The sequence below is a fragment of the Pezoporus wallicus genome, unplaced genomic scaffold (genome assembly GCF_028554395.1).
Source record: "Pezoporus wallicus isolate ANWC-B61680 ecotype Strahan unplaced genomic scaffold, APGP_CSIRO_Pwel_v1 contig_8673, whole genome shotgun sequence".
Lineage (NCBI taxonomy): Eukaryota > Metazoa > Chordata > Aves > Psittaciformes > Psittacidae > Pezoporus > Pezoporus wallicus.
The window spans coordinates 189,256-308,776 of record NW_026637196.1 but is presented as its reverse complement, the minus strand read 5'-3'; the positions used below and the strand labels follow the sequence as shown (position 1 = coordinate 308,776).

Genomic DNA, 119,521 nt, shown 5'->3' with positions numbered 1-119,521 from the left:
GTGAAATCGGTAACATAAGATGGGTTTCTTTATGATAGAATTGCAAACCAAATTTCTGTGGAAAATTTGCATCTAATAAGTAAGTGTTATGTAAAACTGAATAGCTGTGCTGTGTCTTGTTCTATATAGTTGGGGGAAATTGATACCAAAGGAATAGGTATGTGGCATCTTGGAAGCAAAAAGCTACTTGCCATATGCTGATGGAAGCTGTCTTTGAAGTGAGTTAGACAAGGAAAACTTGAGAACAGTACTGATAATATGGGAGTGATGTCCACATTTATTTGGGTTCCTCTGTTGAAAGAAGTATTTCTCCCTTTATAGAATAAATTCACTTGTTCTCCCATAGCTGGGATAAAAATGTCTGTGTGTATGTGCTTCATACGTCTGGAGTGCCTCATGTGCAATGGCATGGTGTGTTTCAAAGAACTTTGATAAAGGTGTTAGTTCCATTGAACTACTGGGAGCATTGGTGGTTTTACAGTAGCCCACTGCCAGATGTAACTTGGAGAAGAACAGATGCATATTGCAGAACAAGACAATAACAGTTCTAACTCATAACTGCACCTCAGTTCTTTCAGCTGGAAGAAATGTCTTCGTTATGATAACAAAAAAAAAGTGAATTCCAATACATCTTATGCTAATAAATATGTTCAATACTTCATTGAAGAGTTAGGGAAAGAATAATGTACAAAACTCATCACGATGGGAAGAGAGTCATCTCGTTATCTAAAATAAATTCAGTAAATAATAGGAAAAAATGATTCAAAGAGAAGTATCCACACAGAAGCTGGGAATGCAGGAACAGAGTAGGTAAGTTGTTCTTCTGTCCCAAACTCAATGCACTCAAAGTTTCATGAGAAGCACAGTGTATCTTTGTGCAATCCCAGGTGTATCTGTGACAGACAGGGTCAGTCATCATGTGATCACTGCACTACAACAACCAGTCATTTCCCCCCTTCTCCTCTGGCAGTACAGCTCATATGAAAGAGCAGGTCTTACTGCACTAGAGGACTGTAGTACCTCTGTTAGATACATGTGAATATTCCATGAAATTTGGTCCTACAACAATATTGAAATTGCACTGAGGAAGCTGGAAATACCAGATGAGAACTACTGGAGACAAGGACTTACTTACGAGGAGAGTTGCTTTTGCACAGAAATTTTTCATTATTTTAACTTCAGGCATCTAAAAATGGGTGAGGGAGCTCTGTCAGAATAGCTGTATGAGATGGAATGTACCCCTGCTTATGGAATTCAGCTTCAAGTTTCTTTATGGATCGAATATGACAAAGTCGTCCAAAATCAACAATGCTTCTTGAGTGATAGATTTTTAAATAAAGGTACAACTGTTTACAACTTTTATTCAAACATTAAAGCAATGTTTGGCAAGCAGGGTGTTCTCAGTGACACTGTAATTACACATGTGCCTAACATTTCAGAGGCACTGTGTAAATACACAAGTGTTTTTCGTAGTAATGAACAGGGAGTGATGCATTCATATACACTGGCCATTGAACATGAGTTGCGTATCAGCAGCTAGGGGATTTCACAACAGATTCTCTCTATTGTGAGCTCTGAGACCTGAGTATCGGGCAAATAAACCTATTTGCAGCAGCCATCTACAGCTATTTAAGTTCAAGTCATGAACTGCTTAGCTGGTGAAGCCATCAAAGATACTGTTTCCAGGCTTAGGCTGTCAGCTGAATGCATATGGAGGCTTAATTCTGTGCCAGCAGAGCATGATCTTTCTGAATGAGGTCTGAAGAATATTGTAGAAGATCAGTGTGAGCAAACTGTTGTCATTTTATGAATGACTGTTGTCTGAGCTTGTTTGTACAGAGGTGTCTATCAGTAATCAGTATTTCATAATTACAACTGATATGCTTATAACAGTATGATCAGAATCAATATTCAGCCACAATGGATAATCAGCCTTAACAATCATTAAAACCAGCACCCTGTTTTTAAAGTCAGAGAACTGCTGGCCTCAACACCTTTGGAAATAAGAAAAATACTGTGCATTTTTCACACTTTCTCTGTATTGTACAAAATATATAAAAATTAATAGTTTTGAGGGGAAGTAGTTTCCTCTATAAGAGCAGGAGAAAATAAATCAATAAAAATTAAGTAGATCTCTCAGGCATTAAAATGTTTTTATATTGAAATGCATGAAGATGTCTAACCATATCCTGATATGAATGGAACAACCTGTTCCTTGCCTCTAAAACAGAACTGACTCCTGCCAACATGCACAGATGAAGATGCTGGGATGCCATTACCTTTTTTAATTGTAGTCTACAACAATCTGATTACCCCAGGTTAAACTTTGTTGCAGCTGTGGATCCTTTAGTGGGTAGGTGTAGCCCTAAGTCTGTACAGCTAGTCTGCTGATGGTTTTCATGCTGGTTTAGCCAATACCAGTTTTATTCAGAGTGAAGTAGTAGCATCCACTAGCTTAAAAAATATTATACAAGAATAATGCTGCTTATACTTCTGTATTTCCCCAAATTTACAGGATTATGTTTTACAGTCAATAAATGCCATTGTATTAGTGGAATTAGATGACTCTATAAACATATAAATGAGGAAAGGCAATCGCAAAGCATCAGAAGCATTGAAGACAGGTAAAAAGATCATTGCTTGATCCTGAGGTACTGCAGCATTGTTCTACATGCACATCGCATACACTCAAACACATTGTCTCCAGCTCCAACAGGTTTTAGATCTTGGTTGCTATTAGCTGCTTTCTGCCTGTGATTGTGATACAACTGGAGAGATGCAAAGGAGAAGTTACACAACATTAGTAGTGTTGCAGAGAAGCAAGGTTAAAAGTGCTGGGGAAGATGGTATCTTTCCTTAGATCCACTAATAGCTAGGGAAAACAAGATAGACCTTGGAACACCGAAGTCCTCCTTCAGCTGTGAAACTGAAATACTGATTTGAAACTCAGGGGGGTTCCTCTCTGAATGTATTTTATGCCCATCATTGTGACCTTTGAAGAGAAAAATAAGAATCTGCAGATCACATGGGAAAGTTATTAAAGGAAACAGCACTGCATCAGCTACTAGGAAGAAAAACAACTGTTACAGCTGAAATTCAAGCTATAAATGTCACTGGGGGACTCCCTTGGCAGGGCTCAGAGTGTGTGAGGCTGTACAGGAAGTTTCCTGTAGCCTCTATAAATACCTGGTCAAACAGACAGTAATCTCTCTCTCTCTCTCCCCTTCAGATTTCTGCTGCATGCCTTGGATAGATGTTTCTAATCAGCTTACAAGCTTTCCTTGACCTACGCTTTATTTCCTAACTCTGATCCGACTATGGCTGTCCTCAAAGTAAAATTCACCAAAACTAAGAGGGACAAATTGGCTCAGATCTTATGGATCCTCAACTGGGTTTCTGTAGTGAGCGGGATCATTCTCTTCAGTCTTGGCCTCTTTCTGAAAATAGAGATCAAGAAGCGCAACGAAGTGATGGCAAAAGGGGATGTTAACTCTGTCCCCAACATGCTGATCTCTGTAGGGGTCATAGCATGTATCATCAACTTCCTGGGTGGCAAAATCTGCTATGACTGCTCAGATACCAACAAGTTCTCTCGATGGAAACTAGTTATGCTCCCTTACATCGTGTGCACCTTCTGTTTTACCTTCTGCATCCTGGTGGGTGCTCTCATGTGCTATACCATGAGGAACGAGCTGGAAGAGTCTCTCTATCTGGGACTGAGGGATGCTATTAAGTTCTATAAGGACACAGACATACCTGGACGATGTTTCTTAAAGAAAACAGTGGATATGTTACAAATTGGTTTCCAGTGCTGTGGAAACAATGGCTTTAGAGACTGGTTTGAAATTCAGTGGGTATCTCATCGTTACCTGAATATGGCTTCCAAGGAAGTTCTGGAGTAAGTATTTACTAGTCATAACGAAAGAAATCTAGGCAAAAAACCTCATTCAAGAAGGCAGATAGTAGTTTTGACTGGACCTTTGTCTCTTAATCAGAAAGAATGACCACGTTGCTCACAATATATGCTACCTACGTGCACAGTCAGAACTTGCCTTTTGCTGACTTTTTAGCAAAAGGGATGCTAAGCAAAGCAAGGATTTATCTTTCCTTTTTTAATGTGGCGGATTAGCTACCTCAAAATTTCCATTACAGTGAGCTGATACTGGAAAGAAAGAAGTTCTACCATCAGTACATTGCACAGTCAATCCTAAACACTGAAAGATCCTCCTCCTTCAAGATACTAGGCTGCAAATCTAGTTTCAGTTCTATATGTTCACATATGAGAAACTGCCAACAACAGGTACATGGCATAAAAAAGGAGGAGAAAAACCCTTGCATTTTTCGGGCAGGAAGGGAGTGGTTTTTCACATGATGTAGCAATTGTGAAATTATATGGCCAAAAAGAAGAGTCTGGTTATTCTTACAATAAATAGAAAACTTAACAATATTTGTAAATACTAAAGTAGGCAATCCAGTATATAATCATTTTTCTAAAGCTGAAAATAAGTGTTCACTGATGACAGTGTAGTAGCTACGTATGTTCTTGGGAAAGACAAACACAAAAAGCTTGACTGGCATTTGTCAAGTATCCTGTTTTGTTGGTGTCAGTAAAGCCAAAGGAAGAGAGGCCAAAGATCTCACCTTCACAGCATTTGCAACTGGAAACTACCATCAAAGCAAAGCATATATACAGAGCTGCAAACATTTCGGAGGACAGGGCCTAGGAGAATATAGCCAAGAGGGCATCAACATGAGTAAGGCAGTTGGCCATGGAAATAAAGCAAGCTGTAGAACAAGTGTTCTTGAGAGAGAAGTTGGAAAGCAGCAGTGACACAAAGCAGACAGACCTAAGAGGTGATTTAAATCCTGGTCCTACACTGAAAAGCGACATGACAACAAAGATGGTCCACAGGAACTTAAGAATAGTATCTTATTGTCAGAAGTAAAATATACAGCCTTCTATTTTTGAGACAAGCCAAAACAGTAATGTTTTACCCAGGGTCTTAGCCAAGCTCTGTTTTCCTCTGCAGGTTCACCTGTGCTATGCCCTTACTTAGAAAATACACTGTTAGGTTAATTTTTGTTCCATGTAGGGAGAAGATGCCAATGAAATGTGTGAGAGAAGTAACTGCACTGCAGAATTTCTTTTACTGCATGTGAATTGGGTTAACCCCATCTTGATTGAGATGGAACGTCTTAATGCAGGAATGCAAGCTGGTGCTGTGTAACCAAATTATACAGCAACTTCCAAAAAATTTAATAGTGGATCATTTGATAGGAAATCATTGGAAGCAGAGTCCAGCTGGTTCAGAAAGGATGGAGAAGGAACCAAACATTTTCCTTGGATTTATCTTGCACTGTACGTCAGTTAGTACTTGGTAGATTAAGAGGCAAAGCATGTGAGAGCTGACATGCTGCCAGATGAACTGAACTTTTCACCTTCCTTCATAATCCTCTTCCCTCCCCTCTCTTCTGCATCTCCATAGTCAACACCACGATGTGACAAGAAATGGGGAGTCAGTGGGAAGCAGGAGGATGAGGCAGGCTACAGCAGTATAGTCCTATCATTGGTTGGGTAAAAATCACCTTTTCAGAGTCTCAAAAGCAAGTTTTGCTTTGCAGTACTGTAATGAATTTGCATTGCAACAACAAATAGCAGCGAGTGTCTTACTCTCTCAGCTCTGCTACTGAGGTCTTCCCTTCTAACAGTACCAAGATACGTCATCCCTTAATTGCCACTAGTAAGAGGAAACATAATGGCAGGGAGACATCACTCAAGTCTGGAAATTGCAAATGTTATCAGTAGGAAGAAGATTCCTCCTTGTAACATGTGACAGGAAGCAAAAAAAAATAATTGGTGATTGGGATCAAAGAAAAGCTTAAAAGCCGGTGTAAGAGATCACATTTTAACCACTTCAGATGCCGTGCGGTATGTGGATCATGTCACTGAAATATGCAGGGCGTTCTGCTGGCCCAGGGAAAAGCTTCCCTTTCACAGTGTACCGGCCTTCCTCTCCTGCCTCTGTGAGGTTTCTTTTCTCCTCTCACATTTGAGCATTCCTGTTTGTACTTCTTTGGCTCCCATTCTTGCTTCCCTCCCAGTGAGTGGTTTTTCCTCTGCCTCTTACACAACTTGCACACTTAAGTCCGGTTTCAATGCATTATTTCAGTTCTTTTGCGTTGGTTTCATTCTGTTGCCATTACCAGGAATATGATGGCCACAAAGTGAAGACCTACACTTTGAGATGGAGAAGAGTTCACACCTAAGCCACTCCTAGGTGGGAAAAATCAAAGATGAACTTTCTGACTTAGAAAGATCTTTCAGGAAGGTATTTTTGACACAATGTTAAACAAAACACACCACCCCCCAAAAAAGAGAAAGGGAAAAACAAAGGCTGGAGGTTGTATTTAGCAGGGCCACAGCAATAAAATGAAGGCAGTTATTCTGCTACCCCAGCCCAGCCACAGCTACTGAACTTCCTAGCACCTTATGTTTCATGAAGGATACATTTAGTCCCAAAATGCTGGATGAGCACTGAACCACAGTGTTTCTGCTTTCTGTTCACCTGACGAGCTTCTTGAGACGACTTCTTCCCATTTAATTTAGATCATCTGCAGTGGAGCAGGAAATATGATCTGTGAATGCTGATAAATGAGGAAAAGTTTTGGAAAATCTTAAAAGTTCTACTATTAGCAAGTGCTGAAAGCTGGATCTCTCAGAGAAAGTTCTTTCATGTATTCTGGCTCCCTAACAAAGGCTAAAGTGCATGGTGTTCATTAAAACAGATTCTCACCTGTGGGGCTACCTCAGGAAATAAGACATCTGTGATGAGCATGATAATAGATACATGCTTAAAGGCTACTTCCCCAAAGTGTGAGAGCATCTCTCAATGTATTAGATACTCTCCATGATATGGAAAATCTATTTCTCTTAAGAGCCTTCTGAGAATAGAAGTCCTCACAAGGGCCCACTAGCATAAGAGCAGATAATACAAGGAAAGTGGATGTCAAGGATTCATTTAACTGTTCCAGAAACTCTTGATTAATCTGAGACTCAGTTCTCTTTCCAGCATATGATTCTTTTGTTCTCTCTCCGATTTCTTTATCTTTCTTCTTTCCCACTTGTTTCTCTCCTGATCTTGTAGGGAAAGGGAAGGAATCATTTCTAGCAATAAACATGAACAGTTTCAAAAGTTACAGAAAGCATAGTTATAAGAAGTAGAAACTCCCTTGTGAGTCTCAAGACAGGTGTTGAACCAGCCATTGCGTGTGGCTACAATGGTGAAATAAATGCCAGTGGACAATTTCCAGCCATTCCTGTGGCATGTAAAGTTGTTCTTGTGTTAGGCTCTCTCTTAAGGAATGCTTGTGCTGAAAATCAATCCAGAAGTGGTGAAACAGGATTTCTGGGGCCAAAACTTCCACTAGAGTTCTACCAAGATAAACAAGTTCAGAAACTGTCTTGAGTATTTTCATCACAAATATACCCAAAAAGGTCACACACACACACACCCCCCCCCCCGAAAGCTGAACACATATCTTGCATGCACAGTACTGAGAACCATGTGAAATACTGTGCTGATACCACATCTCAGAAACACAGGAAAGGAAAAATACAGTTTTCCTGCAGTAAACAACTTTTCCAGTTGGAAAGATATTCCCATTTGCCTGTTGTTACATTGGAGATGCCTACATTGCAGCATATTTGCATTATAGCCTTTATTAAAGATCACAGACACTGTTTGCTGCTAACAGATTTGTAATGCCCAAACTTTCTGTCCCGCTGCAGCCGCCTGAAGAGCAACGTTGATGGGAAGTTCTTGGTGGATGGAGTACCCTTCAGCTGCTGCAACCCAAGCTCCCCACGGCCCTGTATCCAGTACCAGCTGACTAACAACAGCGCTCACTACAACTACGACTTTCTGACAGAGGAGCTCAATATCTGGGTGACGGGGTGCAGAGAGGCCCTGCTGGAGTACTACACGGTCATTATGAGATCCATTGGTATTACAGCACTACTTATTTGGTTGTTTGAGGTAAGCCTCATAAAAACACTCCTCAGATTAATCAGAGTCTTCCTACTCTAACTACATAATAACTACAAATAACTAGAGTGTAACATATGAAGAGTGCCTCAGTATCCAATAGAAAATCCAAATGCACTTCAACAATGTTGCAGGATTTCCTTCAGTGAAGACAACTTCCCAGCACAGAAGCAAATCTCACGGAAGATAAGAACTATTAGAAATGGTGTATATAATCCTGCATGTTTGCAGAGCTTTTTTAGTAGACTATGGCATATTCCCTTCCCTGAAGCATTTATTGGATCAATTACAGGATGATGCATGCAGTGACAACTGCACAGAAATGAGGTCTGAAGACTGTTTTAAGTCAGTTTTAAAAAGAATATAAAAAACATGAACAGGTCTTCAGCCAAATACATTAACTTCATAGGAAAAATTCAGCATAGGTACTACTATCTCAAAGCCTCCTTTTTGCATTCCATAACTTCATCCCATGGCCAGTACTTGCGAATATGGCATACCTTTTTAGATGTAGATTAGACTGCTTATTATACAATCAAAATAAGCATTCACAGGCAAGCACATACACCTGTGAAGATGCACTCTTTCTACTGGCTGTAAACTGAATGTTGTCATCCACAGGTAAAGGACTCCACGATAGCATAGGCTAAAATATGGGTTTCTTCCCTTTTTAGCAAGTTTTCATTTTCTGATTATTGCTGTATTGCATGAATATTAGCACTGTAATTAAAATAGTTCCCAACAGTCCTCCAGCAGTGCTGGATGTGGTTGTGGTGCCAGAAACAACAGGCCTTTGGCAGCACCTTGAGAAAGCTGGGAGCTGGCTCTCTCCGCTCTCTTAAACATTGACACACGGGCACCATGATCTCAATTTCCGGAGAACTATGGAAGTGGGGCTTTTTCCTATATTTATATTTGAGCCTCTGCTATAGGCAATCCTTCTTAATTTCAGTGCGTTGGCATGTAGAACACATCTGGCTTCCACATGAATGGACTCCTTGGAGGAAATACTGATTTAATCAAGGTCAGTGGAAAAAAAGAAATCCACTGAAATTAACACACTACAATCTATTCTTTTTTTTCCCCATGGTGACTGATAGTTCCATTAATTGATCATCCATTCTACAGCAATTAGTTATAGTCTCTGAGGCTGCAGTGTTCCTGAGTAATTCTGGGTATTGATGTGCCAATAACATCCAAGTGGGAATGATACCTGATTAATGGAGACAAAAAAAGAATCAATCACTCTCTCCCTGGTATTTTTCTTTCTACAAAAATGCAGTTAATTGGGAGAGTGGTTTGATATACTGCTGGGGTAAGGAATTTGTCTGCTTTATTCAGTATTATTTATTAAGCCTGTAAATACACAAGTCAGCTGACTTAGTGGTAGGATTGAGGCTGTAATTTAAACTCTTGTTTAACTATTAACTGTTTCTTACAGCTCTCTGTCCTTATTGGTGTCCGGTACCTACAAACAGCAATGAGGAATGTCCTCCTGCTAGGAGATTTGGAGGGTGAGTCAGATGGTTGGTTACTAGAAAACAGCTTTGTGGAAACTGCCAAATACAACATCAATATCATCAAGAACCTCGGCAAAGCCAACCAGATCTCCACTGTCTCAGGCATGAACGACCCCAACATCAATGTTCAAAACACAAACTGTGACAAAACCAATGTTACAACAAAACCTATCCCAGCAGCTAGCTAGGCAAGTCTTCAAAGGAACAACATCGCAAGTGTAGCTTTGACATATCTGACGTAATGTCACTGACCAGGATGCCCTGTGTCTGTAATTCATTGATCGTGGTACACGGGAAAAACATACTGATACAGAATAGAGGATAAGAGACCAATATTTTACTTGTTACTATTGTGAATAATACATTGCCTGAATATCATTTTGGACAGCCTGTGTATAATCAAATACGAACAAGCTGTATCACTGGGATATCCAAAGCAGAACTACTCTTGCTTTTGAAATTGTTCAAAAGTCAGAGTAAAAATTCTTTTGTCTAAACAATGTCATTTTCTATAACAATAGAATAAGCAAGAATTATAACGTTAGAATAAATATAAATAATGTAAATAAAGTGTGTGATGTAAAAACCTGTACGGGACTTCAAGCAAGCTGTATGAGCAGAATGTCAAGTGCAGTTGCTTCACTGCTTAGAAGTTTAGGTCTATACCTAAGTGTGTTAAAAATAAAAATGGGCAGATGGGGTCTGTCTGCAGCATTAGTCTGTAGAGAATGTTTTACAAAAGGTGAGTAAGAGGCAAGACCACTAGAAAATAGCTTTTTCCCTGACAAAGCCTCCTAACTTTCAGGAAACAGAAATCTTGGGCTTGGTATGACAAAGACATTTGTATCACTGTGCTTCAATAAATCTCACCGGACACTTTTCTATAAGTTGGCATGGGAGTTTTTTAAACCCATTCATGGTTTTGATGTCCAAAACACAATAAGCTTCACAGGTAGAACTGTCCAGCTACACATTTTCCCCAGCCCCCACACAGCTCATTTACTTTTATGTGAAGAGAACATGTTTCACCCTTAGAGACTAGTTAATATTTGGCAAGTTAACCTTTGTGTCTCAGCCAGCTGCCAAGGACTGCAGTGGTGGGTATCAATGTGATCACTCGTGAACTTAATTGAGTGTCAACATACATCTCACAGGGAACCATCATCATCTCGACTACTGCCAGGCATTACTTAGTCATTAGACTGCTCCTTCCTATCCTGTATAGGCATCCAGAGTCCCCATCGATACAGATGCACTACAGAAGATGCCAGCTCATTTCATAGCAATCAGGATATGATTTACTTTTTTAAATAAATACTGTCTTTGCTTTGTTCATGTTAGTTTCCTCAGACAGTGGAAGGGCTCCCTACATACCCAGCCTGCTTTACAGTGCCTGTCACAACAGTTCGGGCTTTCTGGAGTATTTAACACCACAGCCACTGGATCAAGGAAACAAACTCAGGTAGCAGCAGGCTCCACCTTTAACTCCCTGTAATTTATAAAGACAAAGATGGCATTAGCAAGCCAAGCCTTTAAGCCAGAGCATCTGCTCAGATACAGAAATAAATACGATTTGGGGGACACATCTTATCCTAGTTGTTATTAATGCTTAATCCAGTCAGAATTAATAACAATACATTCGTAACAACAGCAACTTCCAGAGTAACGAACTCACCTAAGGATAAAAAACTATCTTCTTTGTGAAGTTCTTCATTAAAAAAATCCCTTTTAATATTCAGTTTCTGGTGAAGGCACTAGGACGGTCCCTTGTGAAATTGCAATTACGATGCTCTCTTCCTTTAAAGCTTTCTGCTTACCACTGAAACCCCTTGCTCTATACTGATAATAAAGAAAAAATAATAAGAAATATACAAATAGAGCACATTTAGCATTTCATACTTAGAAATGAACACAACTAAGCTTTCCTTAGAAGCCAGAAGCCTTCTGCAAACTGTTTTGGGGGCTTTTTTTTAACTGCAATAATGCAATCACAAGGTTCTCTACAACACAGGAATCGTGATATTTAAAATCTGACAAGTCATTTGGCTCACGTGCTTTGTATCGGTTCAGGCTCTGCCTCTGGCACGTGGTACTTTAGCAAAGAACCACAAAGGTGCACAGCTCATGGAGAGACCATCACTTAGATGGATGATCTTGTCCTGGCCCTGGATGTCAGTTAACTGAGGCAGACTGCCCAGAATATGTAAGTCAAATTGCTCAATGAGGCTCTGTGCAAGTCTAAATTGGCAAAATCAGTATTCCTGAATCATGAGCAGTATCACGAGATTGAGATACAGCGGGTTTGCCACTTGTAGTAAAGGTTAGCATGATTCACAGAGAAAAATGGGATGAAAAGATTGGAGTCTTTCTATCATCTGGAGTGATTACTCCTCAGGCTGACATGGTATAGTCAGGATAACCTTCAAGTGGAAAACCTGGTACATTGGGATTACCTCTCTCCAAGTACCAGACGGTGTCTCAATTCTTGTATACAAAGAGGCTAGTATTACATTTCAGGCACTACTAAGAGGAAGGAGACAAAAGGTTCCGCAATCTGATGAAAAAGAGTGACCACAGATCTTAACAAATACTTGAAATGATCATGAAATCCACAGTCCCCACTACTTACTTTTCACATTTCACTGAGATTCATCCACTCAAGCCTAAAAAACTCCTAAAATTAACTCTGACAGCTTCTGAGTTGATTGACAACCTACAATTAAACAGCCCAAACTATACCCCTTTCTGACACTGATCTCATGAACAACAGTCAGAATAAAAATGAAACTTAGGTCCTCAGTTTTAATATCTCATGTTTGACTTGATACCTGGTCTCCTCTTACTCACCATTACACAGAATAATACATATAATCCCTCTGAATTTCAGCTCGCTCTCCTTCCACACACATTTCCTTCATACAGCTTCTTTTCTGTGTACACTTTCAATCATACAGAATGTAAGTTTAGAGAATGTAGCTAGGATTAGAATCATAGAATAGTTAGGGCTGGAAAGGACCTTAAGATCATCAAGTTCCAAACCCCCTGCCATGGGCAGGGACACCTCACACTAAATCATATCACCCAAGGCCTCGTCCAACCTGCTCTTGAACACTGCCAGGGATGGAGCATTCACAACCTCCCTGGGCAACCTATTCCAGTGCCTCACCACCCTTACAGTAAACAACTTCCTCTTTATAGCTAATCTAAACTTCCCGTTTAAGTTTTAACCTGTTACCCCTTGAAGAGTACCCCTTCCCTAATGAAGAGTCCCTCCCCAGCATCCCTATAGGCCCCCTTCAGATACTGGAAGGCTGCTATGAGGTCTCCACACAGCCTTCTCTTCTCCAGGCTCAACAGCCCCAACTTCCTCTGCCTGTCTTCATATGGGAGGTGCTCCAGTTCCCTGATCATCCTCATGGCCCTTCTCTGGACTTGTTCCAACAGTTCCATGTCCTTTTTGTGTTGAGGACACCAGAACTGCACACAATACTCCAAGTGAGGTCTCACAAGAGCAGAGTAGAGGGGCAGGATCACCTCCTTCGACCTGCTAGTCATGCTCCTTTTGATGCAGCCCAGGATACAGTTGGCTTTCTGGGCTGCAAGCGCACACTGAATCCGGCTCATGCTCATTTTCTCATCGACCAACACCCCCAAGTCCTTCTCTGCAGGACAGCTCTGAAACTCTTCACTGCCCAACCTGTAGCTGTGCCTGGGATTGCTCCAACCCAGGTGTAGGACCTTGCACTGGTCATGGTTAAACCTCATGAGGTTGGCATCAGCCCACCTCACAAGCGTGTCAAGGTCCCTCTGGATGGCATTCCTTCCCTCCAGCGTATCAACTGAACCACACAGCTTGGTGTCATCGGCAAACTTGCTGAGGGTGCACTCAATCCCACTGTCCACGTCAGCGACGAAGATGTTGAACAAGACCGGTCCCAACACCGATCCCTGAGGGACACCACTCGTTACTGGTCTCCAGCCGGACATTGAGCTATTGACCACAACTCTTTGTGTGCGGACATCCAGACAGTTCTTTATCCACCGAGTGGTCCATCCATCAAATTGATGTCTCTCCAATTTAGAGACAAGGATGTCGTGTGGGGCAGTGTCGAACGCTTTACACAAGTCCAGGCAGATGACATCAACTGCTCTACCCCTGTCCATCAGTTCTGTAGCCCTATCATAGAAGGCCACCAAATTGGTCAGGCAGGATTTCCTCTCAGTGAAGCCATGCTGGCTGTCACCAAGCACCTTCTTGTTTTTCATGTGCCTTAGCATGCCTTCCAGGAGAATCTGCTCCAAGATTTTGCCAGGCACAGAGGTGAGACTGTAATTCCCCGGGTCATCCTTTTTCCCCTTCTTGAAAATGGGGGTTATATTTCTGTCGTGGTTTAAACCCAGTCAGGTAATTCGTTCGCTCACTTCCCCCCCTTTCTTGCCCTCCCCCTGCTCTCGGAGGGACAGAGAGGAGAATCAAAAGAATGCAACTCCCACGGGTTGAGATAAGAACAGTTTAGTAACTAAGGTATAACACAAATCACTACTGCTACCACCAATGATAATAATGATAAAGGAAATAACAAGGGAACAGAATACAACACCTCACCACCCGCTGACCGATAACTCGCCCCCCAAGCCCGACCAAGCTCCGACCGATACCTCCTCCAACCCTGCAGTCCCCCAGCCCTTCCGGCTAACTCCGTTACATCCTGGGCATGACGTGCTGTGGTATGGAATAGCTCTTTGGTCAGTTTGGGTCAGGTGTCCTGTCTCTGCTTCCTCCCGGCTTCCCCTCCTCCCTGGCAGAGCATGAGGCTCACAAAGTCCTTGGCCAAACCAAAACATCTCTATCAGCTCTGTTCCCGAGCCGAAAGTCAAAACACTGCACTGCACCAGCTACCAAGGAGGAGAAACATGACTGCTACTGCTGAACCCAGGACAATTTCCCTTTTTCCAGTCATTGGGAACTTCACCTGACTGCCATGATTTCTCAAATATGATGGCCAGCGGCTTCGCAACTTCATTCGCCAGCTCCTTCAGGACCCACGGATGGATTTCATCAGGTCCCATGCACTTGTGCATATTCAGATTTTTAAGATGGTCTCGAACCAGATCCTCTCCTACAGTGGGCACAAGGTCTTCATTCTCACAGTCCCTGCATCTGCCTTCCGAGTCTTGGGTGGTGTGGTCAGAGCCTTTGCTAGTGAAGAGGGAGGCAAAGAAGTCATTCAGAACCTCAGCCTTCTCCAAATCCTGTACAGCTAGTTTTCCCGAGAGCTTCCTGAGGGGGCCTACATTGTCCCTAGTCTGTTTTTTATTTGCTACATACCTGTAGAATCCCTTCCTGTTATCCTTAATATCCCTAGCCAAGTTTAATTCTAACTGGGCCTTAGTTTTCCTAACCTGGTCCCTAGCTTCCCTGACAACATCCCTGTGCTCCTCCCAGGCCTCCTGTCCTTGCTTCCACTTATTATAAGCCTCCTTTTTCCTTTGAATTTTCCTCAGCAGCTCCTTATCCATCCAAGGAGGTCTCCTGGCCCTCCTGCTGCACTTCCTTCTGGTTGGGATGCAACACTCCTCAGCTTGTAGCAGGTGATCCTTGAATATCAACCAAGAGTCTTGGGCCCCCCTGCCCTCTAGGGCTATATCCCATGCAACCTTACTAAGCAGGTTCCTGAAGAGGCCAAAGTATTAGAAATAGCTGGGTGTGAGAGACTGGTATAGAACTGGATCTTCATTATTATCCATTTGTTTTCTGTATCAACCCCCAAGTTTAGCCCACCTGCAATATATAGATAAAAACAAATAGAAGACGTTGTGCCACAGAAATGAAATAATTTTCAGTTTTGAAGAATGTCTCTTTAAAGATGTTGTCAAATAATAAGTTAAAAGAATCCAACCAACAAACTTAGATATTCTATTACAGATATGACTATTTTACAGTGGAGACAACTCATGGATGTTGTTCTAGAAAATAAAGTGGATTTCAACCATAAAGCAAAGCATTTAGAGTCCTCCTCTACATAGTTTTGTACATTTATACGCCGCACCTTGAGATTTTTACTATGCAAGAAATAATGCTGTGGATTCCTTCCTTCCCGTTTTATTTTCTCCCCATTGAATAGGCTTCTTGTTCTAATGTTCTTAATGACATTTTTGCTTTATATTTTAATCTATCTACCTTTATCTTTTGCCTTTTCAGGAGCTGGTTCTTAAAAAACATTTACTAGGAATAAGCAGAGAGTAACACCATCAACACCCATACTCTGTAAGCTTCAAGTTGCCCAAAGCTAGAACAAAGTAGCAAGAAAGCAATGACTGCCAGCAGCTTGGAACATCAACATTTGATGTTTCTCTGTCAATGACTTCTTGGCTGTTTGCTCAGCTCTGTAATAAAACTGAAGTATCATATCGCACATTAGACCAGCACCATAAAAATATCCCTTCCTAGAGGTTAAGTATCTGACAGACAATATAGCCAATTCTCCTTTGAGAAACTACAAAACCAGAATCACTCAACTGATAGGGTAAGGACATCTGAATATTAAATTCTGTACTTAAGACTTCTTTTACAAATGGAGGTAGACACTGAAGGAATTTACATGTGTAAAATGCTAGGACACATTTCAAGAGGAATATTCCCTTAAATAAGAAAAAGCATGCCACCATTACCAACTGGTTTACTGATAACACAGATCACAGGATAATTGGTATTGTTTACCAACCATTTACTAACTCTGCTCCTTTTCCATACTGACAGATGCCGCTATAATGCTCTTGTAAAATGAACTGTGAAGTGTCAATGTGCCTCCAAATAAAAGTTGAATGATCTATGAGAAGTTACTTTATTTCCTGTTTTTAAATATACATATACAAGATATTTTATTTCAAAAGCACAAGAACATTATACAAGTTTCAAATTTACATTTTTGCAATTAAAGATACCAATATGTGCATTATAAAATAACTTCTCCTGTCAGCTTGGATGGAACGGAAATCAGTGGCATAAGCATCTTGCAATCACTAAATACAGATTATACTCACAGTGAACAAAACTGCATAGTAATTTATGAAATGAAGGATGACCACGCTAGTCAGTGAATGATATGGGAGCCCATTTGCTAAATCAGCATGTGCAAAAGTACAAAAAGATGCAACATTTCTCTCCCATTTCTTCAGCTACAGATTTCCAGAGCTTCAAACCCGAGCTCACCTGCTGAGCCCAGCTCCTGTCCTTCTATACTACAGTTCAGACAGAAGACAAAATAGAAGTGATCTCACTGCATATTCAGTAATGGAATTGTTGTACCAGTGAAGCGCAAGGTAACTGAAAGTTGTTGATAAATGAATATGTAAATGTCAGAGGGAAACAGTAAGAACAGTTTTGGTATCAATGAGGCATACATTTGTTAGTCTTAATCCGGTATTTTTGTTGGTAAGAAGCGTTTTGATGTCCTTGGAAATCACCAGTGAATGCGAGTTTTCATGGCAACTGTTGTTCTAAGTTCAGAAGGTATTTCAAATAGGTTTTAGAGAAGACTGACAGAATTAATGTTTGTCTTTAAAGAGTTTCATATTCAGGTTTAAAAACTGAAAGAATCAAAATAAGGAGAATGGTCTTAACTGAATACCCAAGAACACCCAAGAAACAGAATACCCCAAAAATACACCAAAGCCAACTATTTATATCACCAGGGAAAGATTATAGCAAAAGTTATAAAAAAGTCTTTGAAGTCAGAGCAATATTTGAGTTCACTGGTATTCCATGTTTAGATGTTATGGTGCTGCTCAGTGCACTCCTACATACTCTAAGAACTTTAAAAAACTAGAATAATGACATTGAAATCTAAATCACTATTTGTGATTCTACTATCTCTCATACAATCAGCAGAAAAACAAACAAAAAGAGACCATACACCACCACACTCTCAAGACATTAATTTGAAAACTTCCCCTTGGAAGCCTTATTAAAATGACACAGAAGAACCCAAATGGCAAAAGGCAGAGAAATTTAGAGTGCTGACAACTTCAAACTGCCATGAAGAAAAGAGGTTTTCTGGGAAAGCATTTTTACCCATCACATTGCAAGTTCTCTCACGTATATTATGGTTGAAATCCAGAAAACAGAACAACAAACATTTAGAAATGAAGCAGTCACATATCATTGATAGATCAATCATGAGCTATTCACTACTGAAGGACAAAGAAACAGACTTAGCCACCTTCCCCCTCCCCTCTTCTGCTCTAACTAGCACTGAACATGCCCCCCAAAACACATGGGTTCATTTATGCAGGCAGGGCTCCAAACAATAGTGACAGAGGATGAAGAGTGGAAAATTCCTCAAATATGGGCAAATAAACTTATTTCTGATTCTAAACTTGCTACTTTTTGGGCCTTGATTTTAGTCCAGTGATAGCTTTGAAGGCTGTCTACTTCACTGAAGTCTCTGGCTCTTGCATAACTTGCAGAGCTACGCTACAATTACCTAACAGAATTTTTATATGTTGGGGTCTTGGGGAAAAATCTCAGAACACAAACTGTAAAAGAAGTAAAACAAAACACAACCTAGCCAGATGGCATAGCCCTAGACCTCTTAAGATAAACAATGTTAAGAGAGAACAAATACATTAGATAAAGTGCAGTTCTGGCAATGCAAAAAGCACAGACTTTATTTTTTGATGCAACAAGCAAGATGGTAATTCCCCCATGCACTTTCTATCCCACACTTCTTTTAAGAGTTTATTAAGGAAAACTCTTATTAAATCCCAGGACATAGCTGGATGAAGGCTCTTTCTGTACAACTGAATGTTTGTTGCACCCGTTGCTGCAGATTACTAAAGGCCTGGCACCATTTCCACTCCAATGTTATGCCACAGACCCTGACCTATTTAAAAGCTTCACTAAGCTTTGGAAAAGAACCTAGGGAGAAAGAAAAGGAGGCTTTTCCATAGCAACACCATTTAGGTATATTCTCAAGGCATGGAAGAGACAAAAATGTGGTATGTGCCCTGAAGCACAGCATTTGGAAAGCTTGTCCCTGTTGAAACATGTGAAAAAAATTACAAGTCCTCAAAAAAGTGGAAATATTTCTGAATGTGGGTGTTCAGTAGTAATTGTATAATTTGGTGTTCCTTTTGGGAAAAAGAAAAAAATAAAGCAAAACATACAATGTGAGATTTTTGTTTCAATGTGTCAGTAATACATCCAAGCTAGAGAATCCATCGTGTCTGAACTACAGAATACACTTGAGAGTGTATTATTTGCTGCCACCCTCCTTTCCTTTTCCAAAGCACTGCCCAAAGTAAGAGTTTTCACTAAAAATCAAGAGACTCAGAGCAGTTGCCAGTTGAATCCAAAGAAGATCTGATTTGTTTCTTGGCTCCTAGCAATCTCCTCTATGATGCAGTGTTGCTGCCATAGCAGATGGAGCTTCCGGTAACGCTCCCAACATAAGTGCAGGGGATTGCCTCTTCTTCATGGAAGAAAAAAGAATACCCAATAAGCATATCAGAATAGCAACTGAGAAACTCTTCTATTCACAGTATAGCATTAAAACTCTTAACCATAGCTAGAATATATGAAATACTTGTATGAACACCCAATTCCAACAAGTCTCCTGGGAATGAAAAAAACTCAACATGCAACAACCAGTGACCTGCCGTTTCCAAGGTGACATTTCAGCAATGGCAGTTGTACATTTGTGATGAAAAGCATACAAAGTATTCTTGAGAAAAGTAAGGAAGTTTAATAGTACCAAAGAAGCATGTTTTTCCATTATGAATGAGCTATTTATGACTGGAAACTACCATCAGAAATTTGAAGTTAAAAAAGTTCACCAGGTTAAAGATACATATTACATATTTGGGTGACAGGGTTTAGTGTGAGGTGTCCCTGCCCATGGCAGGGGGGTTGGAACTAGATGATTTCAAGGTCCTTTCCAACCCTAACTATTCTATGACTCTATGATTACAGTGCTGTAAATGGAACGAGGAATAATATGTTGTCTAATGGGTATAAGAAAGAAAAAGATATCAAAATGGAAATGTAGAAAAGAAAGTCAAACATTCACTTACTTCAGTCCTGGATCTGTTTCCCCATATTCATCCAAGTAGGGAGCAGGATATAAGCAGCCCCTTGTTTTACCTTCAATGAGGACAACTTTGCATTCCCTAATTCTTAAGGGAAAAAATAGCTACATTTAAAATACAAGACAACTTCCAGCAGGTTCTTAAATTTTTGGTGAGCTCATTTTAGGTCAAAGCAATGTTTCTTCATCTTGGACAAAGAATTAAGTGTTTTGACAATGTTGTGAATTTTGACTTTCAAGTCTTTCAATTTAACACATTAAATCCTGGCTAACTACTTACTTGAGAAACATACAAACTCCAGCTCCACATTGAAGAGCATGAGAAGTACAGGCTCCCAACTCCTCCCCATCAACAAGTTCCTGACAGCATGTATTCTGGGAACATAACATAGCCCCACAGAATAAGCACAATACTGGATGTTTCTGTTCATCATCATAAGACCGTGGGCATCTAGAAGAAGTGTAACCAGAATGTTACTGCAGGAATTAAAGCTTTAAAATAAATGTTAACTACAGGTAATATTACTTAAAAAATAAAAGCCTCCAAAAAACCCAACCAACAAAAAAACCCTAAGACATACTATGTCATAATCACGTTTCATGTATCTGCCTCCTTTGGCTATGTTTTTACACTGCTTGAAATACATCATCTGCAAGATACCTGCTTTGACCAGTTGGTTGGATTTGCTCAAGTCCCTTCTAATCTGAGTTATCCTATGATTCATCCTTTCTGGCATAAAACTGTGCCAACCTTCTGGGCCCGTTGTGCCCAGTGCAAAAAATAATTTTTAGGCTGATGGCCAAACCAAATGCATATTGCACTGCTGAAAATGACCAGCAGATTAAACTATAATGGTTTCATACACTATCCTATCCAACACTTCATTCAGTAAGCTGTTGTGTTTCAGATTTAAAACTGAAATGTGCTAGTATTGACCAGCATAACCATAATAGTGCCTTCGCTTCCGTAAAATGATTTATATACGTAGTTTTAACACCAGTTATATTACCTGCAAGAACACAGAAGCGACTAAAAGCGACAAAATACCTATGAAGACAACTATATCTCTCACATCTTACCTAAACTGAGAAGCTTGGTTCAGAAGGCAGCTATAGTCTTCAGGAAGCTCTATTAAGCTATTTCTTTTCCTAGGATACCTGGGTAAGTGAGAACAAACTATTATGAGAATAATAAAGATTGAAGCAAAAACCAGAACAGACAGCTATAGAATTTCTGCTTAGCTTTCAGTCCTTTCTACAGACTCATACAGTTCTAGAGCAGTTCTTCAGTCCTGGAAGCCCAAGTGAGAGGCTCCACATGGGAGCTTCAGCATGTCTATATTCCAGCAAAGGTGATGAAATTAAATTTCATCAATTAGTAACCTCTATGTATAAAGAAATTTCAAATTTCAGTTAGCTTTTGTTTTATCCTAGAGTAAGCTAGATAAATTGTCTAACCATGTGTATATTCTCTATGAAGAATCACTGAATGAGGATGTGCAACCACTTAAAGAGTTCCTCTATAGAGAAACAATAAGCACTTCATTCTTTTCACAGTTTTAAGTTAGAAACAGAAGAAAAAACACCAACAAAAAATTTAACCTTACCTTATTGCAATACTCTTCCCCTTCAAAGAGCTTAACACCACTGGGTCAGTACACCACCTATTTCAAAAAAGCATTTGCAGATAACAATGTTTGATAATAACATATATTTAGAATCACTAAACTAGTAAGCAATAAGCAAACAGAGCACAGATAAAGCACTAAGAGTTTAGCTAAAACTTCACAAGGAGAAACAGCTATTCTTCACAGTTTTGCTTCAGGAAAAGAATTTAAGCTTGTATATAGGAAAAAAAAACTATGTGAAAACAATGCCTAAATTTATCTATATGCACATGAAAACCCAGAGTTAACACAAAGTTAAAAAATGCAAGCTGTCTTCAACTCATTCAAGTTCCCAAAGTGGGATACAATACACAGCTCTTTTTGGAATAGATCAGCTGAAAGCCACATTGTGAGAAAATATTATACACTATACTAGGAAAATATGTATTGTTTTTATTTAATAACCATTACCAAATAGTTATTTTACAGTGCTTTACTGCATGTTATATGCTTGCTTAGAATGGCCAAATGTGTCTACCAAAGCAATGGTATTTATAGGCAAGTTGCTAAACAGAGGAATTGGTATCTAAGGTATCTTTTATGTTATTTCTACAAAGAGGATGAGAAGGGAGAGAACTGTAGCAGATGGTCAATCTAGCATGCTTCATTTAACACATTTCTCAACCACCATCAAATTTAGTCTTCCAAAATAAGATTCTTTCAAAAAAACATATGGGAACTTGCATGATGATTTGACAACTGTTACTATTAAATATGTAGCCTCCCACTTGGAACCTCCATCTTCTGACTGGGAGCACTACAATTTGTTAGCCCTGCCTCTAGTGACTATTTTCTAACGTTCACATATCCTTTGTGGTCTCCTGTAGACACTGTTACGTCTTTGAGTAAACATGAGAACATATAAGAAAAAATTAATAATTTGTGAAAATGCTATTAATTTACAAGTAATTTTGTATACTACAAATGCAATTAATTACAGAAAAATCGTATGTAGGGAATTTAAATCAGCTGGACTTAAAAACTGACTCAAACCTACAGTCAGGTAAGTTTCACAACAGGTCAACATGTCAAACAACAGGTCAATGTGTCAACAACAGGTCAAAACGTCCCTAAATTGTTAGAATCTATACAACAGAATAGAGGTTATTAAAAACCCAGAAAAAGCTAGTGTGAGCCAGAAAATTCTGCCAGGAACCAGGAATGATAATTAATGCAACCAAGTGCTCAGTCACATTAAATATATAGAGACATGCTCCAACATAATATAGCAGAATTGTTCTCTGTTAGTGTGTGCGTCTCTTTACTCTTGCTTGTGATTTTAAATGATTAATTTGATCAATTACTTTTTATTGCTAGATTGCAATGTCCATAATAGTCAAATTGTACCTTTTAACCATTAAGCTGACTTTGACATTCATCAGCCTATTTTGGAAATCTGGAGAAGAAACAGTACAAAGCCTCACCCTGCCAGCTACATAATTTTCCATGTTCTCATTTTATAGCTCATGCAATCAACATTTTTTTCTGTAGACAGACTAAAAATAGGCCAATGAAGTAAGTGTTATACCACACAGGCAAAGGTTTATGGTAAATCTGAAGTGCTTTCAGAGAGTCACTATACCTCAGCACATCAAACAAATGTTTAGACATCTACTAAGAATTTAAGCTCAATCATTTATAAACAAAATTTGATATGGAATTCCCATAGAGGGCCATCGCAAACCTGGCCTGCCCAGTCTCAATTAGTACCTTTGAAGCAGTGGATTTACTGTGTCCCTGTATTCCTGGAAGAGCAGAAACAAGTTGGTAGGTAGAGAGAGGTAACTACAAAGTGCCTTGAACTGCCCTTCTTCAGAAACTGCAAAAGAAAAAGAAAACATGAGCAACTATTAAGGTGTTTCACCACTGCTGAATAATGCAGTCAAACATAAAAATCTCCTGGTCCCTTTTTCACTAAATAATACCTATCTATCTTACAGCTTCAGCACAGCTCCTTGCTTGGATGTACTTCCCCTGACTTAATGAGAGGTATAATAATTTGCATTAGCTGAGGATATGCTTTAGGCTTAAACTTAAAAGTTACTTAGCAACATATGTCAAGTCATGAATAAGCCGCTGTAATAACAGAATTCCTTGCTAAAATTATTTCATAATCTGTGATGTATGTTAGCACAATAGATTTCTGTACTAACCACAGTTTAGCTTTTCACTATCTTCTCTGCCTACAATGATACTAAATTTTGCTATGATCAAGTCGCTGCTAGCACACTACATAAAGCTGGGCTAATTTAATAGTCTGCTGGGTGGTCGTTTGTTGGCTCTGCTAGAGAAAATGATCTTGCTGACTCATCAGGATGACTCCTCCCTATAGAATTAAAGTTCCTGACTATGGTAAGGACAACAGCATAATCCCAGCAAGCAGAAATTTTGGGTTTTAGGTCCTAATTAAATTCAAACTTAGTTCAGAGTTTATATAAATCAATTTAATATGCCATATTTTGTCTCAGTTGTTCAGAGAAGTTTTGGTTCTCCTTTCCAAATAGCTGATGATTCCATGTTTCACTACATTTTGACAAAAGACAAAATATTTGGGTTTGGGTTTAGTATCTGTAATGTGTTATGATCCTTCAAGGTAGAGGATTAAGTTTTATAATGCGTTTTATTTCTACTTGGCTGTGTTTTGCTGATTTGTCTTTAAGATTTACCAACATTAGCAGTTGCACAAAAAAGTTTGCTGTTCAAAATATATTCCACATTGTTTCTCAGGTGATGTAATCTAAGCCCCTAGAATTATCCTTAAATCACAGAATCTTTGTATCCACAACTACTTACTATCAATACACCATTGAGAATTTGCATATTTGCACATAAAACTTTTCCATGCAAAGAAGGCCGAGACAACTCAGCTTCTCATGCCTACCCCTTCATACAAATTAGTATTTCCGTTTCTTTCCGAATCTTACTATAATGCATTAACTGTTAAGTTAATGTGAACATTTTAAAATACCATTCTTCCAAGAAAACACTAAACAAAGCCAACCTATAGATATAGTTGCTTTCTCATATTTACCTTGTAGCAGTTCCTCCGGTGGAGAAACTCCCAGCAAATAATGGAAAAATAAAGCAGCAGAACGAAGGTAAGGCATGATGCCTTTTTTAACACAATCCCACACGAGCCAGCCTGGAATATCCTGACTGAAGCAACTGCAATACACAAATGAGAAATAGCTGCAGTAGCTCATAGTATAAATCCTTCTAGCACTTTCATGTTTTGGCTAGCATTGCTAGGATGGCAGCTGTATAGGAGCAACAATGATGTACCCCAAATTCTGTGAAATACAGCCTCCAGCATCTAACTTCCAACTTCCCCTTTGCCTAACAAATATGTAGAACAATTAAATTAAGCCTCCAAATTGTCTCAACTTACCTTTATCACAATTAAAAAAAAAAATAGCCAATACACAGACGTTATCCCCAGGTGACTCAAGATGGTCTAATTTAAACTGGGCAATACAGTATCACACAGAGCAATTGATTCTTAAAATGGCTGGTTTTGTGACAGAAAGCCAGCAGGTTTTTGAAACAGTGGAAGTTTTTCATTCAGTGTTTTGAATGCAACTCAAAAATGAGAAAAACAAGTAAACATACATAAATACTCTTCAGGAACAACAAAACCAACTAAATTAAAAGATTAATACTTTATACTTCATTATGGAAGTCACAATATTAACACTCAGATCATTTAAAATAAAGCCATACTAATCCAAATTGGACAAAAAAGAAATACTGGTGTGATACTCATCACAGTAATTACTCTTGTAGTTTGTGTGATATGAGCATCTAGTGTTACTTTCATAGCAAATTTAACTTAGAATATCCCTGTTTTCTAAAAATTTTACACTTAATTAAATTCATATTTATGTGAGCAGGATGTTCACACACATGTTGACCAGGACCTGCTGAGGAACAACCTGTAAACCTAGATTATAACATCACAGACCACTGCAAAATAATCATGCTGTTTAAGCACAGATAGGTCAGAGTTAGGAGATGACAATGCATGCACAGTAATTAAAACACTAAAAATGTCAGAGCTGGGTTGCCTAAACTTTGGTATTTAATTGTGTAGGCAAATCACTACAGGGACCTGATTTTTCAAAACACAGCACTTAGGATTCTAAGATTATGCCCCAGAAAAATTAGTCCTATTTTCTCAAATACCAAATTTTAAACATTTAGGAATTTAGATTTAAAACTTTTAGACAAGTGGGTAGCATTGTCAACCCTTGAGAAACACCTTTGCAACTAGCCCTGGTGATGATAAATCAAAGCAGAATTTCTAAAAGGTGAATCCATATTTTCCAGTTTATTTCACACACAGATACTGAAGTATTATAGAGTTTGCAGCTATACCTATTAAAATAAAGTCTGAAAATACGGGGCATTAATGCTCGAAAAAAAAGCAACTGTGTTTAGCGTTACATTTCTGCCCCTTTTACAGCAGAACTATTTCCTTTTATCTGGCTTCTATCCGCAATTGAGACACCTTTCAAAAACCCCAAATAACCAAGGCAAAGAAAAAAGAACTACTAATGTTAGCTGTGTTACTCTCCAGAATGGATGCAGGTATTTTTTCATCCTTAGACTAAGAATTCAGTCTGTTGCTCACACAATGTACCTATTTTAACTAAAAGCATTCCTTTCACCAGTTTCCTTTTTCTCAGTGTTCAGTATTATGAGAAGAAAGCACAAGCTGTTGTGCTAACTCCCTGTATGAAATGAGTAAGTTGTTTCCTGTCTGCTGTGTTGTTCAGGTCTATCCCTATGGATTACTATCCCTATGGATTGCCATCTTTCTAAAAAACCACAATGCTACAATGGAACTGCTACTTACCCACTGGTGTACTGGTAAACCTCTCTACAGAAAGACTCCGCAGATCGTGCCTCCTCACTGTTGTCAGATGATTGAGCAGTAGAGGATTCTGTACAGAGAAATATTCATTTCACTGTAAATGTGTCACAAATGAAGTGCATTTATTTTCTTTTTTAATTGCATTACAGAAGTATTTCCACTTTATTTTGCTTAATTCTTTCCTATTTGCTCTTTCTAACCTGACAAATGTTCTCTTAAAACTGCATGCTATAAAGAATCACCATGAACACCACCTCATTGCTCATCCTCATGTAAAACTTTCCCTTGAACTTTTGAAATTACTGTCCTACATAACATCTTTTTAATTCCCATCATAGTGGAGAAAAAGGAAAGTAATATGTAGGAAGCCTGTAGGTTACTGACAGTTTTTAACAATGGTATGAAATATAGAGAAAAAGTGAAATTCTATCACTTCATAGGATTCTGTATTCCAGCTCTGGGTATTTACTAGTTGAAGGGTAAAGTTTATTTCCCAAATCCATACTAACTATCACTGCATAGCCCAGACTCCTGCTGCTGGGCAGAGCTTCGCTTCTCCTACAGGAAGAAAAAAGGGGGAAGTCACAACTCTGGAATGATGTGACTTGAGCAAGTACTGATACATCAATAAGTATTTTGCTTTCTTAGGTTAAGCACACAAAAAGTGACTTCATAAAATGCTCTGAAAATTAAAATAACGTTATTTATTTTTTACTAGAAAACACTTATTACTACCTAGCACTGTCATTTATTATAAGGAAGTTTATACCTGGAAGACATTGAGTCCATCATTCTTAAGGAATTGTATAAAATTGCCAGAATAATCTAACACAAACACACCTCTATCTGCTGCTGAAGAGATGACGATTTGTGTTATGTGTGCCAGTGTTGTCAGATGGAAGAGGTAGAGGTGGTTATAGGTTGAACTAATTGATGAAGGTTGCAGGTCTACGGCATCCTCCCAGTATAAAGATGGAAAAGATAACACAACTCCCACCTACAGTCAAAGGGAGGGTGCAAACATTAAAGTAACAGAAATTTGGTAATAGCCACATGGGTAATAGAAATTATCACTCTAAATATATATTTAATTTCGGTAATCAATTTAAATACGTTAATTTATCTTGCTAGTTTTAATATTGTAGAAAAACTCATTGAATAATATTATCTGTGCTCTTCTAGCATGTAGAAAACTCAGGGTTTTTTAACAGCAGAAGAAACTATAATATGGATTTGTATTCAGAACAGAAAGAAGAGACTAAGAACAGTACAGAAGGTAATCAGAGTGAATGTGAAGGTATGAGGCCTATTGAGACAAAGGGAAAGTGTGGGAAACAAGCTGAATGGGTGCATTTCTCAGGGTTGTTGTTTTTTTTTTTGAGGTTTGATAGCAATGGAGATGGTAAAAAGATGAGATTGCAAGCATAAAATTTAATAGGAGTGACACAGCAAAGACTCAAAAACTAGAAGAACAGCAAAACTAAAAGCAAACACTCGTATATAGCAGCCATACGTAATCATTTGTATGCAGTACTCATGTATAACCGTTAGACTCATGCAAGTGAATAGCTAATGCCGGACTACCTACAGGGTAAAGTACATGAAAATCCATGCTTAAGAAAAGTATTAATACGAAGAATAAAATGAAGCTGCTTACCAAAATGTGGAACACATCTACTTCTAAGATGGATGGAGTGTCCTCTGCTTTAAAGTTTGGTAGAAGAACTACAAAATAAAGGTAACAATTATGCATTTGATATGTATTTTCTTCTTTTGGATTGAACTGCAGTATCAGAATCTGATTTTAGAAGCCTATATATTTCTGTGTTTTCATCCAAAAATGTCCAAGTCTCTTAACTAAGGAAGTATCTAACTGCTTACATCACTCTGCATCCACAACCAGCCAGCTGACAATTTTAATAACTATATCTTAAAAATTCTGAGATAAAAATCTTTATTTCAACAGCTTTAATAAAGCCACAAAGCATTAAGTGTGAAGTCCACAAATGTACCTAGGCCCTGCAACACTAGATACCTCACAGCCTAGGCCAAGACAAAAGCCTGTACCACACCTAAGAATCCTATAAAATAGAAGGCAAGTCAAAGAGTGGGATTCATAAAGACCACCGCGCTAACCTAATCAGTAAGAAAATTGTTTCAAACTAGCTTGTCCCAAGACAAAAATATCTTAAAACTAGGCTGCAAGCAACCTTCTGAAAGTAGTAAAAAGATGAAGTCTTACAATTAGGAGAGAGGAGTACCTGTTTTGTGGCTTTATCTACCTGTTTAGCACAGAATAAATAATTTTGAACATTGCCAGCAACAGGTTATTAGCCATCTGTAAATGTTCTAGATCTGAGTATCATAAGGCCTAGGTAATCTTGGATAGAGGAATTTTGGGGACTTCAGCAATACAGAGTTGGGTTAACAGAACTACTGATGACTTAAGCTCAAGCAATGCTCCATGATTTCAGGCAATATTACAGAAATTGAAGTTAGCACTGTTGTCTAACCTTTGCTTCTATGCTATATTAATGTGTGTGCCATTCTGCAATAAAAACTTCTGCTATACAAAATGTAGTGAAGAAAACCAATACAATACCTCCTAGAAGACGAATCAGATGTTTCTGAATCAGGACCTGTGGCGATGTTGTTCTCTGAGCAGCTGCAAACTGCACTAATGCTTTAAGGCTACTGTGCTAGAGCGCAAGATAAAATGGTTGGACATGAAAAAATGAAAGATATAATAGTGAAATAAAGCTGTAAAAACATATCTCCTTCTACAACCAGAAAACATATTGATAAGTGAATTTAATAGGAACTTCCATGTGCAAGTAGAAATCTTATTCTTCCAAAATGCTTTTTATGTTATCAATCTAAACATTTTGAGGGCTATCCCTCAACAGAGAACGGTCTTGATGTTCACTCTTACAATATTTTTTTAATATATGTATGCATTTAATATACATATAAAGCTTTTTTGTTTAGTACGTATTGCATATCTTACTTATCCATACCTGTCTATTTTGTAGAGATCCAAATAAAGGCTTGCCCTCTGTTTCCAAGAGGTTTTCTTTAAATTAAAACACAGAAAAAAATAAGTTGCTTTGTTCTACAGGAACTAACATAGCTTTTTTGTTAGAATCCACTTAGTCAAAGATTATTTTTAGTATATGTACTTCTTGGAAAAGATCAACTTTATTTTCATAAGAGAATTATCTTTAAAAGAAAATAAACCTATTTTAAATGGCAATGATAGCTTGAACCTCCTCTAGAGACTCCACTAATATAGGTAGCTCCTTGTCTGGGAAGCACTTCTACAAGCCCATACTAATGCACCCTATGACTTGATTCACAACCAGCATACTTGAAGTTATTTAGGCAGTTTTGCTTTATAATTTTATGGAAGCCTGCTCTATTTGTAAACAAAAATGAATCCAAGGAAGTGGTGTGGCTTAGGATAGGTGAGACTGTCACAGTCATCCAACCTGGTTTTATAATCTTGGCCTGATGAGGCATCTGAATTTTCTATTTCTGACATATGCCTTTAAGATCACATCTGTGATAACAGTCTGTGCATTTATACATTTACTGGCAAACTCTCCTTGACAGCCACCAAGGTCTTTCTTTAGATAGCAAAAGAAAACAATCTGCACAGCAATAAGTGCATTAATGATAATAGAGCTGGATGGCTTCTAGTCCTCCCATGACCCATTCAAAAAGTCTAATAAAATCCAACACTAAATAAATGCAATCAGTTCTCATGACTACTCCTGCCTTATTAGAATATTTCCAATCCTCCTAAAAACCTTTTGAACTTTTAAGACTCTAGTTGGGTCCACTACCAATTTCAGGTGGACTATACTTGCACCTAACAGCTTCATCAACAAAAACTGTATACTTGGCAAATCGTATTTATGGACCTGTACAATTACATTCTCAATTCCTTCAGCATGCAGTTCAGACCTCTCTTGTGTCCTCCCCTGCCTGGAAGCCACTACAGGTTTATCAACACCTTCACATTTATTACACAAATTTCTTTGTGTACATAGTATAGCAAGTAAATAAAACTGTCTGCTAAACAGGTATATTAACCCCCAAAATGCAATCCTTTTTATAGTAATTATTTTGCCTTCAAAAAGAGATTAATGCCAGAAAGTGTTTGGGGCGGTTGGTTTGTTTGGTGGTGTTTTTTTCTACCAGGCTCAGCACTTTCAGAATGCAAAAGATCATATTTCTTCTACAAATACCATGAGAATTCTTTGAGAATAAAGACAAAAAGAAATAATGATAAAGGGAGTATTATTTCATAGTTTTTAGATATTTAGCTGCATAGGAGATGCCTATAGCTCAATGGTCTTTGGCAGCATGAAGATATTCACCGAACATGCTTAATGTTACAATAAGTAACATGGAACACAGTCACTCTCTGCTCTCTCAGATTAAACTCAATGTTGGCATTCCATACCTTATCTTACAAACTACCATCTAACAAAAACATTCTATTATGTATATTGGATTATAGATTGCCATTCTATTATTATATATGTAATTTCATATAATGTACGTTGCTATACTATTACATATTGCTCTTATTTATATAGAACTATTAGTTATACAATCAGAGTGTATAAAATTATACAACCAAACAGTTGTAAGAATTTCAAGTCATGAGAAGGAACAGACCCAAATTATGCTTTACCTATGCACTGGATGGTAAAAGCACATGTGCTCCATGTCATTATAGGAATCCGATGATCAGCTTCATTTGGAGCAACTTTTAGCCCAACTCTATAAATGGTGGTGGCAAAGAGAATAAGCATCTCCTTGATACTGCTTGAGTATTTCACTCTACAAAAGGAAGCCACGATAATTTCAGTCTGCATTGTTAACAGTATTCATTACTTACTGGTCAATAACTACATAGCCCTATTCCTTTGAGTAATCTGTATTCCATTAATGTATCTAAAACGAAGTGAAATCTATTCCTGTAACAGACATACAGCAGAAAAATTAAGGCAGACAGGTATTAAACAATTTGCCTAGAAACACAGGAAGTAACCCAGATTACTGGAATAATGGATTAGAAGATCCTAGCTTTGTACCAAGAACAGAAGAACTACCAGACTGGATTTGACCAAGAGAATCATCTAGCTTGTACAGATCTGATATTCAGTGAATGCTTAACGAAAAGTATAAGTAAGCCCATATTTAGAAGGAACAAATCATATGCTTTTCCTTCAATACAAATCCTGAAGTATACGTAGGTTATTTTAGGGAGATTAAAATAAACGCAGAGAGCACTTCCAGTAGCACTTACGAAGACTGAGCTCCAAAACTAAGGATGGAATGGAATTCCAAAGCAGAGTTCCCCATTCCCTTGTTGATGAAAGCTGGAAGATTTTCTTTCTCTCCTTCCAGAAAAACAAAAAATTAGATCAATGTTAAAATATAAAGAAGCTGTTTTTAGTTTTACAGTTGTTTTTACAGCAGTCCAAACGAAGTGAGACTTTTTATTTTAAACTGTCACCAGTCACAATGTCTTCTAACCCTCCTTCTTAATTAACATTTGCTTGTATTTCCAGAAATATGAGGATTAAAAGTAGTGCTTTGCCGGTGAGGAAAAAGAACTATCCTGCATTGTAAGTGTGCAGGGAATATGTTGATTCTCTGTATCTTCTGTTATTTAAATACTTGTACATGCTTTTATTTTGGTCTCTTTAATTTAATTTGTCTTTTTTACTACATCACAGTCAATACAAAAGTTCAATTAACTCTTGAGTGTTAGCAGGTGGCTATCCTCTCCAAAGTGCACATAACTTCCTTCTACAGGGAAGATGGAAAGAATTTAGCAGAAACCAGAAAACTGGTGAGGGCACGGCAAAATCAAGACATCAGCTCAGAAAGGACTGTGACTTATCCCCACCTTTATGTGATACTGTCTTCACTGATAGCAAAATGTATTTTTAGTCTAAGTTTTCTGTTGGTATTAGTTAAAACATGTATTGGCATATTAAATAGCCCACAGAATAGCTTCAAAATTAAGATAACAAACCTTCAACATTTTTCACACTGTAGCCCGATATCCTGACTATGATAATCTCCAGCCACCTAGCCAGTGACAGAATTTGAGCTACTGCCTCTGCATCCTCACTGAAAACAGAAACAGAAAGCAGGTTTTTACTTCAACACTCACCTTACCTTTAAAGATGAAGGACATACTTAGATCAATACATACTAACTCAGTATTCACACAGTTTTGTTGCTTTTGTAAATATTGAGCAAATAGTACAAAATGAAGTGTTACGCTAAATGCTAGATCTAAGTACTTCCTCATTTGATATCAGCTCTAAGAAACAGCCAATCCAAAAATAATTAAGAAAAATCTGCTAAAACCAGTATATTTGGCTGAACAGTCACGAGAGCAACAGTCACGAGAGCAACAGTCACGAGAGCAACAGTCACGAGAGCAACAGTCACGAGAGCAACAGTCACGAGAGCAACAGTCACGAGAGCAACAGTCACGAGAGCAACAGTCACGAGAGCAACAGTCACGAGAGCAACAGTCACGAGAGCATGCAGCTTTTTATACAGATTAGAGAGGTCAGCCCAAGTTTTCCTTCCAGAACTTTGTAAAGCCAACCAGCCCTGAAGTGATATTTACCTTTCTTTTTAATTAAAGGCTATACAATCTGGTAATTCACCTGTTTATTTTTTGAGCCTGCAACGGAACAATAGGAATCACAGTATTGCACAGAGATTTGCAAAGTGGACAGAGATACTCTCCATTCTCCAGGTCAAATATCTGTTCCACATGCAGACGTTGTCGGAAGTTCATCTGCATGGCTTCAAAGTACCTACAACGTTGAAAAGGAAGTTATTAGAATGTGGAATGGCTCAAATATGACACGAGATCAAATGTTCAAGTAATTAAATGTAATTATCTAGCAAATACCTATCCAACCCAAATGGAAGGAAAAGACTTGCTTGTTGTAACACTTTCATATGTTTGGATGTGAAAATAAAACCTTTGAGCACATAAACTCATGCAAAAATGCATGACATAACACTAATGCAAAATGACAGCAACTTCTCCTTGCTTTTAGGATCTCTTTAAATTTCATTATTTTTCACAGACAAGAAGTCCATAAATTTTCTACTTTACCCTCGCATCATCTTCAACACAGTAAAGCATTGTATCTAGTATCTCCCATAAGCAATTCGCTACAGTAAGTTTGAAAAGGGGATTGTACATACTTCTTTTTAATTTTAGGGAAAACTACCAGCAACATTTCACAAGTGAATAATCAGCTAATGACTGAGCCTTGTAACTAGACAATGAAACTGTAGCCTTCTTTCAACAGGAAGAGAGGGTAATTTAAATTACAATACCATATGAGCTATTTTAAACTCAAAAAGGACACTAAGAAATAACTATGAAGTTGTTACAGGTTTTATTATCATTTTGGCCTCTCAGTGGATGCAGTAAACCCTCAAATTTCATTAATATCTCCGTGGTACTAGGAATAAAAAGATCCAGCATTCAAATCTTCTTGCCTGGATGCAAGCAACTAAATTCTGTACTAACATTCAGACTGGGTACGCAGGATCTTAAAGGCAGATATGAAATTATCTAACTTCTGCACTAAGGTAATAATTTGCTTGGGGTTTTTTTGTTGTTTTTTTGTTTGATTGGTTGGTTTGGGGGGGGTGTTGGTTTTTTGGGGCTTTTTTTTTCTTTGCTCTAAAACATACATCTTAAGGGAAAAATTTCAATCCCATTTATGTAATAACAGAAAGCATGACTGGGGGCATCTGCAGAAGTTCTAATGATTACAGAATATTTAGGAAAGCCTTCTGTTGAAATAAACAAAACCATATGTTTTCCCCACAAACAACTGTATTTGCAAGCAACTCCTCTTCCTCATACATGGCAACTACAAAGATATTCCATCCATTTGAACTCATACTGTTTTAGAGAGTATTTTGCAGTATTTTTAGGCTGCACAGATACTCCAGAAAGGTGTGGCAGGCATCATTTGGAGGAATATTAGTACGTTAGAATGTCTGTTATGTAATAAATAAAAGACTATACTCAAACCTTCTGTGCCATCCCATATGAGAAGAGCCTGTTGTCCATTTTAATCCCATTTACCCACACAGCAAGTCATCTTTTCTTAAAAAGAGCAAGGGAACTGAGCTCCAATGTTGCACTACTTAGATCTATGCAGATGTAGATGGATCTGCCAAGAGCAGATGTATTATACTCAAGGAACATATTTCCGTATCATTGTGTGTGCGCCTATTTGTGGTGTACTGATGTTTTATTGTAAAGTGTGGAGATATATACACACACACACAGAGAAAACTCAATGCTAAGCACTAAAAGTTTAGTCAGAGTTTTTTTAAATTAAAATGGCACATGTACAAACAACAATCTCAAGAGACTGTGTATATCATACAACAATGCTAAGTAGCTCACAATCACATGACCCAACTTTCTTTATCTGTTGATAAGCATAGAATGGTTTGGGTTGGAAGTAACCTTAAAGACAATCCAGTTCCAACACCCCTGCCATTGGCAGGCACACCTTCTACTACACCAGATTGCTTGAAGCCTCATCCAGCCGGGCCTTGAACACTGCCAGGGATGAGGCAGCCACAGCTTCTCTGGGCAATCTGTGCCAGCACCTCACCACCCTCACAGGGAAGAATTTCTTCCTAAAATCCAATCTGAATGTACCCTTTTTCAGTTTAAAGCCATTCCCCCTGCGCTTTCAGTGTGCATTTAGAAGTTTTGGAAGACAGATGAAACAGAAAACCCCAAAACAACATAAAGCGCTGCTAAAACACATCCTTACTTCTGCCAGCAGGCTGCATGCATCACATGACCACAGCTTCCTGTGTGGGTCCCACAAGGTAAGTCAGGGTGCATGAAGAGAGGATCTAACGTATCTGGAAACACAGCAGAAAGAAGTTATCGAAAGCACAAAAAGGTAACTTTCCATCAGTATGAACAGAGATGAACAATAGTATGCATAGAAAACAAACCTTCAGATTTTATTTTTCCCACAGTTTGCACAGTCACATTACAATCCCATTAGGCTGGCTTTTCCACACCAATACTTCAGCAAAGTAATCACAAGACAGAGCCCATTTAAACTACTGAAGGCTTTCCACTAATGAGGAAGAAAAAAATGACAAAATCCAAAACTAATAGTAAATTGGTTAAAAGAGAAAAGTAAAGAAAATGATTCTTCAGTACTGCAATCAGTATGTGGCTGGATTTGCTCCCACTGAAGTTTTTCACATATTTGTTATTGTATTTTTAAATGAAAGAGAATGAAACTACTAAGAAAAAGGAAAATTAGTCTTTTATCCAACTAGTCCCACATACTTTCACAAACCACTTACATGAACAGCACTGACAAATAAAAAACTCAAGTCTATCTTTTATTATTCTTGTATAATTTTTAATAGCAAAAATGTCATGAGAATGTAATGGTGTACCCAGAAACCTAGCACCCAAATTGCACTCAACATAGAATTCTATTTCACAGCAGCTGAAGCAGCTTTAAGTCAAATGGAAACTGAAAGAAGAAAGGGAACCTTGGCATAACACTAATTTGTCGCTATCTGCACTTCTGCTTTGGGAACAAACCTTTTCCACTTACAGGGATCTTCAAAGAAAAGCTCTTACAGGCCTGCTTCTAACTGATGAGCTGCAGAGGGCCATGCAGTGGAGAGTATGTGCTATAAATAACAGCCAGAAGTGGCTTTAGGAAAAGAAACTTCATTCCTGCCTTTTTTTCAATAGACCAAGGTGTCACTGCAGAAAGCCTGCAAGTATCTGACTACAAGAGCATAGGACTTAATTTGTACGTCAGAGTAGCACAGAAGAGAGAGGGGGGAAAGAAAAAAAGAAGGATGCAATTATTACATGACCTAGATAAAAATTCTATACAGCTGGCTCAAAATTGACATTATCAGTAGTTCACTGTTAAAAAAGAAAAATGGATCTAACAGGATTCTGTAGGAGTCTGTCCTGGGTCTAGGATGATTCAGTATTTGTTAATGACTCAGAGGAGTAAACACTAACCATCATACTAAGTGAAACAACTTGATGAAAGTATATTGATTCACAAATATTTAATAGATAAGTTATTTAAAATTTTACCTGTGTTAAAATAAATAAAATTAAATTTACAGAGAAAAATTATCACTTCTAACTTTTAATTATTATAGTGTGCTTGAATCAGACTAGTGGTTTTATGATACGTATATCCATCTTGAGCTGATTTTGGATGATTTTGCCTAAATCATTTGCCTAGGCTATGTATTAAGTAGGACACAGCCAAAAATTCTAATAAACATGAGAATAAATCACCTACAAAACCAGTTATGCAGGTGGCTTGCTAAGTTCCTTTCCTGACAAATCCATTTTTGGTATTTCTTATTGCTTTACAGTCTGTCTTTGGTTTTCATATTGTCTTATAAACTAGTAATAATTACTATCATCCAAATTACATTTTCATTTTACTTTCTGCTGGTTTTTTGGTTTGGGGGTGTTGGTTGGATAGTTTTTGCTAAAGACAAACACTTGTTTCTACTTCTTAGCCTAGATATTATTTCAACTTCTCTTATCCTATTCTGGACTGGATTTCTCTACAGTTAAAATTAACAGCCATCAAGAATCTGATCTTCAATGATTATTAATTTTCTTTTTCAAAAAGAGAGCAAAAATGTTCAGTGAGTACTGAAGTTTTCCCCTTTTCTTTCTTTCCCTCAAATAACTGACCAAAATCTCTTTCATGTATAAGAAACTATTACTTATAATAAAACTCACATTGGTCTTTGTGTTTCCTGCTACCAATATGCCATTATGCAACACTAACTCCTGTGTTTGTATTATTTCCCAGGAACACATCAAAATCTTCATACACTTCCCATTTTTAAGCTTTACAATATGGATTTTAGAACAATTTAAAAAATTTCACTTTCTTTTTACTAAGTAGGGTAAGCCATTTAAACAATGCGACTGAATACAGAGTTTAATTACGTTCAAAGTGTGTACGCTCTAGGTATGGGAACTGTCTGTGGTCTAAAAGAAGAAAGCTCACATACCTCCTGAGAGTTCAATAATTCTGCTCCTATTCTGAGTTAAGGCAGTTGATTTCTGGACACAGGCAGATAATACCATGGCAGCACTTTCCAACTTTACTTCCTGCTCCTCCTGGCAAAGAATACAGGTCAGAACTTCTTTCTCAGCAACAGATGGACCTCGTTTGGGACCCAAAGCAATTCTGGAGTAATCAGTTGCTGAAGACATGCTGTAAGATCGTAAGTGAGAGAGATATAAAATAATCTCAGATGGCTTTTCCTAAATAAACTTATTCTTCCAGACATCTAGAAATGTTATACACTTCTAACATTTCTGTTTTTTTTTTACCAAAGTGCTTTACAAAACCAAACGATGACCAAAAAATGAAGAAACATCTCAATCCTCACTAAAATGCAGTCTTCTTTAAAAAAACAAAGTGGAAGCTAGCTAACATGGAATAACACAATGGAATGGACTCTAACAGCAGGAAACTCAGGAAGCTCTATTTAATGTAGATTGGATTAAACATCTTTAATACTACAGACACATTAAAATTGTTTCCCATTCTTGAAGAAAACATACTGAAGATGAATGCCAATACCTTAATTCAATGCTTTGTGATACAATAAGCTTCCAAGTATTTTTTAACTATTCCTTATTCCAGAGCTCAACAATGACTTATAAAACATGATTTATTCAAGATCAAAGAACACAGAATGATCCGTACTTTTTTTTTCCAGAAAATATCACTATTTTCCTGTTTAATTTTGTGCAGCCCAAATTAGATCAAAATAGGTATATAATATTGCTGAAGCAGCTCTAGAACAGGAGCAATCAATACCAACAATATTACAACCAATATAAACCAAACATCTCCAGTATTAGATTTTGGAAACTAACAAACAGAAATACCAGCAACTTGAGCTACACAAAAACTTTCTTTGTTGCAACTTAATCTTAAGGCATATTGGCTTTCAGATTTTTTCAAAATTAAATACTGAAATTTTCATATAACGGAGACATTTACCTCTAAAACTAGTGTTGTCAACTCGGCAGCGCTTTCTAATGACGTTTCTTTTTTCCAAATGTTAAGCAATATAAGTACCTTTTGAAGAAATAATTAATTTTCTTATTGTTTCTCTTACGCTGCTCTACAAAGTGAGCATACACATGATAGCTTGCAAGTCTGTCCCTTGAATGCACTTTCAACATTTTCATGCAGTATAATGATTATGTAGCAGGTAATGAACAATTACCACCAGAACTCTGGGTATCTGTTTTTTCTTACCTTTCTTCCTCCATAATAGCATCATCTTTCCCCTGTGCCTCCAGTGTGTTCTCGTACAGCAGCTTATGGGTTTCAATGAAATTCTTCTGTAGTGCAGACATCTGAGCCATTATCTTCTGCCGGTGCAACCTAGCTGCTTCTGCCTTTCTCTTTCGCTCAGCTTTCTCTTTATCCTGAGTGCTCTGTGTCTTACAATAAAAGAAAATAAAGAAATCAGGCAACAGGGAACATGAGAAAATGAAAAGCATTTTGCCCATCTTCATGCATTCTAACCACTGGCATCAAATTCCTCAACTGACAACACTTGAATGATGAAAAATAAAAAGTTAACTACTATCTGAAAAATGCAAAACCAAACTCTTAGATGTTCACTAGTTTCCTTAACATAGTCAGAAGAAAGATTTTGAGAGGTACACAAAAGGTCACTAGTACAGTCCCTTGCCCAAAGACAGGATCAATAAATAATACCTGATCCATTTTAGTTGTTTGTCATGCTAAGAAACTTCAGTGAGGCGAACATCACAAGACTCCTCCAGAGGTGTTATTCTCCCCATAAGCGAAACCCCTTACAGAAATTCAAGAACATTTTACCTTGAACTGTCTATGAATGACATAGCAAACACACTGTTCCTACATTTTTGTGGCAACATTTTATGCATCTGTGGATTGTACTTTCCTCAATTCTTTATTATAGATTGGAAAACCATTCTTCTCCCAGTGTATATCCTCATTATAATGTTTTCAAAAGCTAAAAAATATTTCTGTACTTTGGAAATGTAGAATTAAAAAACACAGGGATGAATTAAAATATAGAACCTAACTCCTCTTATTCAATTATGTAAGGCACAAATTCAACATTCTGTACATTACTTCTGTTCACAATACCATTGCTTTTTGAGGAAATCAAACACCAAATTGCCCCACAAGCAGTGAAACTGCAAGAGTCTCATTTTTTACAGTGACTTTTGCATTTTGCTCCCATACCTTACCAGGTAAAAAATGACACCTTTCTCAAAAAAGAAGCACAGCATATGCTGTCGTAAGTTTAGAGCTACACATATGACTAGCCAAGTGATTGTTTGCCAGCAAGCTGTTGCCAAACATAATGTGTAAGAGCAAACCTGCCTAAGTTAGGCTGGATTCTTTTTTTCTATTCAGCTGCCAATTTAAAAAAAATAAAAATAAACCCACAAAAACAAAAACCCAAAGCCACTGCTCAAGGCACTGCTATAATCTTTGAAATCCCCATATCCCTGCATCAGTTGACCACTGGATTCAAAAGTTATTCTGAGGACAGGGAATACAGACTGATACACAGATGGAATAATCACCTCAGCCTTATGTCTTTATACGATCAAAGTAAAGCAGATTAACCCCTTGGTAAGTCACATAAATTGCAAGACATCATTTTAAGTGGATTTGCATTTCTTACTACCCCACAGTGACAACCTAACAGAAAAGTGGTCAAACCACGAAGATAAGAAATCAACACTAATTACTTAGTAACCCCCCTTGGTTGTTTCACTTTACTCAGAAGTACAAACAGAACCACATTAGCTGCTGAGAATTCAATGAAACATGCTTACCATGAATTTATTTAAAATATTGATCTTAGAATCTAAATCGGATGCATAGGCAATATCAGAAATTAATATTTTTTTTAAATCTCATTTTAGGTAAAAAATTAAGTACCTTTTTCAAAACAGTCATTTAAAACATTAAATACAAGGCTTCTATTGAACTTTTTTTTTATTACCTCATCACCTTTCACAGTTTCTGATCCTGATGTAGCTGCTACTGTCGTCAAACTAGATTTTTCTCTCAATCTTTTCACTGTGTCAAACATCTAGGAATAGAGATTACATGTCAAAACTAAAATGCAACTTAGCTCTTATTACAAGTTAGACAGGATTAAACATATTTACTTTCACGCAGTTTTCAGATTTTTAAATGGATGAAACCAACCGCCAAACATCTAAATAACAAAAACATCTGAGACAATATGTGCATTCCTGTAACACTGCTGTGTTTATCCTAAACCTGATGAGCACAGCTCAGTATGAAAGTTTTCCAGTCTTCCAGCACTAATATTGCTAAGCAGCTAAAGCAGCTGCACATAAGAACGGACAGGAGAGATATGGATCATCCTATGGAAATAAGTCACTAAAATCATGCAAACCCATACACATCCAGAAGAGAAAGCTTTCCAGTATATGCCCAGGTAGTTAAAACTGAACTTTCAGTTTTCATTTACTGCCTTCTCCAGCTATCCTTAATAAGCATCATAATATCTTTCATAAAAGCTTTCTAAATTACTAAACTCATGTAATATTTATCTCCCCCTTGTGTACCTGCAGTATCCAATTGACTGTGTCCTTCTGAGCCTCTAACTGAGGAGCTCTTTTTAATCTTTCCAGAAGCATTAACACACTCACAGCATTTAAGGCAGAACTTCCCATTCCTTTACAAAGGAGAGAACAATAGAAAAGCATGGGTCTTCAGAGGAAGAAGAGAAAACACCAACATTTTAATGTATTTACAACCATGTACATGCCTTAAAATACTGCTAACTGTAACACAACCTGTGTAGTTACATTTCTGGTTTAATTTCACCTGTTCATTCCTGTTAAATGTAGTATAACCTCTCCCTCCTGTCGATCAGTATTTTTGCTACTGCCAAGAGCAGAAGTACAGACAAAACCAGAACAGCCTTTTGCTCCAACAAGAAGCAGTAAAGCTCTTGTAGCTTACTTAAGTTTGCTAACAGCAAAGTGTGCACAAGTTTATTTCTACTAAAATATATGTATATATATATAACTAATCATTTGCTTCCTCACACCTTGGTAAAAATTCATAACATTCTAGGCCACTAACACAAAGCACGCTTTAAAATTGAGACAGTTCTTATCTCTGCTTCATCTCTCAAATCACACATCTGTTCAGCTTGATAATGGATTTATTTTTTAAATTTCTTTTTGGATTTATTATTTTGGATTATTTAGATTATTTTGGATTTTTTTTTTTTATTTTAGCCTTACACAGTGAAGCAGAAACTCTAGATAAGCTTGAAGTTTATTTAGAAAATGTAGATCCCAACTCCCACTGACTAGTCTTGAATGTACGCTTAGGAAGTGTTCTGTAAGGATTTAGGGGTGAAAAAAAGCAGACTTCACAGCCACTAAGTTTCGCTTCTATTATCACTACCATAGTAAGAGACTTTAACTTGCAGATAAATCAATAATTGCACATTTCAGGAGTACAAAAGGTGGAGGCAGATCATTTAAATCCACTGTCATTTTTCAAGGAGTTCTTAGTTTCCATTTCAACAATATTGTTGCAAAAGAAGAACCATTTTCTAATACTAGAATTACTTTCCCATTTCTTTCCCAGGAAAGGCAGCAAATCTCCTCTTCAATGTATCTGGCAACTGCGAACAAAGGAAGCTAGCCCAAACATGGTTTCTTGATTATTTAAAATAAAATAAAGTAATAAATCTTTTAGCAGTTTTAAATTCTACAGCAAAAAGTAAACCCTTTCTGACTAAAAAAATCACTGAATGCTTTCTTCTAGTTTATTTTTATCCTTACAAAATCAACTTAGCCTAATTTACTTTGCCCTTTCGAAGAAAAGAAAACATACGTGTTGCTTTATGATAAAAATCAAAGGTTACTTCTTCTTCTGGAGACTTCTGTAACTGCTGTTTCTCTTCTAGCAACCCTAAACAAAGGAGATGAAGTACCTAAAAAAGGGGGAAAAAATAGTAAATTTTATTCACTGTTTAAAAGTCTGAAAAATTGGCATTAAAACATAATGATGTTTATGTACTATATACTGAATGTATCCATGATAAAACAACAGAAATGAGAAAAAGTACAGATATTGCACCTGAAAATTAAAATAACAATGTACAATATCATTTCCCTGCATTTTTCTGCGCCACGACTCTGCTCTCATGAGCACTCCCACTTGGGAGTACTATGTGCATTTCTGGTGTCCTCAACATAAGCAGGACATGGAGCTGTTGAAGCAAGTCCAGAGAAGGGCCACAAGGATTATAATGGGGCTGGAGCACCTCCTGTACAAAGACAGGCAGAGAATAGTGGGGCTGTTCAACCTGGAGAATAAAAGGCTGTGTGGAGACCTCAAAGAAGCCTTCCAATATCTGAAGGGCATACAAGGATGCCAGACAGGGACTCTTCATCAGGGACTACAGAAGGTCATGCGCATTCAAACTTAAACAGCGGAAGTTTAGATTGGATATAAGGAAGAAGTTCTTTACTGTGAGGGTGGTGAGGCACTGGAACAGGTTGTCCAAAAAAGTGGTAAATGCTCCAACCTGGCAGCATTCAAGACCAGGTTGGACAGAGCCTTGGGAGACATGGTTTAGTGTGAGGTGTCCCTGCTCATGGCATGGGGGCTGGAACTAGATGATCTTAAGGTCCTTTCGAACCCTAACTATTCTATGATTCTATATTACTTGCATTAAAATCAAAAAAGTTACACACACTTTATATTAGTAGCATATTAATCTTGTCATTTTGCTGGTACAAATCTATGAATATTTAGTTAAATCCATAACCCAAAGACTAGCAGGTAAGGCATTTATTAATCTATGCACTGTAACAAAACATTAATTCAACCAGTCTGTAAATTCAGGTTCTAATCCTACAAATATTTAGAAACAAACAAACAACAACTTAAATAATGTCAGTAATTCCTTTGTGTGTTTTGTTTGTTTTTTTTCCTAAATCAAAGTCACTGTGCTAAAATTAAATGTTAAATCATATTACTTAATGACTGAGGCCCCAAAGACATTTCCGTATTTGGAGACTGCAGCTTACTCCAATTTCTTTAAGATGACCAAAGGCTTACTTATTTGCACATGAAGTTTCAAGAAAAAGATGCACAAGGAGAATTACATATTGAAACACCCTCACTGATGAGGCAACACAGGGGGGAAAGCAAGACAGAAAACTAAAGAGTTTAATACTATTATGTTTCACATTTTTATTTTACCATGGAGATAAATAATTAGAAATATTTCTTTTGTCAGTAAGATATGTAAAAACGGGGTAAATTCTTATAATTCAAAATTGAAGTTTATCTTTACACTTTTTGATCTTATCATAAGCAGCTAACATGCTCTGCACAGGAATAATCATAGGAAGACTAAAGTTAACCATACCATTTGGATCATAGCTTCAGTCCACAAGTGGATTTCTAGTTCTACTGCTCTCTGAAGAATGGTCCGCAGTATATGCATCATAACATCACAGTTCAGAATCCTCACCACGTTGCTGAAGGCAGGACTGAAGTCTGGAGGAGGAGGGGGTGGCAATGCTGGAAAGCAGAGATGAACAAATATATTAAACTGGCATCTCAAAGATTGCAGGTTAGGAGTAGAGAGCACAAGACATCCCGCAAACTCATTTTATGTGCACTACATGCACTACTGAATTATCACATTTGTTGATTTCAAATTCAACTCAATTTCAAATTCTTACCTTCATCCTTGTTTTCTTGCTTTCTTCTTTTCTTTTGTGTATGTTCAGCCTACAGAAAAAGTAGTAGTGTTACATCAGCATTTCTACAGAAGTATATAATGAAACAATGAGAAACTACAAATGAGAAGTGTGGCATGATATGTAATCAATACATGGTTGTGTAACTAGAATCTTGTCTGAAATCTGCTTAGCACTATGCATTTGGCATTTCAGTTTGTAGTAGAGATAAATAAATGGACATACTTGCTTCCTCAATAAGATCCATAGAAGCAAAGTTTGGGGATTTCCAGTTCCAAAATAATTCTTATATTTTGTTCTTAGCATTAGCAGAGTTAATACAGAGAGCACCATAGAGAAAATACTAACACAAACCATACCATGTCAATTTGTACTAGCAGTCTTCATTAGAAATTTAGTTTTGAAGTTAGCTGCATATACTCTTCACTGACTCAATTTCTTTATATTCCATTAATTCCTTTGATTCGGCAAAGATCTTTAAATATTGACATGTACTATTTTTCAACCTTTGAGAGTGAATCTTACAGTGCTTACCTTGCTGTGCTGGGTCTTAGTATAATGATAAAAGAACATATTGAACTCCTTCAAGCATTCATCTTTCAGTTCATAAACTCCATGGCCAGACACACCTGGTTTCCTTACAGAGAAATATTTCATAATGTACATATCAATATTTATGTTCAGCACCTATTCGAATGTATGCAAACTAGTAACACATTTACCTGTCAGACCACTTTTTAACTCTATAGCTTAGAATTTCAGACATTGGACATTACTGTATAAAATTCATTACTTTCGTTAACCAAGGTACAAAATAAGTAATACAAACAACTACTTTCAAGCCAGTGAGATTTTCTTGAACCTTCCATATAATTCCCAAAGCAAAATTCCTAGGTACACCTATAGTTACTCTTGATTAAACATAAACAAGCAACCCACAAGGAATTTAAAATAAGGCATACTAATATAAGTAAAATGACAAGACGTTTTTGTGACTAAAATAGCATACATTTGAGCCATGTTTTTCCTTAACTGCTACAATTGATTGTTCTATGTTTGTATTTACTTGGTAGTTAATTTTATTTAACATCTATCTGAAAGCTACAGCAAATCAGCCATTAAATAACATCTAAACCAGTAATTATTTGGTGATTGCCAAAGGTACAATTAATGTTCCAAACCATCTCTGAAATATAATGAACTTTTGAATATTTTCCCATAATGATTTGAGATTACTAAACTCCTGAGATTTCTCAAACTGAATCTGAAGAAAGAAGGGGGCAAAAGGAGAGAAGATACAGCTTCAGAAATTCCATTACACTTTTCTTTCCTATATGAATTTAAAAGTATATTCCAAGACAGCAAAATATTAGCCGAAAAGAGACTGTGCAGCGCAGTGTTTAATAAATATAATCCAAGAGATCTCATTTAATGCTCAAGCTACCTAAAAAACAAATATTGAGAACTTACTTAAATGTAGCCACTTTATCAATTACGCTCTCCAAGCCGGTTTCATTGTTCTCCTGGTAAAAAATTTAGTTTGGGATAAATACACAATGACTCAAATGTCTTCAGTATTATGCTAGATGCAACAAAAATAGACATACAGACGTTTGGTTTATTAATGAATTAATATATTTTGCCCTCTATTACTCAGAAAGCAGATAATCATAATTGACAAGGAAGCACCAAAGACAGATAATACTTTCATTTAACCATGTAAAATTTTATTTACAACAGAGCTGATCTCCAGAAACAAAGCAGTGCCATACCCAGCCTCAGTGCAGGGAAAAATCAGTTTTAGCCTCTTGAATCAGTGAATGTGGATCACCCATTATTCGTTTCTGATAATATTCCAAGCTATTTAATTGCCAATAAAACTGAAGGGTTTTTTGCACTCATTGACAGCCCTGAAAACTTGCACATGCTATAACTTCTAATCTGCATCCCTCTCCTTTGCATGAATTTTAACAGTTGGAATAGAATCGCAGGGAAACCTGTGCTTTCAAACAGACCTGTACAATACTTGACTTCCAATACACCTGCCCAGGATTAAGTGATCAAAATTTACACAGTCAGATTTAGTGATGGTACACACAGGGCAGAATGGAATCCAGCTGCAGTCTTAAGAGGCCAAAAGATAAAATAATTTTAAAACTTTTCTTTTTGAATCTAGGAGAACTACACCTGAATATTCCAAAGCCTTCCACCTCTTCATCAAAACACACAACCACCACACAAGGCTTTTCAGATTACATCATACTTGCATCCATGACATTGACCTTTACATCAGTAAGGTGTGTAAGCTCCTTTGTCATGCTCTTTTGTAATTCTGAAACCAACATTTGTGCTTTATTATCAGAAATAAAACACTTCCATATAAGGATATGGAAGCCAAAGCAGAGAAAGACATAAGAAAAAGTAAATTAAGAAAAAAAGTAAATAAACCAGGACTCACATTTTCAGGCAAGGATTTGGTAATTGCACTATGAGCCATTGGTTCAATACATAACAGATGAATGATTTCTCTCATGATAACATCTTCTTTGGTCACATTACTCACTCCAGGCACGTATCTTTCCCCTACCAGAGTGAATCAAAAGGAGAAGAATGGCAAATATGACAGTTATAAAGCAATTCTGAATTTTGCACAGAAGTAAAGCTATTGTTGGGTTGTTTCATAGTATAAGTTTGCATTTCCCAGAAACTTAAGTGTCTGAGAGAAAAAGTGCCTTTTAGTATGGCTTCTGAACAAAATGGACTGAGACGGAGTTTCTCTTCATATTCTACTTTAATAGTCAATTATGACGTTATCTAACACTGTGCAACCCTTACTGCTCCCAGCTGACAAATACTTCAGTTACTAAGCCACCTATTTAAAATAGGATTTCTCCAAGAGTCTTCCCATACCATCTGTGTTAAAGTTATTAAACCTTTAATAATCCATTACTACAACAGATAAAAATAAAACTTACCCACAACATAAATGAGAATCTGTAGCATCTCTTCTATTAACACATTACATTGTTTGATCAAATCCTACAAGAATTAGAGAAATTAGTTAAAAAAGAGAAAAAAAGGAAGGAAAAATATGTCAAATGACACTGAGCTCAGCCTTCAGACGCACCACTTCACTGAAGCATTGTATAGTAAGAAGAAACATCCAGTCTAAGAACCTGGAAAAAAAACGCCTGTACTTGTAGGAGAGATGTTACTCTGCAGTTGAAGTGCAAGATTCACAAACAGAAAAAGAAGCAACAGCTCAAAATGTATCCCATATGAGGTGCTAAATGGAAGTTCAAGCCTCAATAAGCACAAGAAACCAAGAAACTTCCAGACAAAATAAGAACACATAAAACTACTTGAGACACAGAAATGCTATGGAGAAGTCATTTACATGGATTTGAAAGATGCCCTATGAAATAAAGGTCAAAGACAGCAAAACCTGTTTGCTAATTCTGAGTAAGCCTCTACAAAATCCAAACATAAAACCATTTATCTAACCAGTAGGTCATTTGTTAACTGACTTTCAGTGTGGCCATAAAAAAAAAAAAAAAAAAAAAAAAAAAAAAAAATCAGCATTTTGCGTTAAGGCTCCATAAACAAAAAGCAAAGAAATCAGTCCTCAGAAATACTTGCCACTTACTTGATTTTTGGTGGGCTTGATCTTTTTGAAAGCATCAGCAAGTTCATATCTCTGCAGTACCAGCAGGAGGAACTGGTTTGGATCCATAAGAGATGCACCTATCTATCAAAAAGCCCAAACTCATATGAACACCAGTTACCATCACAGTTCTTAATTTTTTATGAAAAATACTTTTACCAAAAAAAAATAAATATATATATATATATATATACACACACACATTTAATTAAAAGAAATTCCATGAGAAGTTGGAGTAAAAGAAGCAGTGACTATACCTGGAGCATGATGATGTCTTTATCATACATTTCTTCTCTGCATTTAACATCTTGATAATAGAATACCTGAGAAATAGGAAAACAAATTTTAAGTAGAGAAGGAATGCCCTACCAAATATGCACCAGTTAATGTCTGAGGCTTTTCAAAACCTTAAAACACTGGGAAGCCCTGTGTTTCTTACAAAACAGATATGTAGTTTGATGGAAATGAAAAATATTTTTTCACCTATCCAGGGAAAATCTATGCTGTACTTTTTCATAGCCCTCTAAGACAACATAATTCGAATGGCTGCTACCGATTAAAATCAAAACTTCCTCCTTCTCCCTACCCAGTTCTCAGCAAGACAATTCTACAGAGGACTACCAATATTTACTTTGATTTCAGCAAAAGGTCCTGTGATAAATTTACACAAAGAATGGCTGCTGTCAAAGGAAAAAAAAAAAAAGTGAAGCCAAAGCAGATGAAATACAAGTACTTAAAGGCAGTCTCTTCCTTTACACAGAAACAGCCATAAGAGATGAAAATACTTGCCTAATTTGGGGAGGAAAGCCATTGATGAAACTAGAAACAAACCCAAGTCATCTAAATTCCCACTGAGAAACTTCTCTTATTAGTGTAGGAGTGATCCCCATGACCTCTTTCTGCACTGGATGAGCATTACTAAGGAATACTTGCATTCACCATTAGGACATACTGACTACTGAATATTGTGGTGGTAGTACCTGGCTTATCAGGGAGAGCCCATTCCTTCTCCACATCTCTGCAGCAACCTGAGCAATCAAGACAAGACATCTCAAAGGATAATCTACTAGCAGCTCCACTTGGAATTCTTCCTAGAATTAAAGAAAATAAAGAATAAAATCTTTATTTCTTTAAAATCACTGAGTGTCAATGATCTTAAAAGTCTAAGTACTAATGAACAAAGACATTGTCACCTGCAAAATAACTTGTGTGCATGCCATAAAAGTTACTGGATATAGAATCATAGAATAGTTAAGGTTGGAAAGGACCTTAAGATCATCTAGTTCCACCCCCCCCTGCCATGGGCAGGGACACCTCACACTAAACCATGTCACCCAAAGCTCTGACAGCCTGGCCTTGGACACGGCCAAGGATGGAGCATTCACAACTTTCTTGGGCAAACCCATTCCAGTGCCTCACCACCCTCACAGCAGAGGACTTCTTCCTTATATCTAATCTAAACTTCCCCTGTTTAAGTTTTAACCCGTTACCCCTTGTCCTATCACTACAGTCCCTAATGAAGAGTCCCTCCCTAGCAGCCCTAGAGGCCGCCTTCACATACTGGAAGGCTGCTATGAGGTCTCCACATAGCCTTCTCTTCTCCAGGTTGAACAGCCCCAACTTTCTCAGCCTGTCTTATATAATCTTAGGTTATTTTCTTTACCACAGTATCAATCACCAGAAGCATTTGAGGTTGGAGGCAGGGAGGGTGGAGAAGAAAAGGAAAGAGAAAATCTTACAGGAGAAACAAACTCATGCAATCTTGAGATGGCTCCAGTCTTGCTTAATCGTACGTGAAGACCTACAAAACCAGTTGGAAAAGAAAAATAGATCAAAATCAGTACAGTTTTTCCTCCAATACATTCTAAGTATTGGCTAAAACATCTGCAACTCAGAAAATTACAGGAAAAAGAAGTCCAAGTTTAAGACAGATCATTTAAGATAGATAACCATCATAACAGTTTTTACCAGTCTTTCAACCCATCATATTATGAATGTATTAGTTTAATGAAATCATTAAAACCATTAAAATTGAGATACTAAATAGCATTAGCAAAAGCTTACATTAAATCATATGTCAGTAATAACTAGATTTCAACACTACAAGGTACCTTGGTATCAAATAATGTGATAAAGAACCTACAGCTTAATAATAGCATATGATTTCACTTGTACTCTACAGCAGCGATCACCACCACTGTGGTCCTTTGTATTCTGACTGGAAATCTCTCCTGGCATGCTGCAAACATGCCTTTCTGGAGGAGCATTTAAACAGTCCTAAGATATATGTGGCTGGAAAACAAATTCAAGATACTATAAAAAATAACATTCATTTAGACAAAAAAGGTAGAAACAGAACTACACAAATTCAAATAGTCCAGAAAAAACTGAAGAGCCATTAGAACATGAAACTTTTCCTTCTTGCCTTCCTTACTCTCTCCTGTTTAAAAAAAGTGTCCTCTAACCTCCATGGCAAACACTTTTTGAGAAAACCTTTCCCTTAATGGGACATCCAGGGAACAGGGTTGCCCGATCATAAGAATGTCAGAAAGTCAGAGAGCAAATGATCTATGAAACTTAATCTAAATGTTTTCTAGAGTAAAGAAAGAGATATGGATAATAAACATAATTCAAGCAGCAATTAAAGCAAAACACAGCACCTACCAGCAAGAGTCCTAGACAGTGGTAAATGTATGCTGACAGGATCTGCAGACACTCTGTAGGGTCTGCTCTCTAGAGTGTGGCCACACAAGTGAAACACTGTCTTTTCCCGTGAACGGCCATTTGTGCTGCACCTCATCACAGCTTTATGACATTCTCTGTAGGCCCTGAGCAACAGCTCTTCCTGGAATTTAAAATAAATGCAAGGTGTTATATTGAAAAAATCATATATATGCACTAAAACTCCTCACTTGTTTTTTTCTGATGGCATAAACAGTTACAAAAAATCTACAATATAACGAATTACTACTCTGTTTCTTAATACAGAGAAGCACTGGACTGGAGCAGTGGAGTATCCATTAAAATTAACCGAGCATAATGCTTTTGTTCAAGAAAGCTGCTCTAAAAATCTATTTACTTAATTAAGCTGCAGTATTTTAACACTTTGCACCCCAAATTCCATCAAGAAGCTACTGTACTGCTATAGTTCTTCCTTTCTCTCATAGTGGGAAAAACCAAAACAACCCACTTCAAAATATCTTTAACAAACTGTACAATTTCTTCCCCCAGCACAGAGATGAGCTCCAGCACTGATTAAGAGAACTTACAGTGCAATTACCCATCTGTGCAGTTTCTGAAGTCCACTTCTGCAATTAAAAATTAACATCATATGCTCCAAAACTCAAACTTGACAGTGACACTGTGAACCTAATTCTCAGAATCTTGAATTATGGGAAGTATTTTCTCTTTACGATTTGCCTGGCACCCTGTGCAGCTTTGTCAGCTAGAGGAATATAACCTTCTGAGATCCCTTCTCTCTTTGTCACACTGCAGAATAATTCTTTCAGACTCATTTTTTGTGGAGATTTGTACTGAACAATACTGAGATTCTTTAAAAAGCTGCTATTTAAAAAAGCACTCAGGAATATTCACAGAAGGCATGCATTTAAGAATCCCAGACAATTGATATACTTACGTCACAGGCACACCACTCCTGGAACATCAAAAGAATGTTCTTGAGCTGCATCTGTATAGCAATAGCTGCTTCCCAGTCAGGGTCCACCTCAACGTGCTGACCAATCTCTCTTTTTATCTCTTCCATTCCCTGAAATGGAGATGTCATAAAATACTCAAGCTATATCAGTGATCAAAGGCTTAAACCAACACATAATCCCATAAATAAATGGTAAAGTATAGGCTGTTCAGGTACATGTAGCTAAAATTGATGAATATTAATTCTACAAAGTAAACATTGCCTTTTCGCCCACCCAAGAGAGAGACTAAAGCATTTGTCATAAGTACGTGATTATAGTCCTTATTATTGCTATGGACAAAGAGATGAGCAAAAGAAATGCTGCCATTTCTTTATAACAGCATATTAGAAAGAAATAATTTAAATGTGTTGTACCTGCATGCAAGCTAGAATCCTTAGGAAAGAAACAAATCCATCTAAAAACCGCTCCCTCAGACGGTCTGTCCATAAAGTGGGCTTGCTGACTAAGACATACCTGTCCCCAAAGAAAACATTATCATCTTTTGCTCAGAGTTATCTTCTGCTTATGCTTGTATTTAAAGTATTCTTTGTATTAAAATAATCAACTGCATCATCACATTACATCACCCTCTCCGTCACAAACTCCTTTTAAAATATCCACCACACACCAGAGTTGCTTGGTGCCACTCCGTTATTTGAAACTAACGGATTTTTTAATTCCAAGCTATTTGGGGTTATTTGCTTTTACATTATTCAGTTTATTAATGTAATTTGGGACTTCTAAGAGTGGACAATGCTATGCAGATGAGGATTATACAGCTTTCCCAGAATGATAATGAATAGAAACCAAATTTCCGATGCAGTCTTAGAGAAGATATGTTTTGTTGATTAAAGCAATTGTTACACAGAGTGATATCAGTGAAAACATCAAACATTTTCTTTATAGAATATAATTATGGTATTTAAATATTTTAAGTTTCCACAAAAATATAACATTAAAGCTTTATGTGTGTTTTTTGAGGGGTTTGGTTTGAGGTTTGTCTTTAAAGTGGTTTTACCATCAAATTCCTGAATTGAAACACCTCATCCTATCATTTATTCTTTAAGAACTGCTCTAGCTTCTCACCTGAGGTCATATATTATTGCATATACCCGGTTCAGTTTGTCCTGACTGTAATCTTGGAAGTTGAACTTGTCATTTTTGTCTAGGTACTCCGGAAGCACTTCTAGGAGTGTCTCTGCAATGGTTGTGATTACATTTTGCTCTTCAATAAGATGTCGGGCCTGCAAGAAGAACATTTAAAATTTTTTTTCCTATTTTTGTTGAAGAGAACTGTCAATTTTTTTTATTTTAATCCAGTCTTTTTATTAGAAATTATTTCAAGCATTTGTAAAGAGTCCAAGCTACAAAAACTTCCATGGTATTCTTTATGAATGCAGCTTCTATCAACTTAGCATGTTTGTACTCTGACAGCTTCAATGTAACAGACATGCTAATTTTTTCTAGAAAGATCACGTAAAAAAGGACTTTTACGTCAGTATTTCAGGCAAGAAACACATAACCTTTAAAACCTACAGGTATAATTCCCTCCCCCACAGGATTTAACATATTTCACCCCCACAAAGACATTTAACCATTTTCTTTGTCCTCTCCCCCCATGTTTTTATTGTTCTCTAAGAAGGTAAATGTGAACGGTAAATGGAGAGTTAATGCAGAGAATGATGCTGCCTAAAACTGACTTGCATTCTCGGTACCTTCTGCAATGGATTTCCACATAAACTCCAGCACCTGCTTACATACTGGCTTTAATAAATCCCAAAATGATTCGTTTTCAACTCAGCAATGCATAAAGCCTCTCTGCCAATACAGCAGTCTGCAAAGGTGGTGCAGCTAGCAATTCTCACATTTATTTCACATTTCTAGCAAACACAGGCTGTACGTACCAGAGTGGGTACAGTGAACATCTGAACAGAGAGCGCTGTCACAGAGAGAACTCTGTCATGATCATCACTGATGTATTCTTTTTGCAATGCCTTGTAATACTAGAAAGAGAACAATGGGAAAATACAGTGAGTACAACAAGTGTTAGTTAAAAACGCTTATTTTTATTTGCAAGAATTGTATGCCAACGTCCTTGTTGGTCAATGAGAAAATGAACACGAGCAGGCAGTGTGCTTGCAGCCCAGAAAGTCAACCATATCCTGGGCTGCATCAAAAGGAGCATGACCAGCAGGTCCAAGGAGGCGATCCTGCCCCTCTACTCTGCTCTCGTGAGACCTCACTTGGAGTATTGTGTGCAGTTCTGGTGTCCTCAACATAAAAAGGACATGGAACTGTTAGAACAAGCCCAGAAGAGGGCCACGAGGATGATCAGGGAACTGGAGCACCTCCCATATGAAGACAGGCTGAGAAAGTTGGGGCTGTTCAGCCTGGAGAAGAGAAGGCTGCATGGAGACCTCATAGCAGCCTTCCAGTATCTGAAGGGGGCCTATAGGGATGCTGGGGAGGGACTCTTCATTAGGGACTGGAGTGACAGGACAAGGGGTAACAGGTTAAAACTTAAACAGACGAAGTTTAGATTGGATATAAGGAAGAAATTCTGGAATGGGTTGCCTAGGGAGGTTGTGAGTGCTCCATCCCTGGTGGAGTTCAAAGCCAGGTTTGACAAAGCCTTGGGTGATATGATTTAGTGTGAGGTGTCCCTGCCCATGGCAGGGGGGTTGGAACTAGATGATCTTAAGGTCCTTTCCAGCCCTAACTATTCTATGATTCTATGATTCTTCCTTTCTAATAGAAGGAGGTCAAACGAAAATGGCACAATGTCCTGAATGCACCAAAACAATTAAATATGTGCCCCGCTGCCTTAATACTGAAGATAAGCACAAGTTTAACTGTTCTGCCAGACTGGAACCAAAATACTATTCCTCCTACAACCATCTTCCCCAATGAAAGAATTAGAAATCTGAAAAAAGGGCTGGTAGCGACATTAACTTAAAACAAGTCTTCCTCCTGCAGTAAGCTGCATGGAAAGTTATTTACAGCTGTTTAGAAAAGGTGTACATTGACTAATGTTACGCCTTTGATTGCTTTCTTTCGGTCCAGAGAAAATCATGAAGTATCAGTGACCTTTATCAGGATTAAAGTATCTCACCCTAAAACAGAAAACACTTGGTCTTACATTTTGACTATTTCTTAACTACTGTATCTGTATTTTAAAAAGAAAGATTGGTTTCAGTTCATCTGCAATTTCAAAAGATAGACAATACTAACAACACTGCATTCAAAATTAGCATAAATACCTACATGATTATAAAGAATGAACCAATAACGCTGAAATTAACACATTCAATTAAAAGCTGAACAAGTTGCAGCTTGTTGATAATCCATTACTTATGCTAAAACACTTTCAGATTTGGGGGAAATTTTACGAAGTTAATAAAACTCATAACATAAGAAACAAATAACCACTGACCTTCACAAATTCCACAGCGAAAAGTTTTTTGTATTCCATTTCCATGAAAAAGCTACTGAAGATAAGTTCATGAATAACCTTCCTTGCCCCTGTGAAGAGCCAACACAGTGCACATCACTTTATTGTACCATGATGTAGATTATTGTAGAAAAGAGAAACAGATTATTAAATTAAAAATCATTAAAAGCCTTGAAATTGTTACAAAGTATAGTAACTATGCTATTAATACTTTTTTCTATTTTTAACCTTTACTGGTATGTATTTAAAACACAGGGTAAGCATCAATTCACTCACAGTCAGGCTACATCTTGTGAAAAGCTTCAAAATACATAAAGCAAGAAAAATTAGAGGCAAATACACACCCAAAATATCAATCATCTCAGACAAAAATAAAGGCTGTATTAGAACCATAATATAAAAACTATGAAGAAATGTAACTCTACCTACATAGCACTAATTTGCTTTTACATCTTTGTTGCTTGAAAAATTAATTTGCCTCTTCAGTTAATAGCAACATGGATACACAAACCTTTATGAAGTTTTGCATCCCACAGCATCAACTTGCTTATGAAGCATGGCTTTTCAGACCCAGCTTCTTCTTCGAGACATATCTGACAAAAGATCTGGCGAAAGCCACCTATAGGGATAAAACTATTCATTATTGAAGCATTCTTGTACAAATGAAGTTATAAGAGCCACCAGAATGAGAACTACAGAAATCTGTTCTTTAAAAATAAGAAACCAAAGCAGGCACATCATTATGAATTATTTTTTAACAGTATTTTTTCTCAGTGAATGTATACCCACATACTCTCTAATTTCTTACTATTATTCTTACATACTTTATTTAATAATACAGTGATGCAGAAAAGTATTTTAAAATGAAAAGCATTTAGACAGCTTTGCAAAGCAAACCCAGAAGAAGAGTTTACTATGTCAGCACAGAAATGCACAGGCTAGGCAAGTGTATGCTTTGTCCTGCTTTGGGCCCTGAAAGTCACTCTTTTGCAGTACTTCAGAGCATATTTTTTACATTTTCTTGAACCTATCAGTAAATAAAAGTATTTGCTGAAGCAGTTTTGGGGATCAACATATCAGAATCACACACTGGTTACTAACTTTCAGAAATAAGCTCTTACATTACTAATTCCACTGGAACACTGCTGTTCCATGAATCAAGCTCCTGACAACCTGGAAATAAACAGTATTGAATTCTTCCCGATCCAAGTTCTACCACTTGAAGCAAAACCAGGAAAAAGAACAGGAATCACCAGACCACAAAAACATTTCAGCTGAGTACAGAACATCAGGCTCTTTAAGGCATCTACACATATAATCCAGAAGAACAAGGACAGGAACCAGATTTCAATCTGTGTTCCTTAAGGCTCTCATAAAACATATTAAAGGATCAGTTAATCTGTAACAATTTCCTAGCCCAAAATGCTACACCCAACAAGGGAGACTCCTCTTTTAGTTTTACCTTATCTAATCAGATAAAAAGGTAATGCTTAAAAAACTAAAATTTAGGGGATTTGTGGGGGCACTGACACTGGCTTGTCCATATTCACACAGAGACAACAGCTGAATAATCAGCTGTCAGCTACTGTTTAAAGTAATCTCATAAAAATCAACATTTCACTGGAAACCATGAAGTAAACTACATGGTCAAAAAAATTGTACCAATTAAAAGAACTGTCTGAGGAACTCAAGGGTAGAAGATCATTAATTAAATGAATACAAAGTTGAAAAGAACAGAAAGCTAAAATTTGTAAGATACTGTAAAGAACTACAAAAAGGTACAATGTAAGCCAAGGGAAAGACTGGAAAGTAAACGTTCAGGGAAAAAAAGAAATTCACTTTATTATGCAAGCTACAAAAGAGGCTAAAGCAGACTATCAGATTTACCCTATCAAAAAGGAAGACAAGCAGTGAGTTTGATCTATGCATATTTGTACCATGAAAAGAAATTTTACCATGGCTTTAGTTTGGCAAAACATAGGAATGACAAACAGAAATCCAAATTTGATTCAGAAGTCTTCTTTACAACCATAAGCATCAAACACCACAATAATGTTTGAAAGCTTAAAATAGACATTGCTGTAGGCTTAAATTTTAAACTAACAATAGTGCGTGTGCCTTTAACATAGTAGAATAGACCAAACTGTTCTAACTTACTAAGAGAGAAAGGAGTGTTCAGCTGATAGGGAAGGAACATCATGGGACTGATAACAACTAAGGAGACAGTAAATAAGACCAAGGATGCCAGCCTTCAAGATAGCAGAGTGGCGCCCAACACAGAGCGAGACTGGAACAGAACAGAAGCAAGGACATACCAACTGCTAACTCAGCACTAGGACCCTGTGAGCATGCACAAGCACTGAGGTCATTCAGTAAACACAGTGAGGAAGACTACCAGCGATCACTGTCATAGAAAGACAGAAATTGTAGGTTATGACCTGGAGCTTCCAGTCACTACCAGTGACCACCAGAGACCCGCACTCAGCAAGAAAGTGCAGGCTTAATTAGGACGCAAATATTATAGTTAGTTCCTGGAAACTCTGTAAATACACATGAGTATGCTAAATATATAGCTGCTGACAGGAAGTAATGGGCGCGCTCACCTTTGCGAAGCTATTCGCGTGTGCATCCAGCACTGCAATAAAGAATGCTGCTGTCTAAAACTCAGAACTGAGTCTTCTAGAGTTTCTTCAACCAACTTTTACAGTAACACTACTGTGCAAACTTCCAAATTAAGGCTTTTGTTTTCTTGGTTTACTGACACTGTTGATTAATCACTGCTATCAAACATTAAGCAGAAATTAATTCAGGCAGAGGATATATGCTTCACTGATGGATATGTTCTGCAGCTTTCCACTAGCATTAAGGAAAACAAAGAAGTCACTGAAATAGGGCATGTGATGCTGAAACTAAGGATAATAAAACTTCTAGAAGAACAGACAGAGCTCAAGCAGGGAAAGACGTCTATTTTAGCAAGAAGGAGCAGAAAAGTACTGCTATTCATAACCACACTGATGAGTATAACCACTCATATTACTGTTTAATTTACTTAGGAGGAATATGAAAGTATTTTAATAAGAGAATATCATATATAACACTGCTAAAGATATTTTTGAGACAGTAAGTCATGCAAATAACAGCAAGGCATTATTGTAACAAAAATCAGCTATACTTACTTGAGTAGCTCATGAGTTTGTTCAGCCAAGAACCCAGGCGTAAGGCAAACTTCTGGTGAGCCGTAACATCAGCATGCAGAACCTCCACATGAAGTGGTCGCTGAGAAATGTTTTCAGAATGCCTCTAGGAGTCAGGTAAATATTAGCAGATATAAAATAAAGATAACATGAATCTTTATGTTTGTCTTCACCACCCATTACCTCACCCAAGCAAGAAATCAGTTTGACACTTTATTTCTGAGGATATCTCACTATACCAAATACGGAGGAAAAATATTTTAAGAAGTTACCTTGATTTTTTGTTTTGCTTCCTGACAAGAGGCATAATGTCCTGCCTTAACAGCCCTGCGACCCTGTTTAAAGGAAATATTGAGCATAAGACCAAAATAAAACAAAAGCAAAATATCACAAGCCTGGTCCTTTCTACGTTTTATATGTCAAAAGAGAAACAGGGACCAACATCACTCATGGTGCTTTTAGACATCCAGAAGCAAATCAGAATTAACAATTATCTTTAGGGAAAAAAAAAAAAAGATATTTTAAATTAACAACAGAACAAAAAAGTAAAGTCTAGTTATCAATATTATCAGTTAAGGAAAATTCATGTATATATTAAAACAGATGAGAGGGGATTCTGCAAAATACTTTAAATACAAACCACATCAACTTTCTTCCTAGCACAAAATACATTCATCCTGAATTGCTTTTCTACAGTCTTTCCTATTATTTCTTCTATGTATGAAATATCAGGGTATAAATGTGAGTTTGATAGCTCTTCCAGTAAAGCCCAGAACAGGTCCAACTTAGACTTCGAACTCCCCTCAAAGGAAACAGGAGGCATGGTTTCCTAAACAAGCTCTCCACACAGCAGAATTTCACACAAGAGAGAAAGTAGCTTTATGTAGTGTAACTATTATAATTAAACCAATATAACCTAGTTATGCACTGTTGAAGATGCTTAGTAAAATGAAAAGTCTGGTCAACTCTGGATCTGAAATTCAGGTTTCAATCAAAAGGAACCTTCATAATGAAACATTGAAAAGTTACTTTAAGTTCTGACACTGCTAACTAAATAAAACTACACTTTCATTACTGAACAAAAAGAAACAAAAATGAAAACACAGTTTTTACAGATTAAAAAGGGATTCTAATATTAATTTATATATATATACACACAACAAATACATACACAACTATAGAAAAACACATTAAGTTTTGTACTTTCATGAAGTGAAAAAAACATGGTTGCAGTTAAGATGATTCAAACACTGATCATGCTTTCCTCCCTAGTAGAAAATATAATTACATTACTGGTGTAAGGTCTTTACATGAGACATTATTGTGGAAAATAAAGTAGTAAAATTGTCAGCTTCACCCATATTCCTTGAAGGATTCTTCCTGGTTTCATTTGCTTAATTTGAAGTTTTAAGATTTTGAAACTAAGTCTGAGCCAAAATAAGAACTAACTCTTGCAAAATCTTAGGTACATTTCTAATGAAATGTAACTGAATATGCATATTGCTGAATTGTGTATTTTTCAGACAAATAAAATATTAACCTCAGTCATGAAAAAAAAAAAGGGCACAAAAATTATGCCAAACATGAACAGAGCAACTTCAGATAAATCAGCTTTTCCCTTTCTCAAGAAACTGGAGTTCTGTCCCAGAGAAAAAAAAATAACAGCTTAAAAACTTTCTTGAAGCAAGTGCTGATTGAGTCACTCTGCAACATTTCTCTCACCTCAAGCTCCAGCATCCCAACAACAAAGTTCTACAACCAAGAGACTATAGTAGCGCTTCTTCATGATTAAAGAGTGATTGTCTCCCATATCCAAAATGCACTAACCTCTTTATCTATGGCAGTAGTATGCAACTGGGCTTCACTGCGTTCGCAGCCAAGTGCCCTTTGCAGGCTATAGATGACATGATCATAAGAATGATGTTCATCATTGAATAGCACACAGTAGTAGCTGTCTACTTTCTCTCTACTGGAAAAAAACCAACAGATTATCATACAAATAAAAATAAAATTGTAAATAGTGTCCTATCCAATACAAGCAACAGCTCACTTGACAGCTTGAGAGAAATGTCAAATACAAAAAAATGGAAGAAAGCTAAGAATATTTTTCATGTTAAGGGCACTCCCCCTCTCCTATGTCAGAAAAAGACACAGAAACCATGCATCAAATACAAGAGATTTTAATCTGTTCTCTTTGGAAGGAAGTCACCTGTAACTATAACCCATCTTTCCTTCCTTGTTGAGGTAGTCATGATATGAGGGGCAGGCCTTTCTGACCTTGGCAATACCTCTGGCGTAGATGCACTGCCATCCACATCATTGACTGTCCTTCCACATCCAGAGGTCCTATTGTAGAGAGGCATCTAGGAGGCAAGGTGGGCAAGTAGAGTGTTCATCTGCCACCACAAATGTAGACTTGCCTCCATTTCCTCCTTCCTTTTAATCTACTGCCTTCAGCCTGGCAGGGGGAGGATACAGGATCTTGAGGTTTTTTTCTCAGGGAAGGCAGAGCATGGTGCCACCTGTCTCTTTCACAAACTTCCTGATGCTTCTTAACCTTCCTACTTCCTCTTGTGGCTCTGCCACCAGGCTGAGCAGATCATCCACCTGGTAACACCTCAAACAGCTGTTCTCAGTACTGCCATCTGTTACCAGTGAAAGGCTCTAGCACTCTATGCTGCCTGAGACCTGGATGGCTGTGTGTGGGAGCCCTGTCTGGGCTGCCACATCCATTCTGGTGAGTGCAGGGGATATAGCTTTCTGCCAGGTGGATACCATAGATAAACTCCTTCTGAGAGTGATGACCACCAACTGAACTCACGTCTTGAGCTGGTATGGTGAGTACACCCTTCCTGCACGCCCTGCCACACGAACTCCACACCATGCCCTGGCTGACCCACCACATTCTGATCACTAGCACTCCCTAAGCTGCTTTTTATAGGCATGGGGTGGTTGTGGTTGCTATGGCAATGCCCAGGCCTCATCAGCATCTCTAACAAGACCTGCCAGCTACTGGCAGGTCTCTCTACTGCCCTGGCATTTCCCTGTATCGGGAAACCCTACTTCTGCACCAAGACTTGCCACTCTGATGCAGATCAGGCCCACTTCAGAGCAGCTCCCCTCAGCGACTTAGAGAGCACAGTCACACACTACTTTACTTTTCCCATGAAGTATCAAAAGCTTTTCTCTATTTAACCATAGGTCAAAAATGCTACAGAAATGCTGTTTAAAGGGATTTGGGCAATAATATGCTTGCATATATGTAACAATAACACAGGCAAAATTATTACCAAGGTTTCTAATGCCTTAAAAGGAAACTTTTAGGACCACCCAACTCCTACCTAGTTGTGAGCTCCGGGGGCAGTTCCTTCTCTTCTTCCCATATAAGCATATCTACAATGTATTTTATCACAGAGGGAAATACCCTCCTAGAGTTCTCCATAATTTCTTCATTCAACTGACATTCAGAATTCTGTAAAAGAAGAGATATACTTACGGAAAGAAATTCTAGAAATGAAAAAAAAAGTTGTCAGAACACCTTATTACTGTATTTGTTTCAAGAAATTTGTCTTCTCATGATTTTCAAGTGAATTTATTTCACCTAATTTCTTGTCTTGAAAATTATTTCATCCCAAGGGCTGTCATTAGTATTCCAACAGTTCTACCTACCTTTTTTTCCTATTTTTTTTTGTTTGACACATCCAGTTTTTATCTAGGAATAGACCAGGTGAGGTGTCATTAAATGCAAAAGGAAACTTCAACTTTTTTTTAAACTTAAGAAAACTGGTTAACAGCTTCCTGTACACCTGAAGATATTGAAAGTTTGTTGTCCAGACCAAAATTCTTCCTCTGTATTTTTTGCTCTTCTGTGCAGGTATTACATCAAACATTTTGACACTCCTTGAACATCCAAGAAAATCTAATCTCCAAGAAAACCAAACTCTGATCTTTTCAGAGATCCCACCATAGACCTAAAAACCATTCAAAATATCCCTGTGAATGGACATATTTTCCATCCACCCAGATAAAGCTCATTAAGTGAATTGTCTACATCATATAACATTATTAATCTTTTCCATAAGCATTTGAGCAGGAGAGAAAATAAGGTTATAAGCAAAGAAATTATCAAATTTTCATTTCAGAATGAAGCAATCAATATTCAGGTACAAGACATAGATACATTGCAACATTTTGTTAAAAGAAAGTTTTAATCCAAAGGCCCTGATGACCCTTTCCATGTACCACCTTCCCTTCAGCATGTGCACATATAAATGGCATATAATATTATTGTTAATGCAACCAAATCCAATAATTTCATATACAAATAGAACACAGAAACACAGGCTTACATTTTCTAGAGTATTTACGCAAAGATTCCTATGATTTTAGGATCATCCAAACTGTCTACAAAATCTCAATATGTGTGTGCTTGCCAGAGCACGACAAGATGAGAAACAAAGATTCTTTCCAAGAATAAAGTTTTCACATGTGACTTTTAGTCCCAAAGTACTAAGAACACTCACCTCTGCAATGCACAATCTGGCATACATTAAATACAAAAGAACAGAAAGGGCAATGTGTTTAATATAGCTAAGAATCATGTTGATTGTTGGGTTGTTTTTGTTTTTTTTTTGGGGGGGGGGAGAATCAACTATAGTCACATTTATCCATTTATGAAGAAAACTATTTAAAAAAAAAAAAAAGGCAGCACCAAATAAAATCATATTGTGTCCATGACAGAACTGCTAAAAACATAGTGGAAAAGAAATAAAAATGCATGGTATGACCAATTGCTTCCAAAGCTCTGAACAATGTGACCTCATAAGCATTAGAAGAATAATCTGGATTCAAACATACAATCTAAAATGTCTGCCAATGAAATCACAGTCCCTAAATATCACTGTGTGTACATACATAATTTTGGATAAGCTTGTGGTAGATCTTGGTATTAAAGAATGTAAATGTCTGGGGTAATTACTATTTTCCCAGACTGGCAAAGCTATCATCACCTTAAAGTTTGAAGCAGAATGAAAAAAAAAGCAACAGTGCTACGAATAATCAAATTGAACTAAGTTGAAAATGTACTGATTTTTTTTTCCAGTATTTCCTTATAGTTTGGGTTTTTAAGTATTAACATATAATAACCAAATATGATAGAGCTGGAGGAAAAGAGAGCTGTGCATAGATACTCCAAACAAGAGCCTTGCAGTAAGACATGCTGCTCTCTTTCAGTCTGTAGAAGAAATCAAAGGAAACAACATCAAAGGATTTATAAACTATTAAAACTGGGAATTACTCATACAAGTAGCAAGAAGTTAAATGATGCAATGTGGCCTCCAACACTATCCACATTAACAGAAGTCACAGTAAAATGACATTAAAATACATCTAATTTAAATTGCAAGGGTAAAAATAAAATCGCCTGAGAACCATGCCCAAAAATGTGTAATTATTTAAGCTTCAGGTAAAGCTTCAAAAAACAAAACAGTGGAGGAATGAACAAAGTAGCTTAGATATCAAAGTTCAAAAATAACTAACAACCAATTCTTTATTTTTATTTTCTTTAAACAAATGTGGCAGTATTTTTATCCCATCTCAGACACAAATTCAGTAAGTTACCTGTTTTTAAGGATACATTTGGGCAAAAAGGTTTTTGTATTTCTGGCTTAGTGAAGATACTAATTTGGGATCAATTAGGGAATGGATGACTCCTAAAGGCCTGGAGTGCAGATTCTAAAAATGAAGGATTGCTTTTCTGAGCCCCATATTACATATATACCAACACATTTTGGAAATTGTAAATCTCCTCATAGTAAAATTCTTTTTGCTTTTTAACTAAGGTTTACTTAGGATGTTTGTAAGGATCCTGTATTTTACTAATACTTACTTGTTATTATCTCAGAAATGCTGAAAAAGTGGGTGCTTATCTTTAATGTTGTAGATTGAAACTCATCCTCTACTAACGACTCATTTTTAAAGAGAGGTTGCTCTGTAGATCACTTTAATCTACCTTTTAAAAATAGCAGCGAGTTCCTAAGCAAATTTTACCATATTCTGCATAGCAAACATAATGTACACATATCCCTCTTCTTATTTGCTCCTACCTGTTCAGAGAAAGCTTATAAACACCCTAACATGATATAGCCTCTTCATTTAGAGTAATTAAAGGAATACTGGTCAGGATCATCCAGAAAAGAATGCTTTTGTTTGACAAGCATGTGATAAACTCTTACACTACCAGAAAAAGTGGTGGAAAAGAAATAGGCAAGATGTTTGTTCAAATGCACTTTGCAACTTATTCCCTTGAATCAGCACTATATACTGAGAAAATTCTTACATTATGGATGTCCTTGATTCTCAAAACAGAGAATAAAGTGTGAGGCAATCCAAACATCCATGAGCCTCTTCATCATGAAAAACATCTGACAGACAAGTCTTTTATTAAAAAGGAAGATGGTCAAGCAATGCAATCTGTTAAATAGTTACGTATAGCATATATTAATGTACTGATGCATTTCGTTATTCTAGTGGTTGTACTTCTGCTCTTTACTAGAGAGTCTACAGGAGCTGACTGCATAATAACTATATATACTGGCAACAAAAAACTACTATAATAGTAACTCTTCTTCAAATCCGAATAATTGTCTGATTATATGTTTTCTAGCATTCATGACTCTCAGGTAACATTCATTGTAGGAGTATGTCCCAGTTTATGTGACAGCAGTTATAACGTAGCTTTGGACTTGCACAACTCCATGACAGAAGCAGTGGTCAAACTAACTCACTGCAGACCAACCAAAGACTTTATCAGAGATTAGAAGAGAAATATTATTCAAAGCAGCATGGGAGGTTCCTTGTTTCCCTATCATCACATGTATGATTATAGTTCACAGTAAAGTTTAAGAGATACTGTGTTAGCTGCTGTCATTATTGATAATGGTCTATCCTTTAACCTTATCTCCATTAGATACAAATGGCCTGAAGAATATTCTGAGCACCTTATCCTCATCCAAACAGAAAACAGAATACTGTGGACTCTGAATGCCTACAGTTTCCTCTCAAGCTTTGTTTAAATACGGTTTTGAAAAAAGCCCACAAGACTTGGACAGTGAATTTAACAAGAGTGAAACAGTCTTTTGGTATAATTGATACAGGTTTTGGTGTTTTTTCCTAATACTTGGGGTTTGATTATTTTATTTTTTATGACACAGCTGTTCTAAAGGAAAGGGATATAAAAAGCAGAATATGCTGTCACAGGTGCAAATACCAGATTATGAGATCAAAATCTATACTTCGCAGTGAAACAGGTTCCCCAGTGGGAAGTGAACATTTCATAAACCATTTTAAGGACTCTGGTCAGAGCTGTTGGAAGCAAAACCTACTGTTATTCTCAAAAGTAATGTGCTGAAGCAACTGCTCAAAGATCCTGTACAAAGACCTAAACTTTAAAGCAGGGAGACCCATCTATTTTGTTTAGAATCTCTTTGGTAAAGTTCTTTATGTGCCTCATAGGTCCATGTTCATCCAGGTATCTGTGGAAGAACATTTAGTTCTCAACTGAGACACGAGTTTTGTCTTAAGACCGTTACTAAATTCTCTTCATGACATAAGGAGGTTTCATTGATCAGCCAGAAATCCGATATCAAGTACCTTATAGCATAAATTTTCCACAGTATCTAAGTGTGGCTTTGAAGCTGGTAGACACAAGAATTCTCTATCCTCCTGCACATCCTGTATAAACAGTCCCAGGAATCTAGCATTGCAAAAAATCCTATTTACCTTCAGAATGCAAGGACAAAAATGAATACTTCCCAAAGAGGAACTGTGCTAGGTTCTTATTCTTGAAACACCTCTACAACATGCTGAAAAGAAGTATTAAACACTTATGTAGTAATGGTGACAGAAGTAAAATTAACCATCTTGGGGTAGCTATCTTGGGGTATTCTAACATTGAAAAAACAATCTGCCTCTTTTGATTACAAGTTTTCATGAGTAATATGTAGGTATCAGCCACACATACCAGATAGCTCAGTACTCGGGGATAAGCACAGCTCAGCAGAATAGACTGTGCTGAAGTAGGTGAACATTACAGTGACAATCTCCAGCTGGTAATCAGATGACCATTCTTGGAGCTTCAGCTATTTTTATCCCTGAAATCCATTAAGATTCATGGTTTTTTGAAGGATGAACACGTGAAGGAAAGCTTTGTCTCATTTTTCTGTAAGACCAGTGCTCTTTATTCCTTTCCCATTTGATTTTTCACCAGATCAAATAGAACACTACTTTTGCAACAAACGTGGGTGGAATTACGGGCCTATTTGCAATGACAAATCCTAAGAGGCTTTCTGTCCTGATTATTTCAGGAAGTAGGACTCTTAAAAAAAAATAAATGTACCTGAAGCAGCCAATCTGCCCGCATTCTGAGAACTACTTATAAATGGCATATTTCTCATTAGTATGCTGCTTTATGAGGTATAATAAGCATGAGACGTCATAGCATAAGAGGTTAGTGTTTAGTTTTAAGCATAGGGACTTGTTTTAGTTGTAGGGACAGATCACATACCAGAAGCAACTAACAAAAAAACGTCATTCAATAACACAGTAATATGGAAACCAGAAAATATTATCAAAATCAATTATTATATCTAAATATAATAACAACTAACAACTGGAAAACCAAATACTTGTAAATAAGAACCGAGTAATACACACAGCAAAGAAAAAAGCAAGAGACTAATTTTAATTCCGAATCAAAGACAGAAATGCACCAGATAGGTAGATGGAACTGTTCTATTGGTTTAGCCTTTTGTTTGGAGACAAAGGATATTCAATTTATATTGAACACACACCTCAACCAAGGAAATCCTGATTTAACTCAACTGGATCTGCCACATGAATTATTGAATATACATACTCTCGTATACAGGAATAAGCAGGTTTTTTGAAGAAGGCAGTATTAATAATATTTACTGTCTTTAAACAATATTCTTACCTCTTTTGCAGAACCTGATGCTCCTGGCTCATGTTTAGTACACAGCGGTCCAGCCTTCCATGCCTCTGTATCCCCACAGTCACAAAATCCACCTCCAGTGGAGCTATGCATCTGTAAGAAGCATGTACTGAAGTCACAAAATACTCACATAAGAAACAAGAGAAAAATATAAATGGACATTATTTAAGCCAAACACAAGTATACTTAAAAAAATACAAGAGGCACTACATAGCAAATGGACTTTTCAGATAGAAAGACTTATAGGGAAAAGGGGAGACACAAACTTTTTAGCAGAAAAAAAAGGAGGACATACAGTTGCCACTGCAAAAAGGTATGTAAATCTAAACCAAATTTAACTAAAAAGTAGGTGAAATAGCCTATGACTAATAACTGCTTCATGAATGCAAAATAATAATTTCTGCTTTTATTAGCAAAATTATAGCAAAAGTACTTAATGCTTTTTTCTGAAAATAATCTAAACAAGGATGCATATATTAAACATTTTGTAGTACCTCCACTTCTAGCAAAAAAAAATAAAATATATAATCAGCATCTAAATAACTTCTTGCCACTTAAACTTGGCATTACACTTCCAGAAAAGTACAAATTCTGACCCATCATTGTGGCAAAAATAATTCCTTATCTTACTCTGAATTCCCAATCCTGAAAAAATTATAAAAACACTATGTGATCCAATAAAAAGACATTCAACATTGTTATTTTCTTGAAACATTTTAAAATAACCTGATCTAATTAGACACGGTTTGAGCAAGTGGTTGGACTATGTGACCTCTTTAGGTCCCTTCCAACCCAAATTATTCTATGAACCTCTAAAGAGTATAATCTGTATTCTTTACACTGCATCTTTAAAACAGAAATGCAAACCTGCTACCATCTGACTATTTCCATGGCTGATATTTTGCCTGAAGTTACTGAAAAACAGGGAAAGGACAACAGCTTCTCAGCCCAGCTGTGATGCCAAACTGCTCTCTAATTGTTATTGCCTATTTTCCCTGGTTTTCATCTTGCCTCTCCATAAATTGTGTGCATGCATCTGTAAACAGAAATTATATTTGCATTATCTAAGTAGGTTTGTAAGTCTTTGAATAAATATCTACAACACATTTTCAAATCAGTATGCAAAGGCTTGTAAACAGGAGCAGAATACAGTATTTTAGCCCCAGTTAATTCTGAGATTGCTAGGAACTTCTTCCAAACTCTCACTGAAACATACCTACTTAAAAGGGATTTATGATCAATTCATAATACAAGATAAATCTCTTCAGTGGATGTCATGTCAATGAACAGAAGGAATAACTGCAAAAAAGGCTAGCCTGCTTTTTGGCCACGAACGGCAATTAAATTGAATATATAATGTTTCTGTACACACACTTCATATATTGTTTTCCATTTCTGCTTCCAAGGCTGTTGAAATTAGAGTTCTCAAAGAAGAGGGCAAGCAAAAAATGGGGGCTGGGAAGGAAACAGTAGATGACACTTTAGGCAGTGAGTTAGCTAAGAACTATTTAAATTATCCTTTTTTAATTAAAGCATGGGAAGCTCCCAGAGATAACAGACTTAAAGAGGATCAAAAAGATATCAGAAAGATACGATCTGTCCTAGAACAACTCCATCAATAAAACAAAACAAAAAAAATACCACTTAACATTTGTTTTAACTTTACCATAGTCCACACTAAACACAAAGTGGTTCATGCAAATCTAAATGGAGGAACAGAGTGGAAATGCAGACACTGCATCAGTGACGTAAATGCTTAAGTTAAGGCCCTTGTATACACACACCCATTCTGAATTTCCAAACAGCACTGACTGGGACTCAGGTCAGGACAGGACTGTTATTATCGGTCACAACTTCTTGCTCTGACACACACTTCTGTGATATTGCCAAAGAGAATAACAATGTATGTATTCAGAAACGCTCTCTTACCCTCTGGTTCTTGAATTAGAAAGTTTCTTAAAAGAAGTTTACACAGTTAGAAACATGAAAGAAAAAAATAAGTAGTAAATCCCAGATTTTTTAATATAAAAATTACTAACAGTTTATATGCAGCTTATCATTGCAAAAAAAAAAAAAAAAATTTTTTTTGCTGAAGCTACAAGTACAATTTCTTAATACAGTATTTTTCTACCTTGTACCGGTGGTTCTTGTGAATGCTGTTCTGGAAACAGTCCATACAGAGTACACAAGTCGGATCAACTGCACAGTCTCTGCAACAAAAATGGTAACTGGAAAATGTTCTAAAACAAACACATGGAATTTCCATGCACAGAAGAAAATGCTGCTCTGAGATTAACAACAGATTCAAATTATAAAAACATTTGGCTACTCCACATCACAGAAAGATGAAAGCCAATCTTGCTACACTTGAACCATGTACTCCAACATGTAATATCAGATTCCATCAGAAACATGTTTGACTTCCACTTTCAAAACTTGTTGCTAACATATGAAGATAGGCTGAGAAAGTTGGGGCTGTTCAGCCTGGAGAAGAGAAGGCTGCGTGGAGACCTCATAGCAGCCTTCCAGTATCTGAAGGGGGCCTATAGGAATCCTGGGGAGGGACTCTTCATTAGGGACTGTAGTGACAGGACAAGGGGTAACGGGTTAAAACTTAAACAGGCGAAGTTTAGACTGGATATAAGGAGGAAATTCTTTCCTGTTAGGGTGGTGAGGCACTGGAATGGGTTGCCCAGGGAGGCTGAGAATGCTCCATCCCTGGTGGTGTTCAATGCCAGGTTGGATGAAGCCTTGGGTGACATGGTTTAGTGCAAGGTGTACCTGCCCATGGCAGGGGTGGTGGAACTAGATGATCTTAAGGTCCTTTCCAACCCTAACTATTCTATGATTCTATATTCCTGCTTTTTCTAAGAATAAACAGTTATTAAAAGCCATGATGACTTTGAAGTAATCTTTATCAGTTTCCCACAATTGCAGCCAGTCTGCTAATGAAACTTTTACTGCACTTCTACAAAGCTATGTTTCTAACTTTAAAAAGTTAGAAGTTAAAATCAAAGGGGAATTCCTTTTCAAAATAACCCAAAGAATATATATTTTGAAATCAGGTATCAACGGTTTCAGTCATGCACTCAAATAATACCTGAAAATTCAGAATTACATTCATGGGCAACCTAGTTCTGTTTTTTCTATGTTTATATATATATTTACATACGCTTTTTTATGCTGCCCTTATTCCCTAAAACATGGTCACTTTTTTCCTTTAGAGGCTGTTTCATTCTATGCATAACATGTTTAATGACAGCATAGCAAGTTTTGTGTTTTACAACATTGTTCAACATCTAATTCAAACCTCATTCACAATACATCTAAAATAGTATGGTATTTCTGATTACCGAATTCCTTTCCTTTCAAACCTTTAGATAATAATAGTTACAATATAATTTAGTACTTCTCTAACATTCATTTATTACCATAAATCTACCATAAGGTGAGTTAAGAGAAAACCAGAAGTGTTTGCTGCATTTGAAAGCCTGATTCAAGACAGATTTTAACATTTCAGAGCATTTATTTTAGCATTTCAGAAGCCTAAACCAAATGTATATTTAGCTTCAGTTGCAGTAGTATCGTATTTTGTATAAATACTACCACATTTTTGCAAGACAGAAGCTCAAAAAAAAGAGAGACCACCTCCGAGATACACAGCTTTATCTTTTTGCCTGCTATCATATAAGAACTCAGCAGAGGTAGGAACAGAATTATTCCCATTAAAGCAGTACTAAACTGCCTTGACCACTCTTTTCCTTTGCAGAATCCAATGCCACATGCACTATACATTTTCTAGCAAACACTAAGAACTTCTTCAAAGACCATTCTCCTTTCATAAGCAACATTAACTTAAATCTAGAACAACTTGAAGAGTATGAAATTGATTAAAATGTTACAGTGCAATTCATAAAGTTTACAAGAGTTTTTCTGGCCATAATATTCTTTTTTTCCTAAATAATATTTTTGGGGTATTTCTGATGAAATTCTCTAGGCTTTTGAATTGTACTGAAAACTACAATAAAATATGCCAGCACAGTTGCAAACTATGCCTACCAGAAAGACCTCTGGCTTTTTTAATATTTTTTCCTACTATTCGTATTAATATAGTTGCATTAATTTAATTAATAAAATTAATCATATCAAGTCAATGTGCTGCCATCTTTAATACAGTCCAGGATGTGAAAGAAGGTGAAAACCCCATGCTCATACCTTATCCAGTACTTTAAACCAATTTCAGTACCTTTAGTACACTTTCCACTTCCTTCCCTATTTCTCTGTAAGAGCCTGCTTTTCATACATAATTTTCCTCACTCTAACAAGGCTTGAAATGTGAAGCAAACGCCACTGCCAGTTAAGCAAAGACATACCATAGCACAAGCAATGACTAGCGTGCAGCACAACTGATTTTATTAAGCCACTTTGCTGGATTATCTCACATAGGAACATTCATGATAACATACCTTCATTCTTACCTGCAAGAGTATGTTGCCTCCCCTCCTTTGAACACCTTCCCACAGAGCTGGGAAGTTCCACTCTGTTGTAGTTTCTCCAGAAATATGTCTGGGTCTTCCCCAAACAAATAACATTCCAAGGGGTATAATATTGCTGCCTGGACCATTTCTTCTTGTTTCTCCAGCAAGGGGTCCATTTCAGCTGAGTAAATATTTGGCACATGTTTTGCCAAGCACTGTAAAAACATAGCTTGGAAGTTGAATCTTTCATCACACCACTGCAAGAAAAGTACACCGATGGAGAAATATAAATGAATAAACAAACATAAGGAAAGTAAGATTAAGCACTTCTTCTGTGAACCCAAATTTCTCTACCACATCAGAAGTCAGTTCTGCAAGTAATAAAACCCAGAAAAACACAGTTTCTCAAGAATTTCTCTGCTATTTTCTTTTCAATACCCACCACAGTAACCTCTGTTCCCTTGAAGTATTCTTCTAAAACACTCCGAGGCAAGAGTTAGCAAGTGCTCTGCTACTGTAGAGCAACCCATGCACTAATTAATTTTCAACTACATGCTTTGCCAACCGGCCAATACACAAGTCTTGAGGTCTGTTCAGCTGCTGACAAATGAAAACAGCAGCAGCAATAGGTTTCCCTGTCTTAGCTGAGAAAGAAGTTTGGGATTCAACTCCTTAACCTGCTAAGGCTAAATGCTCAGTAAAAATGCTCTCTGAAACTGTTACCCTTCAGTAAAGTTTTGTTGAAACTGGTCATCAGGGTTCAATAGTCACTGACTGAATAGAAGCTCAACTGATTATATAAGCTTAATGTCCTTGCGGAACTACACTGAAATGAAATTTCATGTTTATAAAACAATTAATGAAAGTACCTGTGTTTCGACTTGAGGTTCTTACTTTTCTTAAATTAAGTCCCTGATCTTATTTGCAACTACTCTGAGCAGTCCTCTCCAATTGTTCTATTTCTGTCCTTCAAATCTGAATAGTCTTTCTTTCACATTATTCCCATTATTTTGAAATACCTTTTGTTTTTCACCATTGCAAATCAGACACAGAGCCTCCTAAATACAATGTCCATTTATACACAACATCGATTTATGCCAGAAAAAAAATATTTTTGCAGAACAAAGTATCTACTGATATTTTGGCCATCAATCTTCCTTAGCATTACCCTTAGGTAGTCCATTACTTCATTTATCATGGTGATCTATGAACTCAAAAGTTATGGAAGAAAATTCATGATGGAAAAGAGAAGCCCTGAATAATGCGGTCAAACAGGAGAGCAAATTTGTCCTCAAATCATCCTAGATTATCCCCATTTTATAAGGGCAGGTTGACCAGTCTAATCAGCTTTCTTGAATTGCAAAGCATTCAACCCATCCTTAAGTAACTGAAAATGAAGATTCATCCATGAAGTGAAGGGAACCACTTATTTAAAGTCCAATTCTAACAAAAATTCTAGATCAAGAACCATAATTTATTACTTGATCAGTAAGCACCACTGTGATCACCATATTGGTCATGAAAACTTCACAATACACATGCGTGTAATACCTATGCATTCTGTATACATATATGCACTCAAATACATAGGCATATATTAATTTTCACATATTCACGGTGGTAAGGAGCAAAAGGAAAACAAAGCAGGCTGCCATTTTAATTCAGTAATTAGAACTTTCAAACTACATAGCAACCATTTTTTTAACAATTACACTTAACCGGGGCAGAAGGACACCAAATTGTAAAAAACAAGTGAAAATTGAATTCAAATTTATCAAATACTTGCATAACAACACTTAAAGAAAAATACCACAGTTAGCTGTGAGTTCTCAGAAAGACAATAAATGGTAACTTGTAACTGAAAAGTGAATTCCTTGATTACATGCATCTATTTTTTTATAAATATGATTTAAGATGAGTGGAAGTAAATTATTCCTAGCATAATTAAACCCGTAATTCAATGATCTTTCTTAAACATGTTTCCTCCTGTAACTTGTTTTCAGTTTTTGGTTTAACTTTCCTATACTGCACTGTACCTTTAGCAAGTTACCCTTCCATTTTGGTTGCGGTATTTGTTCAAAGAGGGGATGCAAGATGTGACCCCGCTCTCTTTTCAAAGCACAAGAGTGTCCCAGTCTGTAGCTCTTCTAACTTTTCAAGTCATGTTCCCAAGAGACAGTGCAAGTTTAGCTTCTGCATTGTTGGAACACAGCACACCATAGCGTCAAGAAATACAGGGCTAAGATTTCCTGAAAATCTGCCAGAAGTGTAGAAGGGGTTCTCACACAGTCTAACTCACAAGCATTTCAAGCATTCCTGTGCAAAGCTTTTAATTCTATTTAAACGTTGTCCAAAGAAGGAAAGACAGGAAGCAGAGAACAAGAGGAAAAAAGTGAAGAGAGAAAACTCTGAAGCAGTCTGGCTGCTTTCTGGTAAACACACTAGGTTATATCCTCAAGCCCTGCATTACCCAGAAAACATCCATTATATTCACAAGAGAAACAAGAATATTATTTTTCTTATTTCTAAAAGCTGCATCAGGCTAAACTTCAGACCCATCCTATACCCTCTGTGTCTCCTAGAAGTAATTTATTCCTTGCATAAAAATCTGTTTAAGATACTATATTCAACTGTATAAACTTACACACAAAACTATCAAAAGTACAGAAGCTGCCAAATAAAGCACACCTCTAAATTAAGATTGCCTGTCCAATGCTAGCTTGCTCCCCTTGTGCCCACATACTGAAATTCAGGTATGACTACTTGGATTAACACTTTTGAGTAGTCCCACCTTCCTTCTGCTCACTCCTTTACCTGCAGTACACACCTGTCAAGTGCTCAGTTGCTATAGATGTAAAAAAACATGAATTAACAAATTGTCAGGGTTTTTTAACTGAACATATCAACTGAACATACTGGTTGATAAGTAGAAGGAGAGGATAATTGCTGTGTTTGTATCGTTGATGAACCCATTAAGCTGGTGTAAACATCTACTGGGGACTATCCTGACTAGCAAATGTCCAGGATGGGTGCAGTTAAACTAACTGATGAGTAGAAGGACAAGATGATTGCTATGTCTGTAATGTTAATTAAGCTGATGCTTCAAAGACTGCCAGAAGTTATGAAGATTGCTGGGAAAAGTAAGCGACTCTCAAAGACCACCACCCCATTTTTGTATGCATGTGGGAAGCTTTCTGGAAAATAATGTAATTCATGTGTAGCCTCATGAATACGTGTGTGCACCCAGTGACTATACAAGGATGGCCTGCGTAGCAATACAGTGATACACGTTAGGAGGAGCTATCCTCCCCTGCCTCCCAGCGCCGTAATAAAGAATACCTGTCAACTTGAAACTTTGTTGGCGACTCTGTTCCTGGAGTTTTCTCCAAATCATGGTGAAGAGGAAATAAAATACTGTACCATCAACACTGAAGTTCTAACCATCCTACTATTCTTCCAGTTTCTTCTACAAGTAAGACCTACAGAAAAGTAATTTTCCAGATTCGATTCCACTCAAGAATAGATTTGGAATAGTGTACTGAAAGAGGCAGAGGTCATGAGATCATGCAACTGAGATGAAAACATTATCGTGCAACTAAAATACTACTATTAGTCAGCTCCCCACAGCCTCCCAGCACTCACACCCTACTCACTGGGGCCCACAGACTGTAACTAAGAGAGGAAAGCCCAAAGGATGCAGGCCTGAATACACTCCGATTGACACTATTTCACTGGGAAATATTTTGGGGCTGCAAACTGAAAATTACTGAGTAGGAAAAAAAAAAAAAAAATCACCTCCACATGCATTTGGAATAAATCAAGGTTTCATCTCAAATTTGAATTTTGAAATTTCTCAACTTTAAAATATTTCTATTAGCAACCTTAGCAAAGCTTTTTTGATTTTTTTTTTTTATTTTCTCACTTTTCATAAGTTAACTGAAGAAACAGCCATGCCATCGCATGGATCGTATGGACATAGGCATGGCCCAGAAACAAAACCGCCACAATGACTAGAACAAACTAGGGCAGTAATCACAGCAGCTGCACACCACCACCTTTCCTGTGGAAAGAGCAACAGCCACACCACATCAGTGGGCATTCACAGGTATTGAAAAGAGCAGGCAAAGGTGACACTACTGAAGTGAGTCAGACACGCATTGCCTCCTCGCTCTTCTTTCATATTTTGTATCTCTAATCTTCCCCAGCCCCATCTCTTTTCCCCCTTTAATTACCCATTCCCATCACATTCTCCTTTTTTAAGACGACAATAATTCTTGAACTGTATGAGAAAGGGAGATGAAGGGAACCAGAAGGAGTTGCAAAGCTGTGTTGCTCAAGCATAAGCAGTTTTGTCAAAAGAGCAGAAACAGTCACCATTTTGTCCAAGACATTTGATTTGTTCTGTATAACAAAAGCACTCATGTGTAATCTTTAATGGCTCTTCAGAAGAATATGGCTACAGAAGTATCCCACAATACCACTTGAGGAAGAATAATTAGGAGACAACCTCTTATCTTGCATGAAAACCTGTCCTCCTCTCCTCCTCTGTGGGATCAGACTACTAATATTTCTTCCCATGTGTAAGCACACAGAGCTCTTCCCAACAGTCAAATCCAGCCAAACATGCAGGTTTCTCCTACACCTAAAAGGACAGTTTGTAGGCTTTTTCCAAACCCTTTAAATAAGCATCACGTCAGAAAAGGTCAGAGGAAGAAAGAGCTGTATTTGCCTACAAATAAACAGTGCTATAAAAAGAGAAAAACATGTCATTGATATATCCAATTTTGTCATTCACAAAACACATTTATTTGTGAATACTGCAAATAACAAAAGGAATGAGAGCTAAGGAATTATATAAGGAAAAGAGAAAAAAGTTACTCACAATTCACTTTTCACCTACAGATCAAGCATCAAATTATATTTCCCACCACTATGACAGAATTTATTATTGCAACAGATTTATTATGTACATTAATTCAGTAGTGACTACTTCCTTTTTGATTTACATTCTAAGCACAGTCCTGTTTGAATTCTGAACTCTTTTCACATTAAGTTTGCATTCAGCGATACTATAAAAAGCAGCTCTTCTTTAGCCACATTGATTGACACACTGATCTTTCAATGCAAAATGACCGCATGAATTTCAAGACTATATTTTTAGATAGAAATATTACTGTAAACTGTGAGAAGGAATATTAATATTTATAAATATTAAATAACAAATTATGAAAGACTAGACACTGCCAGCAGAACAAACTAAAACCTACACCTAGTCCACCATTCCAGTTAAAAGGAGCAGTAAAAAAGCTTAGCTTGTGCATGACAAACCTGTCAAGCATGGGATGGCAACACCAGTTGCTTGTCAAAACAGCTGGGAGAATCAGGATTTTAAAAGTAGAATGCTGGAGACATCATGATTTCAAGCAAGTGCCACTCAACATCAATACTAAATGCAAAAGGCTGCTTTGCTTTAATTCATAGAACAGTGGTTTCCAGGTAAAAAGATTAGTAGGAGAAGAGATCCCAGAAAACTTTTATTCTGATATTGTCTCTCCACTTGAGCGACCATAAAAGACATTAAAAAGAATAAACATGCAGAAGCTCCTTAACTGCAGAATACTTAACATACGAAGTGAAATCATGAAAGCCTCTCTTTACCTCTAGCAAACTGCCTACCAATGGGAGACTCTATCTTAAATATGCTACAAAATTAGCACAATACTACTAAGAAGGTCCAACAGGCAAAACAAAGTAGCCAGAAATTCTAGCAGTAATTCCCAAGTCTGAGGCATGCAATCTAAACACGTCATGTTCCAAATATTTTGGCCAAACATGCATTAGGTAGATAGCAATGTACAATTAACATGTCAACACAAGGGGAAACAGGAATTTACTATCACTTATTACAAACACGCAAAACACGTATTATCCCTGGAAAAATAGCAAAATCATCCTATTTGCAGAGTTACTTGCAGTATTTTGTGAGACTCTGAAATGTTATTTTTTTTTTTAAGTTCTGATTATTTGATAGATCCTTTTAATTTTGTTTCTAGAGAAACAAAGGAAAGACTTTGATTGTTTCCTTGTTTGATCCTTAATGTCTATGCTTTGTTCTCCAACCCTCAAAGGAACAGAGTACCTATCAAATTTCTTAGCATTAGACTGCACTTCAAAAATGGCAGCTACTATAGAAATTGATAAAGAAGTCATTCATTATTTTGGCATAGCTATGTTTGGGGAAAAAATCTCAAACCAAACAAAAAAAAACAAGGGAAACAAACAAAGTGATAGGTTTTTGTGTTGTATTAAGTCCTGTGAACTCAAACTTGTATTACAACTACGAATTTTCCAATTGTCATGCATTTTAAGATCCAGTGTATACGTAGTCTAATTCTGCAATGAATGCGCGTACTAAACTTGAGGTGATTCTACCTGTATTTAGCACTCACTCGGCATCTTCCAAATGCTTTCCCTTATACACCAAAACCAACCTATTTATCCCCAGCTTCTCTGCTGCTCTGGGACCTAGAAGCCACTTAAAACAGCTCCATGCTATCAGGAACATACACTTGTTGATATGTTCTCCTGGAGGCACATACCTCTCACAGCACTGTAACAGTATTACCATATACTTTATATATATTTATATAAAATAGTAAAATATAAATAGGATATATATAAAAAAATATAAAATAGCCCATAAAATAAATGCAAAAAGTTTCACCTCAACATGAGGAAGAACTTCTTTACATTGAGGGTGTCAAAGCACTGCAACAGGCTGCCCAGGGAGGCTGGAGTCTCCCTCTCCGGAGACATTCAAAACCCACCTGGACACGTTCCTGTGTAACCTGCTTTAGGTGGCCCTGCCTTGGCAGAGAGGTTGGATGAGATAATCTCCAGAAGTCCCCTTCCAACCCTAAAAATTCTGTGATTACAGCCGAATTACAGCAACCAGCAGTTGTGTACTTTATGCAGACTTGAGAAAAGATGACAGATACCTTCACAATCACAGTTTACTCCTGCACTAACAAAAGCCACAAAAATTACCAAGAAATATGAGTAAACATGAAAGCAGACAAGGATGGCAAAGCCACAGCACTGCTCAACACCATAATAAAATAAAAGCACTTCAGTAGAGTGCTAAATATATAGGGATGCAAACAGGATCCTGGCAATGCTCCAGTTACCTGTTGCAACTTTATAGACTTCACTTCTTGGACACGGATACAAGTGTCCACTATACACTGTTCTGCTAAGACACTGCACTGTTCTAAAAACAGTGGGTTTGGCTATGTGCAATTCAGGGTTTATTCACACAAAAGGATATGGTGGTCTACCTAAAGATGAAATTTTGAACTAATTTAGTTTAACATAAACTGTTGTAAAATCATAAGGACACACCCTCTGGTCTAAGCAGGTTAATTCAGTTTAGGAGAGAACAGATTTAAAACTGGAAGAAGTTACTGCAACTCCAAAATAAAATGTCTGACAGATTTCATTAATCTCAAGAAATAACCTGCATATGAATATTAATACCCCCTCCACATTACTACTTGATTACTACACAGCCACACAACAAAGCTGCTCATATACATTTTCTCAACTATATAATAGCAGTGAATGACACAAAGCAAGATCTGAAGTGTTTCAGAATGCACAAGCACCTCCATCATGTTTTGCTTTTTAAGATTAAAATTCAAGATCAAGTTATTTTCCTGACTTTAAAGGACATATTCTAATAATAAAGCTTTGCTTTTCTTGTATACCACTACCCACATATATCCACACTTTTCTACAGGGGTATTGACTGATGACAAAAATGGGGCTTCAGGGAAAAAAGTCCCTTTTCTTCAAAAACATTACTAAAAAGGTATACAAAAATTTGAAGACTTAACATAAATTAAAATCTTTGAAATATTTTAGTATCTAAACCCTGCTAATATATTCCAGATAGGTTGGGTTCAAACTTTAACAAAGGAAGTTCAGGTTAGATATAAGGAAGTTCTACACTCTACATTACAAGGAGTAATGGGTTCAGACTTAAACAGAGGAAGTTCAAGTTAGATATAAGAAAGAAGTTCTTTACTGTGAGGGTGGTAAGGCACTGGAATGGGTTGCCCAAGGAAGCCGTGAATGCTCCATCCCTGGCAGTGTTCAAGGCCAGGTTGGATGGAGTCTTGGGTTACATGGCTTCGTGTGAGGTGTCCCTGCCCATGGCAGGGGGTTGGAACTAAATGATGTTAAGGTCCTTTCCAACCCTATTCTATGATTCTACAGCAACCACCAAAGCAGGGAGGAGGCAAACGAATTTGTTTAGAATACAGATGGACCATCAACCAAAGGGCTGGATCCAGTCTGCAAAGCAAGCTTTTATCAAGCCACCAGCAATGCCTGCTAGCCAGCTACTAGACAAGCCAAGTCCAGCCTATCAGTCAGACAAGCAAACCATGGATGCTGTTTGGAAAGAAAAGAAAGTAAACTTAAGTTTGGTAGTCAGAGTTTACTCCTAAGTCAGTGGCAGTGCACCCCAAATTCAGCCCTCTCTCTTTCAGGGTAGCTGAGCTGAGGAAGCAATACAGCCACTAGAGAGAAGCAGAGGGCAGATACGGGACCTGACTTCAACTAACGCAGTGAAATGCCAACTCAGGGACCTCTAAGTATGGCACCCAAACTGAAGAGTTGGAGTTAACTGCACAAAAGAAACCACTGAGTTAGGCTGGGTGCAGAAGAGTTTATTACCCGAGTCATCACCATCCATCCCAGAATCAGGCTGAATCCTGCAGAATCATTCCAGTAATCCTGCATCATGCACCCAGCATTCTGGAAAGGTTTACTACTTATGCAGCCAGACTTGGTGCTGCACTGCAACCAACAGCACCCAAAGCCAGAGATGAAACACGAGAGCAAAAGTCAGCCTGACAGACTTTATAATAAAGCAGATTTGACAAGCTCAGTAAGGATGGAGCTCACTCCATTCATCCACTTGTTTCTGCTCCACAGTCCCTCAACTTCTTTATTCTAGCACCACAGTGAGAGGACATTCAGCCAGCTGTTTACAGTGAAAACCCAAGTCAGTCAGGATACATCACATCCACCTAGCTAGTACAGAGGTAAATCGGGTGTACTGCTTCCAGATTACAGCTATGTCTGGCATCCATATAGCCAGGTTCACTAACTTGCTTTCATGAATGCTGTCAGACCCAGCCTAAGTCCATATCCCCACCTACCCTTCTCCCTTAATACCCTCACCCCATATTCCCTGCCTAAATTCCTGCATTTTGCTTGGCTATATGACAGACAACACAACCTGGCCACCCACCTCTCTTGGAATAATAGTAAATCTGGCACAGAGATTTGTCTAAAACAACATGAAAATCAAGACAACTTAGTGGACCAGCATCAACTGGAAGTAGCTCAGGATGTCTTCAATATCTCTGTTTTTCACACCATCGCTATTATCAGTTCTATGCATTTCCTGGGCTAACTCAGGCTCTTATGTCCTCAAATAATGAGGCTGATTGCATTGCTTTTCTGCTGACTGCAACTATCACCTCAGACTTTCAAGCTTAAGAAGTTGCTTGAGTCAGACTGTAATTTTTGACAGCATAATGCAATCAAATTACATTTTTACTAGTTTAAAAATCAAACTGTTTCTAATACAGGAAAAAAAAAAACTCCACTCACAGGCCTGTAACAGTCATAGAAACATACTTCACTTTAGAAATAGAATAATGGAATAGTTAGGGTTGGAAAGGACCATAAGATCATCCAGTTCCAAGCCCCATGGCAGGGGCAGGGGCACCTCATACTAAACCATGTCACTCAAGACTCTGTTCAGCCTGGCCTTGAACACTGCCATGGATGGAAAATTTACCACTTCACTGGGCAGCCTGTTCCAGTGCCTTACCACCCTCACAGTAAAGAACTTCTTCCTTATATCTAACTTGAACTTCCTCTGTTTAAGTCTGAACCCATTACTCCTTGTCCTATCACTACAAGGCTCTGTAATTACAGGCTGCATCCTTACAACTTGCAGATACCCCTACAATTCTGCAAGAGGAGGTACAACAAATAACTGTTGTTGGCTTAGCACTGCTGCCTGCAAGATAAGTTCTAGGAGTAAACTTCTCCCCATTTACATTTTCCTAATTTTATTGTTTGTAGCATGCTGTAAAATTTAAATACGCTACAGGCTTGCCAGTGCCCAACTTTAAAGAGTTTCAAACCCACAGTACATATTCAGGATGTTACAGGAAAATGTAACATAAAATGGTACACGATTAAGTTTGTGACACATCTTCAGGCTCCCTTTCTTAACAGGCTTTGGGTTTTGAACTCCTCTAGCAAAAGCGTTGGCAACATAGTAATCACAAGGTTGCGACAGAAAGCACAGAAGGCCCTTACCTACTACTGCTAAACAGACAGATTAAACACTGCTGTGTTCTCAATAGAGAATATTAAATACGTGCTTAAAGTAATTCACAGAAGAGAGAGAATAATTCTATTCAGCAAATAAACAACTGTCTCCATCTACATCCTTTCTAAACGCCACCATTTGTTGCTTTCATTCACACTCTGAGGAACAATAATCTGTTACTAAGCCTTTTTTTGTTCCACAGTAGCCACCTTAAGAAAGGTAAAGTCACAAAGAGGATAAAGACGCATGTATATGCTACAAGGTCTTAAGGACACAGGACAGTCTCTGAAGCTTTCTAAAGTTTTATCTCGTTTAATTACGGAAAAGTCGAATGAAGACACGGGTCAGGGCCCCGGCAGAAGATGCTGCGGGGAGCTGCCAACAAACTGCTTCCCTCTGGGCCGCCTGACAGGAACTCGCCGGGGCTGGAAGAGGGCTGGCTCCAAGGAGTAAAGACAGCTGCCGTCGGGCTGTGGCCAGTTCAAGCCGCCGGGACCGGGCCTGGGCCGTGCCGCGCTCCCAGGGGGCCCGGACCAGGGTCTGCCCGCAGCGCAGGGGGGCTGCGGACCGCCCGCCCCAGGCCCACCGCCCGCGGCCGTTGAGCTGTTATGCCTCAGCAGGTGCCGCCGCCGCTGCCACCCGCCAGCAACTGTAGGCCCCACAACAGCGCGTTCCACCCCTCCACGGCACCGCACTGCGGCCCTGACCCGGAGGACGCGACCCCCTCCAGCGGGGTGCACCGGTTCCCTCCGTGAAGGAAAGGCTCGGCCGAGCGGCAGGGTAGCGGCACAGACAGGGCTCAGGCCGCCCAGAGGGGCGGCAGGGGGAACCGCGCCGGGCTGCAAGCTCACCATGGCTCGCTCCTGAGGCTGCACGGGGAAGCGGCCACCCGCTGCTCCCGCCGCGTCGCGGCCTCCGTGGCTTCCGTCGCCTCCGTCCGCCATTTTGAAAGTGAGGGACGCTGCCGGCGACAGCGTCACCGCCCGGAAGAAGCCGCCGCCGTCACCCGGCCGCTGCGCTGCGTCCACAGCCCGCCCATCGCAGCCGCCGGCGCCGCACCGCGCGCATGCTCCGTGGCGCTGAGGAGTTCCGGGCTGAGGCGCCGTAGCCGGGGACTGAGGGGACAGCGGTCGCCTTGACCCTGTTTGGTTTGCTGGGGAGGCCAGGACCCGTACGGCAGCGTCTCCTGGTATCATCAGGAGGCCGAAGCAAAGCGCTTTCACACGGCCGACCCGCGACACTTGTGTTAATCCTGCCTGCAGAGTTATACAGAGTTCCTATGTGGACACTTAACACGGTGTTGGTGTTTGCTTACGGCCCTGCATTTATAGCAAGATAACAGCGGAAGTAATTTTCATATGCACATGCATATTCGTCCTCCTTCAGCAGACATGGCACATCTGCCATTTGGGCTAAGCAAAGGCAAAATGTTAGGAACTCCGTACAAGCGTAGGAGGCAGCAGTAGCTTTAGACACATGCCTGTCTCCAGGGTCAAAAGTGTTTCCTCCACAGCTCCTTGCTACAGCTTATTGTAACTGTTCTGGGTACTCTGGCAGAAGATGAGGGTGCTTAGGAACTTGGTTGATGTGTGACAGACCTGGCCTAAGAGCTGTTGGAAGTCTTAGGGATTATTGCAAAACAGTCCAGTTGTGCAATTCCCTGTGCTTGTGCCTTTCTAGGGCTGGGGAAATAGGGAAGCGGCCATAGCTTTAGGCCTTGCAGGCATACATATTAACCACGTGTCTAGTTCTTCTGATTTTAGAAGACTGCCTTTTTCCATTGCAGTCTTATTGCTTCAGGCCTCTGAGATACTTTTCCTTGCTCCTCAGTTATCAGTATGGATGGCATAAAGTTTGCAGGTGACCTTTTCAGGTATCTTTAATAGATTTTTCTCATTGTACATGGTCACAGGTACCCTTGAAGTTCTTACGTCTTCAGATCATCCCACTGTAGCTCTTCTGTAGTAGCTACCACTCATCATTTTAAGAAATGCAGACTTACTTCATTGAAATCTGTCACTTAAAATCACTAAAACAGATTTTGGCATAAGATGTAGGAAAGGACAAAGTCGATTTTGCCATTAAGCCACTTGCCAATTGCTTCAAAGCTTCACTGAGTTTTGACTGTACACACTGCAGCTCTGTGCTCTATCCTTTTTGGTATCATGGCTGACGACTAACCAGCAGTGTTTGCACAACGGCTGAGCTTAGACTGTGATTACTGGAGTCCTCCTCATACACTGGCATCAACAGTAATATAATATAATCCAGCTGCTGATGCAGTTGAGCAAGAGAAGCAAGGCTGTTATTCAAAGAGAGCAACAAACACACCCAAGCAGGGGAGGGCTGCATGTAGTCCCCTTGCTGTGACACAAGTACCTTTCTTGTGTGGCCATCTTTCTGAGCAGCCAGTATGGCTTTGCTTTACTGTGGGACTTTTAGAAGTAAACCAGCTGCTTTAGCTGAACAATTGCATACACTTATTAAACAAAATACTGCCAAAAAAATGAAAGATCTGGAACTCAGGTAAGCTGGGACATGGCAAAATAAGTGGCAGCACACCTCTGACAAAACAAATTGGCAGCACTACCCAGGCAGAAATGGCACCAAACATCAAGATATCCATGGTTACTAAAGTACTATAGAGGAAATAAGAAGAACGAAACAGGAATCCAGATAATTTTTAATGGAGACAAAATGCTGAAGCTTAGTAAGCTCAGCAGTCCTGCTAGAGCTAAAATAAAATGGTACAGCTGTGGGAAGAAACTGAGCAAAGCCCAGTTTTCAGGATTGCTCCTCAGAATTACCAGGACTGCTGATTGCTAACTGTTGGTTTAAAAGCAGTTGTTTGGGGTGTTCTTTGGGGAAAGTAAGAAGCTGACAAGCAAGGTGGAAGGCAGATAAAAATAACAAAGCTAACATAAGTCCCACAAAGAGCAGCTAAATTAACAAGAACATCTGAGGAGAAAGTAATACAGTCTAACTCAGCTGAGAAGTTTTTCTTGAGCAATGCTAAAAATTAAATCTTTGCCCTATGACAATTATATGAGAAAATTAAAATTAAGCAATATTGAATTAGAAACTTCTATCTGTAAAGTTGTTTGAGAATAAATACTACATTTACTATCAAAGAAAACTGGTGTACAGTGACAGAAGCTTTTTCAGCTAAACGCATGCTTAAGATGGTAAGAAAAACATCTGAACAGTAAATGTGGCAGCAGTTAGGAAAACAGAGTTGATAACAAAGAATAACTTACTGATTCTGAAACTCTGTAGTTGCTATAGTAAGAGTCAGAATGGCAAAAAAAAAAAAAAAAAAAAAAAAAGGTTGAAAGACCAAGAAAAGACTTTTAAATTATGTCAGGAGCAAAAACCAAAACTGAACAAAAAAGGTTAATTGCCTAGATTTATGAGCAGGTAGAATTACAAGTACTGACAGGAAAAACAGAGTGAATGTTTGTATGATGTACTGGGAAGACAAGAGGATGAGGCATTGGTCTCTTCGTATGCCGGGTTTTGCTCCAGCCGACCAAAGGAACGGCCCGAGGCCTCCTTAGGGCACATACTTCCCCCAAAATCACCGAAACGGTTTAGGGGCTACGCCAGGCCGCGCGTTTCAGGTAACGTTTCGGCCTGTAGCGTTTTAGCCGAGCCGTTTAACAGGCGCCCACAGGCCGGCCGCTCCAGGCAGACCACGGCGGAGGAGGGGAGCCCCCGCCCGGCCGCCCCTCGCGCTGCTGTCGGTCCTCCGGGCCAACCACAGAGGAGCGGCAGGGGCGGCCCGATAAGCAGAGCAGGGGGGTGGGCCGCGACGCGGAAGTGCTGAAGCCGGCGGCGCTGCCCGGCCCCGGGCAGGAGGGTCCGCCCGGGTGGGCGCATGGTGGCGGGGCGGCGCAGGATGCTGAAGCTGGCCGCGGGGCTGCTGGCGGCGGCTGCTGTGGCGCTGCTGCTGGATTGGTGCGTGCCTTCGGGGGCGCCAGCGCCCGCGGCGGGTCAGCGCCGGCGGGACTCCCTGCCCGCCCCCGGGGCAGAGGCCGCCAACCTGCTGTGGGTGGTGCAGGTGAGTGGGGCCGGGCCGGGGCTGCTCCCCTTCGGCGTCCCCCAGGCTGCGGCGAAGGACGGGCGCGGGGTTGGGGTCCCCGATGGCCTTCCCGCTGTGGTGGGAGACTCTGACACCTCCTCCCGGGAAACGTCCCTTTTTGCTGTTGCGGAGGGTCTCTGTCAAGCAGAAGTTACAGGTGTTCGGCCAGAATACCCAATGTGCGTGGTAGAAGCGAGTAATTAAAGCTTTAATTATTACACTATCCTGTGTACTATCTCGGTACCCGATCCAGTATTATCTACTGGGGTAGTAGATAATGCCTGTCCCTGTCCCCTTCCAAAGCTCAGGAAAGTTGTGTGCATGAGAAAATAGTTACACAGATTTTTATCAACAGAAGGTATTGGGCCAGTGTAAGAGTGACGTGTGTTAGGTTAAATGTGCACAGCTTTCTTTCCAGGTTGAATGTAAATGCAAATTAACTTGGCATAGTCTTGGAAGTAAACTGTCACCTCTGGGTACACCTGTAGCCTCTCTTCGACTCTTTCCCCCAGATCATTCTTGAAGCGCTTAATGTATAACTGACCGCAAGCTGTAAATGTATTTGCAGGTAATCAATGCCTGAGATGTCACAGAGGTTGCATCCAGTTCCTTCTAACAAATAGGCTGCTTTTGCTATTTTGTTTTTATTCTCAAACCCAAGGACACCTTGCTTAAATGTACTAGTTGCAGCCAGTGCCCTTGGTGCATCAGCCAAATAAATGTATTATTAGTCCTTATGTTCTCTCCAATTACTATGTATTTGCAATGTCAAATTTTCAGTAATTTTTCCTTAAGTGACTTAGGGCTTATCTCTACTGCAGAGTAGATTTCAAGATGAGAGATATGCTTGAATTAAGATAGATAAAGCCCCTATCTTGAGTTGCTGTCTTGAAGAGACTCAACTACAGCAGCATATAGCAGCTGCAAAGCTATGCTGACAAGCAGCATGCACAGATCCATGCAGCGTCTCCCATGTTCTCTCTGGTTGTGTTACTTCAAGTGGAGTTCTCCCAGGAATAGGTCACAGTGCAGCTAATTTGAGACTTGGCTTTACTTTCAAGTGTTTATGTTCTCTTTCAGATCTGCCCTTTAACAGATGTCTTATCATAGACCCAACTTGGAAATAAATCAAGCACTAAATCCAGCATTGTGCCTGATGATGTTGTGGGAAACGGGCTTCAGGCTCCCTGGTGACTTCAGAGGTCTAACTTCAGTCACTGGATAGGGCCTTTTGTAGATCTTAAACTTGTATCATAGTAGAGGAAAAAAGAGAGAAGATCTTTGTAGAAAATCAGGCTTCCCAAACACTGACTGATAAAAGGTTGGGAATTTACATTCTTCATTGTTATCGGTAGAGAGTCTCGTGAGACTTTTGCTCAAGCATCTGGAAACAGCAAAATTGAAGTTTTTATTTTCTCTGTTTGATTGCTGATCTGTTCATAGATAGATGAATTGCAAATCCACAGGCTGAGAAGCAAAATAAGACATTGTATCCTTGTCAGCAGTTGAATTAGATTTAATGTATTGAGGTAGTTTTACTATGCTTTTTGATTCATACTAGCTTGACTATATTAATAAAAATGAAGTTAAGGTTATGTCTGAAAATGTTTACCTTTTTTTAGCATCCAATTCTGATATAGGCAAAAATTACATATAAGCAAATGGGGAATTTCCCTAAGCAGAGTTAAAAAACTGTTTTCAGGCAATGCTTCCTACGTATTCAAATGGCTGAGTAAATAAACACTAAGGCATTTTGTCTCCAAGGTATTTCATGTAGATTTCTCAAAATGGAAAAAGATCCAGGTTTATTAAATTGAACGTAAAAGTTAATGTTTTTCTTTCTCAGTCAGTGATATCATCAGATGGCCATGAGCATGTGCTCACTGGTTTTTGAGTGTCAGATTTGTTTAAACTGAGGGGGATAAGTTACTAATTCATTGAAATGGAATGGCAGGTGGAATTGAAAGCATTCCCCTAAGATTTACTTGGGACATACCTGAAAAAGCATAATATTAACAACAAAAAAAAATCTTACTTTTCTTATTCTCTGCATCCCATCCTGTAGGTATCTTCTGATGTGAGGGCTTTGACTGTTCAGAAATGAACAGCACCTTTTGCAGTTATGTGCGAGTGGTATCATCATTTCTTGGACAATCTTTGTGTTCATGAAGCACATGGAATAGGTTGTAAACACACTCATTAGCTCCATTAGAATGCAGGGATAGAATGTAATAAGTCCTTCCACCCAGCTGCTGGAAATGGCACACCAGGTACAAAATCAGTTATCAGTATGCTTCACGTCTTAGGTGACTTTAATCTTGTTTTGCTTTGCAGAACTACTTACTGTTATCTCTTGCAGCAAGATCATTGTGTTGTACCAGAAGCTCACAGAATTTGAAAGTCAACAGGCCAACTTAAAGCCATCAAAACTTGCTGTAGATAGCTAAGCATTTCCTCATATCATTGTATGCCCTTAGATTGAAAGAGATTTTCTCAGTGTAAATATGATTCTAGGGGTTAGAGATGCAGTGTTACATGTTTGCTCTGCTTTTTTTCTTCCCTAATCGTCCACTTCTGTTTCTCTCTGTATCCCATGTACTGATATGAATCACTACGACTGCTCTTACTTTGCATTCTTATATACGTGATTTTGCAGAACAAACAGGGCAGCAATAATCCTCTGCTTGGGACAGTGTTTAATTTTTCTCTTTTGCAGGTGTCAGATATTCATATCAGTAGATTTCGGGATCCCAAACGAGCTCCTGACTTCGAAAAATTCTGTTCCGAAACAATTGATATAATTCAGCCAGCACTTGTTCTAGCAACAGGTGAGCAATTCACCATGTGGATTTCCTGTTGAATGTGCTGTCAAAGGAAGAGCAAACAAGGAAACTTTAAAGCCTTAAGGTATCTTGAGCAATGGCAATGGAGTTTCAACTGCAGATAGACTGCTAGAAGCAGAAGAGAATAACTTTGCAACTTAAGAGAATTAGTTTTTGTTCAGTGAGTGAGTCTGACAGTGTTTAGTGTATATTATATGTAAGAGACATAATTATGCAATATAGTTACAGTTTTTCCAATACTTATTACTTCACCTTAGTTGTCCCTAGCAGCTCCCTTCCTTCTTGTCCTCCTGCTAGTAACTCTACATCAGTCTTCACTATTTGAAATTACAGAAATTATCAATGTCTGTGATAAGTCATTAGAAGCCAGTTCCTCTCAGAACGATCCCTGCTCATTTGTATGAAATTCACCTATCAATTAATGTCAGATTTCATTGCTGGTTCCTGTTTGAACATATCGTACCAAGACAGGTGAAATAAGCCTTGCCATTCCATTTGATAGCTTGCTATTGAAACAGACTAAGTTTTGGCAAGCGAATAAAAACACTTTGAGCCACTACTATATGCGAGGCTTTAGAATCTTAATGTTAGACCTGGACTTTTGTCTCTACAGGGAGTTACCTATCTGCTGCTTGCTTTTTAAGTTAAGAGTTCAGAAATAGTTAGCATTCATCCTTAAACTAGCAATGCAGGAAGGCATTACTGTATGAACAGAGCTGGGAATGGTTCAAACTCTAACTGGAGCTTGCGGGGATACAGAAGGTGTGAAGTCAAACAAAGCTTCTCTGACTACAGTCTTCAGGTATAACGAATATGTCATAATTGTCTTTATTTTGGTATGGCATTAGTGAAAGTGCTGCAGTGATGTGGCTGATAGATGTTTCAAGAGGCTGCCACATCTACCTTACAAGGTATTTACCTCTCATAGCAGATGACTGGAGTGTTTAATGCACTTACTCTAGGACACATGGATGGCATGCTCACCTAGTTACAGTATGTGTGTAAGCCTTGCCTTTGTGCACTTTCAGGTGACCTCACAGATGCGAAGACAAGAGATAAACTGGGATCTGAGCAGGTAGAAGTAGAATGGAAAACTTACCAGTCAATCCTGAAGAGATCAAGGGTCATGGAAAAAACCAAGTGGATAGACATCAAGGGGAATCATGGTAAGAAGGAAATTAAACACTTATTTCTTTCCTGAGATTACAGAGCTGATTTAGACAAGTTAGAATATCGAGGTAAAATAAAAATAATCTAAAGAATATAGTACTTAGTAGCACATTAGTGATGGCTATGAGCCAGTAGAAGGGCTTGCCATCTACATGTTTGCTTCACCAAGGGCACACTTTGTTTAGAGGCACTTACTGGAATATTAGTACCAGGGAAGAAGGAGTCTTCGTTTATTGCTTTTGCCTTTCAAATGGTAGAACAGAGCTCCAGACGTTAGTTTCCAGGTCATTAGCTTATATACCCCCTTTTTTAATTGAAGGGCAAACTGTAACCTTACCCTATTGAAGAAATGGTTTGAATTTACTTTTCATAGACCTGCTCCCACAGGTTTAAGTTTAAAAGTGTCACACATTCAGCATGTAAAGGAAAATTGATTTCTTTTGAACAGAAAGACCTCATAGAAGTTTGTACACATCCTAGTTGTTGCTACATTCTAAGCAGTCAAACACAAGCTAACAACCTTTTAAGCTATATAAGCCAGCTGTTACAAGAAGGGCAAAACTAGGAAGCCTAGCACTTGAGGAAAAAAAGTGCATATGTTGTCGTATGCTGCCCATATGTGACTTTTCACTCCTATTTCCCTATCAGGCCTTTGTTACCAGCCTTAATGACGGACTTAGGCTGCAGGAGAAACCTCCCTAAGTTGCTGTCTGTTTTATACACACTTTTTTCTGGTGCTATAGCTACTTTATTTTCCTTGCATAAGTTAGATCTTGCCTATAGAGAATGCACTCAGTCCAAAAAGCCTTATGACCAAAGTAGAAACACGTGATTAGCTTTTAGCCACTAAATGGCAATTTACATTCCCAAAACAACTTTAGCTTTGAGTTGAAACTTAAATGAGAAAACTGTTTTTCTTTTAGGTCTACTGCATCAAGTATATTCTGTGCCTGCTGAGACAGCTTTATTTCAGCATAAGGAAATAAAATACAGAGGTCAATGATCAATTTGATCTTAATCTCTTTTTTTCTCTCCCTTACAGATTCATTCAACATTCCACACCTGAATAGCATTCGGAATTACTACAGGTACTTTTATTTACCATTATATTCAAGATCAAACTCGCTAGACAATATTGTTTTCAGTTTCACACATATGCTTTTCTCACTGACTTTCCTATAGTTCAGTATCGTATTTGCTATTCCCGCTATCGTTTCTGATGCCAGTTAGTAGACCAGACTAATAGTAAATAGAGCATTCTTTGCACAGACTGCTTATTTCTTATCCCTCTGTGTTTTGTAATTGAACATATTGTAAATCTGCCTGTGGCTAGGAAATGTTTTGTTACATGTTCAGTTTCCTCAGAGCAGTTGTATGATGTATTTCTGTTCCCAGGGAATGCTTTTCCTCCTCAAAATACATGAAAGAAAAGAAAAAGAAAGCAAGAGAGTACTTCACTTTTTAAAATGTTTTTTCTGCATGCACAAGAGGGCTTTTCATGTCATATAGGTCTAAATTTTTTCCAAGCCATTTTAGAAAACTGAAAGTAGAGCAGGAAGAAGGCAGGTGGTGATGATGTGTGGGCAAATGTTCTTGAGGAACACATTTAAGATTTACTTGTGAAGATAAGTGAGGAAAATTCCCTTTCTTCAGCTGGCTGTTTTGCTTGCACATTGTAAAAGTAACCTCAGTTGTAACTTGTGTTTAACTTTGTGTCCTTAGCATCTGAACACAAAATCTTGTTTCATAATTTTGGTGGTGCTTTCAGCTTTGACTCTTTGGAACTGGAGGAGGACTTGGAAATCTAAACTCGACTTTAATTCAGGCTCTTAAGCCACCCACTTTTCAATAAGAGGACACGTTAAACATCTGATGTCTGGGCAGATATGTTTTCCCATAAATTCTGTGGGATAGGATCCTACAGCAGCTGCATTTTCAGGAGAACATGGAATTTATATGTGGATTTACCATAAAAGGATGAATGTAGGGTGCTAACAAGGCTTTTGGATGCGCTAGTGCAGTGCAGTGCACATCCCTGTATCTTTTGCCACAGTTGTGGCTACATGACAGTCTGTTATCGGTCTTCCACTCTAGCTTAAGGCCGCTATCAGAAGCCCTAGTGACACACATGGGAAGATGCAGCACCAGTGAATTTGCCAGATCATCTATGAATTTTTGCTTGGCCTGGACAAGCTTATTGATTGGATAGATGCATGAATCATCTGCCTCTAGTCTACACTGAAGATGCACTGATAGTGTAGGCTTAAATTTTAGACTAACAATAGTGCGTGTGCCTTTAACATAGTAGAATAGACCAAACTGTTCTAACTTACTAACACTAAGAGAGAAAAGAGTGTTCAGCTGATAGGGAAGGAACATCATGGGACTGATAACAACTAAGGAGACAGTAAATAAGACCAAGGATGTCAGCCTTCAAGATAGCAGAGTGGCGCCCAACACAGAGCGAGACTGGAACAGAACAGAAGCAAGGACATACCAACTGCTAACTCAGCACTAGGACCCTGTGAGCATGCACAAGCACTGAGGTCATTCAGTAAACACAGTGAGGAAGACTACCAGCGATCACTGTCATAGAAAGACAGAAATTGTAGGTTATGACCCCGAGCTTTCAGTTTTCTTATTGAAGTTCATAATAATAACTTTAATTTCAAAAAAAGAAAACATTGTGAAAGGGCCTTTATGGCGTTGGAAGTATTGATTTCTATCAGAAACTTGGTTTTAATATATTGGCTTCAGGACAACCTTTCTGGCAATTTCACTGTTTATTCTGACTGGTGGAGGAACAGTGATATGAACTGCTTTCCAATTGGCTGTGTTCAAACTATAATCATCATCTGAACTCATGGATGTTTTAGCTTCCACATATCATGGAGGGAATTAAAAAAAAATAGCAATGACACCACCCCAAAAGCCCCAAACCCCCAAAAAATCAAACTTCCCCCCCCCCCCCCACCCCAGCCTAAAAGGTTTTAGTTAATCTCAGATTTACTTACAATTATTTTAGTTACATAATTTAAATCTTAATCGAGCAATTTAGTAGATACCATTTGTTGTAACGTTATTTATCTTTGCCAATGGAGGATATGTGCCATTCCCATCTAGCATAAAGTATCAAAAGCACTTCCATTTTAGAAGTTTAAAAAAAAATGAAAATACATGTTGTCAATGGAAAAAGAGCAAACAATGAATATATTCATTATTACATGTATTTATCATAGGAAATATTAGCATAAAACCATGGAGGGGGAAAAAAGGTGGAATTAGTTGACACATCTCGTGCTTCCCTCCCTGTTTACAGGTCTTTCTAAGAGTATTTCAAGATTGAGATGCAAGAGTGTAGTTAACATCACGTAACATGCTAAAGAGCAGCAACGCTTTTTGCTCTCTTCTCCTACTCTGTGTAATTCTGATGACATTCTACAAGTGTCAGGAGAACTAGTAAGATTTGCTATATCAAGAAATGAAAAAAAGCAATAAGCAAGAGGAAATGCTGCATCCTTTGCTGTGTATAAGATTTTGTGTAGTGTGGTGTTTCTGTTTTGGATCTTCTGGAAAATAACTGGAAAGGTTCAATGTTTCTTTGGTTCAAGATCATATTTCATTAGCCAACAGCTGATCATTCTAAATCAGAATAACGTAAGGGACCTTCAACAAGTCATAGAATCATAGAATGATTAGGGCTGGAAGGGACCTTAAGGTCATCTGGATCATCTAGTTCCAACCCCCTGCCATGGGCAGGAATAGTGAAGACAAGACTTGATGTCTCTCATATTTCTACGTAAGCAAAGAAAGATTCTTTTTGAAAAACTATTTCAGATACCAACTATAAACACAAGACAATAACTTGTTTTCCTTTGCAGGTCTCCTTCAATTAAGAGTCGTGTAAGATCCTGCTGTCCCTTCATGTTGCCTATTTATTTTGTATCATTTATGCTGCTAGCCTGTCCATTATCCATAAAAACATACCACATAGCTCAGTTTATGCTAACACTTTTTGAAATGTTTGTGTACTAATCTGCTGCTTGTCTTATATGACATGTGTGATGCATCTTTGAAGTACAGAATCTCAATGCCGTTGATGTTTTAGAAGAGCCTTTACTGCAGTAACAAGGTGGAACTAGAGCTAATGCAAGAAATTTTGCATTCATCCTACACAGGTCATTTTTGTCAATGCTGCAAGGTTTCCTAACAGCAATATTTCCATTTTATTTTGGCAGGAAATACTCTGCCTGGCACAAAGATGGCTCTTTCCATTACATCCACACCACCCCGTTTGGGAACTATTCATTCATCTGTGTGGATGCCACACTAAGCCCAGGCCCTAAGAGACCCTACAATTTCTTCGGGATTTTAAACACGGTATTTTATGAGTCTTGGCATTCCATTTTGCTGCTGGCTTACTTCTATAATGGCTTGTTTGGGGGGTTTTATAAAGAAGAATTGTCTGGAAGATTTATGCTCACCTAAAAGAGTCTTTATGCTTTTAAGTTATTAGGCATTTGGGATATTTATTTAGAAAAATGAGTCTGTCACTTAACATGTAAAGTATCAGTGTTTTCTCTTAAATAATTCAGTACAAAAATGTCAAATTAGACATTTTAAGGACACTGTCAGTAGTTTCTTAGCATTTAGCTAGGCTTGCATGAGAATTTCCTTATATGCTGTAAAGTTTAAAACAAAATCAAACTTTCTCATTTCTCATCTCCTTTTTGCTTTGTTAGATGCTTTTTTTGTTGTTGTTGTTGCTAATATTACAGATTAGAGAGTTGCACTTCTCAATGGAATAATTTGAAAGATAATACTATAAAGAAATGTGGCATCAGACATGAGGTCTGATCTTCCAAGACCATAAAATTTACATGGTATTGTTTTGAGAATAACATTAATCCCAATGTTTCAACCGCATATCATCTTAGATAATATTTTGCTTCGCTTTTATTTTTTTCTGTATAGTTTATTGATATGATTTTCTTCTTGAGATACTCTTCTGAAGTGTTGGCAGAGAGTTACTGGGTTCTGGTAAAGAGATGTCATGTTTTGCCTATGATAAATACCTCAGGGAAAAGTAAAAAGTTCTCCCTCTAATCTTGTCTAAAGAAGGCTGGACATCTAATTAAGTGTTTGTAAAGTGCCTGGTGATGCTTAGATAAAAGGTGATGTAGGAGTGTCGAGTACTCTTCTCCCTGTTTACTGTAATCCATAGTGGGTGCAGTAGATTTGCAGACAAACTCTCAAGAAGCTAAGAAATGCTGTTGAGTCTAGAGCTCCTTGGCTGCAGTAAGTCAAGGATTTGCTTGCTATTAGTAGCAAGAGTCTAGGGAACATCATTTGCAGATTTTTGCACAAAACTGAAGGTGGATACCTGTAAGATTTAAATCTCTGCCAGAAATTTGAAAAATAAATTAGATTTGTGTTAGTAATTTGATTGCATAGCCTAGATAAAAATATTCTTAAAGCCCAAATTCATAAAGGCAAATGAAGAATCATTTCACTTGATAAGCCCATTACATTAACCCAGAATGGTATTCTGGATTAATTCTTTTTGAATATACTTTTATTTCTGTTTGCTTTGTTCGTGCCCTTCAGTGTTTCTTTTCAGGTAGGAGGGAAAAGAATATGTTGGTGGTTCTCTGCATTACCCTAAAAGATGATCTGCAAAATGGTGGAAGAGTGGATTTAAGTTCTTTTCTGGTTTTAGTTTTCCTGCCTACTCTGTTAGACTTTGAGATCCTATTAGTATTGGGATTCTGTCTGGACAGTGAGTGGCTTATTTAATATTGGAAGTCAGACAAGTAAAGGAGATGAATTTTACCTGCTGTGTATAGTGTTAGTTTTGCTGAACTTTAACAGCAATGGCTGAGTAATATTTTCAAGATTCAGTGTCATAATTCATCCAGTTAAATGCCTGAAGCATATGGTGCACAGTTTGTGGCCTGTCATGCCTATAAAGGCTGTCTAACAACTTAAGAGATAATATGGATGATAACTATAAGGTAAAGATGTTTGTAAAGTCAACTCAAGTGTGTTGTCATTGACTATATAAATAAGCAGCAGAACAGATAGAAATATCATTTACAAAGTACTTCTTTATGTTGTACTTTTCCTATGTTCACTTGCAAGGAAGGTGTTGAGTGTCTTGTTTTTGCTTTATTTTTCCAGCACTGGGTTTTAGGGATAGGTCTAGTAATACATTTTGGTCATTCCCAGGTCCTGGAAGCAACTGAGACTATTCTCTTCATTGGTGTCTTTCTGCTTTTGTTTTGCTGTTCTTTCCAAGTAGCCTAGCATTAAGCAGCTTTGTTTGGTTGTCTTTCAAACACCTGCCCGTTTCAGAATCAAATGAAAGAACTATCTTTGATGGCAACACAAAGTCTGCGCAGCAATCATACTGTCTGGTTTGGTCATTTTCCCACCTCAACAATCATCTCCCCAGCCCCAGGAATACGAGCATTGATGAGGTAAGAGCTTTCTTTTATTCCTGTATGTTTTCAGTCTGCAGTACATTTCTTGCCCCTCTTCACATCCTTGTCTGTCACTCTTCAGGTTTTCTGCAGTGGTATTTTCTTCTTAGCAAAATAATCACAATTCTTATGTTCTTTTATTAGTTCTGCCACAGCCTATTTATGTGGACATCTCCATACACTGGGTGGGCTGATGCCAGTCTTGCATAGTCAGCACCGTGGTGGCACTCTGGAACTTGAACTGGGAGACTGGATGGATAATAGAAGGTAAGTAAACCCTAAGTGAGCAAATTGTCATATGGAGCCTACTGGTTATGCTGTGATTCCCTGTTATGCTGTTTGAAGAGCTTGCAAGAAGCATTAGATCTGCCGGACAGATAGTCTTTTTGTCAATTCTCCAGGATACAGGGGAGGACCTAAAAAAAGCTAGGAGGATTAGCAAGGTTAATAAATGGTTAAAAGGGTGGTGTCATAGGCAGGGGTTTGGGTGTCTTGAACACAGGACCCAAGTTTGTAGGCCAGGTCTAGTGGGGGCTGGTGGAGCTGGTCTGATGAAGGGAAAGAGCAGTTTTGGTAGGAGGCTTGCCAGACTGGTCAAGGAGGCTTTAAACTAGATGTGTTGGGGGAGGGGGGCATCATTCCATCCCAACACACCCAGTCAGTTGCCAGAACCTATAATAAATGCTCAGAGCAATGTAGAGATATCCCAGCTGCTCCAGCCAACGAGCCGGCTTCATTTGGAGCTCAGCTCAGATGCCTCTATACAAATGCCCGTAGGATGGGGAACAAACAAGAGGAATTAGAGATGTGTGCACATCTACTGGGGTATGATATAATAGGCATCACAGAAACATGGTGGGATGGCTCCTATGGCTGGAGTGTTGGAATGGAAGGTTACAGGCTTTTCAGAAAAGACAGGCCCAGCAGGTGGGGAGGGGGAGTTGTCCTTTATGTTAGGGATAGGCTGGAGAGTATGGAACTCTGTCTGGGAACAGGTGAGCAGTTAACAGAGAGTTTGTGGGTCAGGGTTAAAGGGAAAACAGCGAGAGGAGACATTACTGAGGGGATCTGTTACAGACTGCCTGATCAAGGAGAACCTGCAGTTGAAGCACTCCATAGACAGATAGGAAAAGCCTCACGCTCACAGGCCCTTGTTCTCATGGGTGACTTCAACCACCCTGACATCTGTTGGAAGGATGGTACGGCCCGGCACAAGCAATCCAGGAGGTTCCTCGATTGTGTGGGAGACAACTTCCTTCTGCAAGTAATAGAGGAGCCGATAAGGAGAGGTGCCATGCTTGACCTTGTGCTCACCAACAGGGAAGGGCTCGTTGGAAATGAGACGCTCTGGGGCAGCCTTGGATGCTGCGATCATGAGATGGTCGAATTTGAGATCCTCAGGACAGTGAGAAGAGCGTGCAGCAAGCTCACTGCCCTGGACTTCAAGAGAGCGGACTTTGGCCTCTTCAGGAACCTGCTTAGTAAGGTTGCATGGGATATAGCCCTAGAGGGCAGGGGGGCCCAAGACTCTTGGTTAATATTCAAGGATCACCTGCTGCAAGCTGAGGAGGGTTGCATCCAAACCAGAAGGAAGTGCAGCAGGAGGGCCAGGAGACCTCCTTGGATGGATAAGGAGCTGCTGAGGAAAATTCAATGGAAAAAAGAGGCTTATAATAACTGGAAGCAAGGACAGGTGGCATGGGAAGAGTACAGGGATGTTGTCCAAGAAGCTAGGGACCTGGTTAGGAAAGCTATGGCCCAGTTAGAATTAAACTTGGCTAGCGATATTAAGGATAACAGGAAGGGATTCTACAGGTATGTAGCAAATAAAAAACAGACTAGGGACAATGTAGGCCCCCTCAGGAAGCTCTCAGGAGAACTGGCTACACAGGATTTGGAGAAGGCTGAGGTTCTGAATGACTTCTTTGCCTCGGTCTTCACTTGCAAAGGCTCTGACCAAACCACCCAAGTCTTGGAAGGCAGACGCAGGGACTGTGAGAATGAAGACCTTGTGCCCACTGTAGGAGAGGATCTGGTTCGAGACCATCTTAAAAATCTGAACGTGCACAAGTCCATGGGACCTGATGAAATCCATCCGTGGGTCCTGAAGGAGCTGGCAAATGAAGTTGCGAAGCCGCTGGCCATCATATTTGAGAAATCATGGCAGTCAGGTGAAGTTCCCAATGACTGGAAAAAGGGAAATATAACCCCCATTTTCAAGAAGGGGAAAATGGATGACCCGGGGAATTACAGACCAGTCAGTCTCACCTCTGTGCCTGGCAAAATCTTGGAGCAGATTCTCCTGGATGGCATGCTAAGGCACATGAAAAACAACAAGGTGCTTAATGACAGCCAGCATGGCTTCACTGAGGGGAAATCCTGCCTGACCAATTTGGTGGCCTTCTATGATGGGGCTACGGAACTGATGGACAGGGGTAGAGCAGTTGATGTCATCTACCTGGACTTCTGCAAAGTGTTCAACACTGTCCCACAAGACATCCTTGTCTCTAAATTGGAGAGACATCAATTTGATGGATGGACCACTCGGTGAATAAAGAACTGGCTGGATGTCCGCACACAAAGAGTTGTGGTCAATGGCTCAATGTCCGGCTGGAAACAAGTAACGAGTGGTGTCCCTCAGGGATCAGTGCTGGGACCGGTCTTGTTCAATATCTTCGTCACTGACGTGGACAGTGGGATTGAGTGCACCCTCAGCAACTTTGTCGATGACACCAAGCTGTGTGGTTCAGTTGATACCCTGGAGGGAAGGAATGACATCCAGAGGGACCTTGACACACTTGGGAGGTGGGCTGATGCCAACCTCATGAAGCTTAACCATGCCAAGTGCAAGGTCCTACACCTGGGTCAGAGCAATCCCAGGCACAGGTACAGGCTGGGCAGAGAAGAGATTCAGAGCCTTGGGGAGAAGGACTTGGGGGTGTTGGTCGATGAGAAAATGAACATGAGCCGGCTTCAGTGTGCGCTTGCAGCCCAGAAAGCCAACCGTATCCTGGGCTGCATCAAAAGGAGCGTGACCAGCAGGTTGAAGGAGGTGATCCTGCCCCTTTACTGTGCTCTCCTGAGATCTCACCTGGAGCATTGTGTGCAGTTCTGGTGTCCTCAACATAAAAAGGACATGGAACTGTTGGAACAAGTCCAGAGGAGGGCCACGAGGATGATCAGGGGACTGGAGCACCTCCTGTATGAAGACAGGCTGAGGAAGTTGGGGCTGTTCAGCCTGGAGAAGAGAAGGCTGCGTGGAGACCTCATAGCAGCCTTCCAGTATCTGAAGGAGGCCCATAAGGATGCTGGCGAGGGGCTCTTCATTAGAGACTGTAGTGACAGGACGAGAGGTAATGGGTTAAAACTTAAACAGGCGAAGTTTAGATTGGATATTAGGAGGAAATTCTTTTCCTGTTAGGGTGGTGAGGCACTGGAATAGTTTGCCCAGTGAGGCTGTGAATGCTCCATCCCTGATGGTGTTCAAGGCCAGGTTGGACAGAGCCTTGGGTGATACGGTTTACTGTAAGGTGTCCCTGCCCATGGCAGGGGTGGTGGAACTAGATGATCTTAAGGTCCTTTCCAGCCCTAACTATTCTATGATTCTGTAACTTGTTATTACTATTGGTATGTTTGAAAAATTTCTCTATGTATAACTTTGGGATTTTTTTCCTCTATACCAACAGTGTGCTAATAAATTGAGTAGAGTAATTTTTAGATTAATTCTTGATACAGAATCATATAATCAATTGGCCTATTTAGAAATTAAAAAGAAGACATCTCAAAGTCCATTTAGGATTCATTTAGGATTCAAATAGACAAATCGTAATAAATTGTAATAAAATTCAGCATCACTACTTCAAAATATCCATGTTTTGCCCCAGCTGTTAGAAATTTAGAGACAAAAACAGTCTACCTAGGAAATATTACCTTAGCAGTGTATCAAAAAGTGTCTGATGCTACATGAAATGTATAATAGTATATTAGCTTGTATATTAGCTTTTATCCTGCAGTAATCTCAATAGATACTTGTATGCCTATAGGAAGAGAGCACACTGAGGTCTATGTCTGTAACTAGAGTACCTACTCAGACACTGTAGTAATGTACCTTTTATTTGAATTCTATAACGTTCATTTATCTGATTCGTATGCAAAATTCAATAGATTTTGGTTTGGAATTTTGTGTAATGCTTGAGTGATTTATAAAAAAAATGAAGCTGATCAGAGGTAACCATCTGTACAGTTAATACAGGAGAATTGGTTAAGATAGGATCAGCTACAGAAGAGAATAAATGCAAAGTAAAAGAAACAAGTTCTGTTTTGGACCTTGGGAAGCATGGGAGTCAGCTGGGCATGCAGTAGTTTGTATTAACAAATTTTTTTCCTTTCATTATAGGTACCGGATCCTTGCATTTGATCATGACCTCCTGAGCTTTGCAGATCTTACCTTTGAAGAATGGCCTGCAGTCCTCATCACCAATCCCAAATCCTTCCTTTACAGCAGTTCTGCTCATGAACCACTAGACAAAATTCTTTATTCCACTCATATCAGGTACCCTGTATTCTCCTGATTTTTACAATATTTAACAATATTATGATAGTCATTTTTGGTTATAATGTACATCTATATATGTGTATACATAAACCCTTTTTTTAAAATGTGTATGTCCATCGTTCTCAGATTTCAGTTTTCTCTGGAAGATTGTTCCTGAGAGCTCAGTTTGTGTCATATCTGTGATAAAAGGAGATTACATAGAACAAGTTCATGTTCATTTTATTTATGCAGTTATTTCCCTTGAAGTCAGTTGAACTTATTTGTGTAACCAAAGCTGGTAGAGTTAGATTAACACATAATTTGTGTTATTTATCTTACGTGGTCATGTTGCTTCCATTGATTTGGAGATTTTGTATGTATTTTTCCAAGTGTTTTCTCTATTTGCATTGGACTTCTTAGTCTCTTGTGATTTCAGTTTTACATCCTTTATATATTAAAACAGCTTATGGCTCTGCCAATTTTCATATTGGGCTTAAGTCTCTCTATCTCCCCATTTTTACCTTTTCTATTTTTTTTTAAATTTGTTTTTCAAATTTCTATGCCCTTTACAACATCTTATATTTGCTGTTAGACTAATACGCATGAAATATATCAGTATATTACATACGAAGTATTACAAGCAAAGGAAGTTTGCCATACTTTTCAGTTAGGAAGCAGCCTACCTACTTTCCAGTTTCTTATTTAGAACCTTATCTGAACATTCTTATACTAAATAGATGAACTGTAGAATCATTCACCATAACTATGTGAGATGCTGTCATTTGACTGAAACATGGTCTGGAATGCCTTTTGTATTGCCAGAAATGAAAGAAATTGTATGTGCAATGTATTGAGTCTATATTAGTATCACTGTTTCTCTCAATATGAGCACTTCCAAGTGATATCCATTTGTTGGTATTTCAAATCTGTATTAGTTGTCTTGTGTTCCACTCCATTTCTCATAAATTCAGTTACAAAGACCAAGAGGTTATATTCTGACTAGCAAAAAGGAAAAGAAAAATAAGAGGGAGGGGAACAAATATATCCAAGAACAGAGACCTTTAGAGAGAGAGACTGGCAATTTTTATTGAAGACCTCTACAATATTTGGTTATGTGTCTGTATGTGTGCAGGAGGATTTGTGATAGCAAATGTTTTAACAGTGGCAAGAGTTCTAAGATCATTTCTGCTAGGACCTGGAGATGTCTGCCACTTTTTGTCTGTTCCACAGCCCAGTTTTCTATCCTATCCTTTTGCACAATACAATACAAAACTTTCTAACTGTAGGAAAGAACTACCATGTTACCATTAGCCTTACAGATGTTTCATCAGTTTAATTTCTAACTCTTTTGAACTCTGAAGTAGAAGAGTTCAACACTTTAGGGACTTCTCTTCAGGAAGTAAGGACAAATCTGTAAATCCGGTAACAAATCTGTTTATTTTGATGTTTATTCACCCCTTAGAATTCTGGCCTTCTCTCCTTCTGTCATTACCTCCATCGAAGTTTATATAGATGGAGTTTACTTGGGGAATGCACATCAGGTATCTGGGCCTCTCTATGTACTAAAGTGGAGCCCGCAGAACTACAGTGAAGGGTTCCATCACATAGATGTGACTGTCCAGGTAAGCTGTTGGCATTCTTTGTACTAAATTTTTTATGTTGTCATGTCTGCTCCATCACCCTTCTGCATCACATAAATAGGGATGAAATACATGATACAGACTTCCTTTCAGGTTTGTCTGATTACAAAAATGAAAGGATTTATTAAATGAAAAAACACTGCTGACCACAAAACCATACATAAAGCATCTGGACAAAAGAAATAATTCTTATTTTTCATCAGAAATATAGTAAGACATGATAGAAAAGCAAGTAATTGGTCAAAAATAAATTATTTTGGGTAACAGGCAAAATTAACTTTTAAGGTTGTCTTAGAAAAAGAAACAATTGAGCTCGATCAAGGAAAATAAGAAGTAGCCTCATGTTAGTTCAGAAGGCTAAGGAGCTGGATCTGTAAGATTGGAATGCTGTCTTTGATTATCTGTTTGAATTTCTTTTTATTACTTCTTACAGGCTGACAGCTAATACAGCTTCTATTTCCTCGAACATCAAGTTTAGCTGATGTTAGATTACTGGGTGCAAAATAGGTTTTTTCAGTGAATGCTTCTGTTCTCGGTACTGTATTTTATTTTTGTACCTTCAAGTGGTCTTGAAGAACTTGATCAGACTGTTCTAACATTCTGTCCATTTGCACAATAGCAATGGGAAAGTCAGCTTTGTCCTGCTTGGTGGACCCCAGCTTGGTATTCCTTCTCACAGGAAAGCAAGCGTTTTCTTCCTAAAGGCCTTTCTGTACTGTCAGTGTTCCACCTCCCAGCTTGTTACTGATTTCTGTGGTGCTTTATCTGCAAAAGCTACATTTTATAAGCGGTTTATTTTCTGGGGTCTTTTGGGTTTTTTTAATGATGATGAAAACATGCACAAAACTGAGTAACATTTGAAGAGGGTTATAAAGGCCTGCATAGCAACAGTTGCTTGCAAATACATGCTGGTTGTCAGGTAACTGAATGGGATTTTTAAAAAATGAATTTCCTTTCCCCTCCAGTCATAAATCACTATTACATCTAGTAACCAAATAGTTTTTGGAAAGCAAGGAGGATGAAGCATTAACTTGAATTAGGTACCTAGAGAAAATATGACTGCTTAATTGTACATTGTTCCTTGGATTGTCCAAATATTGCCTCAGCTGTAATCACACTAAACACACTGAATCCTCTACTATAAATAAACCTTTTATTAGGTACTGGAAGATAAGGTGTTGTATTGGTTTGCATGGCAAGGTTTTGATAGCAGGGCGACTACAGGAGTGGCTTCTGTGAGGAGCTGCCAGAAGCTTCCCCTATGTGCAATAGTGCCAGTGCCAGCCAGCTCCAGGACAGACTCATAACTGGCCAAGGCCATCAGCAATACTGGTAGTGGCTCTAGGACAACGTACTTAAGAAGGCAGGAAAGTTACTGCACAACAGCAGTGCTGCTGGCTGCTGGGTGGGGAGGAGGTAGAGAATTTGGGAGTAAAGTTAAGCCTAGGAAGAAAGGAGGAGTAGGAGGAAGGTGTTTTTACGATTTGTTTTTATTTCTCATGATCCTACTCTGATTGGATTGGTAATAAATGAAACTGATTTCCACAAGTTGAGTCTGATTTGTCTATGATGGTAGTTGGTGAGTGATCTGTCCCTGTCCTTATCTCGACCCACAAGCATTTTATGGTACTTTCTCTCCCCTGTCTAGCTGAGGAGGTGAGTGATAGAGCATCTTCAGTGGGCATGTGGCATCCAACCATGGTCAACCCACCACAGCTGTCAGTGTTACACATGCAGAAATATCAAACTGTTAAATAAAGGTAGCACTGTTATTGTTTATTAATATCAGTTTCTAGCAAATATGCCAGAAAATCAGCACAACAAAGCTTTTAAAATAGTTTAAGATGGGCTATTATCCAGAATTGAGCTTTCAGAAAACCAGTGGTGGTGGTGCCAATAAATAGTCACTGTCTTCCACAAGTTGCTGAATCTCTGAGAGGTTCTTATTCATATGTAGCACTTCGAGATTATGATCTTACGGTCACCAGTTTACTTGGAACTACAAAACTGACAGTAAGTAATTCTTTGTAGATAGAACTATTTAATATAGCAGTATGCCTGATATGCATGCGTCAATTGGATCTTCCCAGAAAATCTCCAATGATAATTAGCAGCTTTAACAGGATAGTTTGTGCCCTACTGGTCTCTAATTGCTCTCTTCTTTCACTCTAGGATGCTTCAGGTAGAATTAGTACACGGAGTCATATATTTGCTATGGAAGAAACCCTCTCTCTTAGGTTTGATTTTTGGCCATCTGTTATTCTTCTCACTGACCACTATGTTCTAGTAAGTGCTTTCAGCAAACAACTTTCATTCCGGGTTGGTTTCCCCAGAGACTGCAGTATTTTGCTAATTCCTGGTGGACTTGAATGCACTTTGCTTTTTCCAGATATGACTCCATTGGAATTTCACAAATATTTCAAGTTTCCTTTCTCAAGTTGCACACTTCAAACATGAATGTGCAGCAGGGGTTCATGCAAACAGTTAACTCCATGGATTTAATCACAATTGTCCAATCTGGGACATAGGGATATGCACATTTTGTGTAAGCAAGAGGAAGAAAAGAATCTCCTGGAAACAGTAGAAAAGGAAAATATTAAAGAAACCTTCACTGTGATCTCTTGCAATGTGTGTACTGGCAAGACTGAAAAGTCTCCTATTAGCTGCTGCTGTTATAGGTAGCTCTAGCAAAGAGGAAGGCAAAATTCCCATTGACTTCCATAAATTCCAGGTCATATAGAATCATAGAATAGTTGGGGTTGGAAAGGACCTTAAGATCATCCAGTTCCAACACCCCTGCCATGGGCAGGGACACCTCACACTAAACCATATCATCCAAGGCTTTGTCCAACCTGGCCTTGAACACTGCCAGGGATGGAGCATTTATAACCTCCCTGGGCAACCTGCCCTCCCTGGGCAAAAGGTCTGTAACAGATCCCCACAGTAATGTCTCCTCTCGCTGTTTTCCCTTTAACCCTGACCCACAAACTCTCTGTTGACTGCTTACCTGTCCCCAGACAGAGTTCCATACTCTCCAGCCTATCCCTAACATAAAGGGCAACTCCCCCTCCCTGCCTGCTGGGCCTGTCCTTCCTAAAGAGCCTGTAACCTTCCATTCCAACACTCCAGCCATAGGAGCCATCCCACCATATTTCTGCGGTGTCTATTATATCATACCCCCGTAGAGGTGCACACATCTCTAATTCCTCTTGTTTGTTCCCCATCCTACGGGCATTTGTATAGAGGCATCTGAGCTGAGCTCCAAATGATGCCGGCTCATTGGCTGGAGCAGCTGGGATATCTCTACATTGCTCCGAGCAGTTATTATAGGTTCTGGCAACTGACTGGGTGTGTTGGGATGGAATGATGCTCCCCTCCCCCAGCACATCTAGTTTAATGCCTCCTTGACCAGTCTGGCAAGCCTCCTACCAAAACTGCTCTTTCCCTTCTTTATCAGACCAGCTCCACCAGCCCCCACTAGACCTGGCCTACGAACTTGGGTCCTGTGTTCAAGACACCCAAACACCACCCTTTTAACCATTTATTAACCTTGCTAATCCTCCTAGCTTTTTTTAGGTCCTCCCCTGTATCCTGGAGAATTGATAAAAAGAGTATCCGAGCTCCAGAGCCCCTAACCACCTTTCCCAGGGCTCTGTAGTCCTTCTTTATGTTCCCCAGGCTACTACTATCTATATCCCTAGCTCCCACATGTATCACTAGAAACGGGTAAAGAGTGTTACAGGTTAGCACGTGCAAAGAAGGCATGTCATGATAGTTCAGGTGCACTTACAGAACAATGTAGGAAAGTCCACATGACTGTAGACAGTATCATCATCAGCTCAAAATTATGATGTTAGTTTCATTAATCAGTAAGTGATCTTGTCCACAATGTCTTGAACTGCAGTTCTGTGCAGTACAGCACTTAGAACGTGTTTCGTGTAAGAAGTGTATTTACACTTTTTCAATGGATGTGTTTTACAAACCCCATTTTTTAAAGATTCAGCTCAATCACTTGCAGCCATCCAACTGAATTCAAGTCAGTAAGATGCAAGTCCAGTAACTTAGAAACTTCTTTTTACTCTTCAGTTCAATGACACCATCAAGCTTTGAACATGTGTTCCAGTTAGAAATCTTTGTATCATTCTGTCAGTGCTCAAAGGCAGTGACTTCTCTGGGGCTTGCTTAGAGTCAAACCTGTCATTTCAGGCTCGTGTGCTCTTTGGACTGATCGTGCTGATTCAGATCACCTTGCTCATTATTTCCAGGTATCTCCAAAAGCCAGCACTCAAAGGTATGAACCAGTGTTTGTCTGTGGTTTTTATAGGATCTACTTTTCCCAAAACCTAAGTAGTTGCACTGTTAATACCCATACGCATTTTGCATTTTGCATCTGGTGCTTTGACTGGGTTCTCAGAAGCTGCTGTTTTGCTTTTAGGGGGACCCAGAAAACTTCCGATATATCAAATAAAGTAACTTAAAAACTAAAAACTTGATCAGATATCTTTGTTTAAACAGAAATTCAAATAATTGAAGTGAAAACATTTTAATTTTCTCACTGAAGAATCCAGTGTAAAGGAATAGGAATATTTTATTTTATATTAGTTCTGCAAGTGTGCTTGTTTCATTGCAGCTGACATAGAATTCTGTGTCACCTGAGTGAAGAAGCACTTCCTTCTACAAAATCATTCTTGTTAATCTTTGCAAGGAACATGAACAGGCTTGGGTCTTTCTCAGAATAATATTAAGACCAGTTCTGTCATAACTTGGAATTCAGTTTGTGATAAATCTGGTAAATGAAAATTAATGCTGTTAAGCTTGTGGTGTTTATCCTTTAAACAGTTGTTTGAACCACACCTTACTAATGAGATTTTCCTGGAAGCCACCTCCCTTCCTATTCATGTCAGTGTATGTCCCTTCCTTTATACTCCTAATCACATAGCATCCTGAGGTAACTACAGCTGCTGCTTACATAAAGGAAGAATAGAACTGCAGTTGCCTTTATGGAATTCAGCAGCTAAAAATGAAAAGAGCTAGCACTCTGTGATCGGCCAGGTCCCTGTAGACATGACAAATGCTTTACCCATTAGTGAACAACTTTGTTAGAGCTGTTGATTTCCAAAGATCAAGCTTGCCTTCTGGGAGTTAATGCTTTGTGAGAAGGGCAGCCATGTAATAGGTGAAACTCTAAAAGCTTTGTTAGGAAGCCTCTCTTCATCTCAGCCTGTGGTATGCTTCAGTTGGAAAATGAATATTGCTTTTGGTTTGTGTGTTTTATTTGTTCACACACTTGTCAGAATGCTGCCATTTCAACACCTAGCCTTCATTTTATCTGAGTTGCTATCAGATCTCACTAAGTAGATTTAATCAAAGAAAATCCAATTAATCTAGCCCATGCTGAGCTGCCTTTTTGGGTTTGCCTAGCTACTGTTTGGATTTACTTTTCATTTAATTTTCTCCATGTTTTTCGTTCTAGCTAACTTCATTTTCTGGGTATAGAATGGTCGTTCAGTTTTATTTACATACAGTAAGTGTACTCATTTAGAATGGCAGCTGCTTCTGTTGTTTTAAACATAGATTGTTATATTTATCAGTTCCTTGCTTTCAGTTATCACAGTAATAGTAGAAATACATTCCTTTGCATCTGTTCTCTTGACATACCAAATATTAATTTTACATTTAATAGAATGAGTAAATAATGTACAGATTTGTTTCACAAAGACAAATATATCTATTTTTATATGTGCGTGTGTTGCAACCTGAATCAAGTGTATGTTCTTAAATGCTGTCTCTCTTTAGAAAAGCCAGGATTACTTACTCTGACCTCGTATTCCCTCCATGTCTTCAGTAAAATAAACACCCTCTATTACTCAATTCTGGTTCTGAATTTATACACCATTCTGGGTAAGTAACCTAGAGTATGGGAGGATTTAAATTACTGTTTTTAAATTACACATCAGATGCTGATGAAAAATGAGACTTCTAACATCACAGAGAATAGGGAAAATATAAGTTACAAAATCTATGTGGAACTTGAAAAGTAAACGTCCAAAGAGACTAAAGGTTTATTTGAAGAGCCTAATTTGGAGCCCTAGAATTAAATGCTCACTTTACTTTCAGAGTAATTAATAATTTGAGTGTCTTTAAATTTAATTGGGTTTTCACTTACTCTTTGAGTAAGATCTGGTTGTATCTGGGTGTAAAATAAGTACTTGGAATGTACATTTCACAGGACATGTCACTTAAGACATCTGGGCTCCCATGCTAACAATCTTAGTTCATTTCTCCTCTGCTGATATATTACTAAAATAGCTACTTTTTTGGCAGTCAGCGTAGGGTGCATAACAGTGCAGCCTGTCGATACTGACTTCTGAGCTAAGCCAAGCTGGAATTGTTTATGACTTGCTGTAATTCTGGGGAAAGGCCAGTGTTTGATAGAACTAATCTTTTCACTTCTCTCATAAGGAAAATGTTGTCTGTGGTGTTGAAAATGGTCACAGAGATGAAACCAACTTAAAAGTATTTTCATTGCGTGCCACAAATCATTGGTGTACGGTGATATTTTCACATTGGGAATGTTCATCAGATTGCTGTTTGCTGAAGGTGAAAACATCAGGCTTATTACTGCAGACAAGCAATAGAGAAGTCATTTTCCCCGGCTGACCACTTGGTGCTCAGGAATACAAAGGGCTATGTGGGAAATGCCATGTCTATACTGATGGTGCTGTGTGGTTTCCTCTCTTCCAGGACCATGGTTTGTAGGTGAACTGATAGATGGCCACGTGGGGGCCTGCTTTTCCTTTGGGGTCTTTGTTGGTGGTTCCTTCTTACAGGGCAGTCTGACATTCGTGGCTGGGATTTTACAGGTACATATTTATCCAAATTAAGCTGACAAACTGCTTTTTTTCTGAGAATCTTTTTTCCTGTTACTTTTTTTAATAGTTTCAGAAAGAAAGGAGTCTTGGAAGGATAGAGCAGATTAGTGGCCATGCCTGACTACAACAGCTCGTTCTTAACTTTCTGCAAATGTTAAGGGCAGAAGGGAAGGAGACCGTGCATTATTGTCTCAGGCTTCCCTTTTGCGCTGTTTGATGTTGCTTTGGGCTCACTGCATGTCTGCATTAGAGACCATCTCTACAGATTTACTACTCCACATTTTTTGTCCTTGGCTCACACAAGTCACAGTGATTAAGCCAAAGAAACTTAATGACCAGGGCAGCCCTTGCCGGATGAAGATCAGTAGGTGTCACTCTCCAAGTACACACAAGTCTAGTTTTCCCAGCAGTCTGACCTGCCTGCCCTCTGGTTTTCCCAGCTGCCATTAGTCTGAGAGGGTGTGTAGTTCCTTGGCATTTAAACCAGACTGAGCTTGTGTTGCCTCCTCCATGGTCCCTCCCTTACGCCAGTGCTAATGCTTTTCTGACACTACAGTGGGCTGGGTCACAGGGCTAAACTGACATAAGGACTTTCCGTTTTTACTGTGCTAGTATTTTGCCATGTGTAGCTCCCTGAACCAGCTCCAGGAAAGGTCAGATTCATGTCAGCACCTCCCACAGCAAGGGAGAGGTCAGGAATGCTTGGCCTGGACTGAGACACAGGCAGCCACAGCTCTATCAGCTGCAGTGTTGAAAGTGCATCCTGAGATTCCAGCTCTGGGAACTGTACTCAGCTTTTAGAATGGGACAGTTATACTCTTTATCTTCCTATGTCCTCATGGATGTTATGCAGAACACTTGGCTTCCTCATCGTATTTTATTCTGCTTTTCCTTTCAGATGTTGTTTTTCAACCTGCCATTGATGGCCTATCTGTGCTGGTGCCTGTTGCTGCGATGCCAGGGTCACAGTTTCTGTTCTCACATCCGTCAGGCCCGACACATCATGGCTGTGCTTGTCCACGTGGCAATGACACTCCTCCTGGCCTGGCAGGTCTATTCTTGCTATTTCCTGCAGCGAACCTATGGGATGTTGGCATTCTTCCTCTCCCCAATGCGAACATGGCTGGTGCTGCTGACCTCAGCTCTGATTTATAAGACCTGGACACTGAAAACATCTGAGCTCAGAACTTACATAGTAGAAATGAAAAACTGTCAGAGCTCCTGAAGTACAATATAAGTACTTTAAGTTCTTTGACTTAGAAACTGCCAAGGCACAGCCTATAGTTTTGTGATGCTGGAATTCCATACAGCCCAACCATTAGGTGCTAAGATATGAAGCTGCACCTGCACTGCTACTGGGCTGTATTAAATAGTAAATGTATAACAATATGTAATATATACTTCTATTGTTTTATACAATATGCTGTATAATACATGTTAGGTAATACAGTTATACACTATACATTAATTCAGTATACAGGAAACTGTAGAATAATCTCTTTAATAGGGGCTATTAAAGAGATCACACTTTAATGTGATGATACAGAAGATAGATATGTCCATATGGATCACAAATGGAAATTTACTACTGTGAGTGGAAAAATATTTTTAATTCATTAAATTCTTGATTTTTATAATGCTGGGGGAAATTGAGAATAGATCTTGATAATGAGCCCTAGGGTTTGTGCTTGACTTTGCTTTTTATTTCAGGATTTACATTTATTTTTACAAGACCAGACCAGATGTCTTTATGAAGTTATGGTTATTACAAAGGTGCTGCGGTGGCCTTCACTGTAGGAGTCCTTTGCTTACACGCTTTGCCAGTTCATAATGCTGTATGTGAGCAGTTTACAGGCTGGTAGGTGTGTTTATGTGTATTTATGTCTATCTGAGCCATGGCCTATTGCTCTTGTCCTGGAAGAGCTGCTGAATTAACATGTTTTCTCTCTGGGAGGAAGGAGTTATGTCTTCCACTGCTGAAGCTGCCACTTTTCCTACATTGATCAGTGAAAGGATGGCAAATGATCAGTGTTGCTGGGATTCCCAGCTGAGTTCAGCTTTAAAGCAAAGAATGGAGACAATGTCCTCATGATGGGGGATGATGACTATCGTGTCTGTAAGCAAAGTCAGGGTTCTATTTCTGGGTGTCGGTCAAATGTGCCAAAGACTGACCTGGCAAAACTCATTTCTTGGTTTTCACTTTTTCTAAGTCTAAAAATGATGGAACAGTTACACTGATGAAGAATGTGATGATGCAGAGCCAAGAGAGCTGAGGTGCCTTTATCTGTGAAGTCAGAAGGATGCTGGCCTGCTTCACAAAGCTGCTGTAAGTGGAACATTAAAAATACCCTCAATAACTTTACAGTAACTTATTTATGGCTCCTCAAGAGAAAGGAGGAACAATTTATTTATAGCACCTTAGAAAAAAACAGCAATGACTGCAGAACATACAGGGAAATAAACTGAATTGGAAGAAAATCTCAACTACAACTAAGACCTTTTGCTATTTTTAAAAGGTGACAGCTTTCCTATTCCTTTATTCCTGTTCCTCAATGATTGACAATGTAATAGGAAAAAGAGAGTAACGGCTCTCATTTGCATCAGTTAAATACATTAAGAGAATACAGAGTGTCTATGTTGCTACATAAGTTTCTTTTGCAAAACTATCAGAAAATCAGAGGCAGGGCACAAAATTTATTCATAAGAAATTTGCAAAGCTGTGAGAAACGCTATGGAAAAAGTAATCATAAACTGACATTTTGTGATTAGATTACTTTTACATGATCAGGGAGCATAAGTGGCAATAAAATATTTCATTATCTATACCCTGTGACAAGACTCAGACTTCCTTTGTTGTGGTGGTTGCTGTCGATTGCAGTGTCATCAAATCTCAATGTAATCAAATGTCTGTGGACTTAAAAATCTTGCAGTGTGTCACATACTCGCTGTCTGGCTCCATGGAATGAGTTGGGTAGATGGATGGAATTCTGTTAAGAATCTCTCAGCACTATTCTTAGTGTGGTGAGCAAAGATGTTTTATTTGTAGATGTGTTATCCGTGGCTCCAAGGACCCAAATAAGAATCACATGCTCTGAAAGGTGGTCACGTTTGTGGTAATGATGTAATAAGTTCTGAGAGAAAGGGTATCACGGGTAACACACCACAGAAACTTAGAATCCTGCCCTGCATGGAAAGCACCCCTTAGCTCATGCTTTATAGACACAGCTATTGCAGCTTTTTGTTGCCAAACAGGCAAGTTAAACTTACCTTGTCTCATGATAATTGAGATAATTTCCTCCTTAGACAGTTTTCATAGAATCACAGAATGGTTTGGGTTGGAAGGGAACTTAAAGCTCATGCAGTCTGGGACAAGGAGGCACAAAAGTACAAAATGTAATCAGTTCTAAGTAATGTTAAGTGTGATGGCTTTGTAATGGAAAATAACTGCGGTGCTTGAAGGTAGTTGACATAGTTTCAGGTCCTTAGGACCTTAGTACAAAAGGTGTAAGAAAAGCAGAATAGAAAAACAGGACCTGGGGATGGGGAGTATCTGGGACTAGCAGACTCCAAGGTGGGCACAGATAAACTAACTGATAAGTAGAAGGGCAGGATGATTGCTATGTCTGTAATGTTGATTAAGCTTGTTGGGAAAAGTAAATGACCCTTAAAGACCACCATCATATTTTTGTATGCATGCCGGAAACTTTTTGGAAAATGATGTAATATGCCCAGTGACTATATAAGGATGGCCTGCATGGCAATACGGGGACACACGTTAGGAGGAGCTATCCCCCGTGTCTCCCGGCGCCGCAATGAAGAATACCTGCTTCTGTTGGCGAGTTCAAGTTGGAATCAAGTTTCAACCCCCTGCCATGGGCAGGGACACGTTCTACTAGACCAGATTGCTCCAAGCCCCGTCCAACCTGGCCTTGAGCACTGCTAGGGGTGGGGCAGCCACAGCTTCTCTGGGCAACCTGTGCCAGGGCCTCACCACCCTCATGGTAGAAAACTTCCTCCTAGTATTTTTTTCCAGTATTCTAAAACCTTCGCAGGAAAATACCAACTTTCCTACTTGAGCTGCAGACTTGCACTTTAAGACTTTCTTCACTGATACCTCTTAAAAGCTTTTTAATTTGTTGTATCTCAGCAGGCTGAAAGTTTTTAGAAGCACAGACTATTAGCTAGCCTCTAATTTAGCTGTGTTTATCATATAGCTAAGTGGTTGCCCAAGTTAACTATGAGTAACAAAAATCACACCAAAGTGTTTTTCCCTTAAAATTCAAACAAAATAAATCGGTTCAATAAAATGCAGCCCATCTCCCAGAACCCATCACCAGTCACTTAAACCAGCAATAACTGGACAAACTTCTGACAGCTCTGCAGATGAGATGGTAAATCTGCAAGGCACCCTATAAAGAAAACTGCACATGCTCCTGTTGGCCTGCAATGCCCAGTGTGGACTGAAGTGAGATGATCCAGAGGTAACTGGCCCTGTGTTGTCCTGATGAATTGCCTGGCTTTGCTCCTCTTTCAAAATTAAGCTCTTCTCCTCACCAAGAGGCTGATTTTCAGCTGAGATGGTAACACAATATTGTGCTGGAAAGTCTCTTAGCATTTACATTAGTATCAGTGTAAGATCTCTCATAGTGTTGTTCCATAGTTCATTACATGTTTCTCCAGTTTATGGATGAAAAGATTTTATTAACTTCTGTACATGAACAGAAGCAACTGGCTTTGGCATTCATTACTTTTGGCATGTAGTTCTCTCTTCTAACATGGTACTGCACGGCTGTTTCGGGGCAAGCATAACAATACAGAGCTCTTCTCAAGTCAAGAGTGGGCTTTCCAAGCTGTTCATTAGCAGGAAAAATAAAGAGCTACATGAAGTGAGCAAAGCAAGTGGCAGATGGTGGAACCAGACTGCTGAAGTGCTTCACGCACTGCTAGCGGCCATCAGTGTGATCTGTGACAAATCAATCCTTCATAGCATAAATGCTTTGATTACAACACTGTTGGTTGGGTTTGTTGGGTTTATTTTCATCTGCATTTAGGATCTCCTTTAAAGTACTTAATTCCCATTTGAAATGACTCTAAAAAGACACTGGAAATCATTTGAAAAGAGAAAAAACTTTCAAATGCATTTTGTTCATTCTTTTAAAAAGCAGGCTCTTAGAAAAAGCACTTCATGCTGCTGTTTGCTTATGAAAGAATTCTTGTGTTCATCAGCGAATTACATCCAAGATACTGTGAAATGCATCACAAACTAGGAAAAAGAAGATTCTTTTATGTGTATGTATCTTCAGTGCTGTGAGGGCTGAGCAAAACTTGCAGAGGGAAGTTCCCAAGGGACTGCCATTGGCATGCATAATTTCCTATAGCTGTCATCAGGGAAGGCCTGTCCAATCCCTATAAAGAGATCTTGGCACTCAGTATAGTGGAAAATGCAAGGATAGCAGAGAGGCTTTTTCCATGTGCTTTTTCTACTGTCTCTGTAGCATACTAAAAAGAATACTACAAAAACCCCCAACCCCCTAAAAAACCCCAACCAAAGCTAAAACAGTTCCAATAGGTCAAAGAGCACAAACCCGTTTTCTGGAGCAGCAGAGGCCGAGAGGCTGCTGCCTGCAGGGTGCTGAAGGCTCACCCCGTGTGCCTGGCCTCGGGACATAGAACAGGCTGTTCCAGTCTGAAATGCTCACTGCTGCCAAAAAGCAAGATTACTCTGGGGAGTGGGACACAAAGGCAGCTCCATCCCAGCTTTAAAACACCAGTAGACAGTGTCCTGCCCTCTTTCCCCCCCCCCGTCACCCCCAGAACCAGGCGGAAGCCCAACCGTGCTGGCTTCTGCCCAACCTGCTCCCATCGGAGCCTGATCCTTGTCCTTTTACTTTCCCTTCCCACCCTCCCTGCCTGGGAGGCAAAGGAAAGCACGCAGGGGCTGATGGGGAGAGGAAGGCTCCTTCCTGCAGAGGAGCAGAGAGTGAGCAAAGGTGTCAGAGATGCAGACCCATAGCCTCATAAACTCACTGCCTTCTCTCACCCTTTGCCCTTCAACAGTCTCCTCTAAACATGAATTGCACCTCCCTGTTCTTGCATAAACACTACTTTGCTACTTTATCAGTTTTCTTTCAACACTGTTGAAACCCTTTTACCACCTCTCCGCCCAGAGTAGAGTGCTGTGGCAGAACTGATTTTTGCTATCTAAGGTATCTATCTTTCTGATTGCAAAATGTGTTCCTTTGGCTAAAAAGTCAACTAGTTTCTGCTTCTTTCTGTGCTTTTCCGAAGGAGTTCCCAGTTGTGTCTCATAAAGTGTTTTCTTAGTTAGGAACTTACTCCAGCTGCTGTTACTCCTTCTTATTGCACGATAATGCCATCTGCCCAGGATCTTCTTTCATCCCCTGGCAGTCTTTTTACGTATTGCATGAACATTTGCTACTGTGAAGAGAACCCAGCGAGGAGAAAGGAGCATAGCAATAGAGGAGAGCAACGTTATGAACAACAGTACCAAGTAATCCTGCATCTGCTTCTTCCACGATCAGTGCATTAAAATATCGAGATGAAGCTATTTGAAAGGCATCTGCTTTTGCTTGCTTCACTTCTGTAACAAGAGCTACTATAAACTACAGTAAGATACATTTATGTCTGGGCTGGCAAGCTCTTTTCGTGCTATTGCTGACATTGTCCGTTAAATCCTGACACTAAGCTACATGGCCTAGCACTAAACCACTAAAAAGGTGCTCCTATGGAAGAGCATTTCTTCTGATTATCAACTAAGAAGCCAACAGGGAGGACAAGAAACATGATGACCAAAAAAATTGTTAAGGAAAGGGGAGAAAATGGAGGGTAAGAAAGCAGAAGGGATGAAAATGAAATACAGGGCAGTCAACAGCAACTCTTCAAGGTGCAAAGGGAAAAGGGATGGAAATAAGAGCGCACGAAACTTTAGCAAATTCAAACAAGCATGAGATTGGCCCAGAGGAAAATAAGAAAGGTCTCTCTGCCCAATACTGATGAAGTTTTATTACCCTTTGCAACAAGAAATGCTTATGTGTAGCTGAACTTCTGGTATCTTACTATGTTCACACAACTGGTACTTTGAATTCATGCTTGCCCTTACCACTCACCTTGCCTGTAAAGTAAAGCTTCATGGGATAAAGGCTGTGCTTCTGCAGCCAGTGCCTATCTACAACATTCAAAGCCTCTCAGATTTTTGTTACTGGTTATTTGTCACCCTTTGTTAAATGAGACCTCTCCTATAGTGCAAAACAGACGATGGTTGAAGAGTCACACTATAACAATAATTAAGACAAGGTGGAAAAAAAAAAAAAAGATGTTTTAATATTTTTATAACTTTGGCACTTGGTTTAAAGCATTTTCTCCCATTGATTTTTATTTAATTCTTGGGAGGCAACATGAGCCAGGATTCACAAGTAAAGAAATGCTTCCCTAAGAACCCTAAAGGTTGGGAGTGCCAGAAAGAGCTTTACTCTGATTGTTTACATCTTCTTTTTTCCCCTCAAGCCATTTAACTAAGGCTGATGGAACCTCTGTTGTCCTCCCCAGCCCACCTGACTACAGGAATGCTGCTGCAATCAAGCTGCCTTTCTAATGGTAAAGAATCAGTATCTCAGCATGATCTCACTCTGGATCACCCCTCACATCATCAGGTCTTTATAGGCTTACAACTTGTGTGACTTACTAAGCAATTGCTGTAAAAATAACAGTGCTGGGAATTTTATAATTGTATCCTATTTTGTTTCAGTTGTGAAAAATCACCTCCTCAAGGACTGTCATTCCTGGAAGGTGCACCACCTCACAGTGCAGAGATAAGCTCACTCTGGAACAGCTCTTCAGCAAATGTTGTTTGAAAGTACAAAACCTGTACTTTGCACAAACACATGCAACTCTGGAAACATACCAGACTGAGGCCCTCACACATGAGATATGAAAGAAAAATCAACATTTTAACACCTTTCTAGTATAGTTATTGTTATGATTGCTTTCTTGCATTCATCCAACACAAACTCACCACAGTTCATAACTGAAGTCTCTTTTGAGATACACAGACATTTAATCAGCTTGCAGTGGATACTACCCTATGATATACTTCCTTCCAAGCAGGCTGGAATAAAACAGAACAGTCCTCAGTTTTTAGAAGGCATTTTTCTCAAAACGGGCTGTTGAAACTGAAATAAAATTGATAGATTGAAAAAAGCCAAATAGGGGGAAATGCCTTTTACAGGACATTGAAACTTGTGTGTGGGAAGAGGTTAGCCTTTGAGGCTGGAAGAAAATACAAAACCACCCTGGTGACACCATGCCCCAAGAAGCACCAGATGCATTTATGTACAATTAGACACACACACAAAAACAAATTCAGCAGAGGATTTTCTGTTACCGATTAAAACTGGTACTATTTCAACTCAGCAGCAGCACTAGTAATAATCTCATTTGCTAAAATACTCTTGTATGGGTAACAATTTCCAGGAGCAGTAGCAGCGGAGCATCAGGTTAAGACCAGATGTGGTTGGTCAGGTACCTGAAATGAGCTGTTTCCTGTTGTGTTTAAGTATTTGCTGTAGGAATGAACTGTAAGGACAAGGATGTTTATTCAGGAAGATTAAATGTCTTGAAGTGCATTAAGGCTCTTCTGCTGCCTGGCAGAAGTTGAACGCAGAATATAGGGTGCACAGGGATGCATAGGTGATGCTGAATATTTCTATCAGGCATATGCATGTGGGAGGGAAGAAGGAAAGGGGACAATAAGACATGCCATCACAGCCAGCACACTCCTTAAATCATATTCCCATCAGCTCCCTTCCCATTAACTCCAGCTGAGATGACAGGAATCCGAGTTTGGAGACAATGCTCAGGATCACTGCATGTCCCTCTGCCTCCTATTTTAACATACATCCAAACTCTCAAGCCTTACAAACCTGCTTAACTTTCCCAACAGAATTACCATCTATAAACAGTCACAGCTTTCCCATCTTCATTTGCCAACTATGATCATACTGATCGCATAAAATTTTGTCTTCTAATCCCAGTGCGAGACTTACCAATGCTGCTTTAGTTAGTTACGCTGATGCTGGATTTGCAATCTAGCTGAAAGTGAACCAGTCGCTAGTTTTGTAGTTGAAAAAAAGCATACTGGAAGATTTTTATAATCTAATTCTATAATGCAGGTGTCTTTCTCTTCCTCAAAGTTTATGGCATCCATCACTGCATGCTTCCTTCTTACAGAAGAGCTTCAGCACTAGGAAATGAATGGACTGGTTTTCATACTGTTTACAACCATACTAGGCAATTCTGATACTTCCCTTACTTTAAAGAGCACACAAAATGATTGATAATGCCCAATTTTTTTGCATAGTGTTTCTTTCCTAGTCCTTGGATTCCATTTAGTTTGTCCTAGGTGACTCCTTCAGATCTAGATAATCCATTCTCTGGACAGCAGGGCTGACCCTGCTCGTTGGCAACACTTCCCTTAAAGGCAAATGAATTAAAACCAAAACCGCCTGTAAATCAGAATGTTTCATGAACAATCCCATTCTCTAAATAAGTATGTGCTAATGTCTCTGAATGTACACAGTAGTGGAATTCTAATGTCTTTAAGATAATTATCTGTTCCCTTTTCTATCCCTTGTTTTTGAAGATACAATCTCATCAGTTCCATTTGCTAGTCAGACTTGGAAATAGTGACTTATTTTTTCCAGTTTCTCCATTGAGATGGTAAAAGAGCATTGTTAGACCAAAAATTCAGAGCCAAGATAAGTTACTGAGGGAACAGAAAATCAATTGTCTGCAAAGTTTCCCTCCCTCATCAGGCAGCATGTTTTGAGATTCTCTTTCTGTCACCCTGGAGAGGTATAAACCCCAGAAA

The 119,521-nt window shown here is 38.7% G+C and overlaps 3 protein-coding genes across 8 annotated transcripts; 2 read left to right on the top strand and 1 right to left on the bottom strand.

The window, feature by feature from the left end:
- Window positions 1-3,316: 3,316 nt before the first annotated feature.
- Window positions 3,317-9,971, top strand: LOC130596378 (photoreceptor outer segment membrane glycoprotein 2). The gene is made up of 3 exons (XM_057403910.1): window positions 3,317-3,898; window positions 7,790-8,036; window positions 9,487-9,971. Exons 1-3 carry the CDS (start codon window positions 3,318-3,320, stop codon window positions 9,751-9,753), a joined length of 1,095 nt encoding a protein of 364 aa, XP_057259893.1. The 5' UTR covers window position 3,317; the 3' UTR covers window positions 9,754-9,971.
- Window positions 9,972-18,203: 8,232 nt separating this feature from the next.
- On the bottom strand, window positions 18,204-83,073 carry UBR1 (ubiquitin protein ligase E3 component n-recognin 1). 4 transcript variants are annotated; one of them, XM_057403887.1, is made up of 47 exons: window positions 82,865-83,073; window positions 71,597-71,853; window positions 69,250-69,328; window positions 67,101-67,211; window positions 61,450-61,580; window positions 59,936-60,077; window positions 58,381-58,443; window positions 58,091-58,214; window positions 55,426-55,533; window positions 54,897-54,985; window positions 53,368-53,466; window positions 52,550-52,707; window positions 51,838-51,937; window positions 51,406-51,534; window positions 50,433-50,613; window positions 49,508-49,569; window positions 48,749-48,859; window positions 48,026-48,091; window positions 47,751-47,852; window positions 47,080-47,143; window positions 46,563-46,687; window positions 45,575-45,627; window positions 44,639-44,741; window positions 44,087-44,135; window positions 43,768-43,922; window positions 42,222-42,321; window positions 40,934-41,043; window positions 40,339-40,428; window positions 38,583-38,764; window positions 37,318-37,523; window positions 35,055-35,148; window positions 32,898-33,050; window positions 32,249-32,346; window positions 31,514-31,607; window positions 30,896-31,044; window positions 29,211-29,266; window positions 28,796-28,892; window positions 27,851-27,918; window positions 27,034-27,190; window positions 26,176-26,263; window positions 24,352-24,485; window positions 23,031-23,139; window positions 21,261-21,317; window positions 20,734-20,811; window positions 19,934-20,104; window positions 19,640-19,741; window positions 18,204-19,038 (listed from the first exon to the last, which is right to left on the bottom strand). In XM_057403887.1, the coding sequence occupies exons 1-47, from the start codon at window positions 82,955-82,957 to the stop codon at window positions 18,897-18,899; spliced, it is 5,289 nt and encodes a 1,762-aa protein (XP_057259870.1). In that variant the 5' UTR covers window positions 82,958-83,073; the 3' UTR covers window positions 18,204-18,896. The 4 variants fall into 4 exon arrangements, with proteins under 4 accessions (XP_057259870.1, XP_057259869.1, XP_057259871.1 ...); XM_057403886.1 differs by having other exon boundaries at window positions 38,583-38,770; window positions 59,936-60,074; XM_057403888.1 differs by having other exon boundaries at window positions 59,936-60,074.
- A 2,723-nt stretch (window positions 83,074-85,796) lies between these two features.
- On the top strand, window positions 85,797-111,119 carry TMEM62 (transmembrane protein 62). 3 transcript variants are annotated; one of them, XM_057403898.1, is made up of 14 exons: window positions 85,797-86,073; window positions 88,811-88,922; window positions 89,966-90,103; window positions 91,150-91,195; window positions 94,346-94,487; window positions 96,462-96,586; window positions 96,734-96,856; window positions 100,986-101,141; window positions 102,586-102,745; window positions 104,936-105,049; window positions 106,970-107,054; window positions 108,560-108,664; window positions 109,508-109,626; window positions 110,534-111,119. In XM_057403898.1, the coding sequence occupies exons 1-14, from the start codon at window positions 85,891-85,893 to the stop codon at window positions 110,858-110,860; spliced, it is 1,935 nt and encodes a 644-aa protein (XP_057259881.1). In that variant the 5' UTR covers window positions 85,797-85,890; the 3' UTR covers window positions 110,861-111,119. The 3 variants fall into 3 exon arrangements, with proteins under 3 accessions (XP_057259881.1, XP_057259883.1, XP_057259884.1); XM_057403900.1 differs by having other exon boundaries at window positions 85,798-86,073; window positions 110,627-111,119; XM_057403901.1 differs by lacking the exons at window positions 85,797-86,073; window positions 88,811-88,922; window positions 91,150-91,195 and having other exon boundaries at window positions 90,024-90,103.
- The last annotated feature ends 8,402 nt before the right edge of the window (window positions 111,120-119,521 follow it).

Excerpts from the sequence above, each read along its gene's own strand:
- LOC130596378 (XM_057403910.1), top strand. The coding sequence starts at position 3,318 with ATGGCTGTCCTCAAAGTAAAATTCACCAAAACTAAGAGGGACAAATTG. Across the intron at positions 3,899-7,789 it reads GCTTCCAAGGAAGTTCTGGA|CCGCCTGAAGAGCAACGTTG; the intron begins GTAAGTATTTAC and ends GTCCCGCTGCAG. Across the intron at positions 8,037-9,486 it reads TACTTATTTGGTTGTTTGAG|CTCTCTGTCCTTATTGGTGT; the intron begins GTAAGCCTCATA and ends TGTTTCTTACAG.
- UBR1 (XM_057403885.1), bottom strand. The coding sequence starts at position 82,957 with ATGGCGGACGGAGGCGACGGAAGCCACGGAGGCCGCGACGCGGCGGGA. Across the intron at positions 58,444-59,935 it reads CTACTGCCATAGATAAAGAG|GGTCGCAGGGCTGTTAAGGC; the intron begins GTTAGTGCATTT and ends TCCTTTAAACAG. Across the intron at positions 47,144-47,750 it reads TCAAGCCCACCAAAAATCAA|GATTTGATCAAACAATGTAA; the intron begins GTAAGTGGCAAG and ends TAATTCTTGTAG.
- TMEM62 (XM_057403898.1), top strand. The coding sequence starts at position 85,891 with ATGGTGGCGGGGCGGCGCAGGATGCTGAAGCTGGCCGCGGGGCTGCTG. Across the intron at positions 90,104-91,149 it reads AGACATCAAGGGGAATCATG|ATTCATTCAACATTCCACAC; the intron begins GTAAGAAGGAAA and ends TCTCCCTTACAG. Across the intron at positions 96,857-100,985 it reads GACTGGATGGATAATAGAAG|GTACCGGATCCTTGCATTTG; the intron begins GTAAGTAAACCC and ends CTTTCATTATAG.